This window comes from Aythya marila (genome assembly GCF_965140915.1).
Source record: "Aythya marila genome assembly, chromosome: 2".
NCBI classification, from domain to species: Eukaryota; Metazoa; Chordata; class Aves; order Anseriformes; family Anatidae; genus Aythya; species Aythya marila.
Genome location: NC_139043.1, coordinates 43,180,832 through 43,325,010, shown reverse-complemented (window position 1 = coordinate 43,325,010; position 144,179 = coordinate 43,180,832). Strand labels below are relative to the sequence as shown.

Sequence of the window (144,179 nt, the reverse complement as noted above, 5' to 3'; positions counted from 1 at the left end):
GCCTCAGGAACACCCCTACCAAGAAAGGAGGAGCAACTCAAAGGAAATGCAGAAATCTGGAACTGTGCAATATGATACTTACATACATCCATGCAATATAATAGACACAAACTATTAACTATATTATAAATGATCATTTTATCAATATTCTGCTATATTAGCATGATATTTGTCTCCTTATACTTAGTCCTAATAAGGACTCCAAAAGCATAACAGTTTTTTTTTTGACTACAAGTGTAGTTATAGTAAGATGTTTAACAAAATAATCAAGAAATGTATTTATTAATCATACGGAATAGGTGTAGGCTAGTTACTTCTTATATGCAGCTAATCTCATGAGCCTTCTGAATACAGAAAAAAATTAAGATCATTAAAGGGCTCATAGACTCCTTTAAGATATTATCCTGTTTCTGTACACTGCCTATTGTAGAGTTCACACACCTCAGAAAGCATTATTACTAAATTACTTATTGATTCCAAATAAAGCATGTCAACACCTCTGAGTCTGATTTTATTTATGGGATGGTTCTGAAAGAAAAGTGCGATTTATGTATCTATTTATTCAAGTCAGTGGAGAAAATATAAAATTCCATATTCCTTTCTGTAATGGTTTCAAATTCACAGATCAGTGTTTCAATTTTTTTCTTTCTGCATGTACAAGTTTTTAGCTTCATCTGACCAAATATTAATGCAGAGAATGTCCCTGTTTACCCTGCCTTTCTGATCTCCCAAGTGACATGAAGTATTCATTTGTTTTCTAAGCAGTGTACTGCAAAGACTGCAGAAGCTACTGTGGATTTGAGAAGGTTCATAGGAGTGATAATGACAGCATTTTGTAGAGTGAGACTATAATTTATTGGATGGAAAGAGCAGACATTAGAGGCAGTGTGAATTGAAGAGGATGCTGGGAAGTGCATGTATTTTTAGGAGAAGGGTATGCTCACCCACTTTCCTAGTGCTACATGGCTGGCATGTTTTCCATTAGTTAAACCATTCTGTTTCTGGCTTGCCACTTATCGTTTGATCTGCAAAGTGCTTGTGTTTATTTTTTTAGTTCAGGCTGGATTCTGTAGACTTCAAAAAACAAACAAACAAAAAATCTGAAGGGATTGTTAGCAGAAGGAATGGTGAAGGACAAAGGCTGGAAGGAGACAGTAACTCAAACAGGCAAAACTGAAGGAAGAGAAGTTTTATGCAGAAATTTTATGCCATTTCTTCACCTGCTGCCCATGCTTACACCTTATTATTATGAAATCTTGTCATTTCTCTCCGGTGTAGTCTTTCTGAGAATGAATCTACCTCTTCTGTTCCTTTAGTCTTCTTCAATAGTCATCGATGCATTTATTTTTACCCAGTAATGGAAGACATGTCTCTCCCAGTTCTCTCTGCTCAGCATGTGGCTACAATTAGGCTTCATATGTCTGTGTATCTGTAGCTTGTCTGACTGTTATGATAACTGCACAGACCCCTTTCTTTGTCCTTCCTAATCAACTGGCTCATACAACCTCGCTGTTTTCCCCAAATCCTATAGCTGCCTCAGGTTTCTAGGCATTACATTAGGTGGAAGTTGCAGCCTCCCTTTCTGCATCGAAAGCTGTAGGATGAAGTTTTTACTGTGCCTTGACAGGTGGGTACCTCCTTTTACAAATGGCATGATGGTTTCTGAGCCCCATTGAGCTTGCTCCTCACCATATTTGTGGGAGTATCTGTAAGTGGAAATAGAATCTAGAGCCACATTTGTTTCTCTCAATTGACTTCAACTAGTGTTCTTTGTGCAGCTGTAGTGCTTTTTTTTTTTTTTTTTTTTTTTTTTTCTGGCAAAATAATCAAGCTTTTGATTGATATTATTACACCAGGACGACTTGAGTGATGTTTAACTATAGTGTCAATATTCAGAACTAGAGAAAAAATGTAGAGCATTTTGGCTGTTTTTCATTACCTTCCTATTCTTCTATTCTAGGAAAAAAATAAATAAATGAAAACCAATGAACTTCCAAAGGAAGCTGTAAGGTGTTCATATTCTACAGTGATAAGGACTTAAAAATACCCAGATAACATAACATTATATACCTACAAACACTTCAAGAATATTTTCTAAAGTAATATTAATGACACATTAGTTTGAATGCTAATGAACTGTTGAAGATAATTTTTTTATGTCATATCAACTTATATATTACTACCATTATACTGATCCTAATTGATTCTCTTATAGGAGTTACAGTTGCTAATTCCGTATTCATAGTACGTGAACTTCTTCATTAGCAATTATTTTATGGCTCATTTTAACTGTGAAAGGACAGTTTCATTGCATTTCCTTTTTTTTTTCTTTTTTTTTCTTTTTTCTTTTTCTTTTTTTTTTTTTCTTTTTTTTTTTCGCTTGTCCTCAATAACAGCAATATGGAAATTTGTCACATCAGACTTCTGGAGAGCTCTCATTCTTGTCTCCCTCTCAGACCTTGCTATGTTCGCCAGGTAAATGTGATTCAGGGGTCATATTGTTAATCCCCTGTTGCAAAGCTACTCTGCACAGTGCTGCTAAGCTACAGATGTCTAAGCAGGAAGGTCTGAACTGTACTGAAATGATGTTGGTGTCAGAATTATTAGTGCTAATTTCTACATTTTCTGCAGGAAAAGATAATGTCAGCAGGACAGAAGGACTAACTGACATGCAGCCCATGTATATCTTCTTAGACCTGAGCGTCTCTTTTTGGACTCTTACGGTAGAAATTGGGTTCTTCCATGTAGACTGGAAGATGCACAGCATCAGAAACATCTAAAAGTGAGCACACCAAAATGCTCACCAAGAACTTTGTGCATCAGAGGATTTCTTCTCCTTGAGTCATGCAGAATTCTGTGCTCAAAGCAGAGCCATGGGCTGTAGCTTGGAAATACCCATTGTAGGTTGTTTTTTTCACTATTGGTGGTGGGGAAAACTGTCATTTTTTGAAGCTTATGTAAACAAGTTTGTTGTAAGAGAATTATATTTGCTAGACATAATCCAGAAAGTCAGCATTATTCTTTTTTTTTTTTTTTTTCCAGGGTGGATGGAAGCACTCGTTGACTGCCCTCCCTTGCTTGGTCTGAGTGGACTTGTTGCGTTTGTCATGTGTGTAGTACTAGATGGAAAGAGAGTTTGCTGATGAATGATGGTGCTCCGTGCTGTCAAATTTGACTTTTTTTTTTTTTCCTTCTGCCTACCGTTGTCTTTTCATCTATCTTCCCTTAAAGAGAGAAAAATATCTGAAAGGCTTAGATGATTTTTTTTTTTTTTTAGTAATGCTATTTAGAAACCAGGTTCACTAGCACGTATGTGCTGAATATACCTCTGGCAAACAGAAACACATCATCCCTACTTCAGTTTATTTTCTCCAGCAAGGAGATTTTTGAAGACTTCGAGTTGAAAAGAGCAGAGCAGACAAAGCGAGGGATTGTTTTATCAATCCCTTTCATACTAGGCATGTGACATTTTTCTGAGTGGTAAGAAATTTGTTTTCAAAAGACACTGTCAAATTCACAGATTCATTGACTCTTGGTAGCAATGTAAGCTCGAGACAGTAGTGACAGGCTTTCTTCCAGGACACTGCATATCGTACAAAATAAGCTTCCTTCAGCTGGAATGATGTTTGAGTTACGGTAGCACCATGAAAATCAACAGCAATTTAGATCAGCCGAGCAAGAAGTATGCAGGTTTTCTGATCAGTCACATACAGCTCCTTTCAGCTTTGCTCATGATCCTTACTGTAGGCAGCATCTGTGGGGTGAAACCTGCAGCTGAGCATCCCTGGCTTCTTCTTAGACCTGTTCTTCCAAGAACTGCAGAGAGCAGAGTGCTGCAGCAATACTCAAGTACTGATTTTTTTTTTTTTATTTCAAATTTTATTTTATTTTTTCCAGAAGGAGCTTATTTGGCCTTTGATTTTTTGTACAAACAATTAATAAATGGGGCAGTTTCAGGACTGTGTGTGTTTTATAGCACTTGGCAAATGAGTGCACAGGTACAGCTGGCAACTGAAGTGGTATAAAACTGTGGCTACTCTTTTTATTCAGGATATATGTTCACTATATATATATATATATATATCTTCATATATATATATTTATATGTATCTTTAATACAGTGAGTGGTGTATTAGCATCAGTAAGGTGACCTTCACATGAAGAAATAGGGCAAAGAAAAATAGAAGAAATAGAGAAGAAATAGGGCAAATGTTATTATCCCAGTGTTACACAGGGTTTGCATTTGGCTGCACAAGAAGTATGTTTACAGGGAGGAGCATCCTGAGCCAGCGCGGAACAGTCTGCAGAGGCAGAGAGCCTGTGGTGGGGACTGGTGCAGCTGGGGCATGTAGGGCTCCATGGTTGTGTCTGTACTGCAGAATAGACCATGGTGAGGGGATGAAATCCTAGTGCTGCTGACTGTCCCTCATAGCAGATACTTGTTTTGCACTCTGACACTGTTTTGGGTTGTCAGGACCAAGTTTGATTTCCCCACTCTCCAAAAATATAAGATGCTTTACACCTTTAAGGCTTTTGCTATACCACAGAGCACGCAACCTATAGACTCAATTTCATGCTGATAAATGTTATTTTGAGTTGTGACATAGCCATCCCATTATTCAAAATGCTCTGAACTGAGAATAACGTGCAGAGAAAAAATACATTATAATAATAATAATGCTTATGCATTCAGGCTACGGAGCAAAACCATTGAACTAAAGGGAAGCCCTGGGCCAAATGTTACGTAAAATGGCCAGGCAACACAAGTCAGAGCCTTGAGCTTTGCTTAGCAACATAAATACAGTCTGAATCCCCAACTTAGTACATCTGAGGTGGTGTAAGACACTGCCTGGTACAGTGGAGTTTGTCATCTCTAGTCATTTTCTAGCATTCAAACAAAGGTGGATAGGTCAAGAGGGGCACGCCATGCTCATGCTGCTTCTGAAATGACTCTTTAAGAGTCAAGCTGAAATATCTGATGTGGGAGCAAGAACTGAAACCTCTGGACTCCCAGTCCTTGTGCTCCTCATCTTCAGAAAATGCTACACTGTAATACAGTAAAAGATAAAAAAAAAAAAAAAAAGCATCCAAAGAAGGTAAAATTTATGATACGTGATGGCATACTATTTCTGCCTTCTCATCAATTCAGTGGGTAACTGCAATAGAACAGGACTAGTTCTGCTGTCTGGAGCCCCTGGGAACTATGACTTTATTTGCAGTAGAAGTTGGATTGAATTCTGAAGTAATACAAAATTTAAGTCAAATGCATTACTAAAATTATGTGTTATGAATGCATGAGGGATTAAAGAGTTCAAAAATAACAATTTACTCAAGTCAGCCTTGAGGATCAAAGCTTTGGCTTCACTGCTGTCTCAAGGTGGACTTAGTACCTCATGGGATAGTTTCATGGCTCAGTGCAACGTTGATAATTTGGCATTCAAAGCTGTCAACAGCATGGATTAATAAAGCATTTACAGTATCTTTAAAGCTGTTATTGGAAGCCAACTCTCATACCCTTCTGAGTGCAGCTGTAACTGTTTTGTTTCTGAATACAGAGTTTCTAAGTTTTATTTTATTTATTTTTTATTAAGGAAAATATCCTTGAAAAGATGGGAATAGGCAATTAAGGCCAGCAGGAAATGTATAAGGGAATTGTTGGTGGTCTAATCAGGGATTTAGTCTCCAGCAGGGGAGAAGTATTTCATAAATTAAATACAAGAGTAAATAGCATTATCATCACTTTGCAAATCAGGAACTGATTCAAAATCATTATTCATAGCCCAGGAGTTCTTGTCTTTCTTTTCTTAGCTAACTGCATCATGCCCCTGCCTCCAACAGAAGGGCAGGAAGATGTATATAAACTGAACTTCTTAGCTGGGATTATCTCATAAGGCAACCTTAAAATTTGGCAGCAAGTCAAAGGTTTACAGCACATCACTAAATGAAGAATGAGGACAGTTCATGGTACCGCTATCAACTCTCTCTCCATCAACTTCTGAAAACCAGAGGTCAGGGTAATTATCTCCTTGTCACTTTAGGGGTCTTAGTCTGATTGCTTCATTTGCCACAATGTGCTATGGAAGCATATTATAATGCTTGGGTAGTTTCAGGACAATGCAGTTCCCTCGCAAAGCTCCATGGGCCTTGCACAGCAAGCTCTTGGCTTGCTCTCCATTTTGCAAAGAAAGGGTCTGATGCTCTGTGTGTCTGGTTCCTCTCACTGAGTCTTCTCCAAAGTGAGAGGGAAATAGCACATGGTCTTCCCCACCACGGACTTGCTGGGACTGAGTTCCAATCATTTGGAAAGCATGCTTAAGGAAATGAATACACTGTGTATTGAACGGCTATACAGGTTTGGTGCCTTGAGCAGGAGATGTCCTAGACAGACCAGTGAAGTAATTGAGAAATGTATGGATAAAATGTAATTGCTAACTTCTAATATACATATGAACACTTAGACAAATTGCGAGAAAAGACAACATGACTACCTAACTATTATGAAAAATGGTATTAATGTTTTGTACAATTATGACTATATTAAAAAAGCCTATTTCAAGCAACCAATATGCAGATCTGAGTCAGGAGAGATTAATTGGTGGTATGAACACTTAAGCTATATAATTTACTCTGATTGAAGAGGCAATGCTAAAACGTGGAATTAGCAGATGCTGGCTGTAGTTTTGCTCTGAATCCATTCTCTGAATGTGCTAGGTAAAACTCCATTTATTCTAAACGCTGAAATACTTTAATCCCCGGGATTTGATTTGCATCTGTGTTTTTTGTTTCTTTGAATTATTCTTCAAGTGCTGTTGCTGTAGCAATACCCAGTTCTGTGATGAAATGAAGCACATTCCAGATTCAGTTGTTAAAGTCTGTAAGGGGGCCCTTTGGCAAGATCAGACAGGGTCTTATTAAAAACACCCGATCCTTTCTGTTTAATGTTCAACACCACATTTTCTTTCTCCACAAACTCACTGGTCATAACAGGGCATGTCTCTGGGCATTCCACTAGGTGCTGTGAATTATTCACTGCCACGCTTCTCACCTCTGAACACAAAGTACGCATTGTGTATCATGCTGGCCCTAGCACTTCCTTAAATCCACATTTTCTGAGCCACCTCCCTAATTCCATTGGCAACGAACGAGTTAAAGAAATAGTCATTCACCCAAGCTCATATGTTCTGATCCAGAATTTGACTGCAGTATGGATGCCCCTGAAAATTGAAGTGTGAACTAAGGGAAGAGATAGATGAATTATTAAACTGCAGTATCTCAAATATGCACAATAAAAAACTGGCAGTGGTCAGAGTTCAATTGGGGGCCAACTTTTTCTGCATGGTATAGTTCTGTTTCATTTGCTACAAGCACAGAAATTAAGCCTGGATTCCAGTAGATACTATGAAAATCTACCTTAATACTGTGAAGTCCAAAAGAATTAGCAGAGAGGGATCCTATTAAAGCTCTATCCAAAATGCTTAAACATGTGCAGTTAACATATGTTAAACTGAACACTGCTCTTACTATTATAAATGACTGCTTGCTGTCTTTGTCAGCAGAGTTGTGGCATTCATCCTGTCACAAAGAATAAGAATAAGATGACCATCTGCATTTCTGCAGAGTGATAGCTACCCAGAGTGGGTTCAATAAAAGAAAATTATGGCTTTGTGCATTGCTACAGCCAATAAATCACGAGCGGGTCTTGCATCAAGGCAAAAAATGAAAAATAACGTTTTGTGGAAAGACTCTCCATAGGGTACCAGCTGAGCAGCCCCATGAATGATAATGCCCCTCCAAACAAAACAAACATCATACAAAGATGGCAAATAATGACCTATTCACGAGGAATTGAGCATACCAGGTTGTTAGGGACACTGGTGGATATACATCGGGGGAAAACTAAAGGTTCCCTGATGTTCTTTCTGTGAAACAATGATGAAGCATGGACACAAGCTATCAGGCCATTTTCTAATCGGTTTTCATTTTCTTCAAAATAATGCTCTTTAATGCTGGTTCAGTGTATCATTCCCGTCCCTTCTCTCTCACCTGGGGTATTCTGCAGCAGCATGTTCCTGTAGCCTGAAGGACTATTCTCTGTCTCCTGTGAATCAAAGGAGGGTGAAAGTTGGCCTCAGGGACATCTTGGAGGTGATACAGGCCTTCCTTTCTGGGTTTGAATATGCTGTATTGGTTCACTGAGCAGCCCTTACAGCCACATCACTGTAGGACCTCCAATTACCTTATTTGTCAAGTAATGAAAGCCTTTCTCAGAGGTGGAGAATCCAAAATCAACTGAAATCTAAGCAGGAGACTAGAATTTTTGGTGTCCTTAATCACTTCTTCCTAAATGCAGCTTTTTTTTTTTTTTTTTAATTATAATTATTATTTCTTCTTTCTGATGACTTTGAATCGGTAACTGGAGATCTGGTACTTCCCTCTCGGTTATCCTGAGTAAGGGTGGATTGCATGCATGGCTTTGCAAAAGAACACAAATATGTGCCAAATGAAGATGGAGTAAATGCTGTGGAAATGGTTTCTGAGTGAAGTTTTGACTGTCATTTTATAAATATTAGATGGGGTTTAAAATGCAGCTAGATATCTTATACATCTGACTGTAATACTAAACTACATTAGTATAAATCAAAAAGAAAGATTTTTATAATTTAAAGGCTATTTGCTGCAGTTTTCTTACAGCAATACATAAATGATGGTTTAAGGCCAAATTTTGATCTGAATGTAGTAGGAATAGCTTTAGGGGTCTCTGATGAAATCAGGTGTAATATGGATCATACTGTGGCTTCATATATTCAGAACTCTACTCCTATCTATCTCTTTTTCAATTTTACAGTCTCTGCTTAAATACCGTGGTAATTGTGAGTCAAGAAATGCCTTCGGGTGGATTTTCCCAAAGGACTCGGCATGATGTCAATGGGAACAGTGCTTTAGAAAACCTCAGCTTGAACAAATACAGAAAAGGACAACAATCATTGGAATTCGGTTATCTAAAGCCACTAGTAAGTGCACTGTGGGGATGAAGGGGGAGGAGGAGGGAAAATACTTTTTTTCGAATCCGAGTTTGTTATTTATCGAGAATTAATAAACGTTTGGACTGTATTTATTCTCTAACGGACCACTAGATGTCAGAACATATCCAGGCTATTGCAGTTGGACCAACAATCATCTGGTAGTAAAAAACAACCTTCCACCCTGTAACGGTGTAGGTTGGATACCATACTGTTGCTGGCTAAAAGTATTTTTGTTTGACTTCTTATGACTTTCCAGTACCCAAACTGTAGCTGTGACTATTGTAGCCATCAAAGTAGGAGGACTATATGTACGTTAATTCTTGCACTTGTTCTTGTCTCCTGAACTGCGTTCGTTGTCATCTGTGCTCTGTGCATTGCTCCTCAGGAAGCACTTCTCACATGGAAGTCTACCAGGTACAGCTTTAAAGGAGATGGCTCGTGTATTCATAGCCAGATTTCATGGCCAAATTCTTTTGGAAGTTGGGAAAAGAAACAGAAATCTCAGCAAAACTTCAAATGTAATCATAGCATAGTACAATGTGAAAATTATCTGTGAGATCAGGCAAGAAAACTAGTATATTCTAAATGTGCTCAACTCACCTGTGGTGCATATAAGAAATAATGAAAAAAAATTATATTATTATACATTCAGCCTATTTAAAATGCATAGACACAGTTCACTGCTTGCATTATTTTTAAGTTAGATCAAAAGCCTTCTTGATCAATTTTGCCACACAATAGTAGCGATTAGAATTAGAAGTTGGCCATATATGTTCATATGTTGTATATTCATTACTTGTATATATCTGGATCCAAATTCTAAGCAAAGAAGTGTTCTGGCAGTTTTGACAGGCAATCCATTTTTTCTAATCATCCGTGGCTGCAGAACAATTGTATTTTGGAAAATCAGATGCCTGAACTGAAAATTGCCACTTATTATTATTATTTTTTTCCCCAATACAATGGAATTCAGGGTCCTTAATTGTTCCAGCAATTCAAACAGACTTTAACAACTGCTATGAACAGGAGTTAGAGGACATCATGTCACTGCTGAATCAGGCTGCAGGGAACTGTAGCACAACCCCTGCAGTGTTGTCAGTCCATTAGTTATGAATAAAGGGCTCCACGCTCCCCTGCATCGGAGGCACTCAGTTGAAGCATGCGTGCTCATGGTAGTGCAGCTTACTTCCCTCCAGAGACTATCTGAAATGCCTGCCGAAGGGAGTTAGATGCTTCAGTTGAGCACCTGAAGCTACCTGGGGTGAAATTGGGTCCATAATATGGAGTTGCTGTGAAATGACTTGTCCTTTGGCCCAGGAGTGATTTACTAGTGGTAAATTTGCACTTGGCGTATTTGGCCTTCCCTGTCCCAGCCTGCCAAGGGTTCACAGCGTATGTTTTCAGTACACTGATGCTGAGGGGCAGAACATTCAGCAGGTTGCCAGGCTGAAGTGCATGCAGTAATCCACCTCTCTCATGATGGCTGCACTGGTAAGAGCATCAGCCTGTGTAAGGACGTGCAGTATTTCAAAGCTGATAAAAAGCCGAGAGAGTATGGGGAGGGAGATATGCAGAGGAAGGGGAAACTTGGAGATGAGTGAGATCAAGTCTGTTACCCTATTTTGCTCACAGAAAATGTATCCTATTGAACTATAAACTTGATTAAGTCACCCTATTCATACCGCGCTTAAGGCAGGTTGCCTAGCAGCAGAGATCTTAGCAGGACTGAGCCACAAACAATTTCTTGCTGTCCAGGTCTCATTTGTTATTAACATTTAGGATTCATAGGAATTTCCATGCAAAAGGTAGAAGAAAACAAGGTACAGTCCCCCCGGACCTCATAAAAGCAATGAAAACCTAGGTAGATTGGCTTTATTGCTCCTGGTAAATGAAGACGGCTTGGATTGCACACACCACCTCATCTTTTTCTAAGGTGAAAGGAAAGAATTGATCTGTTTGTTTAAACAGATTGCTGTAAATTCTGGCTGTTTGAGCAGGGTAAATAATGGTGAAAGGTGGTAAGAAGTTGAGGGGGAGTAACTGTTTGGTTTAAAAGTAAATTTCACTGTGACTACTTGATGTCTTCATGCCATGTGAATACCTGAGAAGTCTATGAGGAGACTGGCAGAATAAATATGAATGTTGGAGTCTGTTAGGAATAGTTTGCCTGCCTGAGATAAAATCAATGATTTTTATAATTAACCTCGCTTGGCACCCTGATCCAAATTAGCACAACTGTGTACAGCTCTGTCCCCTGGCCCAAAGCTGAGGCTTGTTGTCAGCAATGCTAATGAAGTAATGATGGTATCCATTTAGGTGGTCATTGAGTAGAAAGAAGTACAGCAGAGGGAAAGTTAGCCCTGCAGTTTTCCAGTCCATTCGCTGTTCCCTGTCACTTACAGAATCGGTTCAGAATGAGTTGGCAAGATTTTGTCTCACCCTCGATTCTTCTTCTCAGAATTGGTCTTTCTCCATGCTTTACTTCTAAGGAAAGTCTTTGGCTTTGCCAAGTTCACACCCAGACAGACAGACAATGTTATAATGCTCACAAATTTTAAAGCTGGTAAAAGGTAGGATGATCGCTTTTCGTGCTAATGTGGCACCTGGAAACATTTTCAGTTCTGTTTGGTTCTAGAAGATAAGCTATGGTATCTGCTGGTGGAACCTCGCATATCCTCATTGCAGTCTACGCTGTGAATTAAAATCAGCAGATAATTTGGCCAAATATTTCTGTAAACTTCTGTGATGTAATACAAAATATGTTGGTTCTTAATGTGTGTTTTAGCTCATAAAATGGCAACCACCTCAAAATCCATTCAAATCTACCCCTATGGCTGATTCCTAATTTCCTTATTGAGGGTCTGTGACTTTTTCTTGGTAGCACTGCCTGGTATTCACATGCTATGTTCAGCTTTGTCTCATTTTAGTGAATAATTGTTAGTTAAAAATAAAACCAAAAAAGCATCAAGCATCAGCCACTCTGCTTTGCTGCTTAGGGCAGAAAAATATCTTCCGTTCTTTCCGAGTGAAAAAGCTTGTAGCAACTGATTTCATATTCACATCTTTAATGAGATGGAAACCTCTAGTCTCCAATTTGTCCATTGGACATAAATAAAGGGTACAAGCTGCAATGGGATCTATTTTGTCCCCTTCCTGACATCAGTTGCTTTTCCTTTTATAGATCTCTGTTTACACACAGAAGGACTCAAAAAAAAAATAAAAATTTTGTAGCTATTATCCATGCTGGTGGACACTGGGATTCAAAAAAAAAAAAAAAAAAAAAGCAAAAATGTGCTAGAAATAAAGTACATATTTCTAACAAAGAAGATAATTCATCACTGGAAAACATTTACGTAGAATGGTGGTGGGTCCTTGATGATAGCTAAGCTATTTTTTTTTTTTTTTTTTTTTAATCATGATTTGATGTTTTCTTCTGAAGGATTTGTTCTGGTTCAGTTGCACAAAATTATTGGACTTGAAGCAGGAATTAATAAGGGAAGTGTTATGGCTTGTAATATTTTGAAGTTCATTAACCATTAGTGTGAAATCATTAGTCCATTGCTAGGAGGAAATAGTCTAATAAGAGTGTCAACGCACAGTCCTTGCCTTTCCATGCCAAAGCCTTACTAAGAAATATCAAGGGAATTATGAAATCAGAGCTATGTTAATTAATTATATATTATTTTTCTGAAGTGAGAATTTCTCCATGTAGATCACATTCTTTCTATGCATGGCTTTTTGTTGTTGTTTTATGCATCTTGCGAGTAGTCTTATTTGCTCTAAATAGGACTAGAGTCATTCATCAAATACCCACCATGGCCACATCTTTTTGGACAAGCCTGTTTGGGGAAGCCGTGTGCTTTCTGCCTGGTGTATCCACAACCCCCAAATCTTTGTGTGTCAGGACAGCCATGGGCTGGGAGTGCTTTCATGTACTAAAGCAACACAGGAACTCTGCAAGTTGAATGATGGTGCTAGTGTATTCCTAGTTATTAATTCTGGAGTAGTACGTGTATCTTTAAATGATGAATCAGACAGAATGAAGCTGGCTGTTAGAGTGCACTTGAAGTTAATTGAAGCCATGACTCACGCATTTGCATTTTTCTTTCCCACAAAGAATGTTTAAGTAAGACCCTTTGCTCCTTTTAAGATCTCGAAATCTGTGTCTAGCTACATATCATAGAAGCTGCTGATCACAAGGTGCTTTAATCTGGTAGTGTGTGTATTGTGATTTGAACTTCTTCAACTCAAAAACTAACCAGATTTTTGGACAGTCTGACTCCTTTGCTGTCACAATTGGTAACCAGCCTATGGATTGTTTGTTTAAAAAATCCATCTCAGTAGGAAACAAATGTCTCTGAGATCTCAAGAGCTGACTGCTGAAGGTAGAGAACAGAACTGGTTATTCAGTTGCTGCAAGTCCAGGTCACTTGGCAAAGGGTTGGTTGCTCTTTGCTAGGAAAGGCCACATGTGGGCTACCGGGATTGTTCTGGGTCACAGGCTGTACTACATGTGAAAACTGTCTCCTTGCCTAAAGTCTAGTTCCTCATCATGCACACACATTGCTGAAGAAAAAGGCAACAAAAACCAATATAATTTCCTTTACTTCTTCTGTTTTATTTTTCTTGCTGAAAAGCAAATAAGGATCAAGTCACGGTGAGCAAACTGGAAGACTAGTTAATGTAAATACATGCAGCAAGTGACAGTCCTGTGCTCAGTAAAGTTTCAATTTAAATAGAGCAGGCACTTGAAGAATAGGAAGAGAAACTATGACAGAAGAGTGACAGAATTGGTTGTATGTTACCTGGCAGTCAGGGACCAAACAGAGATTCTGTCTCCACCAGGCAGAAATGGACTGGCTTGAATTCCTGAAGTGTGAAAGCCTTGCTACAACAGATTACCTTTGTAAAATCTATCCTTCTTTATACCCTGGAAAAATAAAATCCTGTAGTGTTCTGGAGTAAGGATATAATTTTCAACCAAGTTCTGCAGCTTGCTCAAATGGCCTTTTAAGTTGTCCCTCCCTGCCCTGTCCCTGTCCCCCACACTTTTATTAGCTACTAACAGGAGCTACATAAACTAGGAATTAATTTGGCCCATTAAACATTAAAAGATTAATACTTTTCTCATTTTTCTCGCAATTTCGAAGTTCATTACATTGTTGCATTAGGGTCATTCCACTTAATTTTACTTTTCATGTCAATTTTCTCCCAGCATTAATTTTGACCATGTTGCAGCCTTCAGCTCAGGGCATATCTCACTGCAGTCCATTATCTGACCAGCCGAGCCTGCAGCAACAGGGAATCTTACTTAATTGGAAAGGTGCACCGATGCAGAAAAAGTACATGTAACTTCTTGCACTAGCTATACCTTCTGAAAATGCATAATTACAAAGATGACAAACTGCCATGTATTCTTTTATCTGAAAGATTTCCAGAAGTTGCCAGAGTCAGGAAAGAGAAAGGTTGAAGCCTGTAATTCCTTCCATGTTGTGTTATGGCATAGACGTGTAAAGAATGACTGTAAGGGAAGCACCAGGTGAGAATTTTTAGAAGCTTTTCAAAGCAATCAGTGAAATCTGATTTAAGAGTACCACTTCATCCCGCACTTAACTGTGTTCTCCAGATAAACTGTATTCCAATATGCTTCACAAAGTTAAATAATACAGCTACTGAGATAAATAACAGCAGAAGTAGACAGTCACAGCAAGTTATAGGCTTGAGGAACAGCTGTTTTCAGCTGAGATTTAAAATGAAATGACAAAATCACAATGCATTATTCTGTACTACAGTGACCAGAGTTTTTCAGCAGACTCCACCACACCTGAAAGCTGCCAAATAAGTAAAGCAAAGTTAATCAGACAAGAAGAGTGGTTGGAAGAGTTCGATGACCTGAACCCTATTGACACTACTTCATTTGAAACTGAAGCTGAATGACACTGTAAACTGGACTTAGCAGAAAAGACCAAGTGTAACATGACATGAATTTTCCTCTTTCTGACCTAGCTTGACTGAATGCTCTGGAGCATTTAATCCTTCACACTCCCATCTGAAGGATCTAAGGCAAGAGTCCAACAGTGGCCTGTCCAGTAACACAATGTGAGCTCAGGCAGTTCATTCCTGGAGTATCATCCAAAATTTGACTATCTTTGGCAATTGGCAATTGTGAGCTCTGCCTAGTTTTATTTTCCTTAATCCTAATACCAGAGCAACTTTTCAAGCTCTCACCTGCAAGAGCAACATTATTCTACAGATAGAAAGAAAACAGCCTAAAAAATACAGTAGAGTTGCATTAATTTACACCTCCTGAGAAGCTGGCTATAGCAGCTATGGCTGATCAGAGTGTGCTATTAGTATAGATTCAAATCATAATCAAACAGACAATTTAAAAATTTTGAATACTATAGGGAGAGAAGGATGGAGATACTTGCCATAATATTTGATTTGAAAAGGTCTTGTAGGTATAGTAGCCAGCTGTTTAAAGATTTCACCATTCATATACCTTTTTTAATGGTCAGTTTCTTTTAAAATGAAAAGACATGCCTATACACTTTGGATTTGACTCAGAGAGGTGATATCACTACAGTACCATTTCCCAAGCCTGAAGAAACACAAATAGTGCTATAAAAGTGGCATACATTTTACCACAGTCTCTCTCTTTCTCATTTTATTTATTTTTTTATTGCTGGAATGTTGATTTATTTAGATCCTTAACTACCTTTTTCCCTGTAGTACCCTTGGCATCCCGGTAACAAAGAGCCAGCTGCTTTTGCCAGTCTCAATTTAACACTTGAGCAGGAGTCCTGTCATGGCCAGCATTCTCAGGGCTCACAAGGAAGAAATGGGAGTCTGTTCAGCATACATTTTTGGGTTTGCCTGGCAGCTTTGGAAATTATTGGCAAAATTCACTCTGATGCTAGGAGCTTGCACATACAGACATTGCTCATCTAAAAGGCAATTGCTAAAGTGTTACCCAGAGCTTTCTCTTTTAACCACAACAAAACCCACAAGATTCACTCCACAGAAATTTATGGGAGAAGACCCCACTCCAGTTGTGACCAGAGCTCAGTTTAGAACCTATAAGATGCCAAACAAGACTACCTAATCTATCGTGGTTTTCTTGAGACTGTGATATTGAGTCAACATGAATGACCCTGACGGGAGAAGAATATAACATTACATCTGATAACATAACATTACATTTGATGAGGATCAGATAAGAATATCAGTTTTTGTTAAACTGTGTGAGTTGCAGCTGCTGTTAATGTCAAGCTAGAAATCAGAATTGTAAAAAGGAGAATGGCTCTCTGTTGATCTTTTGTAAATATTCACTCCTAGACAACACATTTAGTATTTGAGATGTTCTGCTTTGTCATTCCTGCAGTAGAGCTTTACTTATTTAGGCCTACTGGTTATATGTTATTGGCTTAATCTCTCTGTGGTTGAAAAGATCCGTGGACTGATCTTGGCTCATCATCCTTCTTGTGCCTCTTATGTCAGATTTGAACGTGAACAAGAAATCAGTGTTCTAAAGGGATAATGACAAAAAAAAGGGTAATGACAATAATACTGTGTTGCAGAGAATTTTTTTTTTTCTTTTTTCATATTAGAGCTGAAATGATGACTATTTTCAAGATAGGTGTTTAAAAATGCTTATAAAATAAATGCTCTACTTGGCAAAATGATGGAATGCAATTGGAACTGAAAGGATGCTTGCAAGGGAATAAAAATCACTGCAATGTTAAATGGAAATGTCTGGTGTATTTACAAGGAAAGGTATTAGCTCTATGCTTTCTAACACTGCTTCTCATTGCCCAGTATCTCAAAGTCTAACTTAGGAAAGATATGAAGAAATCAAAGAGATTTGTAACCCATAAATTTTGAGGATCTAGCGGGTTTACCAGAGGAGAGAGAAAAATCTGATGTAGTGCAACTAACTGCTCTACAGAACTGGTGTAGGTGAAAGTAAGCTTTTAATAAACATCTGCCAGCAAGCACAATGTTGGAATACATGTGGTGGTAAACATTTGGGAATCCATAAGTCTTTCTGGGCTTCATTCCTGTAAATTAATGGAAACAATTTTGATGTATGTCTGGCTAGTGAGCATTTGGCCACCCACGAAGTCATCTGCTTGAAAGCAGCGTCTTTGGTATTCCTGAGTGCCTATATTTCTAAACAAGCTCTTATTAGAAGTCAGTCCAGCATGGAAATATTTAGGGGAAGACAAGTAAAGATCTGGGGTGATACTTGAGCTACATTTTTAAGACAAGCAAAAAGCACAGATTGTTTGACACTCCTGAACTGGCAAATTGTTTGAGGTGATGAACGAAACGTAGGTGAGATCGGCTTTTACAAACTTGCAGGAGAGTGACTTTGAGGAGATACCTCCCCACCTTTTTATTTCATTTTTTTGTATCTATGTTGGTGACAACGGAGGGAGGATATATCTTCAGAGGGCTTTGACGTTGTGGGTAATGGAGCTGAACACGGTGCTCATTGAAGCCTAGCCAAAAACACAGTTTGTCAAAGACACCCTGTTTGCAAAACAATTAAATGGATATTGAAAGCACCGTTGTGAACAATCTGTATTTTTAGCAACAGGAAAGAAGGACAGAAAACTCTGTTGCCAAGACGTAATATATGTAATATACATTTCTTCTGGAACTAATTATTATTTTCTGAAACTACTGCAGTTGTATGCTACTGTGACTGAAAAGAGCGAGTGTTGTATAATGTTAACATCAGGAGATAAAGGTTCTGGTTTCAGCCTCTGCAAGAAATTAAAAATGAGTCTAATTCCAGTAGGGTTTAGCCTCACCATCAACACTGGATTGGCTTTTTGACCGCTTTGCCCTCTTTTAAAATTGCCAGCCTGAAAAGATCAAAGAGCTTTGCGGGACTTCAGGAAGTAGACACCTACATTTATTTTTGCTGCAGTGAAAGCTGAGGTAGAAGAGCATGGTAGTCTGATTTTTCTAAGGAGTCCACTCACTTTAATATGTCTAGCAAGAGGGATGTCAGCATGTGAAAGAAACACAAGGTAAATGTCTTTTATGACACCAGTAAGTTCAATTTCTGGATTCAGAGCAGAATATCAAAGCTTGCTTTCACAGCGTATTTTATTCCTGCCTGTATATTTTCCTCAGCAAGAAGATTGCAACCCTGTGGTACATACATAAACATCTAAAACAAAGATCTACAGTGGGTCTTTAAAAAAATGCCTAGATCTGATTTCACAATTACAAGGTATGGATAGTTTCACGGCCTTTTGAAGGCTGAATATAGAATGTGCAGTCTGGAAAAATGGCTGCTGATGTGCCACAGACATTAATTGGTGAATGCGTCATCAGCTTGAGATTTCATTATGTTGTTAAAAACCAGACTCAGTGAAGGGAAGCGCCCTGGAAATCAACTTGTCAGCATGCGAGGTATCCCACATCATCAAGGAGAGTTGCTGGAGCAAAGAGAGCAGGCCAGTATGATCCCAGCTCCTGCTGCTGCTTGCTGGTGTCCGCTGACGCGTGCCAGGTGACTGAATATGAATGGGCTCCGGTGGGAGGGATGGCCTTTTACTTGCAAATATTTCTTCTGCTCTTATGTTGCCCCTCAGCAATAATGGTTGGCTTTTTATAGAACATTGTCTGATTTGTTGGCAACCTTTAGGTATTTTATCGATTTAACATTTCTTCAGAGACTTAATGAAATATATGACCCACGGACAATGTGATTTTTTTGAAAGCTGATGCTGAAGTGAGGGGTATGTTGCCTGGTTCAAGCTCTGCTGTCTCTTGAGTTCATTAGATGTTCTTTTAAATACAGTTTCTAGTCTGTTTATGAACTACATTTCTTTTTCCACACTTGGTAATGGTGCTGTTTTACACTGCATTCGGTGTGTATTTCAAACCCACTTGCTGAATTGAGTCATTTCACGGTGAAGCAAGCTGAATCCAAGAGAAATATACCTTGGCTAGGACACCGTAGTTCAGTATATCAAAACAAAGTGAGGAACAGGTTGGAGAACTCTCAGAATCCATTGTATTTATTACTTAAAAGTAATGAAGCAAAATGTAGTTGTTTGTGCTCCCTGAATGTTAATCTACCCAGCTGTTGAAAACGGTGAAAGGTGAGAACTGGCTGTAAAAGTTTTGTGTGCAGTTCATCTGGACATACGGCTAGTTGGCTGGCTACTGAATTACAAACTAATGAGCAGGCAGGACTGGGATTTGGCGTGTGATGGAAGCGGGTTCACTACACAAGGGTTTCAGAAATAGCAGCGCAGTCCTGAGCAGCCAAGTCTGTGTCGAGACACAGGTGGGCTACCTTTGAAAGCTTCTGAGCATGCAGCAGCCTTCACAATACACTTTATGCTAGTGTCTAAAGGTAGCTCTAAATCTAGGCTTCTATTTCTGAAAACTCTGGCCCAAGTCGTCAGGGATTTTTAAATTGTGCTGCAAGGGACAAAATGTGTAGAAGAATAGAGATAAATGTATTCACTGCCTTTTGGCAGATGGCTTATAATACCAACGTGTCAGTCTGAGCATCCTTCAGCTCCTGTTCCTGTACATCTGTATCTATCAAAAGAAGATGTGATTGAAGGATCTCCTACTTTCTCCTTCCCCTTACACTTCCTTTCTCTCTCCAAGTATCCCCACAGGTATTAGCAATGCAGCTGCTGCTGTTCAGCCAGTATTGCTGCAGTCTCTGTTCCACACATTTTCCTTTCCCACTGTAGAGATGATGCAAGAAGATATTTGATAAGCTTAAAGTTTCTCCTAGTGAAAGCTTGGGCCAAGAAGCCAGCAGACAATGCAGCATGGCAGCAGCTTTCCATATCATGCGGGGCATAGCTCAGTGGTGGCCCTGAATGAGCAGCTCAGAAAACTGGAGTCAGAGCTTGCTGGATTTGGTGGTGGTGTTGTTGCTGGAAGAGAGCGCTTGATTAGCAAGAGGTGGCAATAACTCCACGTAGAAACAGAAGGATTTCCAAAACCGATGGGGCAGTTTCACATTAGAGCCAGCACTAGAGCAACACAGGCTGAAAGCAGCAGGCCAGCTGGCCTTTCCGAATCCTGGCACAAGCTGCAAATCACAAGGTCCCCCTCTTACATAAGCAGTCCTACTGTAACACACACGGCTCGTCTCCGAAGAGCTCTAAATAGCCAGGGCTGGAACAGCTCCCATGTCACCCCAGGTTGCTGCTGACACATGATAAAGTTACACTGGGATAAAAATGCTGTGGTGAATCAGCTTGGAGTGTAAACACTAATGCCTTTTTGCACGTTTGCTTAAAGCCAGGTCGTAGCATGCTCTACACAAAAGCAAAGTGTAATAAAGTCTTCTTCATCTTGCTCTGTGCAGTGGCCAACTTCTGCAGTCAGTGAGGACTGCACGCATTGAACAGCTGGCCAGGAGGGCCAGAACGACCAGACTTCCCAACAGAAAGTCTGATGAAAGCCACGCTGTGGTCTGTACCCAACCCTTCAGTGCCAGCAGCAGAACTAAGACCTGTGATAGGCAGCAAATGTTACAGACCCTTCAAAGTAGCTCTGAATATGTCTGAGGACTTCTCCTAACACAGGCACTTTGTCCACGCTTTCTAACAAATGTAATGTCTTAGAATTGATTCTGATGTTTTATTCTTTAAAGAAGGCAGCAGGGAGGACAATAAAGTTCAATCAAAAGCATTTGTTTTATCAAGTAAATGGATAATTGTGACATTTGATGTTCATAAGAGACTATTTCTTGAACATTTGCCTAATGATCTCTCCACTTTACAAGTTCTGTTCAGTCTAGTTTAACAGTTCACCACATAATCACTTTCAGCTCTTTGGAAACATTTTATTATTATTGCTGTTATTAGACAGTGCATTCTCTTGGAAATGTCAAGGATGTTGTCAAATATTGTACTAATTTCAGCCTCCTTTGTAACAGCCCTGAACTTTATTAAGAAAGAGCATACTGTGAGTAGGTTTTTCCAGCAACCAGCTCCATCCTAAATGGCAATGGGATCACTCGGATAAGAGGCTGGAGAATCTCTGTATAGTTAGAGACTCATCTTAAGGTCCCTTGTAGCCTTATTTTCTCGGATTCCTGGACCAGGCATTTATGCAACGGTATCTTTGTGTTCCAGAGGCATGTTTTTGCCAGTGAATCTGTGCCACCTAACTATAGCTGTCAGACACTTGGCATTCATCAGGCTCCCTCTGAAGTTAATGAAGGAAGAAACAAGCATCTCTAGGATGCACCCACACACCTATGATGCCTGATCTTAGGATGAGTGGAATTTCCCTTTGAAAAGACTGCCTCTTCCAGCTAGTGAAGGAAACAGAGAAATGACTTAAAATAGACTATCAGATCTAGCCAGGAGAAGTTGGGTAAAATTAAAGCTTCCAGAAGGAAGTGTAGTTCTGTACCTGACAACTTTATCCAGGTTCCAAAAGTGATAGTACGAATTCATGGACTTGGAAGTAAAAGTACATTGTTAATGGTTCAAGAAGCTGCAAATTGCTGTTGGCAGTCACGGTACTTTGGGACGGTCTCTACATGTTAATTTTGTTCTTGTTTTCTTCCCAAAGCTCCTAATCCTGGCCCTTGTCAGAGAGAAGATTCTGGCAGGAAGGACCTCTGGCCACACCTGCTGTGACTGCTGTCCCGTTCCTGAATTCCACCTACATTGATTCTTCTTTAGTGTTCACTCAGGTGCAGTCACAAGGAATAGACGTTGTGGGTGTCTGGGGGATTAGTACAAGGACTGCGTATCATCTGAGTTTGCTTTCTGCTTCAAGCAGTCCACAGACAGCATGCCAGCCCTACATGAAGTTGGCATTGGGTCCAGAGAGTGTGAGCTGGCTTCCTGAATGGATGAGAAGGCAGAAGGCAAGCCAAGTAAAAAAGCTAATTTTCAAAGCCTGTGACTGGAAAATGAAAGACATAGATGTATAAAGAAATAGCAGTATTATAGGTCTAGACAGACATTAATGAGCATGTGCCCTAACGATCATATCAAGGTTATAAGCCACTGCTTATGCACAAGACAAATCTAGCTCATCTAGCTCAAACACCGGCTGTTCAAACTCTGTCCTAATTACAAGATTTATGCCTTTGCCTTTATCCAAAGGGTTGATCTGAAGGAATGAAAGAGTAGTTCAATCTCTAAGTCCCCTTGCTTCTTGTTCTCATTACCATAAAGGTATGGGTGCCTGTTAGATTTGGTCAGATGTTTTTATAATTAAAGATTTAAACTTTAAAAGTGAAGGTACACTTTGGAACCTTTGGTTGCTCCATCAAATATTGTTTGTGATCTTCATAATGAAATGAATACAGCAGGGTGCCGGAATACTTCTAATAATTTGCCCTCAGGATTTTCTGCACTTGATCTCTGTTTTTGTTTTAAAACATTGCTTTCCTGTGGTGCAATGTTTTCTGAAGTTCTGGCAGTGTCATCTTCAGATACTAGTTCAGATACTAGTCCTGAGTCCTCTACAGGATAAGGAGTCCAAGTTGTACATGACATATGGCCAGAACTCCTCTGAATCTGCCAGCACCTCTGCTGCTTTTCCTATGGTCAGTAAGGAGAAACGATGGCTAATTTTGTGTATTTATGGCAGGGTACACGGAGCTTTTCATTCATTCAGAAACTGGTTTTCCTCCTTTTAGATTTTCCTGGTCTATCAGAGTGTTGAGAGCTCAAGGCTTCTGATTTATACCAAAATATCTTTAAAATACTCAGGAAAAAAAAATTGTCCTACTAAATTTGGTAGGATTGTACCCCAAGTAGAGCTACAAATATCTCTCTTCTTGCACCCCTGATCGCATAGACGCTCTTATCCTTTCCCCTCTTCCTTCTCCTGCCTTCTTTTCAAATACACTCCCATTTTCTTTTGGATATTTCTTCCCCTCAGCAGTCCCACAAATGCTTTATGTGCTCTGCCCTCCCTCGACAGGTGGGACCGCTTGGTGGTATTTTGTGCTGGGGCAGCTTGTTCACTGCCCGACCTGTCCTGGCAGGTGGGGTGTCCTTCGGAGAGAGGTGAAGAAGCACTGCTGGCCTTGCACGCAGAGATCAGTCATTTCCTTGCCAGTAGAGCAGTGGCTTTAGAGCTCATTCATTGCCTGCCTACTGAGACTGACAGTTCAGATTATTGTGTACGTTCAGAGAGAGCTAGGAAGCACATAACAAGTTTCCCGTGCCTTGGAAGTTACTCCTTTTATGACACTTTCTCTGCTAGATAGACATAGACATTTTATATGAAGAAAATAAATCAGTATGCGTTTATTTTGAGAATACAACATTGTGGAATAGATTTAATTTCATTGCAGCATTACCAACATTGATAGCAAATATCTTTAAGGCAGAACAGAAGGGAAATGCATTTCTTCTTTTTTTTTTTCTTGTCTTCAGATTGTTTTTTCTCCTATTTGATCCTGCTTCTATAGACGGAGAGCCTTTGTGCCAGGCACAGAGGCAACTTCAGCTCTCATCAGATTACTCAGTGCTTAGCAAGACTGGAGTTTAATGGGTGCTATATAGAATGGAGGGTTAACATCACTTTGTGCTCTTCCATGACAGCATTATTTTCACATTCAAATCCTTGAAAAATGTTCTTGCATGCTGGCTGGGCCAAAAACTGGATTGTACTTTAAGAAGATCTACAATTCTTTTAAAAATGCCCTACTGAAGGCATTGATGATGGCCATATGTCCAGCAAGGTTAGCGCACCTTTTCAAATTAATGCAAAGTATGAGTCTCTCTTGAATTACAGGCATTTTATGGAGCACAGGTGCACTCGATGCTTTTTGGATACTATGTTTCTGCTCTGTTCCACCTAAGCAGTCAAACAGAATTGAAAATAAAATCCTCTGGAACACATAAAAAAACATGCACATTGCTTTTATGGCCCTGGCTGTACCAGAGTGAAGAGGCACAGCATGAATACACTTGCTTACCAGAACTAATCCTAAGGACACTTGTGCAAATGGGCAGGTTTAAGAGGAATTCACAACACCCCTCTGTTTAAAAGTCTTTATTAAAACAAATATCATCCTGCTTACCTGTAACATCTCTGCAGGTTTTCAAAAGGGTATTCATATTTATCCTAACCGCTTGGGAGGAAATTCAGCTCCATTCGAGAGGCAAGAAAAGGTATAGACAACCATTTATGTCTCACTTAGAGCCTTGTTTTGAAGGTTTAAGTGCAATTTTCTATACGGAGATGAATTTGATTCTCTGGTAGTTCTAAGAGTGCTGTTAAAATTGGCTATATGTCACACTGAAGGAACAGCTCATCTCGTGGTCCCTGTTAAGTTCCTTTACCTGTTCTACATGTACAATACCTCTAAAACCTGGAACAAAATTGCATCCTCCTTCCTTCCCTCCTTTAATAAGAAATAGACCATATTTGGTTGGTCAGAACAATTCTTGAGTTTGAGAGGAATTCCACAATTATGTTGGCTAAGGCAAGCAAACAAATGAAAAAGATAGTGGAAATGACAAGAATGGTTCTGATATTGTCCAAACACGAGTACTTCAGCATTAGAAATTTGATTCAGAAAGGAAATTGGATACTGCTTGCCATAACAAAAAAGAAGAGGGGGTGGAGGGAGGAGGGAGGGTGTGTGCCTTTCTTTTCTCCATTAATATCCCATATTCCAATGGTTCTTGCTTGGAGTTTAGTTAGGGAGGTTTCTAACCCAAGCCAAACCTAAATCACAGCAGTGGCTCTCATGTCTTGGAACAGCCTTTGTTGCTCATCTCTAGGACACTGTGTGCTGGCTTCCTCCCATGGGAACATCTTTCTGTGCAGTAATACAGAAACATACATCACTGCAGCAAAGCGAGGCCAGATAGCATTTTTACAAGAGAGCTGGGTCCATCCAGAGGGACTCTTACTGTTCTTCTCTTGTTAAACAATTATTTTAATATGTTCCATATTAAAAATAATTTTCAAATTAAATAAAAATAGTTAAGTGTTGAGTCAATATTTTTCCCCATGTTTTGGTTTGGTGGCTGAACCAGAAAAAAAAAATAAATTATTTTTTTTAAATTTTATTCATGACTCAAGACAGAAGAGCTTTCGAAGAATATGCTTTTAGCAATGTACATATTAATTATGATGTGCACTAGTAAGTGCTAGAGTAGGAAGTTTTGAGCAGGTTAAATAATAGTTTAAATGGAGTATATTACACAGACATAGCTATTGCAGCAGCAAACTCCCACCAAAGATAAAAAACAATGTAAAACCATACAGACTTTCCATTAACAAGATATAGCTGAATCACCGTAATAGATTGCAGGGATAATAGAAATGGCCAGCAAAAAAATATTTGGTAAATCATTTCCAGTTTCCCAGGAACCTGGGCACAATAAGCGAGCTAAGAACTGGGCACGTTAAAATAATTAAGATAAACCAAGCTCTGAGCAGCCCTTAGCTCTGGGTTCAGTGAAACTTCTGTCATTAAAACAAGAGGCTGGAGGGAGAACCATGAATATCTACAGAGCTGGTTCTCCTCTGCTGCAGCTCTAGCCCCCTTTTTTTGGCTATGGCAATAAGAAGACAAAACTCAGTGCCTGCAAAATGGATCTGGTGATGATAATTATCGAAATCCAGCTGTGCTATTTCCTTTGTTCAACTCCTATTACATAATATCTTTCTGCAAATTCCCAAGATGAATTCCTTTTCATACACACTTTTAACTTCGGTGTAGAACTAATACTTTTCATGTTGTGTCTCTGAAAATTTGCTGAAGTAGGAAAAATTGCACAGCTTTTGCATTTCTTTTGTTCTGGGAAGGTCTCCAAAAATCTGTTCCTTAATACAGGCTAATTTCCCCCTTGCTCAACCTCTACCCCCAGCATTTACAACTCTCCTCTGTCTGGCAAGTCTATTATGTTTAAAATTAAACTTCTGTTAGCATTTTGGGTAGCATTTCCCAGTTGTCTTGTAAGGCTCTCTCCCATACAAGGTATTCTCTTTTTAAAGGTTGTACCAGCTGTCTTAGATGAAGGTTACTATCTACCAGGTACACCCTCCTGGCCTCTCACCCACAAGAAACAACTTTAAAACCTTCTACTCGAATTGTTACCACTTCCATTTGGTTGACAAGCACGTTTTAAATGTGGACTGTCATTTCTTTCTTCTCTTCTTTCTCCCTGCTCTTTTCTTTCCCTCCTCCACCAAGTCCATTTGTGATATGCTTGTGGAGTTGTTCTTCTGCTTCATTAGAGCATTGTTTTTTTTAGGTTAATTTACCTAATTCCCAGTCAAATGAGGACATGGTACTTGTAAATCATTTAGTTTCTCATTAATCTCTTCCAGTGTTGGCTCCAATTTTCAGCTGTCTCCCTGTTTACTATCTCTAGCGAAAAATATCCACCGTTCCCATCGCTTGTCACAAGTAATGTCACGGTTGCTGTGGATCCATTGACCTGCATAATCAACATTTTTTTTATATATTAGAAATCAAAATATTTGCTGCTGCTGTAGAAAGCGGCATCCTAAGACCCATGCAAAGAAATTCAGTAAACGAAATGCAATAAACCAAAGATCTAAAGCTTACCCTGTTACTTCATGCCAAATCTTATTCATTAGATTTTCTTTAACAATAGCTGTTGAATTTTAAGATGCTGTTTAGAAGAGCAGAAATCCTGCGAGCTGCATCCTTATGCCTTGATACCTCTCTGGCAGAGATCCCACTGAGAAGAGGGGAACAAGGACTCGGCATTCATTTGCGAGATGCAAGTATCCAGCCACAGTCAAGCGCAGAGATAAAGAATTCTCTGCGGCTGTCCTCTACCATAAAACAGTAGTATCACATCTGACTTACAAGCTATTTACACATAGATTGGCAGGCCAGGCAGGGTGCCTGCTCACATTGCAAACTAGCAAGAAAATTTTCTCCTGAAATGAAGAAATGCTTTTCATGGCAATGGGTTGTGCTCCCCATCGCAGGTCAGCACCAAACAGGGCCTAGGGAGTAGGAAAGAGAATTAGGCTAATTCATTTCTAAAGGGAATGGCTGTTACTGCCCATAGCCATTGCATGGTCTATGTTTATGAGTTTTGTTGTTGAGGTAGAACAGGGCTCACCCTTCATGTCCCCATGCCGAATCTGTCCTTCAGATGGATGCGAAAAGTTGACTCCTTTGTCCCCTAACATTGCGCTGTGCCATATGACAGCTTTTCAATGTGGTTTTTGTTGCATTTCAGAAATGCTTGCGGGTTATTTCAGTTTAAGTCTATATATGCTTTGTGATCTTTAGATCATTAATCTCTTATTATTGATCTCATTGAAAATACTTTGAAAAGAGACAGATTTTGCCAATAGACTCTTGTTTGGCGTCACTCATCCTGACTTTTCCCACAGGCTTTGTGCAATAGTCACTGAAAACAACTTCAATGCCACTGTTATTTCAGTTGGCACTCAGTGACTCATCTTCCTCTAACTGTAATGGGATTTAAGGAGCATTTAATGTTCTCTGCCATGTACGGGGCAGCCACTCAGCCAAGAGAATGATAAGCATCTTAGACCTACTATAGATAGAGATGTTAGGCTGATGGGAAGGATTAAAATGGGTACGTGTTTTGTATTGGAGATAGCAAATAACAACTACTGCCACTTTAAGAAGTCCTGCGTGGGGTAGATCAGGCCACAGGGTTCTTCATGTAGCAGCAAAGGCAAAAAAATATCAGAGGAAATGGAAGGAAATTGATGAAGCTTTGTTTATAAAGTATGTGCCGGTTAAATTGCTGCCCCTTGCTGATCAGCCTAATCCTTTTAATGAGGCTAGGTAAGCAAAAAGGAGGCGGTAATGATGTTGATGACTCAGAGATTTCTCTCTGTGAAAGAAAACAAGCAGAAGCTGGTTGTCTAAACAGTGCAGTGCAGTGACTCTCCAGGTGTCCTTTTCACCTGTGAAATGGTTGCTGGATGGCAAGCTAACCGAACTCAGAGGCTCCTGGTGTCCCTGGGTATAAGTGCTAGAATACAAATCTATATATTGTAAGGGTGTGAGATTTGTTATCTCTTGGTCACCCTTCAGCTTGCAGTATGCATTTTTCTGAAGCCTAAATTTATGTTGGTCCTTTTTGTTTAAAGAATGATGCAGCACAACAGCAGCTTGGGGGCTAGGACCAGCATGCAAAGACGCTGGGACACAGTGCTCTGCTCTGCCTGATGGGATTTAACCCGTCTTTCCTCATGAAACTGCCCTGATCTGAGGGTAAAGGATGGTACTTTTTTGCACCTCCTCCTTCTCATTCTGGTTTGCTTAAATAATTAAAGACCCGGGGAAAGATATACCTTGTAAAAAGTGATTCCCCTGTGGAAGGCCCTGGGACACCATCTCTTCCCCATCATTGTTTTCACTGTTTTTTTTTGCAGCTTTTTATTGCAAAATGTGTAGTCACTTCCATAGCCCTGGGAATCAGAACTCCCTGGGGAGAATCCTGACAACGAGGTGACAGAGTCAGGTTTCTTTCCTTCACCCAATGCACTCTAAATTTTTTATACAAAGTGAAGGAGGCTCAGCCAGAGAGATGGTGAAGGCATCTGCCTCATGAAATAGCCAGACCCTTGTGATAAGAGCAGTTTTCTGGAGAGGCAAATTTGCATGCCACCAGGCAGAACGTGGCTTTGAACATGTGTTTTTCTGTTGCCTCATTTGCTGAATTTACCACTAGATTGCTGTACATAAGGGGGAGCAGTACTTCATCTGTTAGCTGTGCTTCAAAAGGCAGAAGTGACACTCTTCCTTTAGACACGCTGGTAGACCACCAGCTGGATCACCTACCAGCTGGAACACCAACTGGTGGGCCCCAGCAGGGCTTGCCACTTGATTGCCAAGTCATGTTAAGATTTAAGTATCTATGTCCATGGCCAGAAGTACTTTAGATACTTGGGAAACACTCATGTTTACACTTGAGTCCCTTGAGGGACTTGGGGATTTATGTGCCAGCTGAGGAAGGAAGCAGCCAGCACAAGTTTTTTGCATCCGAGCTACAGGGTTGGGTGGTATCTACAGAGACAAGTGCAATGTAGATGCCCTATCCTTTTTGTGCATCTGGTACTTAGCAGCTTTATTACTTGAACAACATGGATTTGTGCCATAGCAACCCCATGCCAAGAAAACCACAGCAATGCATGTTTGGTGCCAGCTGCAAAAGTTACACAAAGAAATCTAGATGGAGAAAAGTTTCGAAAATCTGAATGTTTCCTGCAGGGGATTCTTTTTTTTTTTTTTTTTTTTTTTTTTTTTTCACCTGCAAGGCTTAATTAGCAAGACTCCAGATTGTAACAGTGCGGTGCTTGAAAACGTGTTGGATTGACATGCATTTTATGGGATGCTTTCATATGCAAGTTTTAATGATATAGTAAAGTTGTTGAAAAACCTAGCAGCATTTGCTCAGACAGCTCCAGCTCACGCACACTGCTTTGGATATCAGAACGCATTTTTTTTTGTGGGCCAGAGAGTTTCACTTTGCCTCCTTTTTCTTTGTATAGTCCTTGCAACAGTTTTATTTTCGGATTTGTCACTGTGGAAATCTACATGACCTTTACTATAATCTTAGGTAGTTGTAGCAGGCTCAGTACAATGTATGTTCAAATGTACAAGGCAGGTGAGAATGTTACATGAAGTGCAGAACATCTCTGTGCTTTGCCTGGGGAGCTGTTAGCATACGATGCAAAGGAAAGCAGAACAGAGCCCAGTGCATTTCACACTGCATAGGACTAGCTGAGCACTTAGGTACTTTTCCCCCCCTTTCTATCAATAAACTATGAAGCAAAAATGTTATTGTACATATTTCTAGTCAACAGTGCATTTTTGCACATTGGTAAATACCATAATTCTCTTCTGCTTGTCAAGATGTACTACCCACGAGTGTGGGGCTTCAAAGGAGGCCATTTAAAATCATAATTTTCCAATCTGGATTGGCATGTACATGCCCCCTAAAAGCAAGTCATTGAGACAGCAATTTTGAAATCCTTCTCAAAAAACACGTCGCTCTCCTGATGTGTCTGTGCACTTACGGCTGGAAACCAGTTAAATCGAGGGAATATTTATAGCACCAGTGAGAGAATAAAGTTGGTCTCTTAACTGTGACAGAGCCCATTTGAGTCCTGTCAGCTGTCTTCCCTTCTTAGCCGAACATCAGAGAGCAAGTGCTGTTCAATGGTGGCTTCATGCTGCTCTCTGCTGCTAGATGAATCTCCAGTCAAAGTCAGTGTGAGTTGGTTATTAGACTCTTCTGTCTGTACCGGCTGCAGCTCCTGCTCTTGATCCCTGCTCTCCTGCATCTAACATCCGCTTGCCCTCGTGATTGTGTAATGCTTCGTGGAAGTTTTCTAGTCCATCCCTATGTAGGAGATTTTAAGTATATGCTAATGTTATTATAAATTATTGACAGGATGAACACGGAAAGATCTGTTTGTTTAATTCTTTAGATACAGGAGAAATCTGATCAGATGTTTCCATCCAGTAAGCTGCTTGTCCTGTTTTCCCCTCTTTGTGTGCTTCATTTTGAGTGCCTCCTGCTTGGCAAGTGGTATGGGAAACTAAGAATGAGCTCCCTGAGTATTCATAGCTGCAAATACGTGAAGGGTGCAAACAAGTTTAGGCAGCTCAGGCTGACTGCTTATGTTGGTGTCTGCACTTTGGCACCGTGGTGACTATCACCAATTCCCTCCCTGCAGGTTAGGATGAGGATGCCCCTTTCTCAGACATGTTCAAGAGAGCCCAAAGAACAGCATTTAAGGTGGTTGGATATCGTTAAAATCATAAATGAACTAGCTTAAAGTTAATAGCAATTCTTGTTTGACCTTTCAGTTATCATGGGTTGATATAAGAATTATTTTTTGTGTGTTATCAAGATGATTATCATTAGGAATAAGGGGTCCAAGCTTTTTTACTCCAGAAAAGATAATATATTACTTTTATTTGAGATTAAGGAAATCACAAATCTGTCAAATCTCATGATTGCTCAAGAGGTTCCTGCCATGGAGTCCCATTCTGTTTTCCTCACCTGCTTTCCTTTGTCTTAGCCATCCACTGTATAACACCCTATCCTTTCTCCTGTTTTGTGGAGGAGGTTGTATGTGACCGATGTGATCTGTAATCTGCCTGTTGTTGGACCTGGTGCATGGGCTGTGAAGGGTCAAGGCCACAGTGCTGCCATGAAGCACAGATACACCATCTCATGAGATCCAGTATATGAAATAGATTTCTAGAACTTCTTCAGCAGGAGCCAGGTCCATTGCTCTAACACATACTGAAGGCTTTGGCACTTGAATATTGGGAAAGAAACAGCTTGCAAAGACTGATATCAGGAAGAAAAAAACAAAGCAAAACAAGCCAAAATGATTTCCTTCATGATGGCTACAAACAAAAAATGTTTGCTATGCTAAGAAATCTGAAAGCACAGTATACAGAATACAGGCACTGCATAAATCACAGAATTTGAGAATATTACTCTGATGTTCCCTCTGCAGATTCCTGTTATTATCTGAGTTTTAGAGAATATAGTTTTTATTTCCCATCTGCAAATTAATCTTGCATATACTTGTCTGAAATACAAACTTAAAAAAAAAAAAAGTTTTGATTTTTTTTTTTTTTCAGGTACAGAGTCTGTAACTCTACATTTGCTGGCACCCCAAGTTCCTCCAATTATCTGCCAGAACTTAAATCCAGGCTCTTTGATTCATGACCATGTCTCCTTTCCATTATGCTTGAGCACTGATATCCTAAATATTGATTTCTGGGAAATTGATTCTCAACTTAACAGTCTTGGCCTCTCCATCTGTGTGCACATACCCAATGGGTACCATGTCCTTATATGCTCTCAATTGCTATCTCTGTTTAGGGATTCTTGTCTGATATTTCTAGAAGTTGGAATTTGCTCTTTTGGATTTTCTTGGCAGAGAGACCTGAGCTTGGTCCTCTGCCTGCTTCCTTTGGCCTTTAGCCTTTGCAGTGGTATGTTCTTCTTTCCTGAGACCTGCCTTCATCTCAGCTGCTTGGGAGAACTCTGTGACTTTTCTCATCCTTTGCCCTCTGAGTCTACAGAGAGTCTGATCTGATTGGGAACTGCATGGGTCACTGATATTGGAAGGAATGGATTAGAAAGAAGATTTCTGAGAAATCTTGCTCCTGATGTTCTTTTTTTTTCTCCATTTCCTTTTCCAAGTACCTATCTTAACATCTTTGCTTTTCACTTGGTCTCTATTTAATATTTCATGCACTTTGTCCACTTCATAGCATTTTATCTACCTGATGATGACATTAAACTAATTCAAAATGTTTAACAGATTGCTGATTCAGGTATATATAATTCATATATATAATATAATATAATATAATATAATATAATATAATATAATATAATATAATATATAAAATATATATAATAAATCTTAAAATACTTTTAAGAATATCAATGTAGGGAACACTTCTCAAAGGAGATAAAAAAAAAAAAAAGCCCTATTATTGTCCTATTATTGTTTAAAAACCAACCAAACAAAAAAGTACATCTGTTGTACTTGGGTATAGACTGCTGGAAGTGAAAAGGTCCTTGTTAGATTAAAAATTGTGGAAAAATTTGGTCTGGGGTCATTAATGATTTCAAAATAGAACAGTTAATTTTCATTTCCCTTCCTCTTGAAAAAAACCAACACATGTAATTTGGTGATCTAACCTGTGATGATGTGAACTCTCAGTAAAAGTTTTACAGATTTCCTGAGTGTTTGATGATTTTCATTGTTGGAAAAAGTTGTCGTTCTGTCACACCTACATACATATCTATTTTCTTTCAGAGAACCTTTTAAAAATAATTTATCTTGCCAAGTTTTAATTCATAAAGTCATAGAATGACTTGGGTTAGAAGGGACCTTAAAGATCATCTAACTTCAACCCCCCTGCCATAGGGTGTCCCTTAGGGGACACCTCCCACTGGATTAGGTTGGCCAAGGCCCCATCCAACCTGGCCTCGAACACCTCCAGGGATGGGGCATCCGCAGCTTCAGTGGGCAGCCTGTGCCAGAGCCTCACCACCCTTACAGTGAAGAATTTCCTCCTAATGTCTAACCTAAATCTATCCTCTTTTAGTTTAAGTCCATTCTCCCTTGTACTATCATTATCTACCTGAGTAAAGAATCCTTCTCCATCCTTTTTATAAGACCCCTTTAAGTATTGAAAGGTCGCAATAAGCTCTTCCCAGAGCCTTCTCTTCTCCAGGCTGACCATCCCCAGCTCTCTCAGCCATTCTTCATAGGAGAGGTGCCCCAGCCCTCTGATCATCTTTGTAGCCCTCCTCTGGAGAGCTAATTATTAAAATTGCTTCAGTCTCGGTGAGGAGACAGACTGAATCAGAGTGAGTCTCACAGATTAAGATTGAACTTCTTGGTATTTTAAGTTCCCCTGTTGCACATTAGACGATGATTACTGTGATGGTAGGATCATAATGATGATGATTATCAACAACACTGACCAGCAAGGCAAAGAACATCTGCTATTAATAGCTAACAATTTCCATCAAAATTAAATAAACTTAGAAAAGATGTGAAGCTACTCCTGCTCTCCTTACTTCGTTCGCTTTGGATGGATTTCATATTATGTGACTATGAATGTGTAAGTGGGGTAAGAAATCTTTGCTCCCTCAAGGAAAAAATACAATTAAATTAAAAAAAAGACCAGATGGCACCTTTGACTTGGAAGTGTTGCCACAGTTAGAATATTAAATGATTTCTTTTTGGTCTGAAATAATTTCTTCCTATGGAAAATGTGCATTTGCATGTTGCTACTCTGAGCCAAGTATTTTCAAGCTTTTGCCTTGAGGTACTCTGTCCTTGACAATTCTGATCATGTAGCCATAATCCTGTGCTTTGGTACAAGCTTTCCTTTTCATTCCTAAAAATGCATTTTTTTTTTTTTTTTTTTCAGCTCAGTTATAAGATGACCTAACAAATGTATCTCCCATAACCTCATCTGTTGTTGGAATGGTCAATGCAACCCAGCAACAAATGTCAGAAAATTTCACTCTTCCACTTTCTGTTGCAGTGAAAAGGAGCAGCAGTTCAACACGTGGTAGGTCAGAGGTGGACAGAGAAGCATAGCACTAATTAGCATTCCCTAGGTGATTTTCATCCAGTTCATTTTTTACAGCCTGGCAGGACAGTACTGTTTTCATAGGTCTATGATCTGAAAGTCATAAGTGTCAAAATGGATCAGTGTTCTCTTCCCCTAATGCATGACTATTATCTTAATTTTTTTTTGTTTTTTTGTTTTTTTTTTTTGTTGTTTGTTTTGAGGAGAATAATGATAATCCAGTCACTTGGTTAAAATATAAAGGCCTCTGGGAATTCCAGGTCCTATTCTTTTTTCTAGAAAATTCCAGTTAAATTGATTTCTGATAAGCTGGTAAGTTGATAATATCCTTGAAAATTATTGTTATTATTATTTTTAAAGTAGCATTTGATCATTTGAATGTAGGTTTTATTTATCTAGGAAAAGGCATGAGGAAAGAGCTTATTATGGTGCAGTTTTGTGTATGACTGCCTTTAATAACTCCATCTGACAAGGGGGTGGCTCCTGTCAGGCTTGTTCAGGGATAGAAACATCTCTCTGTTCAGCCACCCCATGAAGACAGATGAGGACAGGAGGGAGCTCCACTGGGAAACTGCAGAGCACAGCCCTGCTGGTGAACCTGGACTGGATGCAGAGAGCAACATCACTGAAGGAGTAAGGAGGGGCAACCTTGCCTACAAGCCCTCTTCCTCTGGAGCCAGGCTGCTAATTTACTTTCATCACTGATAGCTCTACTGAGAATGTGGTCAAGTAAAGGGATGTGGCAGGAGATAACAACTTATCATTCATTCGGTGAAGCTGCTAGAACTTTTTTGTTTGCTGTTCAAGCTAAGCAGTTGCTAAGAAAACAGCTGCATTGGTTTAAAGCCTTACAGCCCCTTTGCTGTTTGCTACCCTCCCTCTGCCAGCAGTTACTGTTCCTGTAGGAGACCTGGCAGGAAGAAATGTATACTCATGCCTCAGCCATTCCCGTTCACAGTCTGGCATCTTCATGGAAACCCACCTTCTTTGGTGTTGCAAACTACCAGGCACATTGGGAGATAATGCGATTTTGTTTGAAACTTGATGAGCGGGACTTAAACTAACACACTTTGTGTTTGAATTAATTTAAATTAACTTAAATTTTAAATGACTTTAAATGAGTTGGAAACCAGTTTTGGCTAACCTAATGTTACTTCATTGTGAAGTTAAATCCTCTGATTCATATCTGACTACTCAGAAATGTGAGTTGTTGTGGAGATTTTTTTTCCTTAGCATGGAATTATGATTTTTGTTTCAGACAGGAGTAACAGTTTTTGGTACTGCGCCATCATAAATGTATGTTACTTGAATCTTTATTGCACCAGATCAAATGCTTCAATGCAAACCACAAAAATGAAATCCAAGAAAATTGCCTTCATTAAGGTATAAATGAAACCATTTGCTGTACTTACAAAGACATTCCCAACCTGCTTTTGGCATAAAACGAGTCTTTTACAACCTATCTTTGGCGCACGACTCTCCTGCCTCCCAATTATGAATGCCTTGGGGTGACCAAGTAAGCAATAATTCCAGCTGCTCCTGACAGAAGAAGACACTGCTGTACTGCATTATTTTTCTGATGAATGTATATTCTCGATAAGCTGAAATAGGTTTTGCATCAGCAACATCTGCAACAACGGGGATTTAGAAAGTGGGTCAGGTATATTGATGGATGGGAGAAAGCGAATGTGTAAAGGAGGGTGCGTGTGAGTATGTGTATAAATGTGGATCTACTTATGCCTTCATATTTTCCTCCAAATACCTCACTAATTGATTCAGGTCCTCTGACGGTGGTCATAGAGGGAGCTTTCAGCATAAAGTACTTTACTCAGAGCTTTAGTCACCACAGCAGAAAATCCGACTCTGTTGCAGTTAGTAGTGATTCGTTCTCTTGAGTTGTATGGGACAGCATTTTTCCTTATAATTCCTAAACTAGTTCAGGGCAGGAACTAGGTAGCACATTGATTATGCCGTTTATCCTCAATACCTCTCTTTACTGTTGTCTTTGGAATTGCACAGGTGGCAATGATGGTAGGTTGTCTGAGGTTTAAAATGTCTGAAATGAGATGAAATTTCAGGAGAGAAAGGGCTAAAACCTGCAGACCAAGGACTAGGATCAGCTAGAGGAAAGGGTAGATGGAAAAACTGTGTTGTTTTCAGTCTGGTGTTAAGATATCAGGCAACTGGGTGGGGGGATGTATTGTGAAAACATCTGCAGTGTGAAGTTTGATTCCCTGGGGTGAGAAAGGAGATGGTGGAAGCAGCAGCAGCTGCAGTCAGACTGAGAAATCTCTGCTTTTATTGTTTATTTTAACAGCAATATTGTGCTTATGCTGTGTTGATGGCTCTGGAGACTTTCTAGCTTTCTTTTCAGTGGCTGGGCAGGACAGATTTGGAGCACTTTTCCTGGGAGCTATCCTTGAAATTGGCTAATGCATAAACTGGAAGGGCCAACTGGAGGGAGCAGGGATCTGGATGGAAGCACACGAGCCATCAAATTTAGTCCTTTGCAGTAGCAGGCAGCCCTGTGATGAATGTTTAGTACAGACAAACCGACAGAAATGCTACTCTGTGTGTATCCCAGGAGCCACAGAACACTTCTGACAGATCTGTGGTAACATAAAAGCCCATAATACAAAAGCCTGAAACAAAAAAGCACACCATGCCACAGAATGAGAGCAGAAGAGACCGGGGGCATTACAAGTGTGTTCAGACTCTAAAGTATAAGGGAATTTGTCTGCTAAAGAAATCTGGAAGGTCCTGCAGAGTTAGCAATCCCTCGTGCTATTGATGTAGACCAAAACCTTCCAAGGTTTTCCTGCCAATCTCCCCTGAAAGAATTTTTGGGTTCCATACTTGGAGACAAGCTTAACTTAACGCCTGAGTGAGATGCATCATGATTTGGATTTATCCTCCATGCTTGTTCAGATTTGTCACTGGTCTCTGGCCTCTGAGACAGGTAATGAAGTTGTCTGGCAGTAGCAGTTCTGGATGCAGTGATATTGAGACACACTGTGACTAACTGAAAAAAATAAAAATAAATCTGAAAATAAGCTAACTTTCTATGTTTGTTTGTTTTCCAGTTAGTCCTTGCTTCGAGAGGAAGGAGAAAGAGCTCATTAGAGATTAGCACAAGAGTCTGGTCTGTTGGCTTGCTTCTGTGCCACCATATGTGTCTACCTTCATTTTCACGGTTGCTGCCTATAGTAACAAGGATCAGATAGAAAATCTGGCCTCTCCTGTGCATTTTTTATAAATTCAAACTCTCTAGGTGGGACTGCTGTCAAACTAGGCTAACTTTTAGACTCTGTGTCATAGTCAATGTCTCTTAAATTACCTCGTGAGGTTTCAAGAACACTAAGGACCATGTGCTTCTGGCCTTTCAATAAAACAAAAGTATGCAGATGGGTAGATGTAAGAGATATCAAGTGAAAGATTCAGTACATTAAGAAGTTATATAAAGCATTCTGGAGTGGGACACCGCAAGGAGGGGGCTGTGAAAGAGTCTATGGCATTTCAGCACACAAATCACCCATCAGTCTGAACTCTGAGTTGCAACCCTTTTAAAGTCTCACATATAAATGGATGACTTGTTCCTAATATGTGGGAAATACTTGGTTTCTAATACTTTAATGTAAGAAGAGTTCCATATTCTTTTTAGTGCCAAGTAGGTTCTGAAAACCCCCTGAATGCAGTTATGTTTTTACCATTTTGCTGTAACCTTTTTATTGAATTGAATTTTTGGGCTGGTAAGGGAGAAAATACTAATTAGCTCTCTCCTTTTTTGATAGCCTGCCTTATTATAAAACTAATTAGTGCCTGACTTTTATTGTTGTATTAGAATACTGAAAAACGCCTCAGAGTAACAAAATTAAAAATGTGATATTTTTCTAATGATTCTGTGCCTGGTCAGACACTTAATGTATTTCTTCCAATAAACTTTCATTTTCTTTGTTGAAACAAAAAATGTACACTTTGGGACACTTGAAGTTCCATTACTGCACCATTTCTTAATACTAGCCTCTGAAAAAATGGGAGCAGTAAAGTATAGAAGATATCCAGGGTTAGACTTGTTAAGTAAAAATTCCTGTTTGCCATCGATAGAGGTTTTTGCCTGAAAAATGATGGCACAATTAGTGCCATTCATTCTAGTACTGAGGATAATCAGGAATTTGTTAGACATCTGAAATGAAACTGAAGCACCCAGAATGGATCAAAAGCCCTTATTGCCACTCCATCACTGTGAATGAAGTGAGTAACAAGGGACCAGGATTGAAAAATATATTAATGGATTAACAGAGAAGGGTAAAAAATAATAGTAATTGTGTTCATTGTCCAGATATTGTAATAAAAAACAAACAAATGGCCCTAGTAGGTTATTTTACATAAGTGGAAGTAGTCTTAGACACCTATTTTTTCTGCAGTGGGTCAATTTATATTAGTGGACTAAAACTATGAATTGAAAAAATCTGAACAGCAGGGATTGACCTTTGAAGAGGAATCAAATAGCTACATGATTAAGAAGAATTATCTATATCAATATAAGTAGCCCTATCTTGAAAGGCAATTCAGCATGCTGATTTGAGCTACTGATTTAGCACTTCTAAATGCCAGTCGTAGCAGAATCTGTTTCAGTGATTTTGTTAGTTTTTCTATGTCTCAACTGCTACACTGACAGTAAAATTCAAACCCTTAGAAATGGATTGCTTGTGTGAAGGATGCAACACAGATGATGCAAAATGGCATGTTTTGGTTTTATGTTGCTGTTGACATTAAATGTTTGGAGGCAGTTATGATTCAGGAGGGAATGTAACTGGTTTTAATGGAACACAGTTGGTTGAGGAGTATATAATTTAACGGCATCTTTATGCCTAAATGTGTTATATACCACTCCGTATTACTTTACATAAGTAGGCACTAAAAGAACGTGTTAAAATGATGCATTTGCTCTTTGTTTAATTTTTATCAGTATGTATGTTTATACATTTTAGAGTTATATACTTGTCAAATATTCCCTATAGTTCAGTTTGTTTGTTAAACGGTACTGGCTTCTTTCCTAAAACAAAGGTGGAAGGTCATTTTGATTTCTTTCAGTTGCACTGCTTGTACTTTGTGACTCATTATGCTCTGCTCTTTCTGATACGGCTGTAGAATAGATTTTTGTAGCTGTATCCTCCTGTGTTGTCAAGCACAGAAGACTACGCAGTGTTGTCATCCCTACTGTTTTGAGTACAACTGGTTGAGTGAGCAATCGCAGCCTGCATTTCTTTACCTGGACAGTCCAAAGAGAGCTCAAGAGAAAAGATGCCTTAGCAAAGAATTCCTGAAAGGTAGGAATGGAGGATGTCTATGAAGAAAGTCGGTTCTGAATGATGAAATAATAATAATAAAAACATCTTAGAAATAATGAATCCTTCTTCCTGCTTGGGCAGTCTGAGAGCAGCACACCCCATGGAAAAGAGTCCATATAACTGAAAGATCCAGGGCTCAAAACCATTTCTTCAAGCTGCAACTTTTGTTTTGCAGCTGACTAATTTTTTCTCTAATTTTCTTTCTAGAAAGAAGTCTTAAAAATATGGTGTGAATTGTTGTTTGCAAGAGACCAGATCACATAATCCTAGTATTTCCCAAAGTGTTTGATAGTGAAAGGAGTAGTATTGCTCCAGTTTAGCTATTCAGTTCTGAATGTCTTTGCCAAAGTGAAAATGGGGCTGAGAACTGTCAAAAGGCTCTCTGGGTTCAAACTTCTCCTTTGCACACTGCCATTTCTACACTGGAAATTCTGGTTTCTATTTGTCATTCATACATTAATCAGATTGCAAAAGCTCCGTAGGTGCCCATGTCAAAACTCTACTCCAGAAAAAAAGGTTGTGCTGTACTCATTAAGTACGACATCGTATGTTATATCAGCACCTTTCTCAGGTGAGCCTGAACTAGCTTTGCTTCAGCCCTATCAGCAGAAACAGCTGGTGCTTTCAATGGGGGTCTTCTTTGGGGGAAGTGGTCTTTCTAGTCCTTAAGAAGCAGAAACAGGGGTTGCAGTCTTTCAGTAAAAAGGATATATGCTTTTCTCCTACTCAAGGGTGTGTGTGTATAACAATTCTGTATCACTGTCTCAGTCTCAGAACAAAATGTACTCCAGATGCAGGGCACTACACAGGACACAGGAGATGAGAATACAGATCCCAGCTCTCTCAGGAGTATACCAGCTAACTTAATTCTTGAAAGTCATTTGAAGTGACATACCCTGACCTTTCTGTACACCATATTGTCTGGATGCAAGCTATGCAAGCTGTTGTCTTTAATCTAATAATAGGGACTTTTGAAAAGTTATTTAAAAGCAACGTAGGCTAAGAGGAATGAGGGCTTAGCATAAAATTCTTGTCCAGAGAGGTGCTTATATTTCCTGTTTGTCTCCTTTGGTCTTAGAAAAGGTACTTTGTCACAACCTAACTTTTTATTTATTTATTTATTTTCCTCAGTAGAAACTAGTTGCTGGGGGAAATATCAAAAAAAAAAAAAAAAAAAAAAAAGAGGTTACAGATATTCCAAATATGCACCATATTGTGCCCAACTCCCAGTCATCTCTGTTTCTTGATGTTTAGCTTGAATTTGCATGGCCAGCTTGTTGCATACGTTGCCTATTTGTAGAAGGCAATATAGTTCAGTGCCCTGAAAGCTACGTGACAACCTGATGGATCACAACAGATTCTCATTGCAGTTGAATGTGTGTCCATTGAAAGTATCAGGTCACTTCATGTTCTACATGGAGCCCTAGATATTAAAACTCTTTACAATTATCACAATAACAGCCTTTGGCATAGCTGTGCTTTTTAACCAACAGCATACAGGGAGCCAAAAGGGCCTTTTAACTCCCTCAATCCTGACAATCCTATCATGAGAGAGCTGACACAGGCCAGAAGTGCCTTCTGGTTTCATGAAGCTAACACTGTCCTGATGAAGTTAGTCCTCTCCTTATTGCTGCTTCTTTTCTCCTAAAAGCCACCTGACTGAAACTAGCTCTCTAATCTACATGTGATATTTGCGTTATTTAAAACATGTTACCATTAAAAAAATAATACTTTGTTCTTCGTGTGGGCTGGCGACATCTGTTTCCTTCTTGCCTTTGCCTAGGCTCTATATCCCAGCCACAACTATTACTGTGCCTACATACAGCAGATTTCCTTTCACCCTAGACTTTTGGCCAAAACAGGTCTTAGTACAATTACAAGAAATTGTACCAGGTAACATCATATCTTAAGATGATTCAAAGAAGTGTTTTATTTTGTTATTTTTTTTGGTCTTTCCTAATGCAGTTTCATGATGCCCGATGTTTGTACGTAGAATTCTACATTTGCTATGTACAGGTGAATGTTGGAGTCATTTCATTTGCAGAACCCACAGGCTCCTTTTTTTCTTTCTCCCTCTAAATAACACTGCTCAGTATGATTCAGAAATTGCCTGCTGCTTTGCATCTTTCTCAGTCTTCTGTGGTCCATGACTCTTATTTTGCAAACAGAAAGAATTCATATAAAATCTGTCTGGAATCAATATAAGCTTTATTCTTTTTTCTGAAGTTTACAGAGGCAGGAAACTCATGCATTAGCCCTCCTTGCTCGATGTGGTTACATGCTCTGGAAGGCATTGTAGATGTGTTCCTCTTATACTTCGAGGTATCCGTATATAATTCCAAGTGTTTCCACACTGCACTGTATGGAGTGTGAGACATGACGGTGTGCATTTCTTCAGCTTATGTTACTTTTTGGTGGCTGCAGGTTACAAAGGACATCAATCCTGATTATAGAAACAATATTAATGCCTCTCGTTTTATGTGTTGCTAATGTGAAAATGGCAGCTTTTTCCACAGATGTATTTCAAGATTGCATACACTTAGCCTAGCTCAAAATTTCCTACTTGTTCTTTTAGAAAAATACAAGAGTTTTTGTTGTTGTTGTTGTTGAAGTAACAAACATGCAAGCTGATTTATGTGGAAAATCAAGTATATAGGGTATTTTGAAGAAAAAGTTTTCTGATACTTCAAAATGTAAGTAAGGGTGGAGAGTCTGTCTCTTCTCCACCTCATCCCCCCTACTGTTGTACTCTGCAGAGTTCATTCTCTCAGGAGTATCCAGTGAATCAAGCTTGATTTGAACATATTTATAAAATATCTTGGAAAGGAGCCACCATGGAAGAGTCTAACTGATGCAGCTGACTCTCATGAGTCAAAGCTTGTATTTTTGCTAATTGCACCTTCAACTTTTGTTATCTTCACACGTGGATTGTATCTGCTAACTTCCAAGGTCTGTTCTGCCAGCACATATAATACCCTGTGACAGCCTTGTGTATGGTGTATGGTAGCGCTCTGGCTACAGCAGAGTATAGCTCCACGTGGGCCATGTGCAAAATACCCAGCCTTGACGAAGAGTCTGTGGCTTGCCTTGAGCATTTTGCTACTTTTGCTACTCCATTAGCAATATCCAGGCTCGCTAGTTTAAAGATAGCTCATACGTGCCCACACTAGCTGCAGGGACTGCAGTAGAGCTGTATCTGGTGTTTCTCTAATTTTTCTCTGTCCCTCCTTTTTGATCCTTTTTCTCTTTTGATGCTTGAAGAAGCATGTTAACACAGTTGCACGTTAAAAAAAAAAAAAAAAAAAAAAAAAGGCAGCTGTGTTTATTCTAGTACCTTTGTTTATTAAACACATCAAGTACAGATACATAAGGATGAAAACACCTTTCTTTTATTAGTCTTTTTTTCCCTAGGCTTTTCTGCCTGGAACACAATGAAACAGGCAAATACAAATTATATGCCTATCAAAGATTTTGATAATGGTATAAACAATAAGAATGAAGCTTATAGGCTCTTTTTCTTTGTAATCAATGAGATCTTGAGATGAAATTAGAGCCTGAAATTTGAAATAACCTCATTTATTTGTTACAATACTTGAGCGTGGTTTCCTTATTGCTTCTGCTCACTCTTTTGTCTGCCTGATTCAAATAGCACACAGAAGCCCTGCTCTAATCGGTTGATCGTCCTATTTTTAATTTGCAGGAGTGATTTAATCCCTCTGAATTACAGAAGGGGCAAGTGACTTCATAAACCTGAATAATGAGATTTGTTAAGCATTATTTTACCATGAGGATCTTTGCTAGAGAACATATCTACCCCAGAAAATATCTAATTAAAACACATTGGGTGAAGCATTGTGTTGATCCCCAAGTCCTGCAAGGCTCCTCCTGCTATGAGGTGTTACATTCCTTTGCCTCCCACCAAAGCCAGCATTAGCAAAGGGATATGGGATGACCTGGTTTGCCATCACTGATTAAAGGAGAATGTACGAGATGCACAAGTTCTTCAAAAATGGTACTATAATTTTAAGATCAAGCATCTTGGGTAGCCTACACTTTAATAATGTATGGTGCAAGGCTTCTTTTATTAAACATGGGAATAAAAACAGTCAGATCTGTAATCGTTATTGTGTTGAATCAACAAAAGCCAGTCCTGAAAGTTTGCATGTTCAAGCGTTATAAATAGCCACATTTAGATTTCACTACATTTTTTTCCCAAGAAAATACAGACATGATTTACTAAATTTAAATACACAACATGGGTATCTAAACCAGCTCTATGAAACCACAAAAGACTTGCCACCAGTTTGAGTCAGCTTCCATTTGAGCAGCAAGTGAGGGTGAAGCTGGTGACTGTAGTGGGTTTACGTGGCAAGGTTTTGGTAGCAGGGAGCCATAGGGGTGGTTTCTGTGAGAAAGATCTAGAAGCTGCCCCATGTTTGGGAAGGGCCCCATTGTTTTCCAGATCCGAGCCAATAAGCGATGTTGTTTTGCGCCTCTGTGAGAGCATATTTAAGACAGGGAAAAAACGCTGCGCCATACAGCAGCCGGGAGAGTCAAGGGAGTGAGAGAACAGCCTTGCACCAAGGTCAGTGTAGAAGGAGGGGGAGAGGTGCTCCAGGCGCCAGAGCAGAAGTCCCCTGCGGCCTGTGGTGAGGACCATGGTGAAGCAGGATGTCCCCCTGCAGCCCATGGAGTACCACGGTGGAGCAGGGTTCCACGCTGCAGCCCGTGGAGGAGACCACGGTGGAGCAGGTGGCCCTGCACCGACGGAGGCTGCCGCCTGTGGAAGACCCCTGCCGGAGCAGATTCCGGGCCGGACCTGTAGCCCGTGGAGAGGAGCCCACGCAGGAGCAGGTGACCTGGCAGGAGCTGCTGCCCGTAGGGGAGCCAGGTTGGAGCAGTTTTCTCCTGAGGGATGGACCCCGTGGTACGGACCCATATCTGGAGCAGTTCTGGAAGAGCTGCTGCCTGTGGGAAGCCCACGCCGGATCAGTTCATCAGGGACTGCATCCCGTGGGTGGGACCCCACAGCACAGGGGACAAGAGTGACCGAGAAGGAGCGGCAGAGAAGAAGTGCTGTAGACTGACCATAACCCCCATTCCCCGTTCCCCTGCGCCGCTCGGGGGGAGGAGGTGGAAGAGGGTGGATGGGGGGGGAAGGTGCTTTTGTTTTTTTTTTTTCCTTTGTTTTCTCACTTCTCTCGCTTGTTAGTTGTAGGCAATAAATCTTACTATCTCCTTATGCCGAGTCTGTTTTGCCCGTTACAATAATTATTGCGTGATTTTCTCGTCCTTATCTCAATCCTTGAGCCCTTTTCACATATTTTCTCCCCATTCCTCTTTGAGGAGGGGGAGTGAGAGAGCGGCTGTGGTGGAGCTCGGCTGCCCACTCGAGCGGAACCACGACAGTGACATGGGGTTGCTGGTTGACATGGTGACATAGTCCAGTCCGGGCCTGCAGTGGAAGGATGGGCTGTTCTCTCAGTGCCTCTGGTTCTTTTAGGCTGCTGTTGTCTCTTGCTCACCCTGCCCTGGGACCAACTGCAGAGACAGCAGCCAGTTCTGCCATTTGATAGCTCCTTGCCCTGCCTCCTAAGAACGTGGAGGCTTTTGCTGTTTGAGAAGTGTTCCCCGTGCTTTCCTCCACCTGGACTCTTCATTGTATGTGTGACCTTTGGGTAGCTGAAGATGCTATGTCTGAGAGAAGATGTGGCCTATGTGTGTCTCAAGGGAATGACATTTCATCACCTCTGATATGCCAAGTAAATCTCCAGAAATTGTCCTGTAGTGATATTTTGCTGCTTGAATTCACTATTCCTACTGCTGGCTCTGTTGTCTTTGTTGATGCCTTCAGGGTCCAAGCCTCACCTATTGATGTTTTGTTGTTTTAAGCCTTGCTGTTCTGAACAATGTGTTTTGCCAGCCAGCTAATGTAATAGTGCTCCTTTGAAGGCATCAGATGCTGCAACTTGAGAGTCTAACTACTTCTCCACTTTACTGCATAGAATGATCAAGTCTTCACCTTCGGCTGGCCTCCAGTAGCACAGCAACATTATGCCTCTAGGCATCGAAAAGGTAATGAATGCCCTTCGACCTCTTAATCCTTTTTCTTTCCCATCTCAGTTACCTTTACTGGACTACTAATGTTTGAATTCCACAGGTGATGTGGATACCAATAGAGGTAGCCATGACACTTCAATTATTAATGCCCCAGGATCTGATTTTCGGAAGCTCAGTGATCCTGCAGCTTTTGTTTACTTCATTTAAAGTTGGGAATACTTTGTAATTCTAAAAATGAAGTCCACAGTTTCTCCTGGTGAAAACACAAAAAGAGAGGTAAGATGCTACTTTATGCAGCTTCCAGGTTAGACTTGCAAAAGTATCTGGTGATTTTGGAAGCTTCTATCCTTAACACTTTCTAAGGGACCTGCATTTTTTCTGAATAATATACAGAAATTGGAAACAACAATAGGATACCATAGCATACCAAAATTAGGCATTTAAACATCTTTGAGATCTTTATGAACAATATTGTTTTCTTGTTTGGAAAAAACTGTGTTTTGGATTTTAGGGTAGTGGAACTGAAAAAAAGTTTACATGATAAGTCCAAAATGAATTGTCTCTCTCCCACTTTATTCTTTCTTCCATCAGTAAGGAATGTATTGTCATTCCACTGTTTTGTTTTATCTATCTGTTCAGGGCTTTCAGTTTTCTGTGTAGGTTAGAGGAGGTTCTGTACTTGATGAAAAGGTTGTGTCTCCATGTAACAAACTTCAGAGAGAGGGGAAGATGATGAGAACAGAAAGGGCATTGAGGTAAATGTTGCCATATCAACTTTGTGAACAGAAGAGAGAAGATGCAGGTTCACATCCTAGCAAATACAACAATTTAAGAAGAATGTTAGTTCATTAATGTTTAAGCATAGTTCTCAATAGTTTATGTGCAACACAATTCAGTTGTGTGGTCCTGGCTGCTTTCAGAGAGCTAGGTATTACTTGTCAGTGTCAAACCTTTTAATCCTCATTGCATACCACAGCTCATTATGGGGGATCATAGCTTCAGGTGAAGTAACTTGATTCATTTATGCACAAGCTGGGCAAGAAACATATAAATATTTAAAACTGATGTATATTTACTAGTGTAATATTGCATATAGAATTAGTTGTCTGGTTTGTCTGCCAGAGTTTCAAAGCTTGCAGTTTAATTGTCATGCTAGCTTAATCTGACGGCCTGTTTTTAATGGATTCATTCTTCTGTCCCTTCAGCTTCTCCTTAAGCTCTTCTGAGCTCCTTTGTGACCCAGATGAATCGAAACCTTGTCAGCTTAGTGCACTGACAAATGAAAATAGGTGACTAATGTTGATTGTCTTTTGATATTTCATACTCTGCTTGCCAAGAATGCCTCCAGTCCTGTGATCATTTTAAATCCTACACATTGTTTTTCACACAGGCTGATTGCAGTCAGTTGATAAAGAATATCATCTTGAGCAGATGCTCACCGGTAGCCACCTCTTCTTATATTTACTTAGTATAACAAGAAACAATGAAGATCACTTAGTTATATGGTCCAATCTCCTCTGTCTCCTATGTCATTAAATTTCATAAACGTACAAGCACTGAGGGCAGTAACCTGCACTTGGCTAAAACCTGTCTTCCAGAAAGGCATCTTGTCCTGGTTGGAAGACATAAAAACATTAAAAAATTCTTGTTGCCCTCGTTAGCTTGTTCCAGTGACATACTGTCAATTTAAGAAGAAAAATAGAGTGCTTCATTTGAATTTATCTGACTTCAGCTTCTATCACAGCTTCTTGTTATGCCATTCTCCACTAGATTAAAGAGCCCTTCAGACTCCTGTATTTTTTCTCCACAGAGGTACTTATATGCTGTAATCAAGTCAATCTTTTTGATCTGATAAACAGATTGAGCTGTTTAAGTTTGACTTAACAGCATTTTTCTTCAATTCTCAGATCCCATTTTCAGCTCTTAATCTGCCTCCTCTGTAATTTTTCAGTAATTTTTTTTTCCAAAACATGGACAGGAACACAGCATACAAGATTGGTCTCATCAGTGATATATCCAGAGATAAAACTATCTCCCTATTTCCTACTCCCCTGATGCAGATTAATCCTTCGTTACACTGTCAGAGTGAGGATTTACGATGAGTTGGTGACTACAAGCCCTAAATCATTTTCAGCAAGTGCAATCTCCCTTCAACACACAGCACCTACAATCCTTCATGTTTATTATAGGGATTTACTAACTATAAGTGTACTTTATTGGATTAGGCCCAGTTTGCCATTTAATTCAGATTATTTCACCTGGCTACGTAGTCCTTATTACCCTTACAATTTCTCTCATCTTTACACCATTTTCTGATGTGACCACCTTTTCACAGAAGCATTCCCATTTGATGAAGGTTCCTTACTGTCAGCTACTTTTTGTAATTAGTCATTTAGGCAAGTCTTAGGCAATTTAGCGTGTACTTTAATGATATCATGGGGTACTATATTTTCTTCCATACTGTCATAAAAGTCTAAAATCATCAATATGCACTCACCCAAATGAGCAATCTCATCAAAGAATAAATTTAGAAAAGTTTGATGAGACCTGGTCTTCATAAAAAAGACTGGATTTATTTCTGTTCCTTTCTTTGAGACCTTTTAAAATTAAATGTGTTATTCACATTACTATTAAGGATTCTGATTTTGGCCTGTATTTTCTTGTCACTTGTCCTTTTCTGACTGCTGGTATAACATTAGCACCACTTTGGAATTTCAAAAGTATTCCAAAGTCTATTAAAACACCAGCAGGGGAGTAAAAATTATCCAAGTTTGGTGGTAAGGGAATGGTCATGGCTCCTATCCTTCTTAATTACGAGCAGGCTTGAGCAGTTCTTCATAGGCCCTAGGAGATCCATGTGCTTGTTTCTGTTGCAGTACCAAAGTATTTTCTAAACATACATTTCCTGCATCAGCAAAAAAAAAAAAAAAAATCACTTGGGAACTACATTTACTGATGGGTCAATATCACCTTTTTCTTATTTCTAACGCACTTAAAATGTTTCATTTGTCTTTAGCTCTTACAACCGCAGATTCCTCCTATTAACTTCCCTTATCAATTTTTGATATTGTAACTTGTAATTTCTATCCACTCTAATTTCTATAATTTCTCTTTGTTTTTCATTTTATTTCTGACTGCCACCTTTGAGCTTTAAAGGGAAAGTTACTGCCTTCTGTGATTGCAAAATCATAGTGTTTTGGACATTTAATAGAAACTCTAAGAGAGTCCCTCTCTTGGTGATCTCACTAAATATATATACATATATATATGTATATATATTTGCTTTGTCAGTTCCCCTCAGTGTTCTCCTCAGCTTGAGGAAATTAGCTCTTTTGAAGCAGCAGAAATACACAGTTTTGATTGGGGTTGTCCTTCACTTACCCACGGTGAATGTAATCAGGCCAAGATCACTTGTTCCCAGGCAACTAGTAACTTTTAATTTAGTGTTATCTACCATTTCTATCTATCACCATGAGGTTCAAGTACTTATCTCTTGCAACGTAGGATATCCATAGGGCTACAAAATTACCTTCTGCAACTTGTAGAAGTTATTAATAACTTGGTACAGGCTGCAGTTGAATCTAGACAAGGGCTACATTTGTTTTCTCACAAAGAAGGAAAACAAGGATACTACAAGTGAATAAATGTTTAATTCACGCCTGAATATTTCAGTAGCTTCCAAAAATCTTTGCCAAACTTGAACTGGGCCTGAATTTTAATGAAAAATGGGCTTTTGGGGGCTCTGTTAGTTAATTTTTTGACATTTTCAGACCTTCTTGTGACTACAGCGCTAACACCTTCTGTCAAAAAGAAAGTTTTTTTGAATATATTATATATGATGGTAGTAGTTATCAGGAACTAAAGGGATTAGAATTAGAAATGCATGTATAGTGTTGAATAGGGTTCATGCCCTGGCATAAACTGGAATAATGAGGTCAGCCACAATTCACACGGAGGCCTGAAAATAGCTTGTGATGGCTGTGGATGCCACGCCAGGGCTTTGATTAGCCACGGTGCGTAAGCACAATTGTGCAGGCTTGGCAGCAAAGCCAGCTTCCCTGTGCCAGCACCACCGATCATCCACCCGGAGGGTTTCTCCTCTGGGGGCCAGGCTCTCGGAGAGGAATTGAGTCACCATCAGCAGCAATCTCCCTCCTTCAGGAGGAAGGACGGCTCATGCATGTTCAAAACTCCTCCATCCTACCTATTGCAGCTTCTCTGGTGCAAGCTGGCATCGAGGAGTCAGCCAGGGGCTGAGACTGATATTAGTATGTTTTAATTGTGGTGTAACTCTTCAAATTTGATTCAAGCATTTCTCATGTTGACTGAAGTAGTAGAGGTAGATGCGGGTGCCTCAGCAGAGCTTTTTTACCTCAGGCAGAAAGGTCAAACCAACCGAAACTAACTTGGGTCCCCCGACACCCCCAAACCACCCATTCCCATTTTACCAAAACCCCAAAATAACACACAGCACAGCCCCACTGGGCACCGGGGGTGGCTTTGGGTTGAGGCACAGGAGGCTCTGCGCCACCTCTCCCCTTCCCGGCCCCAAGCGGGGAGCTCAGCACCGCTCCCCTGAGGGCCGCAGCCTCCCTCAGGGGCCGTTGCCCCGCCGCCATCTTCTGCCACCCCCCCCTCAGAGAAGGCGGCGGCTGGCGGCGGGCCAGCGGCGCTGCGGGTATTAATAGGGGAGCCCCGGGGCCAAGCTCCGGTCCCGGCTGCAGCGAGGAGCAGGAGGGCTCGGCACGGAGGGAGGCTGGAGGAGATGGAGGGTAAACGCCGCGGGCACGCAGCCGCCCTTCTGTCCCCCCTCTCCCCTTCTCCTTTTCGCTTCGGTGGGGCTGGGGGCGAGGTGCCGGGGGTCGGGGCTTCGTGCACGGCTCCCGAGGGGCCGGGAGCTCCCCCGGGGGTGCGTGGGGAAGGGCAGCCGGGCTGCCCGCCTGCTGCATCGCTCCCTCGAGCCTCCCCTCGCTGAGGTGCTGCAGAGACGCGTCCAAACGCTTTAGGAAGGTGTAATGCTTGCAAAGACTGTGTTACAGTGTTTTTGTTGAAATAAATTATCTTTAAAGACTCGTGCTTTTTTTTTTTTTTTTAATACATATATATTTTTTAATTTAAATTTTTTTAGGCGCCAGAATAAAACAGGCATGGCGCTACGGTGATTCGCCTCGGAGCAAGCAGTCTCAGGAAGGGAGAAGTTAATCCCCTTTTAGAAATGTATTAGCAAGTTAAATTGCTTACCTGCGTTAGCAGGGAGATCTAACGTTATTATGTAACGAAAAATAAAAGTTGGCCGTGTGTTAGTGGAAGTTGGGAATGTGAAAGACCTACGGCTAGCGCAATAATGCGGTTTCTGGAGAAGCTGGGAAAATAAGTGGCTAAACTGTGGTACGCCTCAGCTGCAGATATGCCATTACTTGCAAGGTTAAAAAATGAGGAATTCCTTGGTAGCGTAGAAACTTGTTGCTAAGCCAGAAAACAGTACAAGCGTTTGCAGGTGGCTGTGTCCTCTCCTGCAAGATTGATGCTCTTAAGAGCTTGTCCATCTATCGCAAATTGGGAATCTCTTATGGAAACGGTCAAGAAGGCTTGGGGTCTGCTATGTTTCTTTTAATTTTATGCTAAGCATGGATGAGACTTTAAAAGAACAACAACAACAAAATTAACTCCTAAGTTGGAATAGTCTCCTAGTATAATTCCCCAAAGTTTAGTGTCTTGCATTTATGGGAGATGTAAATCAGCAGAACTCTATTGGTAGAAAATCTCCAAATAAATGAATGTATTTGAAAGAAAGCTCCAGAAACTTAGTATTCAAGAGATAATTTCCTTTTTGCTTAATTTGCTGTAAGTGAATGAGCTTTGTAGCATTGTATGACAATTTTCTTAGGCAGTAAGGTATGTGCTAGAGTGCACAGTAACGTAAGCCTGTACTGTGCATGTAGCAGTAGTGGTGCTGTGTGAATGGCAGCAGCTCCAAAAGTGCCTTCCAGTACCATTCATATTAATATCCTCTTACACAACACCAAAGATAAGCTTCTGGTGGTCACAGAGATCCCAGTATGCCTTTCCATTCAGTAACAGTGCAAATATTGCCCAAAGTAAGCTACCAAAAATCTTAATTTCCTTCCAAAACAAACTGCTTATGTTGGTAAACTGAGTGTAGCGATAATCAAATCCCCTCCCTTACTGCAGGTTCTTCACTCTTTTATTACCTTCCTCATCAGTAGTACCTGTAAGTGCAGCATGCTCCCCCTCATCAGAAATGCTTTATTCTCCCTGTCTTCTCTTCCCTTTGCCTTGGTGACTTGCTGTGTTTTGTGCCAGGCTCTGTCTGGTGAATAAAACCCACATAGGTGGGGTGGTAAAGGAAGTTGCGCTGGTCTGTGGCCATTGCTGGGGATGTTGTCTGTAGCCTTGTTCCTGAACTCAGGTGATTTGGGAAAAGGTCTTGCTCCTGTTATCCTGAGCTGTTGGAGAAGGGAAGATCTTGCTTTTTTTCTAGCAAGCATGAACCTGCACTTAACTACCCAGCAAGATCTGTGGTTTATGTGCAGTCGTTCTTCTTTTGGTACCAATTTATGTACTCTTAGCTGGATCTTGCTAAGTCTGCACAGAAAAACATCAGGGAGAAAATGACTGAAGGGCACGTGCCTGTTGCAGCAGTAGTGTTGGGTTTGTTTTGTGCTAACTAGAGCAGCTGGCAAAGGGACACAGTTGCAGTGGAGCCATGAGACATGGATGTGCTTTCCCCGTGCACAGAGTTATCCATGCTCTGGTTGTGAACACAGTGGGAGTGCTCTTGGGGAGTGACATTGATTTTAACACCCTTAATGTATCTGAAATTGTGCGCTTGTGAGGTTTATCTTGGATGTTGCTGATTGAGCCCAATTTCTCTCTGACATTATCAGCGCTATCTGCAAGGGCAGCCTTACTGACTGCACAGGGATGAGTAAGAGGACTCTAGGCCATGTCTCCACTAACACCAAAAACTGCAAAGCCCCTTGGTTAAGCAGGGACCAAGCTGCAGGTTCCCACTCCTAGCTAGCTGCAGAAGCAGATCCTGACTGCATGTATCCTGCAGTCATTTGGCATCAGTGTAACTTTCTAAGGCTGTTTTGTCATGGAGAAAGCCTGGAGCATTCTGTATTTGGGGAGGAGAAAAAAAAAAACACAACACAAAACAAAACAACCATGAGATGTTCCCTTGTGGGGCATAAAGGCTGAGTCTATTAAGCAGAGTCTCAAGTTGTAACTAGTTCATCAAGTACAGCAAATAGAGTCAGAGCTGGAAACCACAAGAGGAAGGGAGCAGACAGCATTTGTGCAATATGCTGCCTTTTAACTTCTGAATTGCTGGCTTCTCAGTGCGTGTATATGGCATGTTTGGGGTGTTACGTGACTTGAGTCTGCCAGCAGAATGGGGAGATGCGTCAGCAAACATTTATTTCATGTAAGACGTTGCCATCTCAAGCAGGTGTAATGTGAAGCATGGTAGAACACTAGGGTGACTTTAAGGCTCGGGTAATGTGACACTAGGGGTAGTATTTTAGTCAGAGCAGAGGGATAGGGTCTCTCCTGGCCCTGGAGATCTGCTCTGGTAAAAAAAAAAAAAAAAAAAAAAAAAAAAAAGATACTAGGATCTTTGTGAATGTCACTTTTTGAGACGAAGGGAAACATAAATTTGCAAGAAATAAAGCTAGTATCAATTAAAGTAATTCTGCAGGAGTAAAATTAGTAAGAATGTCATTGGCAGTTAATGTTTAGCAAAGAAGCTCAATTTGATATTTGAGAAGTTCCAAAAATAATGTTTCTTTCGTCATTAAGGCATCTTTTAATTGTGATTATTTTCATTTGTATAAATAACTTCTTAATGCATTGGAGGAATCTTATTCATACTGATTCAGCTATTATTGCCTATTAGACAGCTTAGATTGCATGTGCCTTAATTTCCCTGGCCTTTATTGTATCAAGCTGCCTGCTTCTGTTAAGGCCATTTGTATTTCCATAAGCATTTAGCACATGTGCAAATGTGAGAAATGGACACATGGAAATACATCCCTTTGTATTTGTCTGTTTTCTCTTTCTTTTTTTCTTTTTTCTTCCCCACATGGTCAGATTCATGCTAGTCAGTCCTGATGTTCATCCCAGATGAGTACAGAAACCACCTCTTTAGGCTGAGCAAAACTCAAGAGCTAATTTTCTTCCATTCCTTTTCACTTTGTCTTGTCAAAAACTGTAGAGGTTGTTGGAGGTAATTGTTTGTAAAGCATTGATGGCTTAAGGAGACCCACGGGGACATGGCTAAATTGAGGCCATTCCCATTCTTTTTTTTTTTTCTCTTCCCTCTGTGCACACAAGTCGTCTTATTTTATGGGGATTATACATGGGCAATGAGGGAATAATAAATTTAAAAGGTAAGTGGTAGTTTTGTGACATGTCAGTGGAGGTTCCTTCTGTTGATGGTTGCTGTTGAAAAACATAGGATTAGTCAAAGGATGTTCAGTAGTGATTTTCACCTGGTTCAAATGTATGTATGTCCATCTCTTTTGCCATTTCTTTTGTATATGTGGTCTTGATTTTACCTCATGAAGAGCTTGTTGAGCGTTGGCAAATAGAGGTGTCTTTAAAGAATAAGTCACCGGACCAGAGTTTTTTTTTTTTTTCTTTTCAGTGCCACAAATATGATGAGGAAAGCAGTTTTTAGAGACCAAGCTCTTTTGTCAGGGAAGTAGCAACAATTCTAGTTGGTTAAATCTAGATGATTTGGAACAATTTTCAGCTCTAAGGCTAGGATGCCCCAGTCCTTTGTCGCATCTCACCTTATGCAAGCCGAAAAGCCTCATAAATATGATCTTATCCATTGGCAGATGTCAAGGTCTCAACAAGAAAAGTTGTGTCAAGGTTCTTGGCATTGCTCTCCTAGTTACACTGCAAGACAGCTTGTGTCTATTGAGCTTCTTATACTTATTTTTCTCAAGCAGACCCAAAGTGGAGGGACAAGACATCCTGTGACAGCAGAACTGCCAGAGGTTTGACTTGGTAGTAACCTAGGCTGTAGTCAATGCTGAACTGGCCTCACAACACATGTGGCGAAAACTTCTTTTGTCTTTGCACAAGATGCACTCATATCAGTTTTAGAAAATCTAAAACTGCCAACAAACTGTTGTGAAGCACTTGACCACAGATGATAACGGGCACAGCATATAACCAGGCTGGGGCAGCTGGCTTGCAGAGGTGGTGATCTCCCCTTCGCTGGGGATGCCAGCTAAGGAAACTACCCTGGCACTGAGTGGCTCTCTGGACCTTGGAAGGTAAGCCAAGGATAAAATTAGCATTAGCATGGAATAGTGATTAATCTTCGCAGATTAGTAACTACTGCGTGATGCTTGTTGCTAAACAATTAAACTGACACCTTAATAGATTTCTCTAATAAAGTTGCTGTGCTGAACCGACCTGACTGGTGGAAGTTGTTACCCAGAACGATCCCGGCATATGATCACAACATGTACTCTATCATTTGGGGACTATTGAGCCCACTTTGATGCCAATATATCATGTTAAAAAGCTCTGACACTTGTCTGAAAGTCAGAAATCACTATTGTGCTGTTGCTGTATGTTTTTCTTTTGTACTGCATTTGCCTTTAGGGAATTGTCAGTGTATACAATGGAAAGTTAAAGAGAAAGTAAATATTATCACCAACTTGCATGAGCAGGACCAATGGGTCTGTGACCTGGAGTACTTTGGGCTGGTCTGAACAGGGAAAGAGTAGTGAACTAAAACGTGAATTTATAGCACAGTAAGGATGCTGCTGAAGGAACAGGTCTGCATGAGGTAGATTGCTTTGTTTTGAACGAGGTTTGAACTACTTTGCTATACATAAGATACTAATAAATTATGAAGGTCTACATGGGAGCTGGTTCAGAGGACCTGGTGGGCTGGAAAGTTACATCCTGATTTACAATGCACTACATTTCCTATGGTAGTAAATAAGGGTGTATCTCAGAGCAATGTTGTAGACATAAATTAGTGAACAATTATTATTATTATTACAAAACAAAAAATGTGGAAGTGTTTATGATATGTGGAAACAAAATGTGGAAGTGTTTATGATATTAAGAAAAAGTGAGAGGGGGGGAAGTTTTGACTGCAAATTGAATGTAGAAGTAAAACTTTCTAAAAATAGATTTACTCTTCTTCAGTTTTTACATTTAACTTGCATTGAATCCCAGACAACTCAGTTTTTAGTAAATTACCGCTTTCTTAGTTGAATTTTCAAAGACTGGCATTAAAAATTGTTTATGTTATGACTAAAAATATAGTTCTTGCATGAAATTACAGGCTGTCATACACTCTTTTAAATCAAGTTGCAGGACTTCCATTTGAAGAAAAAAAAAATAAAAAAATAACCCTTCTATTTTCACTTCAATCTTTTCCAGTGGGAAGCAGAGATTGGATTCTTTACATTCAGTGTGGGTCACACACACATTAGTCATTTGCATTCATACTCCTCTCCCTGACATTGCTAACCCTGTATCCCATGCACGGTGCCCAGGTCTGACTTGAATGTTGCAAAAATAGCCACTTCCCTGCAGAAAAAGGAAAGGGCATGAAAAGTTCCTTATTAATAAACAACTTTTAATTAAAATAAAGGCTGTTTAATGTATCAGATGCTCTCTACTCTGTTGACAGGTGTTAGAATTTTGAAAATGTGAGCTGAGAGAATTTTGTTGGGGTCAGGGAGTTAGGATTTCCATTTCAGAGCTGGCATCTGCCGTTCCCCAGCTTTGGATCAAGGTGAATTCCAACTAGATGCTGCTTTTTTTCCTGACTGGAAATGTTACAGCATGAATCATTCCTTCAGTTAGTCGGTGAGGAATTGAAATGTCATTATTTTAATATTAACATCTCTTCCTGAGGTTTGCCTGCATAAAGGTTCCCAATTCTTGTTCCTTTTGTCTGCTTTTAATTTTTGTTGTAGTGTGTCCTGGTGAGACGTCCATTGCTGGTGCCCATCTCCAGGATTCCCTCTAATCTCCCAGCCTTTCCTTTAGGAATGGGAAGTTCAGGCATGGGGTGGAGAATAGGGCTCGTTGTGGTGATGCCATTCAGTGCTAGCGGTGTGCTCAGAGTCCGCTGAGCGGCCTTTGAGTCCAGACACAAGTGCTTTTGTCTTCCTCAGGCCTTGCTCTATAAAGGTCATTTCTGCACGTTCACGGTCAGAGGATTCCTGCGCAGACAGCTGTTGCAGACCCTCAAGATGGAAGCACCCAAATTGTTCCCTGTCCACAGGCTGTGTCTGTAAACCTACCATCCAGGAGGACACCATGCTGAGGCAATGAGCCCTGTCACACCTGTGCATATATATGTTTTCACGTGGGTCTTTCCCAGGGCACCAAGTCAACTTGTATACTGGATTCTAGATAGCTGCATCTCTCTTACTTGCCAGCAGACCTGAGAAATCAATTTGCTAAGAAACACTGCATCTGCCTTAAAACTGGAGTGACTTTATTTCAGTCCTAGAGATATCCGTCGCAGTGATTAAAGAAGTGTCTGTGTAGATTACTTATGCCAAGGGATTCTAGTAGTTGCATAATGAGACAAATTTGCATTTTAATATCCCGATACATGATACAGCACCGTAATAATATATTAAATGTGGCGGTATGGAGTCCCAGTGGTGAAGTTCCCTTGTTTTCTTTTGCTTGACACACTGAAAGAAAAGACTGACATCTTTTGAGTGAAGAAGCATGGCTAGATCATGCAGGATGAAAATTGTAAAATCCGTTTCTGATTGATGCTGGCAGTTGTTGCTGCTTTTGTTACAAAGCAGAAGCCAGTCTTTGGTTGAAGTCAGCCTTTTTCATTCACTTGAACAGCCAGTGGTACCAGTAGTATAAACTGAATAGGATTTGGTTCTTGCTTTCAAGCACAAGCCACTCTTTCACAACTACCCCCTTCTGTTTTTGTCACCTCCCTATGAGCAGTAAAGCTTTCTAGGCATTTTATGGTGCTCCCTCAATGTTGTCAGAATGTGCCAACTGCAGGGCTACAATTCCTTTTTTACAGTGCAAGAATGTAGCAGAGAAAGTTTCTATATGCTTACAGAAACACACACAGCTTTTTAAGTACTTGTTTCTTACATATTGATAGGGCAACATCTGAAAAATATTTATTTTTCTGTGCGTTATTTCAGCTCCAATTAATTTCTTTTCTGCTGGGAAAATAATACTGATCATAAAAATGAAATGTTAGTTGGGAATCCTTAAGCTTCTGTAATAGAATATTTTATTCAGGATGAAAAATCAGAATTATGAGCTTGATTTTGCTTTTGGTGAAGCCAGTGGTTAAATCTCCAATTACCTTAAATTGGAGCAGGATCAAGTCTTCTCTTTTGCAGAAGGATATCTTAAACAGTCAATAATCCTTAATCTCTGATTTAAGACACTTCCATTTGGTAAAGTTTTTGTTCTGTTCCAAGCCTGGAGCCATTTGGCAGAAATTGCTTTTGATACACTTCCTGGAAGTCTGTTTTCTGAGTCTGTTTAGGAGTCTGTTTCTGTAATCTTAAATGAAAAAGATATATTTGTTGCTGCCACAAGCAATATAGATTGTTTGCATACCATGTTGTTCATAAACAACAAAAAAAGGTACATATGGGCTCCACATGGAACAGATGACTGGCTGCATTCCCTTAATGCAGTAAGGTGTTGTTTGAGACAAAGATATGCAAATGAACTAAAATATTTGATTTTTTTTATAAGCATTTTATTCTTATTTGATAAAGAAACAGTAAATTATCAGCTTAGAAAGATAGTGTGAATGTTTGGATGCTGTACTTGGAGAAGGCATGTCATTTCACTTGAGTAATGTGACATGAGAAGTGAAACTTGAATGTTTCTTGATAACCATAAATTGGTCATGGGATCCTTTTAAAAAATTATGGTTAAAAAGAAAAGCAATTTAAACAATAGGCTCTGTTCTGGAAATTTCAACTTGTATCATCCACTTGGTTTGCCTCTTCAAGGTCTTTCCTGCAACTAAGAGGAGACAAGTTCATTTTTGAGCAAAGAGGAGTTTAAGATTCTCATTAGAACTCTGGAAATCAGACTGTTATAAGTAGAGGATTAAGTATCATAGGATTTGCAGTAAAATCATGAGTATATTTATCCAACAGTAGTTTGCAGAACCTGAATACCTTTAGCTCAGAAAATGTTTATGCTTGCACCCAATTTAGCTGCTGATTTGTGAAACAGTTGTTTCTATTATTTTCCATTAATAACCTTATACTATGTTGTGGGGTGGAATTAACTCAGCAAATTCAGACTGAAATGGTGATTACCATTTTCTCACTATTTTTTGTTTAGTAGCTGCAAGGTGTATTATTTCATGTACTGTAATGTGGGCTAAGTCCCCAGCTCTTTACTAGAGCCTTACACAGGTAAATTGCTGTTGAAATCAAGGCTCTTTTCCCTCCCTTTCTTCTGACCCCTCTGCTTTGCATTTCTCTTTCAAAGACTGTGTCTGAGGTCCAACACAGATGCTTTGGGAGTTAGGAGTGGGCTGTCACCCATTTCCCAGAGGATGTCTTCCTCCTGAGGCTCCACAGAGTATCCTCTGGAGACTGTAAAACTGTGTGTAAAGGTTAATAGATTTGCTTAACATACAGAGCTGTTGTTAGACCCATCATCCTAAAGACCTGGCAGGAAAAAAAGCAACCTTAAGTTCAGTGTTTCCTTTGCAATGATCTTAGAGGAATTCTATGAAAAGTCATGGAAGCACTGGTAACTGCTTGCTATGCAAACATGTCAAAACTGGTGCTGATGGAGTTACCAAAGAAAAGCCTTTACATAGCTCTGATTTTAGCAGAGACTGGAGAGTGCAGCAGAGGAAAAAGAGGAGTTAGTAAGCTCTCTTGCTCCAACATCTTTGGGAGATTTCTGGAGGAAAAAAAGAAAAAAGTTAGTACTAGTATCTGTGCTCTGCAAGAGATTATAATCTCCCATATAGTATTTTTCAAATCTTATCCTCTTTTTCATAGAAACAAAGCACCATTGACATACATGGAGATGGTAGCATCTGAACATGAGCCAGCAGTGTGCCTGAGTGGCCAAAAAGACCAAAGGCATCCTGCCCTGCATCAGAAATTGCATAGTCAGCAGGACCAGGGAAGTGATCATCCCTTGGTAGGCAGTGCTGGTGAGATTGCACCTCCAGTAATGTGTTCGGTTTTGGGCCCCTCACTATAAGAAAGGTATCGAGTTGTTTGAGTGTGTGCAGAAAAGAGCAGTGAAGCTGGTGCAGGGACTAAAAACCAAGCATTATGAGGAGTGGCTGAGGGAACTGGAGTTGTGTAGTCTGGAGAAGAGGAGGCTGAAGGGAGATCTCATCACTCTGTACAACTAGGCTGCAGCAAGGAGGGTGTCAAGCTCTTGTCTCAGGTGACCAGTGATAAAACATGGGGAAGCAGTCTCAAGTTGCACCAGGGAAGGTTTACACTGGACATGGGGAATAATTTCTTCATGGAAAGGGTGGTCAGCCATTAGAGTGGACTGCCCAGGGAAGTGATGGGATCCTTGTCCCTGAAGATATTTAAGATACTTCTGGATGTGATATGAAGGGACATAGTTTAGTGATGGGAATTGGTAGGGCAGCTTGATGGTTGAACTTGATGATCTTGGAGGTTTTTTCCAACCTAAATGCTTCTGTGATCTCCAGATGGTAAGACTGAGTTTTTCTGTGTTTATATTAAGCTCTGGTTAGTACTTTATGAAGCTGTTTATACATAAAAGATTTGACTTTTAATCCAAAAATAGTTCCTATTCTGCCTGCCCAAAGACCTGGTCTCTTCCCATTCCTTAATACACGATGTTTTAGGTCTTGTAAAGTTGGCCTACTAGCTTGTCTTCTCAGAGAGGGACCTCTAAGACTTTAAAGCTGCAATTTCTATACGATGCCCCTGCTGTGGTATGCTAGGAATCATGATGTTCAGAACTGAGCTTTCTGATGTAGAGGATTTTCCCTCTTTGCTTGATGAAGATGGAATGTTGTTTACCTGCTAGTTCTGTATCTGTCCCACAAGAACATATATGCCTCTTCTACAGTAATATACAAAAGTTCTGTTCATCAAAATATTTCTCCTTTGGATCAAAAATAGAAGCAATTTTGGAAATGCAGAGGCTTGGTGTATCATTCATCATCCTATGCTAGAATTTCATTTGTAATATCCGTCCTAACAAGTGAAAGTAAACTGAATAGCTACTCTGAGTTACCATGGGATTAACAGGGTTTCTTTCAGCCAATGGACTCCGAAGATCTTCACTTTTCCAGACAAGAAACATTGTTCTTCTATATCCTGGAGATGAGAAACTGTAATTATGATGAGCATGATGAGTGTCAGACTGTCTTGCAATCTTCTGGAAACTCGATTGTTTGTTTAGACCTGTGAAAAAGCTCCCTTTCATCTGTGCTTTGCAACTGGAGGAAAAAGCAAAGCAGATGGTAAAGTTGTTTTGGGCATAGAATTTTCTCCTACATACATCCTTACCCATCCAACATCTTCACTGGAGCTTTGGCTCAAAAAGACCCTCCAAGGCAGTGCTGCCTGGCTACACAGATGGTAGCTATTCTATGGCAAGCTCATACAGATGCTGTCTGTAACCCAGGTAATTCAGATGTGGTAGTTACCGCTTCTCTTTCAGCGCTATACTGTTTCAAATGTCTGTTCTCTTGGTATCTCCTAATGTCTCACTTTCGTCTTTATCCTCACGTTGATTAAAGCTGGAGTCCTGATCTCAGCATATGCAATCAATACATGAAATAGATACGCAGTTGCCTCTGTTGTCCAGTGTTGTATAAGCATCCTGGATGTGCTTTCAGAAGTAACGTAAAGGAGGGAGTAGCCATGTGTTTATGCAACACATCAGGATAGTACATCTCATGGATAAAGGTGAGGGATGTGATCACCAGTGGAGAAGTGAATACACAGGATAATACAGCAAGTTAACAGGTGGCTCAGGTCACTTAATAGGGTAAGGACAGAAAAGAGAAGAGCAGCTATGTGATAGTGATAGGAATCTCAAAAGGTTTTCTCTTTGTGGAGGTGGGGTCAATGAAGCTTTGCAAAAGACATAGAGGACTCTGCGATAGAACTGGCTGGTGGGAAGGGTGAGCAGAAAGATGTGGGAAGTTACATCATGTAAGAAAGGGGGAGCTCGAGGGCTGATGTGCAGAGAGATGTTTTCAGCTGAGGAAAGTGCTTATTATCTCACTTCATTTCTGTTTATCCAGCTGTATCATGTTCTAAGCCAGAACTGCATTTTCTTCCCAGGTTTGAAAGTGCCTTGCATGCTTTCATATGCTAGAGAAAGCAGCAGATACACAGTAATAGCCAGCTATATGGTATGTAGTACTAGTCTAGGTGTCAAGTAATACAGGCAATTTGCTTGTGATGTTTCCAAAGATTTTTCCACCAAAATCTAGGATTTTTGTACATGTGGAAAGGCCATGTGTTCTTTTCCTTACATTCACTGAATGATCAGCAATGAACAAATATTTAGTACTTTATGATTTAGTTGCCCAGGCCTTGTCTAACGCAGAGCTTTTTGTCTTACAGTTGATATTTGCAAACAGGATATGCTCCAGAAGAAAAAGAATGCTGTCTTGGTGGATGGGGTCATCCTAAATGGTCCAATAATGGACTCAAAAGCAGGAGAGAAGTTTGTGGAAGAGGCCTGTAAGATTATCATGGAAGAAGTGATCCAGAAAGCTAATGATGTCACAGAAAAGGTAAAGCACTATCTGGTGGCATGCTGCACTCCAATGGGCAGTTCTGGAAAACAGTGCTGAACATGGTGCTTACCTGGTACCTTTATGACTTCCTTTTAGCTAACCTGTTCACTGCTGGTGTCTCCCTCCTACCTATCATTAGGTTTGTGAATGGCGGGCCCCGGAAACACTGAAGAAGATTCTTGATCTGGAAATGAGAGACACTGGAGAATCTCATCAGAAACTCTTGCAACTCTGCCAGGATGTTATACAATACAGCGTCAAAACCAGTAGGAATGCAATTTCTAGTGTTGTCTAATTTTGTTGTATGCTAACCTAGGATAATGCTCATAAAGTTCTGTTATCTTCCAGAAAAAACAGGGGTTTAAATGTTTGCTTTCTACTTGCCTCTACAAGCATGCAAATATTTGGTTGGGTTTCAGTCGTTTGACTGAATGCTAGTCACCATAGGTGTCTATGATTTACTAAAAGGTATAATCAAAGGAAGCTAATCAAAAGCTAATTCCTGTAATGCCGTTGTTGTTCATGGTAGATTCTGTCCTTTTGAAGTCTTGTGAAAATTGCCTAGACAGGTATGATATAACAGTCTAACAAAGTAGATAAGAGAAAAACCTTTGTATGTAATTTCATGAGTGGAGTCACCTTTGTACAAATAAGGATGCACTCTTAGTGATGATTATCCTGCATTTACTACTGCTTTCTATGGAGCAATAGTCTTATAGGATGTTAATTTGCTGATAGGCAGTAATTCCTGTTCCAGACTCTGTGAGAAGAAGAGCCTGCAGTGTTTTAGAGACAGTACATGACATCTCTGCAAGATTAGTTCTCTACAGCTAACCATTCGGCAACATGTGAAGTACAATTCAATCTTAGCAAAAGAGGGATGAATAACATCTGTTCAGGAAGTAGTGTGCTATATCAGAAGCTCAGGATTTCAGATGCGACACAGCTTAGGGCGTATATTGGAAAGTGAGAAGGACATGTGATATAATAGCTGTGCATTTCCAGGGCACGTTCCCTGCTACAGTCACTGTTGCTACAGTAAGTAAAACCATAAAATAATTTTGAAGGTGAACCTATGCCTTTGAAAACCATAGAAAAGTACTAATACTGATCTAAAGGGACAGTGCACTAATAATATGCAGATATCATTACTGAATTAATGGAAGACATTCTGTTTATCTCACTTTTGTAAATTGACTTCAAATTTCCATTTGTTGCACTGTCACTTTGGAAAGAATATTAAATATGAAAAATTTGCTGTGCAAATAGTTTTTAATCTAAGTATAAACATTTATTGAAGTCTCAGCTCTAATATGCATAGAGCCATACAGTTTATCTGACTTTGCATGTAGGAGTACTATGCAGTGGATTAAAATTTAGATGGTGACTCCATTGCCGAACTGACTTGCTAGTATAGTCAGCAATAATGTAGATTTTTCTCATAATTTAGTTATATCTCAGTGTTTTGAGGCAGGTAAACAATTCCTCTCAGCTTCTCATTCTAAGTCTGCAGCAAGCTTTTCCAGACTGTTACACTGCCTCCCTATACCAACACTGAGTCTCTGGTGGGAGCACAGGCACAGCTGCCTGGGATTGGCAGGCTCCCATATTCTACTGCTGAGCAAAACGTCTCTGAATGTCCATCACAGCCTCTAGAGACTGCTGTTAAAGGCCACCGTGCATACTCTGTTGTCAGTCACTTCTTTTTTGATTTGTAAAACTTGTGAATAACCCACATTCATTCTGCGCTCTATTTACGTCTTTCAAACCTTGTTTTGAGACCTGAAAAGGCTTGTGACTTTTACTTTCAAAGGTTTGTCTCTCCTGAAGAAAGGACAGTATGTCCATAAAATACTGAGAGAATTGAAAAAAAATACTGAACGAATTGTGGTTTGCAGTGATCGGCATTCAGTTGAGAGAGCCTGTGATATATTCTCTTTTCATGTACATTCTGTCATTGCTTGCTTTTCATCTATATTTTCAGGTCATCCAAGATTTTTCAATCAGCTGTATGCTGGAATAGATTATTACTCATTAGTGGCTCGTTTCATTACCGAAGCATTGAACCCAAGTGTGTAAGTGTAGTTTTTTGTACTCTTAATGATGAATCTAGCATGCTTTTTGAAGTAACAGCTTCCTCCCTTCCCCCAGTCATTTTCTGTTTTCTGTGTTTTTCAGTGTTATAGAGGAGAAGGTAGGAATTGTGCAGGAATTTGGGAAAGAATACAGTCTGGATTGGCTGAATAGCTCAGCGGAAAGTTGGCTAAGCTGATGATTTTCCTAGTTTGTGAATTGGGGCATAAGAAGAGAGGTCTTTTTTCCAACACTTTTAAACCTAGACTTTTTTCTTACTTAGTGCATAAAAAATATAAAAATGAATTAATCAAACTTACTCAGTTGTTTGCTTCCTTTGAAGCACACTGCACAGAGCTGAATGCAAATGATTACCTGTCTACTATTTACTTGCAGATATAAAGCCTAAACAAAAATGTGATTGCTGCTTGCAATAGATCATTATAGCTGAAGCTTAAGCATTGTGACCTATGTTAAAATCAAACTCAGATGTATTACTTTGAGAGTGGAACTGTCAATGTGATGCTGTCAGGAACTAAACAATTGCTCTTCTGTGTCAGATCCATGGTGTTTTTAGTTTAGAGTTTTACTGCTGATGGTGGTCTGCTTTTAATAAAGAAACCTCTAATTTTCGCAAGATTCTGTAGCATGAGTTGTGTAATCTTAACACCAATCATTATGCTTTTATTTTTGTTCAGATATACATATGAAGTATCCCCTGTGTTTCTGTTAGTGGAAGAGACAGTCATCAAGAAAATGATTGAGTTCATAGGCTGGGAAGAAGGTGATGGCATATTTAATCCAGGTAAGAACAATACATATTTTCAGGATGAGTAATGATAAACCATCTAATATAGTAATTCAGTGGACATTTGATTTGTGTAGGCCATTTGAAAACGCATGCAAAATCCAGTGATGCACAGATAAAACTATGACATCCAGGCTTGTTTTAGGTATTTCTAATAGAATGTGAATCCGATCAGCATCTGAATGAAAACTGTTCTAAATATAATTGTGTGGAAATAAATTGCTTGCAACTGAAGCCCTTCCTGAACTTCATAACAACAATACCAACAGCTTTATTGGACTGAGTCACTGGTTGACAGACGGAGCTGATGTAGTTGCTAGACACCAAGCAGTGGTGCCTAGAGGCACTGAAGTGTGTATCCTGGGTATCACATGTGGGAGCCAGAGTTTGTTTTAGTGGGTTTGTCATGAGTTTGATTTCTTTGAGTTTTGTTAGTTTTTTTGAAATGTTACAAATAGACCAGTCAAACAAATATTTCTTAAGCTTCTTGATTGGCCACAGTTTTCAAATGTTCTGAAAAGCAGCATTCCAATCCCGTACCTGGAAATAATTAAGTGTAATGATATTATTCTAAGTTATGTTGGATGTGAAGCTTTCATATCTAAGTTGGGGATGGGAAAATAAATTAAATGAGGAAATGAACTTAGTGCCAACCCTTAAAAAAAACAAAAAAACACAAAACAAGGCCAGGAATTCAGTCCGACATGCAAGTGGTAGAAAAATAAATAAAATGGAATCCCCTGGAACATCTGTGGAAAAAAAATATTAATATGGATTTTTTATGTCAGATTTGATGTGTACTTTCAGTAGAATCCTTGCTTTAAATGCAGAAGTGCTTAATTCAAACTTAACAAGATACTGCCAATAGCTAAACAAATTGTACTTTTTAATGCTAATTTTATGTAAGGTTTTTCTTATTTTGTTTTCTTTTTCTTTTAAGTAAATAAAACCTGTCCAAATCATACCTTGCAGACCTTTCAGATCTGACTCCCTATGGATTTTCTAATTTTTTTTTCTCAATTTTCTTCTCATAATACTCTGGCTGCCTGAGAGATCTAGACTCTGTTAGGTACAGCCACAGTTGAGCTCAGTATAGGCAGCTGTGCTGGTGCTGCTTTGGTGTCTATCAGAAGACCCTGTTGCAGGGTATTCTCTGCCAGGGAGGGCTGCTCTTACTTCTTACTACTTTAATCCTTACTTCTTTAGGAAATACCTCCAAGAAGTATTCAAACCAGCTGTTTCCATTCATGCTGAAGAGCCCACAGTTCTTATATCTGCAGGTTTTTGGGGAGGAATTAAGTTATTATGGGTGCATACTAATATGTCAAGTACTCAGACACCAGAAATGTGCTAGAATTATGGTTAATATGATAAATGTATTTCTCTTTCGGCAGGTGGCTCTGTTTCTAATATGTATGCTATGAATTTGGCAAGATACAAGTTTTGTCCTGAGATAAAAGAAAAAGGGCTTTCAGGTTTGCCAAGACTAGTCCTGTTCACTTCAGAAGAGGTAAAAACAAAAAAGCTTTTGTATTCATTTTAGAGCTTCTAACAATGAACTTTATTTTTCAATGGCTGCAAAATTATATTTGCCTATCTGATGGAGCCCTGGTGCAATGAGTTTGTCATCAGTGAATGATATGAAATATCAAAGCTATATGGAGAAGTTGGATGACAAATTTCCCTGCAGAAGCTCTCTTGTTAGACCACAACAACAGATGCTTGCGTTCTTGGGAACAGCTGATAAAAGAAAAGGTTGTATCTGGGGCAAACCTGAAGATGAATGCATGTGGGATGTTATAGAGGTCTGCAGCTTTTGATTTCCCACAGCATAAAGTCTGGCAGGAACCATGTGTAGGTTTCAAATGTCAAAGCTTTTTCTTGCAAGTTTAATTTGTACTGAGCTGAGCACTCATGGACCTGTGAAATGGCTCTCTGCAGCTCCCACTATACCCTGTATCTGAACACAGATTCTCTGTTGTAGAAATCCAAACCTACCATGAAGTATTTTGGCAAAACCTGCTGGATCTTTAGACAGCTCTTTTTTAAATAATGGAAAAATGTGGCAAGTCTAAAGGGTTTTGAGTAATATCTGTCCTTGGGAAATAGAGTTACATTCATACATTTATTCTGAAGCAAATTTATTTTTTTTAGAGGCTCTTTTCTCCCACCTGTCCCTCAAATTTTATCATTGGATTAGTGCAGAAGTATTATTACAGACTCCACTGTTCAAAATTCCCAGTGGCAGTGAGGACTTCATTGTATTAGGAAGTATATAGTTAGCGACATAATTTTAGCTCTTAAGTTTTTTATGCAAAAACAGTTTGCAGGGTAAGTAGGCAAGAGATGCTTATATTGAAGAGGCCTGAGGGACACAAGCATTGTGTAAGTTGCCCAAGACAACATGTATATTCTGAAACTGAATCCAAATGTCCTAAAGTTGTATTTTTATGTCAATATTTTTCTTTCTGAAAAACATGTATATGAAAATGACATGCCAGTTCATGCTTAATTCATCACATTTCATCTTCAGAATAGCTCAGGAGGAAAAAATGAGGTTGAAACCCTTTATTTTAATGCTTCTGAAATGAAGCATGGAGAATTTTCATCATAAACTAACATTTGATTTAATTGAAAATTTTAAATAAAAGTATGCTCTTACACAAAAACAAACAAATTGAATTTACTTTGGTATTTTTGCTTTACCAGAAAGATGAAAACCGTAAAACACAAAATTAACCAGAAAAAATAAATTGTTAAATTACTTGTGAGACAATGGTCTTCATCTATTATACTTTGCTTGATTCACAAAACCATGTTGTCTTTAGTACTCAGTAATCATTTGCTATAAAACTGCCATATTAAGCAGCTAGATATTGTGACTGTTGTTTAATATCTCTAGCTCTTATTCTTCATTATAAGGGAGGAGATGTATGTATTCATGTATCCTTATTTTAGATTCATCTGTACCGAGTCCAAGTTATGTTACTTTTTGAAAGTTAGCTTAATTCAGATACGTAGTATTATTGCGATTATATTTAATAAATGGCCAACACTGAAAAGTACACAAGAGGTCATATCACACACTCTTCAGTTATTATCTTTTATCTTGAGGTTTCTTTTGTTTAGCATTTTGTTGTTGTTTTCAGAAGTACCTGGAGGGCATAGACCTGTTTTTCACTGTGCAAGCAATTAAAAAATAAAATAAAATAAAAAAATAATATATATATATTAAAAAAAATGGAAAAGTCACATCCAGTATTTAGCTTTAAAAATGGGTAAGGCAAATAGTGTTGGCATGGGGAAGCCATGAGGCTGTAATGACCTGAGAGTATTGATAAGGAGTTAAAACACAAAAACACTGTCAACTCAAGACACTCATGTTATTTCAGGGCTTGGCTTCAACACTGTGTTGAAATGAAATGATTTTTGCCTTGAGTTGCCAAGTCCCACAGTTCCAGTCTGGCACTTGGCAGACGGAAAGAGTTGCCGTGCTGTAGAGCAGGGGAATGCATGAACTTGTCACTGAGTTAATTTTATGTGACCTGGGGCTATGTATTCTGTGCATGTTTGTGGATAATCTGAAGGTGTATGTTTTAATGTGTGACCCACTAAAGGTCCTCAAAAGCTCTGTTTGGCCAACAGCAAAAATGCTCCTCGTTCCTACAAGTAAAATGCTAAGCTACTTAAAATTGTGGCCAAATGATGTAACCACGTTCTTTTGCTGGACAATTACAGTGATTCTTCTTGAGATAGAGTTAGCTGTAGACAAATTAATTCCCACTTTCTTGAGGCATTATCATTGTTTCTGTAATACCTGAACACAGCTGTAGTTGTAGAACAGAGCCCACATTTTGATTATTTTTCACTATTTGAATTCCATTTCAACTTTTTTTCTAACCCAATAACTTTTTACATTGATCTGAAAGGTAGGAATTTGTGAAATTTGAGGCAATTTGAGGGTACAAGTGTATGTGTAAACAGTTGAAACATACATGCTGATACGAGTAATTTTTTGGATGCAATGAAACCAAATTCCTCCCCAATGCAACTTGATCATGAAAGTAATAAAGTGGGAGAACACAACATTAACGCACCATGTTGTCCCCTGTTGAAATTACAGCAGGCAAAAATGAGTAATAAAAGTCTCATAAAATTGTAATTGCTTTATGCAATCATGTTTCTAGGAAACTCTTCAGAATCAAGAAAATCCAAATCTATCTTCTGTTTTAATGAACACAGTGGCAAAGTACTTTATCTTTGCAAATGTCGTTAGGAAAAGAAAACTGTCTAGCTGTAGTTAAAAGACTACAGGAGCACATCTTAAATGCACTGTTTTGGTTTGATCTTGTGCCTAAAGGCATTCACTTCTCACTCCTAATGGCTACCGATTGAATATGTCCAAACAAAACCACAGAAGACATGGCAAGAGAAATCTGAACTCATAGTACTAAAAATTATTACTTGATATTATGTATATAATCTAGGTACATATAATATCTTTTATCTGAGTATTCCTTTCTCTTTGGAAAGGCCACTATGAACAAATGAACTAGTTGACGTTGTGACTAGAGCTGCTAAATGTTCTCTGGTGTGTGTGTGTATATATATTTAAATGACGTGGAGTAACTTAGTGTAATAGCTTCTGGTTATGATAGTGAAAAAAGGAAATTCTTGTATGTATTCAAACAATAAAACCGAAAGATTATTCATCAAAGGAAGCATATTTCAAGTCTACGTTTTAATATGTCTTGTCCCTTTTCTGTCTTACTGTAGACCTACCAAATTTTTTCAGGTCTTCAGTAGGACAGAAGGAGGAACAGAAGCATTTGAGAAACAGTGTATCTTGCAACCTGTTTTGTTTTGGTATTCCCTTTATTTTGCTCCTTCCTTCTGCTCTCTGGTATAATCTCTGATGTGCTCAAGCCTCTTATCTCTCCCATCCAATTTTTTATATTAAAATACTTGATTTAGTGATAGCTTCTTTGTTAGTATGCTGATTTTGCAGACCTACAGCTTTCTGAATGTGAAGCAGTCATATTATCCCAAGTGATTCATACCTTTCATTTGAACCAAATGGACAGAAATCAATGATAGAGGCTACTTGTATTTCAAATTATTCACTAAGTTGTTGAAAGCATCTCCAAACTTCTACTAAGCAAAATGTAACTACAGTCATGTTGCCATTATCGATATAATGTATGACTAATTATCTACCTATGTATCTTGTTATTCTTGTAAAAGTCTAAATAAATGAGTCCTAAAAGCTTTGTGGATGTGTCATGTTACAAAACCAGGAGTTCTTAGAACTACCAGATAGTATCAGGTAGTATTTTTGCATGCCTGTATTTAAAAAGTGGGCGATGATGGGGAAAACCTTTTTGTCAAAAAGAAAAAGAGGCCTTTGAGATCATCTGTCTCATCAAAATCAGCATGACAGGCTTTAATACCCCTAATATATTCATACCCACACATTAAAATGTTGTACATTTTTCATAATTATGTTCTGCTGTAACTGCATTTATGTGAACTCTCTGGAAGAAAATTGAATTAATTATCCACCTGGCTTCACCTCCTGTATGAAAAGCAACAATTCTAGACATCTTCACAGTTGCTGGAATATGAGTTATTTAACTCTTCAGTAATAATGTTAATTTTTTTTTTATTTTTATTTTTTTTTTTTTTTTGAGAAGTGATAATCCAAGGCATGGATGATCTTTATTCTGAGAAGAGAACTGTATAGTCCTATGAGATGCTGATATTCTCAAAACTGACTCCACTGACATGAGTGGGTAGGCATTTGTCATGCTACAAGTTGTTCAGAGTAGTTTTGATATTTAATAATGAGTTCAGATTAAGAAGGTTATTGCATTTTGAATTCCCAGGCAACTCTTGAAGATGGATTAAGCTGTGTGAGTTCAGCATACTATTATTTTGGAATAAGACAAAATACTCTTATGCTGGAACAACAGTATCCACAACAGAGCAGGTCCTAGCTTATAATGGTGAACATTGGAAAGATGGTAACATAAAGCCTTGACTATTAGTTTAACAGAAAAAAAGTGTACAAAGTACAGGGTGGACAGTGAGCTCAAGTATCCTTTTCACCTGAGACATTTCACCTCTTTATGATTGAATAAAAACCAATTTCTAACATCCTTTGGTCGGGTGAAGGGACATCTTTTACAGTCACATTACAGGCTTCATACACTAATGCCCTTTATTCAGTGTAAAGTGAGAAGTGCACTGTGTGTTTCTGTACTCATTTGCATTCATTTACAGACATTTCTGTGGTGAGACCTAGCTAAAATTCTTTGCTGAAATAATAATTAGTGGAAACGTAGATAGGTTCAAACTGGAACTTCTTGCAAAATCCATGTTAATTTATGTGCTAAGTCCCATGTAAAGCCTTTTTGCTTTCATAATGGCTTTCAAGATCAAAATTAATGTGGACAACCTTGGTCTAAACACCAAGATTTTCAGGTCTTTTTTCAGAGATAGGAATTTGAAAGCTTTGGAAGTCCTGACTGTACCACCTCTAAAAACATCGGTAAGTCCTGGGACTTGAACTCCTTGAGTCTATGAGACCAGAATTGCTGGATCAGACCAAAGGTCAATTTAGCATGGTATCCTGTCTCTGGCAGTGGCCAACAGCTGATGTTGAGAAAATGTATAGAAAACATTGGAATTATAAAGTGGTAGAAGATTTAGGCATTTCTATATACATCTTAATTAATCCCAGTTTACGAGGAGTGGTGCTTTTGGGCTTTCAGACCTATAGGTTGCCTCTAGGCTGTTGTGTTCAATAGCCTTTGGACCTTCCTTCTTGTGCATTTGCCCTTTATACCTATTGATACTTTTAGTTCTGTTCTATTAAAACATGCTGAAACAATTAATAATTCTTTCCTGATGACATTACAAACTTTCTATTTTTCATTCTAATGGAGAATCAGCTTAAAAAATGTGTATGTAATAGAGCTTTTTATTTCTAAGTTTGTGTTTGAAACATGGCACACATCTTTTTTTTCGTTGTTGTTGTGTTTTTTCTTTTTCCTATTATTTTCCTGCTCTTTAGTGTGTCATTAATTGTGAAGTATGATATGTCTTTTTGCTGCATAGCTTTGTCAATTTGCTTTTTGTGTTAGATTATACTGTTGTCACGACTGTTATATGCTGATATTAAATTAATTTCAGTGTCGCTGTTTCCTATACTAAGGAACTTTTCATTCTTTTTACTTGTTTACTCACTCTTTTTTTTTTGCATGCTCTTTCTTCTACAGTGTCACTACTCCATGAAGAAGGCAGCCTCCTTTCTGGGTATTGGTACAGAGAATGTTTACTTCATCAAAACAGATGAAAGGTAAGCAAGCAAAAGCCATGGCTGTGATCTCTGAGTCTTTTAAAATGCAGTAGTGCTGTACTAACCAACCTATTTGAATGTAACTGAAAAAGTTTTACATCTGTGTCCCTTAGAGGTAAGATGATACCTGAGGAACTGGAGAAACAAGTCCAGCGGGCCAGGAAAGAGGTGAGAGGGGGAGAGAAAGCATGAAGGAGAGAGGAGGAGTGCATGCAGACTGTGTGCTTGCGTCTGAGTGAAAGGAAGGAAAACTAAGAGTGAGTGAACTCTTTAAAATAGGACAGTTGATGTGCCAGTGTTTTTCTTACAGGTGTAATCCAGCTGCCCCAGACTTGTGGAGCGAGCCAAGGCTCTTAGGTGTTATGCTGTTCTGGAGAGTAAAATTCCACAGGGTGTTCACTATTAATGAAAACCCTGAGTACAATGCTGCTCTGAAGTATTTAGCACATTTCTTCTATACCTAGGATTTATTTTGCCCTTAATCCCTTTTCAAATGAAATATATGCAGTATCTGCTTTCCTTAAAAGGCAAATGAAAACTGTAGGTTTTTCTGTTATTACAGAAGCTATTGCTTTAGTCTCTGCAGTAAGCAAGAGCTATAAGATAAGGCTTTTTGTCTCTGAAACTATCATACATGCTGAAAATGCTAAATTTCATCCTTTCTGGTGCTGCAGGAAAAGTGTAGAGATTGCATTCTGCCTCTTTTCCCACAGGGACTTTACCAAGCAGAAAGTGATAGATCACCATTTGGAAATGTACTCGTGTATATTTGGACAACATTAACCTACATTACCACGTTCTGTAAGATAGAACTTAATATAGTCAATACAACTTACTTTAGAGAACTTAGGGGACTAAATGTGACTTAAAAAGCACATTGCATCTTCTTTTGACTTGATTGGGTCACCTCATTTCCAGTTTGTTCATGACAACAGTAGGATTCAGAGCTTAGCCCTTAGTCCATGATCTGGGAACGCTAATCAGCTAGTGCAACATCCATAGTGTGGACATTGACTACCATGAAATCCTGCTTTGGAAACTATTGTGGCTGACAGAAAAGGCATGGCAGTGCTGTTGTGTTATGCACTGGCACGGTCACAGTAGCTTTCAGTAAAATGTTCCTTAGACACATCTTCTGCCAAACAACCATCTCCCCTTGGAGTTTCATGTTAGGTATAATAGCTAATGATATATGGTGTCCCTAATTACTTAGGAAAATCTTGCTTACCTCTCTGTGTACTTTGCCTTATCCATGAAAGACAATCTGTACTTTGCTCATCTGAGTGATCCACAGGAAAAAAAGAACTGAAATATGAAGCAAGAGAAAGCAAGCAGGAGAATGAGATCTGTGCTCTGCAAAAACAGATTTTTTGTTTGTTGATGTAATAAATTTGGTTGTTATTTAGAAAAGATTGCCTGGCATTTATGTTAATAATAAAAAAGTCAGCCTCAGTACAGTACTCTGCAATTTAGAACCAATGTTCTGTATTAAAATGCTCCACTTACAGGAGTGTTACCTTTGAGAAACACTTACTATTTCACTTGCCTTTTAATGGAAGTTAAAGGCATCCTGGAAGTTTTCCATCTCACCTGAGCTTCAGTAACTGTGTCTGTCCTTGATAAAGTGCTATTTTATAAGTTTTTTACAGAAGGACACTTCAGTGAATTACAGTGTGTGTTCTAATGACTCTTAAACAACAGAGGATGCATTCGTAGAATTGCAGAACCATAGAATGATAGTATTCACTAGTGGTAGGAGCACAAAATGTTCACTGACTGTGAACAGCAAGAGTCTTAGACTTGTTTTTTGAGCATCTGGTCAAGAAAATCTATTTAATTTTATTGGCAAAAAGAATAAAAACATGATTTCCTTCTTTGCAGAAAGGTGTAATGGTAACAATAATCTTTTGAATTTGTAGAGATTCTAGACTTGTCCCCATATTCAGTCATGTTACCTTCTGGCAGCTGAGGAAGCTTTGTCATTGTGATGTAGCTGTGGGAGAAAAATGGTGAGAATACTAACAGAAACTGTTAAGTGTAGCAGATAAGTCTTTGCTTCACTCAAAAGTGTTTTGTACTTGAGCTTCAGGCTGGTTTGTAAGTTTGATTGACTTTTTTTTTTTTTTTTTGTAGTTTTTAGTAAGAATGACCATGCAGTGAATTACAGGCTGGTAATCCTTTGTGAATGTATGAGATGAGTTTAAATTTATTCCAAGGCTACTTTTCACTGCTTTAGTAATTTATGATTTGTTTTTAAAATTTCCTTACAATTATGCACCATCCTAACAGCCATCTACACTCTTAAAGAAATATAAAACCGTCAGAATGCAGAAGTTAATCAAGTCTGCCTGTCTCTGTAGTAGATTTTAAAAGTAGCAACAATTAAAAAAGAGGACAGCAGAGGAGATCAGATTTCAGCAGAAGTGAAGCTATATAGAAGACTTGCATGTAGAGTTTGATTTTTCAGCTGGTGTCTGATTTCAGTGAAGCTACAGTACGTTACATCAGCATAGAGATTTATATTGAGAGATTTAATTCACTGCAAATGAATCCAGGGATCCAAGATTATACTATTTATAACAACTTTAGTGCCTCTTCAGTAGCAGCATTGTTATGCTGCAGGCCAGATGCTGAAACAAGCAGAACAGTAACTTCAGCATGTGTTTACCAGCACGTGAGATTGGTCAGTTATTGCTAGGGCTGACACTGTCAATGTCATAAAGTCACTCCAGACCCCACCAATTCTTTTCATTACTTTGGTTTCTGCTCCTGTGTACACGCAGGCACGTATATTTGCAAGGGTAGGTACAAGCTGCTATATTTGACCTGCTTTGCTATTGCATACCTGGTATTGGTTGAATGGGAAAACGATGAGCAAAGCCATTAAAGCCAAAATGGATGTCTTGTGATAATTGTCTGAGGCTGCAACCTGACAACAGTCAGAATTGCACTTGGCTGTAGACCAGGCATTTGGGTCAGATAGCGATGACTGTCCCAGTTGTGGTGTATGCCAGTGCTGCCCAAGGCAAGTCATGTTCCCTAAATGAAGGTTCCTTTTCCCTCAGCAAAGAGCCATAGGCATTGTAGAGGGAATGCAGGTGAAGTCCCTAGAGGGGTGAGTCATGTCCCTGAGGGGTAGCCTGCTGGCTGAACTAATAGCTTGATTTGTGTTTGGCAGAACGGCAGCAAAATATAGTAGTAAAATGGGGAAGACTGAGAAATGAAAATCAGTGTACAAAGAGATGTTGAATATCTAGAGTGCTTTCATCTTGACAAAACTAGCATCTGTCAAAACAGTCTGAAACTGGTGAAGTCTGCCCTGTGATGGTGTTAGCTGGAAATACTTTTTTTTTTTTTTTTTTAAATAGTCAGCACTTTTTAAATGCAGTAACTTCTACATGAGGCTCTCAGTGCTGGGAAACTAAAATGTAGACTGTCACATTTCTGTCCTACTTTCCAAGACCTTGTTATACTTCAGCTCTCCAAATATACTGGAGGAAATGAGCAGTGCGAATGACAATTTTTTGTTTTGAATCCTATTGCAGGGGTCAGCACCATTTCTTGTCTGTGCTACTGCAGGCACAACAGTGCTGGGAGCATTTGATCCTCTGGATGAAATTGCTGATATCTGTGAAAAGCATGGCCTCTGGCTTCATGTAGACGTGAGTTTGTATACTGTGTAGTTTTCTTTAATTTTATTTTTTTTTAATAATTGATATTTTTCTTTGGCTGTTAATGTTTTTCTGTGTAGTAGTAAGCTGGGCTTTAATATATATATATATACATTTTGCATAGAGAGCAGAAAAACTTCCTGATTTGTCTGTGTTCCATCAGCTGAAAACCAGCAAATAATTTGCTTGTGACAAGCAGTCAAAACTTCCTTGTCATTGTTAGGTTATATTTCAAAATGATTTTAAAATCAATTTCCTGTTCCTTCTTGCTACTGCAAAAATGATTCAAGGATGATTATATACAACTAGAATTTCAGATTGTTTCCACAGTCTATTGGAGAATGGACATGTTAGAATTGCGGTGCATGGTTCATACAGGTTAAAATGAAGGTATGCTTCTGGCTCAAATGACAATAAATTATTCGGTTTCATATTCACAGGTTAGTTTTCTGTAGGTCCCCTGAAGTTTTCCTAAATGGTTCAAATTTTTTTTATTGAGTCATTTCTTTATAATTTTAGCTTTGGCTTTAAAAATCCATTCATGAGCCTTTTTGGAATAATCACTGAGTCCTTTTATTACCTGGAGGAGTTAGCTATAAATGTATTTTTCTAAAAGTAGGTCTCTTCATATTTTCTAAAACTGGATTCTCTTTATAGTGATAATGCCACAAACACAGAATGGCTGTGCAAAAATCCATGGAACAATGAGAGAATCTGAAGCAACATTAATAGAGACTTTTAGACCTGCTTTAAATTTTTAAGTATTTGCTTAATGTTGAGTATTTAAAGAAAAATAACATAGACACGGATGTGCATTTCAAATAAAAAATGGCTCAGACATTAATAAATAAAGTTTCTGTGTGTGTGATTCAAAATTTCATTTTCTTGGAGGCAAAACGACAAAATTCAGCCCTAGTATTTAAAGTGCCTGCAGAACTTCCTTGTGGTTGTATGCTGGTGAGGATGACCCAGCAGATGTTCAGCAGGAGGATGATGTGTAGTCTCCTAACCCATTCCCTGCAGCTGAATAACTTCAGTTAGGTGGGATGAACCTGGGCAGTACTCTGAACTATATTTCATAAGCAGTTGCTAGTGTTTTGTAAATAATTACATTTCTTCTTCCAACTTTACCTCCTGTTAAGCTAGGGTAAAAATGTCAGTGAATATCTTAAAGTTAATTTTCTGTTTTCACAGTGACTGTAGCTGTCAGATGTTAATTGATTGCTGGTAGAATAACAAATGTACAATCATAAATTGGGTAGCTTTTGGTCTAGAAGACTAATCTTTCTATTAAGATGGGATTCATGTTATGAACCTCTCAATGAATTCTCAGCCTTGATTGGTTCTTAGGAGTTCTATCAGTGCATTTTCCATTTTTTCTTTCACCCTCTGTTGAACTGTCAAAAGTTGAGTGCATGGATATTTTATTTTCGTTTAAAGTTTCTGACTATTTATATGGGAGCAGGGCATAGGGAAGAGACTGGAACCTTTGCGTGTAAGTGATATCAGACATATGTATATATAAAAATGTGATATGGTAAAATGAGCAGACTGTAATTCATAATGTGACCTTTTTATCTCACAGCACCATTAAAAATAGGTTTACTGGAATAATAATAGGAAAAGTACAGTGAGATCAGAAATAGTGTATAAGAAACATAGTGAAGAGTTTGAGATTTTTTTTAATTTGCCTTTAAGCAAGCCTACCTCCTTCTAGCCTTATAAGCAAGAACATAGTGTTGGAAACCTTTCCAGGATCTGCATTCCTCTGAAAGGTCTGGTTTCCAGCTGAATGATTCTTACAGTGTATACTACTTTTTGGGCCTGCTGTAACTTAGGAGGAAAAAAAATATACAGTACTATTAAAACAATCATTTTAAAACAGGGAAAGCTGTAATTTAGGGCCAGCATTGGTGGGAATCAGCATTATCTACTGCAAATGATCTTGAGAACAGTTTATACAGTTATTACATGAAAGTCTGTGATGTTACTTGCAGTTTTACACTGATGTATCTTATTTCAGAATATTTTCTGATACCAAATATTGATATGGTTGCCTTAGGGAGGCTTTTCATTAAGTGTGAAATGATAAAGCTCATGATTTGTAGGAGGGGTGAATGTGAGAACATCAACATAAAATTAGTGGGTTTCGGGAAGTTAAATTTAATTGGAGTCAGAAATTGCAGATAAGTTCTCACATGGAGACAAAACTGAAGAGAAAAAGGGACTTAAGGAAAAAGTTTCAGGACAATACCAATATGATGAAATTATCTCAGCAGTCAAGCCACTCAACAGCCAGTGCAGTAACCATATTTTGTGAACATTATAGTATTCATACATTGGTTATGGCAATCAAACCTTCTTTCGCTAGTCTTGTGCAAGAAGAAGCAGTTCATTTACTGTGTCTTGCCAATAACTCATAGGAAATTCTCATCAGAAAGCCTGCCAAGCTGCAACAGTGGCAGTGAGTGAAAACCTGGCTGGAAAATCATACTCGGAGAGCAGTTATTAGTGGTTCACTGCTGAAAGGTGGAGAATATTTTGAGTAGAAATCAGGAGAGGTCTATCCTAGGTTAGAAGTTACCCAGTATTTTCATTAATAACTTGGATGAAAAAAAATTCCACTGACTAAATTTGAAGATAACATGAAGATGACACAGAACTGCAAGAATTAGTGGGAGGACAGGATTAGAAGATGGAGATCTTGACAGTTTAAAGAAAAAAAGTGGAAAAAACAGGCTGTAGTTCAATGTAGATAGTGCTCTAGGTTTAAGCTCCAATAATCAGCTGCACAAACATCTGGGGAATGTTGGCTAGATAGCAGATCCCCAGAAAAAGATACAGGGTTTGCAGTGCATCACAGATCATCAGTCTTAAGCCTGTGCAGTTGGGATAAACATCTTGACAGCTTCTTTGACTAAAGATACATAAAATAATTCTTTCTGCTTGGTGCTTCATCTGCCTTATCCAGACTGTGTCCAAATAAAAAGCTGAATATCAAGGAGGTTAAGGACCTACAGGATAAAGATTAGAAAGGAGTAGAGCGGTGAAGATAAATGGAATCATATCCAGAAGTTATGACCAATGAAGAAAGATTAAAAGCAGTGATGTTATTTAAACTAGAAAAGATAAAGAGACTATATGCAATACTCTACAGATACTTTAAAAGCTGCTACAAGAAGAAAAGAACGTGTTTTCCATGGCCACTGCAGATATAAGGGGTAACACCGTCTAGGACTGACATTTCAATCTGTAGGGTTGTTATTGTTAAACATAAATTAGGTGGCTAAGTTTTGCAGCCTCCATCATTAGAGCTCTTTAAAAACAGACAAAGCCAGTGATTCTCGGTATCCTTGGGTGCCTTCTCGTTCACATTTGGTTTTTGCCAGCCCTGGATCTCTAAGCACTTAGTCTATGAACTGAGTAAAGAAGCACAGAGCACAAATTCATCTTGTGGTACTGTGGCTCCAGGAGAGACTGGGAGGTGGTAGAGATGCCTGGACCTATCATACCTCTCTTCAAGATACATAGCAGTAGTTTTTAAAATGAAGGTAGATGGAAGTACCAATTGGGTTGTGTAGGCAGCAGTTTCACCTTATCTTTCACTCTGATATTAATCCCAAAATGGGTATGTTCGTTGGTTAATAATCTCTACAAATGTTTGACAGGAATGCCATAGGTATGGCTGATCCTGCCTTTGGGGGTGGCACACAGGTGAGATGAACACTTGAGTGCCTTCCTAGTCCTATTTTTTTCAGAATGGTGTGAAAATGTCAATTATTCCAAATACCAACAGCTTTGGATGCAAATTTTTAAAAGATTTATTGTCTGCCAGTGCATTGCTTATGAATTGTAAAAATTGGGGAATAATTTAATGACTACTTTGACTGTATTGCAGAAAGAGAAGAGCAAAATCTAGCTATAAAGAGTTGATCATCCTTCAGTAACATGGCTAGTTTGGGCTAGCTCGGGAACCCAGTTTGACATCATGGTTCTGTCACTGGTTTACTGTGAAATTTGAGGCAAATAATTTCCTTTCTTAGGTTCCAAAAGTAGATTGAGCAGCAGCCTTTTTCTCAGCACGAATGTTGTGAGCATGACAACATAAAATATGATGTGGTGTTTGTGTTTTGCATTAATGAGAATGATAAGTGTTAGGACAAGTTTTTAACCGTTCATTTCCCTCATGAGCTTTTACTATTCCTGTCTCCCAGAAACAGCAGATTTTTTCCCTAATATATGACCTATAAAGCAAAAACTGATGCTTAATTCATAGATCAGCTCTCACAGCTGTTTTGATTGTTTTCAAGCAAAAACCAAAAGCAACTCCCCCCCAAGCACCCCCGCCCCAAAAACCAAACCAAACCAAAAACAAAAAAACAACCAACAAACAGAGCACCTAAAGGCGAGCAAGTATGACCGCATTATATTTAGATCAGGAATCTTCACAGCAGTGTTTTCTTCCTCAGTAATCCAAAATATATGAATCTTTTTTTTATGATATGCTGAGTCCGGGTGTTTTTTGGACTGATGCCTCTTCTGCATCTCTGAGGAGCCTTGCTCATTTCACAGGGAACTTTCTTTTGTGGATTCTGTCTGTATGAATGCTGAAATCCCTTTTTTCATATTTAATAATATTTTCTCAAATGCAATATATGACATGCATTCTGTTTTTTGTTGTGTGCTCTCACCGCACCACCCTGACCCCATGGATAAATGTTGCTTGAGAAATGAAGATTTACTGCAGCTAGTGGGTGATGTCTGGTCCTTGCTGAATTCATAGACAAGTCACCTTCCCTAACTTAAGGCGGCCAGAAGTCAAACTTGTGTAATTTATGCTTATTGTCTGAGCTCCTTTTGTAGTGCATGGAGAGAGACATCTGCGAAGGTGTCACTCAAAGACAGGTATCTAAAATAGATAAGAGGACACTTGATAAAGAATGTCAGTGGAGAGCTACTCACTACAGAGAATGCCTCACTGATGCTTAGGCCACACAGCTAGTTCTTAGATGACCTGAGATCGATGTGGTGAATGCTACACCATTTTAACATCAGTGAGATTGCTGGTCACAGAAATGCTGCTATTACCTACTCACTGACTTCACTTTTTGTATCAAAACTCCACTGAGTATTTGAGCCCGGGCTTTGCAATTGGCAGAGATTATCATTCTCTCTTCCTTTGTGAGAAACTCTCACAAAGGAAAAAGCTAGGAGGAGGAATGTGTACAAAATGGGTCTTTTGACTGTCATTGCTTAGGTTTAGGCTGGAGGAACAGAACCACCTCCTATGTCCTGGTTATGCAGAAGCCCTTCAATTCATGCTGTTGCTTACACAGAAGTGAAAACATAGCTTGTGGTTCACATAATGGCACAAACCCTTGGTTCCTCTATTTTAGGCGTAGTCTCAGGCAACCACCTTTGTTTGTAGCTGCTGCTAAAAGCAAAATTTAGTCCACTAACCATGTAATAAACTAAATTTCAAATAAGATAAAAACATTGTCAGTAATCCTTGATTGAAGCATTATCAGAGAGCACCAAGAACTTTATACAAATAACATTGTCTTGGCTTTGTAATTTTTCCAATAGGCTTCTTGGGGTGGCTCAGCTTTGATATCAAGGAAGCATTGCAGACTTCTTCGTGGCATCCACAGGTAAGTCAGTTTTAGTTTATGGGCACACTTACAGGGATTGAGATAGACAAGCCTCCATGAGAGCTGTATTTTTCAGAATGCGTATTGTCATTAACTGGAGGGATTGCTAAAACTATGGGTATGCGGAAAAATTGGAAAAACTGATTTATCTGCTTGGGTTGCATTTGGGCATTTTTGCCTCTCGTACCAGTGATTATAGGTGCAATTCCTATGCCTTCTCCCCTATCTCCTTTTATGAATTTTGCAGGGCTGATTCTGTTGCTTGGAATCCCCATAAAATGCTGTTGGCTGGAATCCAGTGCTGTGCTCTTCTGGTGAAAGACAACTCTGTAAGTCCTTCCGTTTTTGTTTTTGTTTTTGTTTTTTTTTTTCCTAATTTTTTAATGCAGTAGACTGTCATTGCTGCAATGAGGAAGTGGAGATAAGAAAACAGCTGAGTCAGTTTTACTACACTGTGGTGCAAAAGCTGTATGACACTGTTTTGAATTTCACCAAGAAATTAGTAAAGGGTGACTAAGAGAAGGGCCAAGCTGATCCAAGTCACTATACTCATCAATGTTCAAATGCAGCTGGTGCCCTTTCTAGTTTGCTTCTGTGCATTTATATTCAGAATTGAGTATTTTGTCACCTGTGTCTCTAGCAGTTTAAACACTAAGCTCATCAAAGTCACCAGAACAGCTATCATCCACTAGGACTGCAACAGCACTGCATCTCTGTTTAAAGAATGCCATGTAGACAGAGCTACTCTCTGTATCACCTTGCATGGGTGTACCAGGGTGAGAAAGGAGTTGAAGTGCATGCAGCCAAAGATGCAGAGCCTTCTTTCCTTGCTGTGCTCATTTTTTTCTTCATTACTAGGATGACTGGGACTTTCCAAAAAACATGCATAGTGAAAAAAATCTAGCAAATAAACAACAAAGCTCTGATGTCAAGTGGCACAAAAGACACTTTAGTCTGCAATGTGATTGAAGTCCCTGTTTATATCTTTATGGAATTCTTCTACCTTAATAAAGAAACTAGTAAGAGCCTAATTATTTGAAGCACCATTGCAGACTCAGCACTGCAAAAGCTTATGTCCATTCTCTAGCATCGGGATAAGTTTTATCTACGTTCATCAATGACTGAACATTGTGAGGATATGGAGTCCCTGAGGTTTGCATCACTGTTTTGTGGCCATGGCTTGTAAATCACTTTTATAAGTCTCTGTCAAAGCAGCTGATGGATTCCATTCAGCTGCTAGTGGTTAGCTGTCCATGTAGCTGCTTACTAACTCCTGGTAGTAAGAACTAATGAGGACTGAAGAGCATAGATGCTAATCAGTGCTCCCTTGGAGCAGATCACTCCAAATCATGGGTGAGATGTGGCAGGGTAGCAAGGAGAAGTATGCTTCCTCGTTTCCTTAGACTAGAGTCTGTGGGATTAAAGAGGATTACAGATTCCAGAACTACCTGTCCATCATTTTACCTTTATTTCAGGATGAAAAACAAGCAGAATGAAGTTATTGACTAAGGTTAATGTAGTCTCTAAATTGCAGGCTTGGGAAGAATTCAGTGCTGTATTTGTAACTAATTAGGCCCAGTATGTAGATGTAGCCTCAGGTAATGATTAGGCTACTTTTGCTGCATACTGGAAACTTCTCCGAAAGAGAGAGGAAAGAAACAGAGAGGAATGAAATATTCTAGCTGCCTTGGCATTTAGAGTCACTTTACAAACATTGTTCCAACTGCCGGGCTCTCCTTCCATGAAGAGTGATGGCTGGTAGAGCAATCCTATTCCACTTCCAGATCACAGCTATGCAACGTTGTGCCAGAAATACTTGTAGATAACAATTTTAGGTAGTTGGTCAGCAATACTTCTGTGTTTTCACCTCTCATACAATCAGATCCAGTTGTACAGTGAGATATGTTCTAGAAAATAGAACACTTTGCTGCATGGGGAGGAGAAGGTGTTTTAGTCAGGGTTTAACTCCTAGAAAACTGGCACTTATGCATTTTATGTTTGTGCCAGTGCAGACCTTACGCAAAAAGAAACATGTCCAAACTTAGGTACTTTCTTCAGCTTTTTGAAAAAAGTAGAATATAAATCTTTAAGGAAAAAAAAAAAATTAAATGAATATTTATGACACTTTACTGGAAGAACCTTGCTTTACTTTCATCCCCAGATCCTCCTCCTCCTCCTCTGCACAGCTTTCCAGCCACTCTGCCCCAAGCCTGTAGCGCTGCATGGAGTTGTTGTGGTCAAAGTGCAGGACCCGGCACTTAGCCTTGTTGAACCTCATCCCATTGGCCTCTGCCCATCAATCCAACCTACCCAGGTCCTTCTGCAGGGTGAAGCCATTTGGTTTGGCAATGCCAATAGTCTTAAGGCTAGATTGCAGCTAGATTTTTAGAATGAAATACTGTGTTTATCTCCTATTTTGAAAATCTATATAGGAAAATATTTAAACTGCAGAGAAATGCTGATAAGAGGCAATCTTCTCACCTCGATGAAAGTAAATAGGAGTGGTTTCCGAAGAAGTTAGAGATAGAAGAGAGAAATATGTGTTTGACTTGATTAGAAGGGAGAAGTGTTTTCACCAAAGGAAAAGAGAGATTGGTTAATCCTCTGAAAAAGCTCAGATCAATGACAATGGCTTTTCAGTGCTTAAATCACTCAAGAAATGCACAGCTATCCCTTCTTCACTGCCATGCACTGAATAACTTTCATCACTTTTGTGATGAGAGACTTACTCAGAACATACCTGTATTGCTCTGATGTGAATTGCAGTGACAGTTTAAACACACAGCTACGGGGACTGATATTCTCAAAACTTTAGTAAGTGAACTTTGTTCTTGAATGTTCTTAAAATGCTATGAATCAGTTTTAGGTTGTGCATTTTCTTTTAAAACCAGACCTATTCCAATTTGTTTCTTCTGTAGTCTGTGTAAACATGATTACTGTCACCATTCACACGGGGAACTAATATTTATCACAAATGCCAAAGTTCTGTGATTCTTCAGATCTTTAAGTGCAGCACTAGGTTAGGTAATTAGTAATCAGTTCTAGGAAACCAAGAGAATTCTAACGAATAAAGTTAAAAATAAAATCTAAAAGAATGTACCTAATGAAGTCCTAGTTTAGCACAGAGCATTACTGATTGATCATGGTAAACATACCTGCAGTGTAATCTCTTCCTCATCGTTAGCAGTGTCACAAAGATATCTACTTCACTAATTTCTTTCCAGAGCAGCTGCAGGAAACAAACTTGTTTTCTATTTGGGTTTAGTACTACTGAGAGCTCCTTCTCACCTCTTGAAATGAATTACAGGGATGGCCTTTTGTAATACACTGCTTTTGAGAATTTTCAAATATGCCATTCAAAAGATCATCCTTTTTGCTTCAGATGAAGCAAATCAAGAAGAAGTTTGTCTTGGGAGGAAAAAGCTGTTCATGTTTTGTTAACAAAATTCAAGTTCACTTAGTAATGGAAATGGAGGGAGATCAGAAGAGTTGCTGTAGATAAGTCTGTTCAATGAGGAAAAAGGTGTTTTGAATTATGTACCATAAGAAACTGGAGCTTGTCTATATTTGTTTTAGTATCAATAATTATTCATTTATTTGCCACTAATTATAACACATAACAACTATCTGTAGACTTAATCGAAATGAAAAGTTGCTTGAAACTTCATAGCGGACCAGGGCCTTTATGAAAATAGTATTTCCATTTTCTGAAACTCTAACAGCCTCAATATAAGGCAGAGAACTACCGTTAGCTTCTGATCAAAGGACAGAAACAGATAAAAGATACTGAAGGAAGAATCACAAATTTGCAAGCGAGACAGTTCTAATGAAATGGTTGCAATTTTCCCAAGTTGCTGGAGCAGTTCAGTTACTGTGCGGACAGTCATCAGGATCATCTTGGGACTGATAATATTGAGTTAGAAAGCATATTTTTCTTTCATTTTTTTCTACTTTTCCTTCATTTCAATGGGAAAACTGAGATGACATCTTATGTCCTCAGCTTGTTTGAGTCTATTCCTTTCAAGACACTAGAGATCAAGGAGTAATTGCTTTTTTGAGCAGAAAACTTATCTTGGATTTTTTTCTTTTTCTTTTCCTCAGCCCAACAGCCTATCCTGCAACTTTTCCGTTCTCTTCCCCCTTTGTTCTCCACCTTGCTTTTTGCACTGGTCTGGAATATTCCCTTTCCCTTGCACAACACGTGATTTTCATTTCTTCTCCTGTCTGCTCTAGTGATGTGCGAGGGGACATTACTGTCCTTGCCTCTGGAGATTGACAGTAGGCAACATCTTCAACGGGTTTTCTTGAGCATGTTGTGTTATCAGTAAAATGAACAGATGGAAAAAGATCATCAAGCCAGCATGTCTTGTCAGCTTTGGATGCACCAGGAGAGTAGGAGAGTACCTGTGTTTTTGTTTGTTTGTTTTTTAGATGAAAGATCTTCTCAGGAATTTGAATTCACTGAGATATTTGTTCTTGCTTGGCTTTTCACTCTAGAACATTTGTCTGACTCCTTCTGTAATAATACCAAGTTAAAATTTCTTGTGACAAACTGAAGTTATTTCTCAGATGATGGACATTGGGGGAGCTAATATCCTGTGGTGTCCACCGTGCAGCTGTATCATGTTCTGATAATGCAGAAGATAACCCCACATTAACTGGCCCTGCTATACACTCGCTGCAGAAACATGATGCAGAACTTTAAAGTCAGTGATAAACAAAGCAATTAACTTCAATTTGGGGGTGTTGCTGACTTTTTTGTTTGCTTTCTTTTCTCTCTCTTTTTATTTTTTAATTTTAAAATTTATTTTTTATTTAAAGATTTAGGTACAGAGATCTAAATGAGCATGGCACAATGTCTTGACAAATAGATTCCCTTTCCTGTTGGGCAACAGAGAACACAGAGCTGTATAAAAGCGGTGAAGGATGGATGTGTCAGTGCTTGACTTTTCTTCAGTTTCCAGTGTCATCTTTTTGCCTTTTGTTTTTCCTCTGAAAAAGCTGGAAAGTGTTGTGAGAATCTGAGGTGCTGCAAAAATACTAGGCCCAGCACTGTCTTTCCAGCTAATGCTACAGTGAGCTGCAGCAGCACATTATAATTCTTAGCAGCCACTATCCCTTTCTTCTCAAGCTGTCACACAAACTGTCCTCTCACAAGGCTGAATGTGCTGGTCCTGGGGCTAGAGAGTTCATACTGAATTTGCTGTCCTTTTTGCAAACCGGGGGTATTACAATAGGATTGTCAAATCCCTGCAGAAGTAGTGGAGAAGCTTTCTTCAAGGTTGTTTTTCTCCTTTTGTGCTTTACAAATAGGTGTTCATGGCATATTTTCTTTCCTTTTTTTTTCTTTTTTCTTTTCTTTTCATTTTTTTTTTAATATTGACAGAGGGAATTGAAAAGGCTAGGAGAGAGGGAAACTTTATCCTGTTTATGCCAGTGGACTATTTCTCATTTTCATGTGTTCTTTGAATTCCTTGTCTTGAAGTCTTTTTCTCTATTTTACTGTCAGTGCTAAAGTTACCAGTAGTGTACTGTAACATTGATTAAAAACTGTACCTCTGTTGCAGGAATATCATACTTTGACTAAGAGAAATGTCAGACCCTGTCTGCCGTTTCGAAGTCAAAGTTGCTGCAGATGCAGAAAAATGGCTGTGATATGTGAAAAGCCTGTTCAGTTGGTTCAAAACTGAAGAGTGATGTTCAACTGAGAAATGAATTGTTATTTGCTAGAGTAGTTTAGCATCTTTTACCATGTTGTGTGCTTCTGTTCCTTGGTCTTTGCTGTATGGAAGACTTCTGGTTCAACTGTCACTTAAATACACATTTGCAGATCTGAATCGGGTGCTGTAGCCATGTTTTGAAATTCATCTGAATTTCTATTCTAGTATCACCTTACAGATTTTTTTTTCTCACCCTCTTTTAATTTCCCTGACAAATCCACAAACCTGTCCTGTCTCCTGGGCCCCTTGCAGGACCACCCTCATCTCTGCTCTCATAACTTCCTTTCTGCTAGCCCTTGTCTCTACTTTGGCTATTCTTCAGCCAATGGGCCAGTCCTGTGTCTCCTTTCCTCACCTGCACCTTTAAACATCTAACAGCCTCTCTGCTTTCTATTTCCCAGCTTTGTTCTTTGCTGGAGCATGCCACTGTACTCATTGATTTTTGCCTGTTTTCTGCTGGCCATTTCTGCCCAGACAATCTCCTAGAAGTTGGAGGCTGGAGATTGCTGAATGAAAATAATTTCATTAACAAATCATAGTTAGGTTGCACTAAAGTAATTTTCTGAGACTTATTTTCAAATGTTAAAGTTGTCAGAACTGTGAATGGAGATGAGACATGGGGTTATGCTAATCTGTCGGTGGTGTTTCCACTAAAACAGTCAGATTAACATATGCTAAATCTTCAGAAGCTCTCTACTGGTAACAGGAAAACACTGGGTTTGGGGCTGAAATATTCTTTACCCATAACTAACTGTGCCATATGTGAAGTCTTTTGTCAGAGGAAAGAAGAAACAGATTGAGCCATTTCTGAACTTCCTGGAAGCTTTTCAGGCTGTTCTTCCAACCTACAGGCTGTAGCAGTGGACACAGGTTTCCCCTTCTCCTTACCCACACATTCATCTGTTTGGGCAGCTGTTTCTGTGGTACATGCTCCCATAGTTTATTGAGATTTGGGGCAGAATTGCTCTTCAACCTACAGCTCTTCAGTGACACTAGGAAGTAAATAATCAGAAAAAAAATATTAAAAATTGGTGTGGTCAATGCTGACTTTACTGGGTTCTTCCAGGGTTCTTAAACAATGCTGTAAGCTGTGAATGGTGACATGCACATCCAGTTCTCTTTTACTAAATGATTGGTACAGACAGGAAAAAATGCTTTGGCTTGTGAAGATAAAAAGATTTAACAATGCCTATCAGCAATCTAAGCCTCTGTTGTGTTTCTGATAGGGCCTCCTGAAGAAGTGTTACTCTGCCAAGGCTGCGTACCTGTTCCAGCAGGACAAGTTCTACGATGTCAGCTATGACACTGGTGACAAGTCCATTCAGTGCAGCAGGCGTCCGGATGCATTCAAATTCTGGCTGATGTGGAAGGCGCTGGGAACCACAGGCCTCGAGGAGAGAGTGAACAGGGCACTGGCTTTGGCTAGGTACCTCCTCACAATTTTGAAGATGTCTACTCTGTGTCATTGACTGTCTGAAATGTTGACAGTGCTAACACTTCTTATCTTGGAACAGAAGAAACTGTTACTTTTTCCCCCCTTTTCTTTCTGTATAACACAAGAAAAAAACTATTGGCAATAGCAGTAATAACTAGTGTGATTAAATTTGCTGCAATATTTAATCGTAATTACTACTTGTAGCAATAAGCATAGATGTCAGTTAAAAAAAGAGTCTGAATTCATCTATTGATATACTTTGTTTAACATCCATGTTATCTGAACCATATGTAGGACAGCATCTACCAGCATCCCCTCCCTCTTCTAACTCTTAAATGTATGTTCTGGTATTAATGTAAAACAGGCACCATGTGCCAGGTTCTAAGCTGTGTCTAGCAAGAAGTGAATTTTCCATTCTTGTGTCCACTTCATTCCTCATGACTGAGAAAACACAGAAAAGTATTGTTGTGGGGAAACATGAGGATGCTCTGTTAATGTTAGGGTGTAGTAGAGCTATACGAAGATAACGGCAGGTTGCTGAGGTTGCTCAGAGCTAATGTATGTTTATTTTTTCTTCATGGGTTTGCTGAAATTCTTAATGCTTATAGTATATTCCATTAGGGACTGAAGCATGTCTTTTTCTGGAGTTTTTTCTCCATTTTCAATTTTTACTATCTTTTTGGTCTTGTAGCACATGGTTTCACAAGTGAATTCCATAAAATTCTTGCTAGAAGGTGTTTCTAAAGTGATGATGATGTCTCAGTTTCTGGAAATAAACTTCCATACACAAGTTGTTTTGTCTTCTAATAGAAAATATGGTCTTGAAATAAGATAATGTCCCATTAGAAACAATTCAGTTGAAGTATGTTCAAAATGTATTCAAGATAAAACTGCATCAACATCTTCATTCACTCCTGGGCTAGCTACACACTACTATAATGCAAATCATTAATATTTAAAAACAGTCACCTCTATCATATTGGCATTATATTTTTGATATGAACTACCAAGTTTAAAAGAACTGAGTGTTTACAGAAAACTAAAGGAATGTTCTCACTTTAAGAAAGTCACTTTAAAGAAGAAGTTGAAACATCTATGACGTAAAACCAGAGTAGATTAGAAATGGAAAAAAAAAAAAAAAAAAAAGTAAGAAAGAAGCAAACCCAGAAAATCCCAAATGAGCTCTGGCCTTATTCTCTATTTCTTCAAAGCCGCTCATTATTCGACAGATTATGTGTTCTTAAAATCTTCTGGTTAGATTGCACCTTGTTTTTGTTCCTGAGCATTGTAGTGGTCTGTGTCTGTACAGACTATGTAATTCATTGCACTATCAGTAGGCGAATTCAGCCTTATCAAGGTCACTGGCCAAGGTCATCTAACTGAACGTAGTGATTAATGACCTTTCTGGGATCGATATTTTCTTTGAATGTTAGGATTCAGCTTCTAAGCTGAATTTGTTTCTAAGGACAGAATGTTTTTTTTTTTTTTTTCCTTGTTTGAAGAAGAAAATTAATTCTTTGTCATTATCTGATGAAGTGTATTCTTTACAGTAGCTGCATTGCTATCTGGAATTTGCGTGGACATGGGCGCTTTGCAGCTGAGACATCAGGTTTACTGGGCACTGTGCCAGGTCTCTTAACTACTCAACAGCTGTGCAGCCTTTCTCCTGTTTTGTTACAGTAGGTTTTCCTTTGATGTTGCAAAGATAGTATTTCAGTGTTCCTGAACAGAGACCTGGATTAATGCTGGAACTGGTGCATTGGGTATACAATTTGAGAGCAAGATTATTTTCCATGGATAGGCAGAGCTGCAAAGGCTTTAGGGTAATTGCAGTCATGCATTTCTGTTGCATCAAACTTTGCTTATTGGCTATTCCATCAATTTCTTCTTGGTTTAGAGGTGAATCATGTTTTCAACATGGTAGATAGCCCTAATATATTAGATGTAATTATCCACCTCTTCACTTTATGCTTCAGTATCTTCCCAGTTTTTATGCCTGATCACTCTGTTGACAACACCTACTTTTAACAGACATACATCCACGTTTGCTGCAGTTCCCCACCCCTCACTTTCTGCAAGGCTTAATCGTAGCAAATAGCACTTCTCTGTGCACTCCAGTCCTCACTGAGACTCGAGCCCTTCTGACATTCTGCAAACGTGACATGATAATAAAACTCCTCTGTCAACTGTGGAAAGATGCACAGAGTAAATTACTCCACTGCCATCAAATGGTCCTGGCAAGATAAATCATGGGTGATGGATTTTTCTAATGGCTGTCTTCTTAGGCCATTGGCAGTGTAGTTAGGAACATGATTAACGGTGTTGTGAGCTTGACCAGCATCAGATATCCTATGTCAGACAGTGGTATAAGAAAAAAGGTGCTTGTGGTAAGAGAGCAGGGTATTATGAAATGAAAAGTAGCTCTAACACACTTTAAGACCTCAAAAAAATACGTGTTCATACTTAGATCTCTTTGAAGAGTTTTTTTGTTGTTGTTTGTTTGCTTTTTTTCAGGATTAAATTAAGAAATGGTTTGAGGGCCACTGTTTTGTGAATGGCCTGCTGATTATGATAGATGTTTTTCAACACAGACAAGAATCTTCTAATCAACAGAATGGAAGCACTGAACTTGTTTTTGCTTAAATTCACCTACAGAAGCAGGTTCCCTCCCCAGTTATATCTATCCTCCTGCATGCCTTTCAGTATGCCTTGCTTTCAACCTAAACAGTAGCTTGGGAATTAACAGCCAGGTAACAAACAACAACACACAGTAGGATTTCAATGGTCGTGGCAGACAAGATCCAGATCATTGACTTATTGCAGTGAAGAGAAACACCTCAGCAGTGCACAGTTTGGTGCAACTCATAGAGCTGTGCTGTTGGGAGCTGGCACTTTGTCACAGCAATCATTTTACGGGGACGTGTGCTAAGAGGTAATGAGTCACATGCACAATACTTGTTAATGATAAACAACGTGGCAACTCCCCATGCTCTGTTTTGAAAAAATTAGACCATCTAGGGTATTGTTTACTGCCTTCCTAGCCAACCAGTTTCTGCAGCACGTCTGCTGAATCTCAGGCTTTGTGGATACAGCTGTGCTAGTGGTGTCCCTGTGAAGGCAGATTTCAGGCATGTGAATAGTACCAAGGGGGGTTATTCTAACAGTATTTTTCTTCCTCTAGGAGTGAATAAAAGAATTATTCGTGTGATGACCAATAAGGCAGCTGCAGGCAGGGAAGTGCTGAATTAATGAAACAAAAGAGCATATTTATACAAAATCTGTAGTTTAACTGCCTCTGTTTTATTACTATTAGACAGCAATACCTTTGTGTAGAAGACTAAAATTCTGTTGACGTGGGAATGCTGTATGAGTTTGAGGTAATTTCTTTGGAGTTTTCATTGGGAAGGCTTTGAGAAGGCATGTAATTAAAAGAGCCCTAGCTATGACAAATTGTCCTCTTTGCTTCAAAAAAATGCTGGAGTGACACCTGCTAGTGGCAAAGTTGAAGTCATGTTTTAAAAAAATTGGTGCTGTTTGGATCCAAAGTTTGAATTCAAATCCATCAATCCATCTTTGTATTGAAGTTTTTTTTTTTTTTCTTTTCTTTTTTTTTTTCCCATGCTGACAGGTGAATGATACAAGAAATATTTATTTTAGTGCATTGTTAGCATAGGATGCCCAGGGATTATTGTGCATCAGCAGAGGCTCACTGAAGGGAAATGTGCACTGTTTTGTGAAGTACGGGACAAGGACAGTAGCAGGAAAACTGACGGTCTTTTGAAGTACGTGGAAACTTAAGTTCTGGGCCAAGATCCTGGTGACAATGGTAATAGTGCAAGAAATGTCAGGGTGACCATGAAATAAGATGGCAGCACAGCATCAGCACTTGAGGAAAAGAGATTGAGGAATTAATTTGTAGAGAACAGCATCAATAGAAATTTGCATCAGGAAAGTTCACAGCCTGATGTAAATAGGATCAATTTGTGCCATGTGGCTCCACTGAAAATCTGTGCCTGAGGACAGAATTTGGCCTCTTCTCAGTACTCCTTGGCTGGTTGTTGCCTTTATTTGTTTCCAGGAGCTGATAGCTACTGTATTTTCACAGCAGGTAGAAATGAGGTTTAACTCTGTGGTTTCTTCAAGTCGGGCGGGGAAATAAAATAAAATAATAATTAAAAAAAAAAAAGATGTTTATGTATTTAAGGCCTTTTCTGTTGTTGCCTCTAAGTATTGTATTGTTCAATGTCATAAAACCCTGTGTTTTTAATTACAGATATCTAGTGGAGGAAATTAAGAAAAGAGAGGGATTCCAGCTTCTTCTGGAGGTAAGTGAAAATGGAATTTAACTTTTTTTTTGCCTGTTGTTTGTCTTTGTTCTTTTTAGCCAAATGCCATTTCGTATTTGAAGTGTGTAACTTAATAAGTTGCGATGCACAGATGTGCTTGGACACATAGTATGTTCTGTATTCCCTACCACCAGTCTACCCATTTTCATAGATAGCTTCTGGGCCTGTATTGCCTTAGGGTGTATAAATGGAGCATTTTCCTGTGAAAGAGAAGAGTCTGATTGCAAAAAGGCAGTGCCTGCCAGGCTTACAGATGAGACTGAGTGCTGGAAGAATAATCAGAATATCTTGATCCTAAAATGAACTTTTCATCATTGAAGTCCATATTTTTTCCTTAATTCTATTTCTACATCCATCTTCCTAAAAACTACCAAAAATAGGTAGTTTTCACCCATCTTTGCTAAACCTGTCAGCTTTTTTCTCTTATGATGGTCTTGCTTAGGAGAGAGTGAGCAGGGCTAAAGATCTCAATTTTTTCTCCTATCCCCAGCTCTTTGGTAAGTGAGGTTAATATCTTGAGAGGCACTGAAAAGATCTGTCATTTTTAGAACATATAAGTATGTGAAAGACAGCTGGGTGAGTACCATGGGGAGGAAGAGAGCTCATGGAGAACAACAAATGTAATGATGAACCAAATTTCCAAATTTGGTTTACATTTGTTGATCCAATAAGCATTCCAGGTTAGGCTGGAATTAATATGAAATTTAAAAACTATTTTATACCACTTGTAAAACTTTTCTGTTTACCTTTGAAAACTGTTAATTTGGAAGTGCATACTGGGAAACTTTACATGAAGGGTGCTGGTAGCAACATATGATGGGCAAATGATGACACAACATATGATGAGTAAAGTGGCAAGTTCATTAAAAAGATAACCCTTCTCTGTTGTGTAGAGCTTAGTGTAGAGGGTAGATCCACCTTAGGTGTGAAAGATGTTGGTGAGAGCAGAGATTGTTGTTTGGTTCCTGCAGGAAAAGGACACATGGATTGAGAATGGGATTGGGAAGAGTGCGATAGTATGGGCTATGAGAGGGAGGTTAAGAAGAAATTTTCAGGAGTACAGGAGGACAAGCAGTGAGAATTTAAAGAAAGACTGCTGGTAGGCAGCTAGGCCCCGTTAAGTGAGTCCTTTATGAAAGGAAGTTGGACTTCGGACAAGAAGCTTGGAAGATGATCCTCAGATACATGCAGTGAAAGTCCTGTAGCGAGGACTCCTCTACAGCCTGGAAATGCCAGTTGTGTGTCTGTCATCTTGAACTCCTCTGTGGTATAATTGCTTACCTGCTTGGATAAGAGCTGTGAGAAGATGACAAGTAATCGTGAAGCGTGGCTGGGGGTAGTTATTTCTTTCTGGGATGAATGGTATTTTCAGAGGGGGATGAAGTTATCTATTGTGTGAAAGGAAACTGAGACAATCAAGGAGGCAATATGATAATATATGCCATCTGCTTAGTCCTGCCATCTGATTTTAAACAGCTTTAAAATAAACCCTCCAACAGTCAACTAGTGCTTGCATTCATGAGGAAATCGCTGCCTTTTCAGGGTCCGTGTTTGTGTGTACTCAATGCATGCTCTTTGGGGAAAGAAATGGGACTTTAAGCACTGAGCTTTATTTCATTCAATGACAGCAGGTGGCAGGTTTGCAGTTCTGTTCCAGCTGACAACGATATTCTCCTTGATGATTAAATTGTATTTAATGCATTCTTTGAAGTGAGGCGGAAAATGATATGAGCAGTTCTCAGTGCCCTTTCATGAAAGAGCATGTCTCAGCTGGTGGGCTCTCCTCATTCAGGAACTGCCTCAATTGTAAGAGCAGCCGCAGTCACAGTGGGGCAACGAGATGGTGTGACCCAGCTATCAAGCTGCCTTTTAACTTCTTTTTTTTTGTTTGTTCAGCCATACTAATGAGGATGGTGTGTGTGTTGGGGGGTAGGGGCGTGTTAGTTTATAATCCATGTTGTAATTTAGACCCTAGGTAAATATACTGCATTGAAAACAAGGTAGGTCAACATTAACTGAGTGTTGTTATGGGTAGTATTGGGTGGGACTGGAAAATACATCTATTCATCATGCTCTTGCTATCTGTACAGGTAAAAAAATAAAATATAATTTGTTCCAAATTAGCAGGAAATGTAGGCAGATCCTGGGTTGGTCTGCTGGAACATTTTCTCAATCATGTACAAAATAGAAACCTCATAAAACAAAATGCTTTATTTTATAATGCATGATGAACATCCATTCTGCTTGTCAGGAGGCTTGCAGCTAAATCTCTGCTGAGTTTAAAGGCAAATTTGCCCAGGAGGGAAGCAGAGATGTGGAGTCTTTGCTCAAAAGGCCTGCTTAGTTATTGGACAAGATATTTTCAGGCATGTATCATACAAAGCATCCTGAGATTCTTAAAACATGAGATCTGAGAAGGCCAGCACTAACTCCAGAACTACATAGCGGGCTGTATGATATAAAAGGAGAGTAGTCATTCAGTAGAAAAAATGACTAGGTGTGCAAACATTAAATAGTACCAAAAATAATGAGTTTGTGTGTTTTGTGTAAAATGCATCACAGGAAATTTCCATTCTGAAAAGAATATGAAAATTTCCCTTCTGAAAAGGAAATGTATTTTTCTCTTTCAACTTCCTTCAGTTTTGAAATCCAAGTTAGCTCTCAATGCCTCTCTTACACTTCTTCTTATTTTTTTTTTATTTTTTTTATTTTTTTTTTTTTAAATTTTATTAACCAAGACAAAAGAAGAAATAAAGAAGGAACCCCAGCAGGCTTCCTCTTCCTTCCTTCCTTCCAACAGGGGAGAGATAAGTGGACAATGTTAAAAGTGTTTCTTGTTTCAGAAAAGGGAAACAAAATGTGTGTTGGAGAAGGAAGTCTTGATTAAAAAGGTGTAAACTCCTTCTGTCCCCCTGATCCCTCAAATAAAGCACAACTTGCCGATGAGCTGCAATATATATCTCTCTCTCATTTTGTTATATTTCATAAGCAATCACTTCTTCTCTTGTTTAGCCGGAGTATGCAAATGTTTGCTTTTGGTACATTCCACCGAGTTTAAGAAAAATGGAGGATGGACCTGAATTTTGGCAGAAGCTACATGAGGTGAGTGTCACATGAACGGTGTTATCTGTAGCTTACTGATGTATCTATGTAAGAATGTGAAATAGCCCCTGGCTTTTCCAGACATTAACCTATCAGTGAAATGGTGATTTATTCCTCAAATAGATGTTACTAGGATTTTTAAGTTTGTTCCCTATTTAGACAAAGCAAATTATTCTTTTTCTACATGCAAAAAGATGCACACATTTCCAAGTATTCAGCTTACTATCAAAGCTGTTAGCAGATGGCAGAACTGAGAGAAGATGAACAGTCTTGTCTGCATCTCTTGTCTAGACAGAGTATTCATTACCTATTGCAGACACTTAACATTGTCCTTGGAACTTGTCTTGCATTACTGTAGAAAAGGCAGGTGAGGAAATGCTTAAGAATACATTTCTGATGTTAAACAACCTGTAAATGAATACAGAAATACAATGGGAAAAACTTCAGTGATGAGCATTTTGGTAACTCTGCCTGCCATTCATATACATCTTGGAACAAAGTAGCAGTGAAATTTTGAAGTAACAAACTGGGAATAAGTTGTTAAGAATTAATTAGGAAACAATAGACACTGGTATTAATTAAGCTAATTGCTTGCTCCTCCCTGTAGCAACTTCAGTATTCTGCATTATTTTTTCCCCTGGAATTTCTTACTAGAAATTTAAACTAGAACATAGATATATGTATACCATAGACAGACAAAACATGCATACTTCCTATAGAGGCTGCTTTTCTTCCAGCAGCTTTTCCTTCACAGGAATTACTTCAATTTATAGTTGATGCTGTTGTCTTTTTGGGGTGAGGTCTTCCTTAAACCTGTCTGTGTTGTTTTGGAAAGTATATTTAACCCTTGCAGTTCAAAGTTGTTCATAACCACAGTGTACATTCACTACATTTTCACAAAACATGAATGGATTGTGATCCTTTCATATAGGGCTTACCTTCCTTTTGTTAGAGTGGAAGGCATATATATACATATCTCCTGTACCCGTGAGGATTTGGAAAGGGTGCAATGGGAAGGCATAGAAGAAATAATGCTGCACCTACCACCTTTGATTTATGTATGCAAGTGAGAGGACTGAGGAGGGAATGGGTGAGGCACAATGAAAGTCTTTGAGCACATAAATTGTGTGTGATTGAGTGGATTTTTGAGTTCCTGATTCCTTGCTGGTGCTTCCAGTCAGAGGGTGGGGAATAGATGCCTAACTTTATTATATGTACTGATACAGACATTTTCCTAGCAGGTGTTTTGTGAGGGAGAGACTGTGTGCAGATTTTCCCAAGAACTGAGCACCACTGCAGATCTCAAACATTCTTTTCATTGGCAAGGTGACATATTCTTGATTCTTAGTGCCTCTGATGAAGCACTAAGAAAATAAATAAAATTATAATTATTTATATCCTCTCTCTATATATAATTATTTATATCCTAAATTATAACCTATTTCTCTCTCCCTCCCCAAACTACCCCACAAAAACAAACAAACAAAAATTAAAACAAATGAACAAAACCCAACCAACCAAAACAAAACAGAGCAGAACTCCTTAGCAAAGCAAGACAATGCATGGCACAAATTTCTCTCCCGGGATGATGAGATGGCAAGAGAGGAAATAAATGAAGAGTGCTAGTTGCATTGATTTAGGCACTGCTAGGAATTTGTTGGACATCACAGAACTGAGCTTGTTACAGAACTAGAGGATGTTATTTCACCTCCATCATACTTGGCAGAGACAGGTCTGGGGTTGCTTTGCTTTTTGGATGCTAGGGTCCAGTTTGGGGCACAACATGCATCAGTGAGCAGAGAAGATGACAGCACTGGGTTGTACAAAATAGGGATGACTTGACTTTTCTAGCTAATGTCAATTTGTTCTGTAAGATTGCTGTTGCAAACACCATAGTCATTATATTAATATTACATTAATCAGTACAGATACATAGGCATGAAGGAATGTACCCTTACTAGCAATGTGTAAGTGATTAGAAGATGCAGCCTGGAGATATTTTTGCATCGTGCCATCAGCAGGCAGATGAAGATGTGTACAGTTTCCTGACTGCAAGTGCTTCCTAAATCTTCCCACTTTCACAAAAATGAGCGTTAAATACTTTAGTTCACAACCTGTCTTTCCACACAACATTTTTTAACAATTTTTCCGTTTATCCAGAAATCAATCTTCCTTTTTTGTTGACCTGTATATCTGACAATAATTAAGGAAACGTATGTCTTAAAACTCCCTTGAGCAAATGATTGATTTTGTTAAACTGATTGTTCAGCAATATTTTTTAGAATAACATGCTGTCATCGAAGGTTAGTTAAGTGAGCTTTAGTGCCAGTGAAATTTGATAAACCAATATCTCTGATCCTCAGCTTTCTGAAGAATTTGCATAGTCCTATGCAAAGTAACCCTGAAGGTTTTCTGCTGTTCTGGCTCTTCTCCAGATTTCATGGCCCACTTTATGTGGAAATGTCAGGGCTGACTGGATGACTGGATCACAGTGTGATACCTGATTCTGATGTCAAGTCTTCTAGCTGTCCTACATAAACTGTGTCTATCTGAAGGTGATTTTTTGATTTTTTTTTTCTTTTTGGTGTTTTTTTTTTTTTTTTTTTTTTTTTTTGCTTCTTTTCCTTAAATGAGGGGGCCTTGGACTTTAGGTCTGCCCTCTTCAGAGTCTCCATCATGTAAAATGGAAAGGTGATGGGAAAGAGTGGCATGGACAATTTGCAACAGCCACAAGCTGGTCATGTGAGTCACCACCTAAACACTTTAGAGAACGAGAAACAATATGGTGTTGGCAAAGTAACAACCAGTACAAATGGTACATTATCCTGTTACCCAGTGAAACAGGAAATTCTGTGCACAACTGTGGTCTTACAGCATTTTCATTGCTTGGAATTACAGCAGCAGTTAGCGGTACAGTGAAGCTGGTTCTTTTTTTACAGTACAGCAAGGCACTGGAGGCAGGTGGTCCGAGATAGTTCATACCCTGAATATTTTGCAGTACTCTGTATGTAGCACGATGTAACCCTTGCAATGCAAAGTGTCTTTCAATGTCATTGCTTATAAGTGAAGAGGGATTTCTTCTTGTAGAAACCATATGTATGGCACTCTGTGGTAATTGGGGAACTACTGTTTAATTCAGCTAGACATATTTGTAAGTGTGGTTGTTTTGTCGTTGCAAAATCGAGGCAGTTACTGCTGACCTGGAACGACATAATTCATGGATGAAGGAACCAGACTTGGAATTGCTTTGTTAGTGCTCTATGTGCCCCCTAGTGGTGTTTTTTGCTCCTTTCCCCTTTATGAAGCGCGGTAAGATTTACTTTGTTTACTGCTGAGGACAATCAACGTGTCACTTAGTCACAGTGAGATAAGCATAACTGGAAATTATAAACCAGAAGTGGAAGTGAGAGAAGTAAAAATTTTCAGCCCAGACAATTCCAATATTCATATTTTATCCATAATTGCAAATACTTTTGCATATTCCTACTTATAACAATCTTCTCTTCAAAAATTCAAAGGTTCAGAAATTCATCTCATGCTGGAATGTCTCCAGGTGATGCAGAACCAGATGATTATTAGTAATACTGTCTCTGAAAGGCTTTCTGGAGGCATGGGGTGTGCTAGGGCACAAGAAGAGTTTGGAGGGATAAGTCTGGAACTATTGCCATCCTATTGCTAACCCAGCCAGCCAGCCATGCGTTATATGTTCTGGATCAGCGTGTAGTCTGCTCAAACTCATTGTGGTTTAGAGGATTAAGAAGGAGATGCAGAAGTAGCTCTCTTTAACAGAGCCCCCTTCTACTGAGCCTACTGGAGCCTGGCCTTGCCAAAAAGTTGGAGCACAAAAGTAGGTAGACTGCTGCATGTTAAATATTGCTCAGAAAAGAAAGCTAGTAGTACTTATTGCCAGGTATTGAAGTTCTCAAAATGGGGGTTAAAAAACTTTTAGTAGGTTCGTGGTCCATCTTTTACACTTCACTAAACTGTACCTACTCTGTAGTTCTAAACAACACATATTGGAATATTGGTTTTCCAATGCTTCAGGAAAGCTTTTGTACATTGTTGTTAATTTCAATTACTCAAAATTCTAGCATCTCAGTCTTGAATTTTTTTTTTTTTTAATGTTTATTTTTGGCCCTTTTTTGGATTTTTGGCCAAAGAATGCAAAACTTATTGGTAACGTTAGAAGGCTCAGGATACAACTTCATAATGAGACCTCTATAGCTTAGAATGTCATTTTGGCCCCTCCCCTCTTCCACTCAGTAAAAGGTAACGTCCCCCCTCTTAAGAATATGATGTCTGCTAACTGAAGGTATATTTGTAAAATAGCCTGTCACGCTGACTGGTGTTTTGATACATTTATATAATGAGAGGTTTCATATCAAAGCAGTAATATAAGGAGGTTGAAGTGGTGTTGCCTTGGCAACCTCTGAATCTTGTGGTCTTTGTGGTATAAATCAAACACTAATCAAGGACCCGATTCAATATTCTCTATATATTCAAAATATCTATTGACTATGGTAATAGGTTTGAATGGGAAGGGAAAACAACACCTTCAACAAATTGCATTAATAAAGTTTGCCCTCAATATATTGTAACAGCTAGAGAAAAATGGCATAGATTATAACCATGGCATTAAATGCAGAGGGCCCAGTTTGATGCACAAGAAAGGTTCCTAAAATGTCACTGCAGCTATATTTCCACTTAAGATTGTATTCAAGATGTTGTCAGTAAAATGCCTGGCATCCTTGCATAAAATACTTTGTGTTATTTTTACATTTGAACAACAAAATACTTAACTATTTTAATGTGTGTTAAAAGTGTAGTATATGAAACCTGTTGCTATGAAATATTCTCACATGAGTAATTGTTATGGTAACAAGTATCCTTACTGATTCTAACTTCTAGCTCTCCTTGACACGAGTTTCTTTGGAGAGCCACATCAAATGACAGGGAAATCAATGGTAAAATTTACACAGAAGTATATGGGAGTTAAATTGGCTAAATCATTGTGACTGACAGCTCTGGAGGTGTTCATCAGTCATTTGTGAATACTGTCTGCTGATCTAATTGTTTCTGATCCCTTGTGTTTTCTTGTTGCGTTGAACTAACGTAATCATATAGAAATGCATTTGGACAAGAATAGAGAGAAAAAGAATGGGTCAAGGTGTTTTTGTTTGTTTGTTTGTTTTTCCAAACGTATGTGAAGAGATGGTACCATGACTTTTTTGCCTTCTCTCAAAGCCACCTACAAATCTGTTGTGAACTTCAAGAAAAAAGACTCTACAAGTAAAAGAGATTGCTTTGGCAGGTTTAGAGGTCTAAAAAGAAATACCTTCCAAGGGGATGGATGATCATCTCAAAGAACCAGATGGGGATCTTCCAGAGAGGTTGTCTGAGGAATCTTGGTTTGTAAGGGAAATCTTCAGAGTCAAAAATTCCAGCTTCATCCTCTTTGACTTGAGGCAGATACTCAACAAGGAGGTGGCACAGCTTCCCTCCAGCTTCAGCACAGAGGAAGTCCCAGATCATGACTCAAGCAACCTAAAGTCAAATCCACCCTTTGGAAAGAGTTGTCTCTCCTCATTATTTGAGAGAGGAAATTTAGAGATGCCAGGATCCCAGAATGGATGCCTTAATTCATAGACACAAATAAGGAGAATGCAGTACTAAGTCTTGAGTATGTGGCCTTAAAACAGACCTTCATTTCACCAGCCCTTGAAGAGAAGAGCTGCAAAATTTCCTAACTCAATGGGCCCAACTGAATTCTCTATTTTATGTTCAGGGGAGGCAGAATGGCAGCATTCTTGGAGAGGTGAGAGCAAGAGGCCCAGCTGAGGCAGGGCTGCAGGCAAGTACCACAGGGAGAGAGGTGCAGTAAGCCCTGAAACCACAAAATGAGTAATACAGTAATAAGCAGGACTTATGTTGTAGTATGACTATTTCTCAGGAGAGAATGGTGCTCAGAAAATCAATAATAAAATGTCACTTGTTAAAGTAACAACATCTCTTATTTTGCAATTAATTGTACATAATATGCAGTAGTAGATGAATAAAATCTTTGTAGTTTAGCTGCATATAAATTATTGTTATTGTTAAGCAGAGAGATTTAGGCTCTGATAAATGAGAAGAAACAATGCAATGGGCTGTAATAGTACAGGCAAATTATAGCACTGTATTCGTACCTTGTTAATGAGGGATTTGCACACTTCCCTTTTCATATGTATTTTCTGCAGTTTTATATGACTCAGCAGTACAAAAGTATTTGCAGCTGTTAATTAAAGAAGAGATTTAGCATGACTTTGTTTTAAGTGTCTCATCTGTAGATATGAATTGCAAGAACATAAAAATATTATGCCTTTAAAAATGTATTAATTCAAAATATAATACTTTGTTTTCTGACTGGCAATCTGCACATACCTGGAGTTTATGACTTTACTCCATGTTATATTTATTCATGCTTGAGTACTGAAGTAGTAGCACTAGAGTAAGGGGCCAGATTCACTGCTAAAGTCTCTTATCAGTAGAATTAGGGATCAATACTTTTAATATTAACAGTGCCGATCTCATGTTAGACCTGGATGCTCGCTGCACTCCAGTATGTATATTACTTTGGTGGAATTGTACGCCTGCTTAACTTTCAGTCTCCATGCAATGGTTTGGGAGACTGTTGACCAGCTCTCAAACTTGCTCTTCGTGATGTTGGCTGGCATATTTGGAAATAGAAAGAAGGTATATTTGTGTGAATGCACTGTATCCTACAGTAGAGGTAATAAGACAAGGAACGATGCGAACTGCTTCCAGCCTGTGCTTTCTGTAGTAGTACTAAGTGGTATTTCAGTAATTCATGATGTGGCATTTGTAGAGATTTCTGTTACAGAAATCTTTACTTTTTTTTTTTTTTTTTTTTTTTTTTTTTTTTTTAGGTCAGAGAAAACTTTTCATTGAGATAAATAGGCAAGAATCAATATCAGTAAAAGAGTTGATAATTACCTTCCAATTCATTTCACCCATCCAATTTCTGTCCTTTGGATAGCTGGCTGTTTCTTTTCTATCCCCTCAGTCCCTTCCTAGACTTGTAATACCAGGTTATAGCTGGAACTGATGATATTTACATTCTATCCAGCAACAATAACATATCTGGCAACAAAGCATTTCTACTGTAAGAAGACTGTTACACAGCTTCTGAAACTACCCCTCAATTCTCAGAACAAAGAAAAGAAACCCAAATGGCTTTGCTGCTGTACTGTTTACCAGATGAGAGTGCAGGGCAACTTTTGTCAGAGACTTAACGTTGAGCTGTGCATGTTCAGGGCCCACTGGGGACTGAAGTCTATTGATCCCTAGTGCTCAGCCTACAAATACGATCGAAGCTGTGGGGAAGGAGTCTGCTGCAGCTCCATCTGTTGCATTCAGGCTGAACAAGGATTTCCTCTTCCCCAAGCCACCTGCAGAGCAAGATTGCTCAGATCTCCAGAGGTGAAGTAGATTTCACACTAGTCGTTTTCTTGCTTGAAATTCTTTAAAGGATAATGGAGGGTCCGATCATTTCTCTGTGTGATAATACACATAATGACATGAAATGAAGCGGGGGTGAGGGGGAATGGACAAAGTGGAGAAAAATATTGTGAGGAAATAAAATCGTGAGACTGACAGATCCAAAGCAAAGAACCCAGTCTTTCAAGGAGATCAGTGCAGGATGTATTTTCATCACAGTATGTAAGGCTGTGTAGCTGACTCAAATGCTAGGAGCAGTATAGCCGTGTAAGTATGGCGCTTAGTTAAGGTTAAAACTATCTCACTAGGAGTAGTTAGCTAACAGGACTGTTCTTTCTGGACCCAAGCAAATCACCCCACCTATAGTGGGGTATGTTTTGTGTAGATGTACTCCCTTCTTACAGAGGAACCACAAGTTCAAAAGTGATGTTGGGTTATGTTGTCATAACCTTTAAATCTATGGTTTATTCTTTGAGAAAAATGTAGTATGACTTTTTAGCCTATTTACAGTCAAATATTTTCCATTCTGAGATTTGCTTATAGCTGTAGCAAACTGCTCTACTCTTGATATATTTTGTTGGCTTCCACTAGTGCATCCACACAAGTTCCAAACTTCTCCACTGCCCTAATTTTTCATGCTATCTTACTAAAACCTAGGGGTCTTCTAGCTTTCCATTCAGATACAGAAAACAAACAAGTAGATTTCAAACACTTGCATTGTTAAAAGCTTTGCATACAATAAATCTTTCTGTTTACATGTAGAAAACATCTAAAGAGGCTCATTTTCAAACTGAGATCACAGAAGCAAAGGGCAAGGGGATTCACCGGGACTGCAATCTCCACTACACTTCATTGCCAGATTCAATTGGTAGAATGGTGCTAAAGCACAGCATAGACTCTTACTATTTCTGTGTGAAACAGTAGTATTTAATACAGCAATATTTAATTTATATCACTTTCAAATAGATACCACATGGAGCAGTGGAAGTCTTGTAGCCTTTGTTAGAAGTCTCGCTGATTACAGAATGAACAGGATTGGAAAATTAAACTCAATTTCTTAAAAAAAATATATATTTATTTTTATTTTTATTTTTTTTTGGGGGGGGAGGGGGATTAAATGGAAGTTGGCACAGTTCAAACAAATTAAGTAGGCAGGTGGTGACATACCTTAGAAAATTGTCCTTTCCACATTTGTGAAGAATTGAAAAAATATCTAAGATATCTAAGTGCTTCTAATTTGGAGATAATGGTCATCATGATTACACTAGGGTAAAACTGAAGCATTGAAATGGTTCATGAATGACCAAGGTAGAAAAGAAAAATAATGATCATTCCTGTGAACGTAAGAACAAAGAATAATTTAATATTCTCTATTACAGCTAGCTGGTCCTTAAGCTAGTATGCAGAATAGCTAATCTGAAAACTAATTCAACCTTGTAATGTTTTTTATAAGCAAATGTTAAACAACTTTAAGAGGATAGGAAGCCAAAGGGAATTTAGACTAAATCTCTCCTGCTAGTTAAGCCTTGTTGCATATTTGAAAGGCAGGTAAATTAATGATGAATTATCAATATGGTACAGATAAATAAGGGAAAAAAAGGTATGGATGTAAGAATTTCTAGCATCTGTGCATTTCTTTGCACTAAGAGCACTCCAACACGTTATCCTTATTTGTATCTCCTGTCGTTTCAGAATAGCATAATAAAAATAAACACTTTATATTTTGAGTCATGCTGCCACACAGAACAATATTGCATTTTTGTTCATTACTGCTGTAGAAATGAAAAATTACATATTTCGTAATGCAATACTACGAGACTTTTCAGAATCATTCACATGCACATTTTGAATATAAATGTGTGTGCATGCTCATGCATATATATGTTTATGATTGTGTATATATTTACATATTGGGATCATCTAAAAACCATTCTTGAAAAGGGGAAGGATAAAATAAGGCATAGTATTGAATTAAGTGTATTTTTAGAAAAACTTGTTAATGTAATCATACAATCATAGAATAGTCGAAGTAGGAAGGGGCTTTTAGAGGCCATTTGGTCCAACCCCACTGCTCAAGTAGGGACACCTAGGGCCAGTTGCCCAGAAGATTTTGGAGATCTCCAAAGAGGGAGACTCCACAACCTCTCTGGGCAATCTTTGTCAGTGCTATCACCTTCACAGTAAATGAGATGAAGTGTTTCCTGATGTTCAGAAAGAACCTCTTGTGTTGCAGTTTGTGCCCATTCCCTCTTGTCCTGGCACTGGGCACCACTGAAAAGAGCCTGGTTCCATCTCTGCACCCTTCCTTCAGGTATTTATATACCTCGTAAGGTCCCTCCTGAGCCTTCTCTTCTTTTGGTTAAACAGTCCCAGCTCTCCCTTCATGAGGTTCTTGTCAGCCAATTTCTCCAGCCTTTGGAGGTTAAAAAAAAATCTGTTGTCTGCATGTTCCAATTTCTGTTAAACATGGTCAACATTTTTGGTATTTTAAGTCTTTGTTGGCTACCTTTGTAAAAACAAACAATAACAAAAACCCAACACAAAAGCAAATACCTCCTCATCCCTTGCAAATATACACTTTCTGATACATGGTAACCTTTAAATCTATGGTTTATTCTTTGAGAAAAATGTAGTATGACTTTTTAGCCTATTTACAGTCAAATATTTTCCATTCTGAGATTTGCTTATAGCTGTAGCAAACTGCTCTACTCTTGATATATTTTGTTGGCTTCCACTAGTGCATCCACATTCCGGACTGTGCTACTTGTTTGCCCAAACAACACGTATTTTCCTCTGCTTAATAAGACTAATTACTCTTCCTTTCCTTTGCTTCCTTTTGGAATTAGAACATATTGACTAATATTTTAAATGGCCTTTTGTGCTTGCCTGTGAAGAGAACTGCTTTTAATAAGAAAGCTGAACTTGAAGACATTTAACACAGTTAATTTAGTTCTGGTTAACCCTATTGACTATGTTCTTAAAAAGCAGCACTCTGTTCCTACATATCTGTGCACCACTTCATTATGCTCTCTCAGTGCCATATGCACATTAATAACCAATGATGGGAGAAAAAAAAGTTTGAGTTACAGGCTGAACTCCAAACTACAGCTTTTCTGAAAGTGTCATAGATCACGTTTAATAGCCTGTGGATCAAAATGAAACCCAATATACATCACAGGGGAACTCAATAATTGAAGCATCCCAGGAATGTCTAAGTACTGGAGTCCTGAGGTCACTGGAAGCTTCATTCTGTGCTCAGTTTTTACCTGAATAAGCACTGTCCCCTCTCCCCGTCATCTTTTCTTTCTGTAGCAAATGGTAATCATATTTTAATGCACTTAAATGATTTTACATGGCATTTTGGAGGACAATGAACTCTCTTGTCTTCCCCTTCCTCCTCCTTTTATTTCTGTCAAATGAGAAAAACAGTCATTCAGAGGTATTGGCATTTCTGAGTCTTCGGTACATATGAATTGCAGCTTTCTGTGCTAGGTGGCTGCAGAATGGTCCCACAAGGGCACTGAACATGGGCTCTGGGTCTGTGAAGCTGATCTGCACACCAGTTCTGAATTCACTCCTTTCGGGGGCTCTCCAAAGCATCCAAACTGGTCCCTTGGTGCTGTGAACGCAGTAATTTGCAACCCTGGGGCTGCACAGGTGGTACTGCGTGGGTAGGGGGGAGCACGCTTAGGTTTGTCTCAGGAAAGCAGCAGTTACAGAAGGGTTTTATAGACTCTGTGGTTTACATAGGGGATAAATTTCATTCCTATGTGAAAGGTGGAAGGAAGGTTGAATTTCACAGCATCCTACTGACATAAAAACTAGGAATGTAACCATAAAAAGCCTGGCCAAACTGAGGCCCTTGGGCCTTTCTTGAGTTGCGTTCACAGGGCTCCAGTACCAGGACTGTACCGTATGACTGTAGCAGAGCTGGGCTGGTGCAGGGTGTGCTGGTTTGTCCTGAGCCCTAGGGCCCTTAGAAGTAGTGACACAGCTGTGCAGCCCAGGCCAGTCCCATCCTGCCATAGGCACCGGTGCTCCCCAAGGAGCTGTTATTTCACCTTATGCATTTTAACTGCTCCTAGAGCTGGCCTTCCTGCAGCTGTCTGCTCTGTGGTTCCCCAACTCTGCGAGGATTTTGGAGAGCTGCTCAGAGGACCCAAGGTTCTGTCTTTTCTGATATACGGTGGGACTTTGAACTCAGTGGGGTTGATGACTGATGAATGCAAATAAGGGAATAACAGATGATTTTTAGGTGAACACTTCCAGTGAACATTCCGGGAATGATGAGATGATTGTCCAGCAGAGCCTCTGGTTTGATACATGATCATTGTATATATTCCCTATTCTTGCTAATACTTGCTATTCCAGCACTGTAGGATTTATGTAGGATAAAAGTAATGCCTGTCCCTCTCACTGAGAATCTCACTGAGAGTGAAAACAAAGAAGGCAGATAAGCAAAAACTATTTTTGGCAATTGTTTCAGTGCCAATGAATTTCTTAGTTTTGCACTCAGCAAACTGCAGTGTTCTATGGAAACCACCAGCTCTTGGTTTGCACCTTGTCAGTGCAGCCTCTCCCTCTGCAAGGGCGTGGTAACAGGAGATTCTCCGAATGCTTTCAATATTTTATGAAGGTCCTTGAATATCAGAAGTTGCAGGCGGGCTAATGACAATCTCATGAATGAATAATGACTGCCAGTGTGGTCTGTTGGTCACGGCTTTTTAGACAAACCCTTTCTACGCTACACAATAAAGTTTCCTCTAGTTACAAATCTTTCTAGTGGCATTGTTGCCATTCTGCCCTGCCAGCTGGTGCCTGCTGTGGTATCTGAATGAACAAAGAGTTTTCTAGCATTCTGTTGTTTTTGGCGTGTTTAATAAATAACAGCAATGAATTGGCTCTAGTGCAATAATAGTGATTACAAGATTAATAGTACAGTGATTTTTCTGGTCACTTTATAGGGAATTGGACGGAAGGAAAATATAATCTGAATTCCATCCATAGTTAATGGACCCCTGCAGCATGACCTGATATGTTTTTGATGGAAAACTAGATAAGATACCTTTTTGCCTAGTCAGCCAGAAAACAGCAGCTGCTTAACCGTAAAAGCCTTTATTTTACTTCAGAATTAAAGGCAGACTTCTGGTGTAGTCTGAAGCCTGGGCAGCAGTTTCAGCACTGTCTTAACCTATTTGGAGAAATATTTTATTGTATTTGTTATGTCAGGTATAAGCGGGGAGCTCCTGTGATGTATGGGCACTAGGGCATATGCAGCATTTTTGGAAAAGAATGACAGATATCCCAGGGTTGCAAATGTCTGATCAAAGGGTTGTCAATGGTTGTTTTGGGGTACAGGAGAAACATTTATGGCTTTACACTTCTGCGCATGCTGGGCAGCTTGTGTAGATTTTGTGAAAGTGCAGCAGTGCATGGAAATGTTCTTGCTTTGTCCCTCTTAGTCCAGATGATGCATTTTTTGGAGGGGCACCAGAGCAGGAGTACAGGTACTGTAGAGGAAAGCATGTTCTCTGCCAAGGAAGAGCAATGAAGTTGTGTTTTCACTGCCATTCCCGTCTCTTTTCGCTTTCCTACACCTTCTGCAGCATCAGTTCTTTATCACTACAGCGTTTGTGTTCTTGCCCTCTGAATGGACATCTCTTTCTATGCTGGGAGACACTCGTGTCTGGACAAGGGATGTCCAGAGATCTGTAGAAAGACATCAGCTGGCTTTACCTTTTTTCCTTGAAAGTACGCTTCAACTGTGCTTGTGCTGGACAGGAATGTATGAGCCCTTATTTATTGAGCTTTATATTCCAGCATATGAATTATGAAACTAAATGAAAAGCTACAGGTGATTTGAACCTAGCCATGGAACTGAAGCCTACAGTCAAAAAGAATGGAAGGATAAAAGCAACTACTTGGCTTCCTCTTTGTTTTGGGGACTTCTCTCTGGGAAGCCCCTTGACTTTCTACAAGGACATCTTCCTGAAGGGCATCTATTTTTGACTAGAAAAAATCAAGGAATGGCAAAACTGCCATTTTCCTTGGCACCTCCTTTCAACGGTCAGTTAGCCTTTCTGTATAAAAGGAGATTGGGAAGGGATGAAAAAATACCTTTACAAAATAAAATAGCCTTCCCTAGTCTGTTCGTCCATCCTCACATACTCACAAATTTTCATCAAGTCACCACTCGCTCTTATTTATAAGCTAAATAGATTCACATCTTTAAGCCTTCATTGGCCATTGAATCACTTCTGTGGATGTCATCAACATCCTTCCAGTTTATCATTATCATAAAAAAATACAAATAAACATCTGAACTCTGTATTGTTGCCAGTACCTGAGTGTCTGATACAGCATGTGGGGGAAAAACTGCCTCCTTAATACTTATGTACTTGTTCATAGCAATCACAGATCATACTAACTTCTTTCTCCTGCTTTTCTTTGGGAGATCGAGCTGATGAAGCTTTGCAAAATACATACAAAGTAATGACGAATACTGAAATGAGACCTTTTTTACATGTGTGTTTTTGTATACATGACTATTTCAGGAACAAAAGAATTTGTGTAGACACTTTTAATTTCTCCTCCCCACCCCCCCGTTGGGTCAGGGAGAGTAATGAGTGGTCCTGGGATCTGGGGATCCATGTTTAAGGTCAGCCCCAACCAGTTTAAAGTGTCCAGATATATGACCTAATTACAAAACTTTGTTGTTTGTCTTTTGGAACTTTTAAGAGCTGATTTGGGGTGTGACGTAGAATGAAAAGAATTGCTGAGAACTCAGTTCTCAGTTTCTTGTCAGGAAGGATTCTTGGTTTCTGATAGGTGACCTGGAAGTCCATATAAATTTTGATATTTTTTTTTTGTTGACTACTACAGTTTTCAGAGTCATTATCTTTAAGATAGTCATCTGTTCTTAGCTGAGTCTATTTTTTTTTTTTTCTCCCCGTAATGCATAGCTTACCTTTTGGCTATATTAAAAAGCTGTCATTAGAGTGGATTTGAGCACACCATGGCTGTGCAATTGCCTGTCTGCCTGTTTTCTTCATTTACGAGCCTCTTGCTCATGAATAGTATCAGCTGTCATTTATTGACTTCCAGAAAATTAACAATACGGATTAGCATCAAGACTAATCTCGATCTCTGTGGAGCCTCACTAGCAACTGTGTTTGATTAATGCTCTATTTGCTGCATGTGGAGATCTGCTAGTTACTCAAATCTTGCTTAGTTTTACTTTATTACTGTTATGTAGTCCTTTTTTTTTTTCTTTTTCTTTTTTTCTTTTTCCTGGGTGCTGTTGCTGTGTGGATTTTTCCTGCTATTTTTCATCTAAATGGCTTTTGTAAGGCTTTCTTATTAGTGCTTTGTGTGAGTAACTCATTGAGAAACTTGTAATATCAGCAAAATAGTGAAGGCAGGCTGACCCCAAAAATGGCGTTCAGCAAAGATATAAATGTAACTAAACACAAAAGGCTGAGTTTAAAATTTGTTTATGTCAATTTTAAAATAACTATATATTTGTACCCTCTAGTTCATTATAAATTAAATTAGGGATAAATGTTTCCTTTGTTTTACTTTGTCCCTCTCTTTGCTGCTTCTAATCCTGGTGCTTGTATTCTGAAATTTTCTTATTACCCCAAAATGTATGCAAAGATTCAGCTTTTTTCAGTTTTGGGTACAAGCCATCCAGGCCTGTGGATCTGAAAATTTGCCTTTACTAGGTGTTTAACATCCCAATAGCTGCTAATGGCTTGGAAAGTTCATCAGCTTTGTGGGAATCCTTCATTCTGCTCCCTCCCTGCAGAAATGAAAAGCTTATTGAACACTTCTGCCTCGTCTACAGTTTTAACGATTAACCATGGCTTGGGCTTCGCTCATCCCTAACATACATACTTACCTACTTAAGATGTTTCTTCTTTTCTTAATCCCGTCAATCAAAGATTCCTTTTTCTTCTGATAAATTTTCTCCATGTCACATTTGTATTGATTGCTATCTGATCCGTTTCCCCTTTTCAACTTGTTAAATATTGCTTTGCTGTCTTTGCTTTGCCAATGAACCAGGATGGACTTTTAGATAAAGCTGTCTTCTTTCTTGATTGAAAGATTGCAGCTTTTGCCCTTCTAATCTCTTTTAAAAGAGCTGTAAGCTTTCATCTATTTTCTACCTGAAATTCTCTGGAAATTAAGACTTTTGAAAGGCCCTCTTTGATTGGGAGCATTCTTTTCTTTTGCCTGCACTGTGCCAGGATGTGATCAGTTCACAGAGGCTGATTTTTAGACCAGTGACAGTATCTCTGTGCCCCAGCGTGGTTGAAAATGAAGATGTAACATACTGGGTGTGCTCCACACCCTTGCTGGTGAGTTGGGACAGGATGCAGTGCTGTATAAAACTTGCTTGTGGACCTTGCTGGGGACAGTCTGGTTGTGCTGGGTCAGCGTGAGTGACAGTGGGATGTGGGAAATGGGGAGCCAAGGGAAGGCACGGTCAGTGCTGGGTACTGCGTATCTTAGGCACTTGAATAATGCCAGGGTTCATTTAATTACATGCATTTCTCCACAGAGACTCAGTAAGAAGTGTCTATCCTCGTGAATCGGGTTCATTTTCACAATCAATGGTAGCTACAAAGTAGTTGTGTTGACCTGGAAGATTTGTTGCCCAAGCTGCCAAAGCACTCTGCAAGAATTGTTTTGGGGTTGGTGGTTAGGACCTGGCTGTAGGACTGGTACTGTGTACCCTACTCTGGAACCCATATACTGAAAATATTTAGTGCAGGTAGCTGTGCCTGAGCTCAGAGCTCAAGCTTTCTGACCCAGCTGAGTGGGGAGCTACCCATGCATTTGGGGATTGCGTCTTGAACACTTATTTCCAATAGCTAGTTTTAAGCCATCGCTAGCAGTAAGCCAAGGCGACCATCGGGGGGCACCAGAACAACAGTAATATGTTTGAACTGCTAATTAGTGCACACACTGCTAATGTCTGTTTGGTGCACTCAGGAAAGGAAAAACAACAACTATGTTTGAGGAGAGGAGGAAATATCTTCCAGTTCTTAAATCAACATAATTTCCATAGTGATACTGCCAGCTCTGCTTTGAAGGCACGGACTGTTAGAGTGAACTACAGCAAGCATGATTTATCTCCTGCTTCCCAGGCAGCACGAGCTTTTTCTTCTTTCTCTCCTTCTCCCTCCCTCCCTTATTTTCTCCCTTCTTTCTTTCTTTCTTTTTCTTTATTTTAATCCTTTGTATAAAAATACATATTTCTTACAAGGTTTAGAGTTAGAAAGTAGATATTTTGAATAATCATCTCTGAGAGGTCAGTGTCTAATAAAAACATGAAACAGTGCTTGTAAAGATTTTACAGTTCTCTGCTTCCCAGGCATTTGAATTGTGCTCTGCGAGGTCTGAATCCCACGATGAGGCAGTACAGTTTTAACAGCAGTTGAATGCTGAGTGACAGTTCAGCTGATGCTCTGAATTTGAGACTCCATCTATATGGATTTTGGCGTGGACAGATACTGTGTAACAGTGGCTGGATGCTGCAGGGAAGTCACGGTGTCAAAGTGTCTTTGTCTGCTCCTTAACCTGACCTCACAAGGACGATGAGGAGCATGCCTGCCTTTTAGTGTGGGGAAGAGCAGTACTTTTCCTGTGAAAAAAGAAGGCTGTTCTGTAGGCAAAGACTTCTTGCAAGTGTGTCTTATGTAACATCCTGAGATTCCTCCTGGTAATCTTTGATGAAATATTGCATGATTATTATTTAATTCTGAAGGTGTGACCCTGTTTCAATAAAGACATGTCTTTTTTTTGTTTTGTTTTGATTTTGCCTTTTAAAGTTCCTCAGTAAAGGTACCAAGTTCCTGTGTGTTAAGTCACAGCATGCTTTCTGAAAGACAAGACTACTAGCCAAGATCTGACCTTGCTTGGCTGGTGCTATTGGAAAAATTGTCCAGGTTTTCCTCACTGTCCAGTTGCCTTACAGATTTACCAGTCTTGAGGTAGCGTCCATTTTGCGTGACTCAGTGTTGAGCCCACAATTACTCACAATATGGGTTTTATCCGTAGCAACACATAGTCTGTTTTTGTAAGTGAAGAATTTTGCAAATAATATTTCTGACAGTCTTGATAAAAAAAAAACAGATGACAATGACACAGATGTAACATTTAGATACTGAGACTTGAAAAGGTTTCTGGTGTGAAACCATGTTGCTTTTTCTCAGTAAGTAGTTTGGCTTGAAGAAAGATCTTCACCGTGCAGATCTTGCCTTTATATCTCTTGACCATCACAGCACCACCGTGTAGAAAACAGTGTCATTATGCAATATCTGGCTTTCATCAGGCAGCTCAGGATGCCTGGAAATTTCTGCGTTCTCAAACTCACTAAGCCTATCTCAGGTCTTCTAAAAATGATGAAAAGAACTGTTAATCCCGCTCCTGTTTACCTTGAAATCAGTCTCTCCCTGAATTTGTGCAGTTCCTCACTTTCTGCACTAGATGGTGATCAAAAGCAACCCATGCCGGGTTCTGCCTTGGCCTCCTGTCAGTTGACAGAGGATAATGAAAGTACATGAGACTGACCATTTTTCCTGCCAGCTTTTAAAGTTTTTCTCTGTCCCCGAGTAATTAATCTTTTTGGCAGAATCCTCTTAAAGTGGAAGTGAAAGTCTTTAGTGGCATTGCTAAGGTCTAATATCATATTGAACCTGTGATTTTTAAATTACTTGATAAACACATAGGAAGCATTTTTTGCCATTGTCATCACCAAATATTCATAAAATATCCTGTAACTTCAAGCTAGGATTAGTGGTGTTTATATAGTGCAGAAAGTCAAATATGCCAGTTTTCAGAATAGTTGCTACAGACCCAAACCCAGTTGCTGAATGTAAAAATTGAGTCCCGGTGCTTAGTACAAGGTAGTAACAGGGAAGGGGGAGCACTGCTCTGAAAATGTGCTTACAGATTTTTATAAGGTTAAAAACAAACTAAAGAGAATCCATCTCTGTACTTCCCACTCCAAAATTATAAAAACTGCACTAGTCCTGTACCTTGGGAATAGTGCTGGCTTCAAAGGGAAAAAATGCAAGATGTATTTTGCATTATGTAACTGGAAAAATGAAGTCCTCTGAAGAAAATCAGTCCAAAAATGCTCATTTTACAAAAAAAAAAAAAAAAAAAAAGAAGAGTAATTTTGGTATTGGAGTCTGGTAGATGGATTTAGACAGATTAGAGACCTGGGAAAGGCTAGTACAATAGTGCTTAGAGTGATGGTTTGTAGAAAATATCAAAGGTGCAGTGTTTAAGTAGTAGGAGGATGTGCACTGCACTGGACTTCTGTGATCTGTACAGTAGACAAACAGTTGAAAGAAGGAGGGTGTCAGATAATAAGTCTTAATAGCTGGGAGGGTTTTTTTTTTGTCTTGTGCTTATCTCTTTAAGTAAAGCAGCAACAGCATGACTCAGGGTTAGTTACTCTGATGCATGCATCCTTCCTCTGGTGGGATTAAAGCTGGTTGAACCAGCCCTCTTCTGCTCCAGCTCGGAGACAGTCCCATGGGGGGTGGCTATGGCAAAAGATACAGTGCTGTGGGAAGGTGAACTACTGATGCACAGTGTATGGCTTAAATTAGGCATTGAGAATCCTCTGTTCCTCTTACTGAGCAGGACACACACACTCAGTCCTGAGGTCTTGTCCCAGGAGCTGGATAAAGAGGTCTCCCGTGGTCAATAACCTCAAGTTTAATATTTGCAACTCTTTGTCACTGCTACAAGGCAGTGAAGACACAGATGATCAGCCGATAGGAAGCTGGAGAGCAATAAATAAGTATCTACTCACAGGCGATTGTAGGGTTAAAAAAAGAGCAAAAGGAAATTTGATGCAGCTACAACATGTTTTACACTGGTGATGTGTGTAGCAATGAGGAAACGCATGGCAAAGCCAGATTCCAGACAACTGAGTTGATGATATGATTCATACACTTACTTTTTAACTCAGCACTCAGCCTGATTATAATGAGAATCATCTGAGGGAAGTAAAATAACAACAGTTTGAAGCTTGTAGGAGGACAGTAGCCTGCAGCCATGCTAGATGCAGAGGACCATGTCAATTGCTCTGCAGCATGTTGGAGAAATGGAGGTTATGCTGTGAACTAGATGGAGGTTTTTCTTTGCCTTGTGTTTTTGTGTTTGTGTTGTTTTTTTTTTTTTGTTTGTTTGTTTTTTGTTTTTTGTTTTTTCAAGGAGTCCTCTGTAAGTCTGACTTTTGTTCTGAATTGGTCCTCCATGGCTGCATGGATGTACTTGTATGCATGTAATATATGCAAGCAGATAGCCTGTGTATACATGAAAACTGGATCGTTGCATGTACACACAGCCAGCTTGGCAGCTGTGCACCAAAGGGATTTGCATGCACTCAACTTACAAAAACTGGCTCTGAATGTATGAAGGGAAGTAACGTCAAGAGAGTCGAGGCACACCCTTAGTATGGTATTAGCACGTATTCTCACAACTGTTCTTGGTTAAAGATGGTTCTCCCTCAATCAGAATCAGAACTGCAAATCTCATATTGTCTCATTCTGTACATTTTAAGTTTCTGAGCTCAGCGACCTTACAATACAATATGATAATGAGGTAAAAGCCTATGCGAATTTTATCCTAGTCTGAAGTTCTCCATTTCGTTTGTGGCAGATGAAGATTCCCACATACATTTAAAAGGCAGAGTTTTCTAATGATCAGTATGCATGTGTGGGACCAACGGGACACTTCTGGGATCAAATGCAAATGAGTTCTTTTTTTATAGGAAATGATTCAAAGCACATGTCCCTGCAGTTTCAGTGAAAATTGTCACCCGTCAATTGCCAATGACAGAAAAGACTTCAGAGCAGTAGCAATGCAGTGCAGTGTCAGAAAATGGCTGAATCCAGGTGCCCTAGGAACTCAGGGGGATTTCACCTTTTCTAGCCTGATAGGTATGAGGCTACTGTGGTTCTCTGTCCCTGGGTCCTTAGAGTACACGTACTCACGTACTCATTTCAATATGAATACAGACTGTGAAAGCAGGACCTCACAATCCTTCTAACTTTTGGGGTACACATACACACACAAAATACACGGCTGGCCACACAGATAAAGACAAAGAGCAGCGTCTTTACCGGCATCCAAACATTTATAGCAATCATACAAACATGAACAGTATGAACCACCCAATTCTCTTTAGCTGATCAGGACTCAAATCTAGTGGGATAAATACATGCATATTATGGTCGCTCTGGTCGCTGGTCTTAGGTCTTGAGTCCATCCAGTTGCTGGTACCTGGATCTGCAAACCCTGCAGGTTGCAGGTACTCAGACCTCTTATTTCACTACTTTTGTGCGTCTTGAAGTTCACTAGTGTTTACACTTCCAACAGAAGATAGAAATAATATTTAATGGGAATATAGGATAGACTGCGGTGATCAAGAACAGGGTTCATCCATGTGAGTGTACTGACCAACAGTTTTTGTATCTGATGGTACTGTTTATGTTTTTCTTCTGATTTCTCCTAGTTGTTTCTCCCCAATTCACCTTGACCCTTCCCCATCCACACCTTTGGTCCTTTCACCTAAGCATCGCAGAATACATTTTTTTACAGTCCCAGACTTTTCTTCCTTCTGCATCCCGTAAGATGTACTGTACCCCTCTCCTTGCATTCCTGTGAGAGTTTTTCATTCATTGCTCTTTGTGGGTTTCGCACCAGGGGCAAGTGCTCTCCTTTGATAGTCGGAGGAGTAGTCCATGTGGTGTGCTCCATTTTCACTGATCAGGTTACTAGGGTTCCTCTGCCTGTCATTGTTTCTCTGATCCTTGCTGAGTCTTTGTGTTCTCTGTGGTTAGCTTTTAATCACATCACCTAACACGTATCTACCGTGTCAGTAACTGGGGAGCACATAGCTCTGCATGATCCTGCTTGTACTCTGGATATGCTCCCTCTGCACTGTGACCAATGCAGATCTTAGGCCTATGCAGGAAGGTAGATTTTAGATATCTTTGATTATGGATAAACTGTCAAGATAAGTTTAATTTTACCGTGCTTTAGTCACCTAAAAGCTGGGCGGAGGTGTTCCCTGAGGCCCACAGACAGGGAGAAAGGCTTTTCTAAATCAACTCCATATATCTTAGATGCCTGCTCTACGATGAGATAAATCACTCTCTAGAGGTGCATCGTTTCCTTCCTTAAAAGCAAAGCCTAAATGTTTAGGCTAGATGTCTAACCTTCAGACTGCCAAAATGATGGGAGTTGAATCCTACCTTCCATATTTTACCTTCAGTGCTGGAGGCCATTTCCCTGGGTAACACATGATGTACAGTTCAGTGCACCTGACACATCTTCTCAAGTTATTGCTCCCCCTATGTGTGAGGCTCTTACAAAATTAAGCAACTGCCTTCTGTATGCAATGCAGGTTCTGATGGAAAAATACCACCCAGGATTAATATTATAAGGAGCTGAAATTAGGAGCTAGGGGTCTATATTACTCATGTGTGTAATATAAGAATGGAATGACCAGGATTTGATTTTGTGTAGTCCATTGTGTCCATGCTAAATCTTCACGATCCATGAAGTTCACACCAGTTGCCAACCATAGGTATGTGTTGTGTTGTGCGGAGTGTTAACCACTGGAGGAGTTGTCATCTGTGCAAATATGCACTAAAAATATCCCATCCTGCTCACTAAATCACTAATGTACCTGAGTGGTGTCTAGCTTTGGCATAGAGTTGTGGTTAAGATCTTGGTTATTATTTCCTTTTTGTGTGCCTCGGTTACTTCGACAGTAAGTATAGTACTTCCTCTTGCGTGTTCAAAGGTAGGGATGGAAAGCACTGTAAATCTCCAAAGTAAGAGTAATTTTTCACTTAGAATTATGACTTCTGTGGTGTTTTTTTTTTTTTTTTTTTTTTTGGGGGGGTGGGGGTGGTGGTTCCTTCCCCCTCCCTCCCTTTTTTTTTTCCTAACAGCAGCTGCTTATTGATTTGTGTTCTTGCTCCTTACCTGCATAATGGATGGATGTGACTTTAGCAGTACCAGGTTTTAAGACAAATGAGAAAGTTCAAAAAATGGTATAGCTCAAGCAGAGTTTTTGAATTCTTAGCTAGATCCTTAGCTTAGATCCTGGTAGAAGAATGGAAGGAAGGTCTACAGCAGTGTGAAGGAAGAACCAATAAAATGTACAATAATGCAGTCATGATAGAGAAAAAAATATTTCCATCCTCAGGTATTTAGTTTTATTGGAAATTATTTGATTCAATTATCAAAAGCACAGTAATTATGACCCATGCAGTACTAATGACTATTGGCAACAAGACTCACGGGGACACACAATCTAATTAGCTTTAATGAGATGGATTTAATAATACATTGGATTAACATCTGTTAGAACCAAGTATCAAGATTTATTGTTCTCTGAATAAATATTGACCTCGTGTCTCAGGTCAATAAATCTTAAGCTTGCCTGCACTTAAATGAGTATCTACTTATTATGTTAACACTCTTTTGTTTTCTATCACCAATTTCAGTATGAGGAGAGCTGCACTTCTCTCCTGCTGTGTCAAACACTTCTTTAAGAAGTAGCAAGAAAGCATTGAATTTGCAAATTGAAGACAAAAAGGGTTGGAGCCTATACCCTTTGTCTTTTCTTCTTATAAAACTGCTCTTCCTTGTTGCTTGCTAATTAGTAATCTCAGAAATGTCCAGAAAATATCAATAGTAATGCCACAGAAAAACTGTGTAGCTCGTATCATCTGCTCAGTTAAGCAGTCTTTCTATTTTGAGTAGCGTTGTGAGTGGTGTTGGGAAGATGTGTGAGGATAAGTTGGAGGAATTCCTCCTCCTCGATGTGTACTGAGATACCAAGATACTTCAGATTTCATTTTGTGCTTCAGATATTTAAGCGCATATTCCTTTCTAGCTGTAGGCATCTCAAGAGGATTGAGATGGAACATGTTTCTTTTTCATGCCTACAGGGTAGGAACTTCTTGATAATCTCAGAAGGGATCACTGTGGTCAGAAATATCTTCAAGTCTTACAACATATTTTGTAACCAAGAAGAGTTCCTTTTAAAACAGTAGAAAATATTTGAGACTGATATTCTTTCAGCAGAGTATTTAGACCTTCCTTTCAAATTTAATAGAGTTATAAGGGAACGTTTGTTAGTCTAACTCTACTCCAGATGAAGTCAGCTATAAAACTGCTAGGATCTCTCACGGCAGAATTCTGTAGGTGAATGTTGATTAATGTAGAGGATCTTTTTAGTAGAGACACTGATGAATTGGAGACTTTATAAATTTTGTAGGAAGATTATTTGTATTTATTGAATTCTGTGGAAACTTTTCAGTTATGGAAGTGAAATCCGGCAGACTTTAATGGATGAGTTTTATACATCGTAACTGCTTTCAAAGATCAAAAGGTTTTCTTACGCATGTTCTCTCTCTCTCTTGTAAAAATATGTATGCTGTGCAGAAACCTAGCAAAAATGTTTCCGTTTTTCTCCTTTTTTCACCCTTCTATTCTTTTATTTCTAACTGTATGACCAACCTTTACCTTTTTGGTGTGATTTAGAGGTTGCTGTGGCACTAAGGGAAATTGTGGAATTTACCATAATCCACGGTGAATACCGTAGGCCAGGCTGGAGAAAGAATAAGGTTCTCAGATCAGTTTGGTGTACAGGATTAGAGGATTTAATCTCTGCTTCTGAGTGTTGAGCCATAGCTATAGGGATGTAGAGTAGGCCCAACGTTAGCGATTTTTTTATTCCCTATATTCCTTTTGAGGTAAGTATGTTGTTACAAGTCTCTGCAGGACAGATGTTAAACGTTGAGCCTTTCCCCCTCCAACTGCTTTCAAATTTTCTAAGGATCAACTGCAATCTAGCTCCTTTTAATCATAATCATATATAATTTTGTTCTTTAACTGCAAGCAATTGTGGGTGCAAGCCATTATTTTCCCCCTACTTTGCAGCCTTTCATAGTGCAAGAAAATTTGCAAATTCTGAAACCCTAAGGATCCTGCTTTGCTCTTTCAGTTCAGCGTCTGTACATGGGCTTAAGGACAAAGATTTGTAACATATGTTGCTTTTCACTTGTGGAGAGAAAGGAAAAAAAATATGCTAACTGGGGATGAGTTGATGAGGAAGGCTGAGCTGGAATGAGCGTTATCCTGGGACAAGATCTATATGGATGAAGTGTTGTTGATCTTGGTAGGACTCCATGTGAAAGGGTTTGATAGCTTTATTTCATGTTCAGATTAGGCTTTAAGTAAATCAATCTTGGACAAGCAAAACAGTTATAATAAATGACAGTTATTGGTCCTATATTTCACTGGATGGAAGGGAGAAGGGGTCTTTTTTTTGTTAAATTGGGTGATCTGTTCAGACAGCAGCCCTGCTTTTGTGGTAGCAGTGTGGGTCATGGTAGAACAGCCCCACCTCTCCCAAACAGATTAGAAGCAGCCTCTGTGAAGGTCATTATGCTGTTTTTAAGGGGGGAGAGGGGAGGAAATCCAGTTTTGTTGTAATACTCGTTTTTCTTTAGAACTTTATAAAGAATATGAAAAAAGACTCCTTCCTGTTCTTTAATCATTACTCTAATGCAAATACATAAGGTGTTACCAGTTGGAAATCATTCCAACTTTCTGAAGCAATGTTCGTTCTTCTACTCAAGAAGTGTATTGAGTTTTTGAACTTGTGTCATCAAATAATGTAATCTTTCTATTGTAAAGTGCTCCTCCCAGCCCCAGACATTCATGTTGCACTGTTTTTTTTTTTCCCCCGGTGGAGAAGGAGAACAGAAGCTCATCCCTATGCATACAAACTAAAAAAGTTATTTTTTTCCTGTTAGTTACTCTTGCTTTCAAGATGACAAGCTGCCCTTTCATCCTGCATGGAGAAGAGAGAGCTTGTCTTTGGCAGCATTGAAAGGACTGGAAAACCTAGTCACTAAAATGGAAACTTAGCAAAGTGTTCTGCAGAACCTTGCGTGCACTATGAAAGCTTTTAAAACAATTGTTTTTATAAAAACCAGTGGCACTCGACTCTCTTGCTACTGTTTAAGCAGTTCCGAGTGCTCTTGCCTTTGGACGTTTCTCAATGCCTAGACTTTGCACATGACTTGTTAATAAAACCTTGGTAAAGCAACACAGAAATGTGAGAAATAACAAGGAACGTTATTCATAATAATAAGGAATCCATGTGAATTGTCTTGAAAAGATACGTGTACTCAGACAGAAGACAGCATGGGACTGCGTACCTGGAAAACAGTGGTGTTCAACAAAAGTTTTATCTGTAAGTGAAAACATACCCAACCATCTTCACATGCTGACTCGTGGCTTCTGTCTGTTGTGCCTCCTTCTCAGAGGCAAATACTGTTAATGTAAAAGCCTTGATCTGAACACTTTTTTGTTGCATAAATGACCGGCTAAAGAAGTCATTCAAGGCAATCAAAATCTGAAACCAACCTGTCATCTCCTATTAGTCAGGTCGTTTGCAATGATTTGTGGGGTTCATAAGTGGGTCTTCTGGCAAAAAGTAACCGGTGAGAAGATGATGGGCAAAATATAATAGCGTAGACATGCTGCACAGCCTTGCGTTGAAGGTGCATGAAGAATGTCTGTATCAAGACAAAAATACAGCTGCATCTGGTCTCCTTTGATATGCTAGTTGTTCCAAAGAATGTGGAAGTGGTTACTGCTATTTTGACAAATGCGCTTATTTCTCCTTTTGTTGCCTGGTGTGGCACAAGGGGAACACTGGCGCAATAGTGTACAGCAATAATTTATTAGTGGTTTAGGGATGTGGGCCCAGAACAAATTCTAGACAAAAGAAAAACATGTTTGGGTTTTACAGAGCGCCTTGGCTACAGGAACAAAGCCATGATTGGGTGTGCAAATATTTGGTATTTCGATTGTCCCAGTTGGGGTGACAGCTGACAAATGGTCCGAGTTTGTTTTTAATTATCACCAAAAGAAAAAAAAAAAAAGCTTGTTGTTTCAAAGCCAGCAACTGATTTTGCAGCACAAGGCAACAAAAGATATTTAACAGTGGAGGATATACTTTCTCAGTGTTACAATATGCTGAAAGCACTATTACTTCCAAATATTTGTAGTATTTAGCTAGTTTTGTGATTACAACCAACCAAGCAAAGTGTTTTCTTCACTTGTATTGCATCCAATGATCAATACTAAAATGCCAGCTACCGTGCTCACTTAATGCTAACTGGTATCATTGGTATCAATGTTACCTTCTGCACACACTGGAAAGGGCAGCATATATGCGGTGACAGATGCTTGTGAGACCTATTTGGCACAAAAATTACTTAATATATATCATACTAGTGTACAGAGCACCCGTGAGGTATCAGGGTCAATTACAAGAGATATATGAACACACAGAGACTTCACTGCCCGTAAGGGTTATAGGCCCCCTGTGAAGGGAAGAAGAAGCATGTTACCCAAAAGAGATTGAGTCATTTGTCCAAGACAACCCAAACAGTAGGGCAAGGGACCAATCCTGTTTGTTGAGTCTGTATCTATTATTTCAACCACCTCGCTATCGTTTAAGTAAGATAAGAACAATGTTGAGAAGACCCACTGAAATTAGAAGGCCATATATAAAAGTTTAAAATTGTGCTCAAATGCTTAATTGAATTGGGGTTTTGTTTACTTCTTGGTTGCAATTACTGTACAACAGTTGTTGTCTTGTGAATATACATGAATCTGAATCATTTCTTGCAGGAAGTGTAACTTGTCAGAATTTGAATAGCCAATAAGTCACCTTTTAAGTAAAAATCATGAACCTCTGAACAAATTTGCCTTTTCTAGGGAGGCCAAAATGGATTTTTGTGGTTGGATGAGAGAGACTGTTCTGCATAAACTTGTCTTCTATTGCAAGAAAGAATTGAGACGAGAACACAAAATGTGTTTTCCATTTTTGTGAAATCATGAGAATGTGATCTTTCCATTTTGTCAAAAGGGTGACTTTTTTTGTCTTCTAGCTACAGCCCTCTGCCAATTTCTAGTGCAGCATTCAGTACCTCAGAAAGTTTCATAAAGGCTGTATTTGAGGAAGAAAAATAGTTTGATCTGCGAATATGCTGCTGTCCTTCCAACAGTGTCTAGCCTGCTTTTGCAGATCCCTAGAAAGATTATTGATTTACTGCAAGTGTGGTTTTCTCTAGTAAAGGCTGAAGGCTGTTTGCAAACTGCCACCTGAAGCGGATGCATAAGGAGGAAATTTAGATAATTGCATTCTGCTTCCATTGGAGTCTGCGGCAATTTTGAAATGATTTTCAGGAGGAGAGGAATGGGCCTGGTGACTGCGAGTCCCTGCTGCCAGGAGCTGGAAGAGCTCATCAGCTTTACTTTGCATAGGTGCTTGGGGAACTGGGAGCTGTTGGAAAAAAACATTGCAGATATAAGTTGCCAGTATTAACATTAGTTTTTATAGACACTTTCTGACTTTGTAGTACTTGCTGGGCTAGCAAGATTAGAGTCAGCTATACTACTAAAAGCTGTTCGCATGAGATTCCCAGCCAATTTTTGCCAACAGAACAGGCAGTCCCACAGATTTTCTCATACTTTCTGTCTTTTCTGGGGGGCAGAAATTCTACAGACATTTTAGTTAAGTGGTGTCAGCACTTTTGATCCCATGTATTTATGGCTGTACAAATAATGGATTTTATTATTTTTTGGTTTGGCCACTGAATTAAGAAACTGAATAGAATTCTTGGTTTTAGTTGACCAGAAATAATTTTTGTTTTCAGATGAACTAAGATGAATCAGTCTGCTTGGTTTCAGTTTCCTTATTCCTCTTCTACTCCCTGCAATAAAAAATGGGTCAATTTCCAACTGAATTTAAGTTTTAATTGAAAACATTGTTTTGAAACAACTATTCAAAATAATTTTATTTTATTTTAAACTTTTCTGGTTTCTGTATTTTTCTGACGAATGCTATTTTTTCATTTGTGCTAGTTTTCAAATTGACAATCTTTCTTCCTTCAAGCAATATATTTTTGCAAATTCATTGCTTAGTGGATTTGTTTTTAGTCAGCACTGTTACCAATTTGTAACTTATTCCCGTTGGCTTAGCATGTAAATAAGGAAAATACAAAATTTACAAAATGTTGCCCACAGTTTGGAAAACCTGTTGTGGTGGTATGTTAACATCTGATACGACTAGACTAATACAGCCAGAGTCTTTGAGAATTGCAACAGTGCTGGTAGCGTTTGGGTAACAGAGGTATAGTGTTAGAGGTACAGAAAATCGTTTGTGATGGGACAGTTTGAAAATACTGAATTAGGTCTAAAAAGAGATTCATTACAGGTAACGGAAGGCTTTGAGAAAGAAATTCATACCCAAGGTAGGACAACCTTCCATTATCAGCAAGGTATTCTGTAGAGGTCCAACCTGAGTTTCCCTTACAGTGAGTGAAATCAAAAGTGTTATACTGTGACATGAGTAATGGGGCAGGAATATCACCTATTCAACAGAGCTGCTCTGGAGATTTCACTTTACGCAATAAATCCATGTGCTAGGAAATTATCACATCTTAAGAGCCGTGTTTACATAGCATGGCCACTTTGAGAATGGTTTTGGAGGTCTTGCTGTCTGGTAGGAGAACAAATGATCTCAAATAGGTGTTCCATCAAGTCCTCTGAAAGGATTTTAAGAATCCAGACTTGGGAGCTAGCTCTTGGAGACACTAGGCGTATGCTTTTCCTGCCGAGAAAGTGCTCAGCTTTGTTGATGAATCAGTCCTTGATAGCTGCTGAAGCATGTTATGTGGTCACGGCCTGAGCTTGGTGGAAATTCCTCAAGTGTTAGAGAGAGCTACATTAATTACCACTGAGGAGTCAATCGTGGGAAACACAGTGGTTTTTAAGGTACTGGCCTGTAGCACGATTGTGCAGAACCACTCTTCTCAAGGATACTTAAGATATGGAGAGGGAAACGTGATACTTTCCTGGTCCTCCTGGTGCATGTCGATACTACAGCTGCAGTGTCCATGCTGGACCTTTCTACTTACCACATAGATCTATGTCTGTTTATGCGCTGGGAAGGAACATTGTCATCTTCCACATGAATGTATATAAGGGTCAGTTACAGATTGGGCTCTTGACAAAAACAGCTTAAATTTTAGGCTAAAATTTTCTGTTGTTTCTAGTGTGGCTGAGTGCTGGCAGGGAGTAGGAGGAGAGGCCATCGCCCAGGTAAATGGAGAAGGGTTTAACTACATATGTCATTGCTGCTCTAATTTTTAAAACCTCTGCTATTAAAAGTAAGGGAAGAATCCAGGTGGCATGAGATGTTACAGCCCCTCTGTTACAGCATGGGGAGAACATGATGTACAGATCAATCCCCAGGCAAAGCCATTCCCTGGGCCTCCAGTTGTGTGCCATGTGTGCAGCTCTGCTGGAGGAGGGCCTTACACTCACTGCACTCCCTCCCTGCCTTCCTACTGAGTCTGATACCTAATACACTGCTGAACTGAGCTTTTAAAATAATAATCTCCAGGGTGGGCTGGCAGGGGAGGGCAATGGTGAGAAGGCAGTGGTGAGGAGAGGGAAAGAGAGAAAAGAATTTAGGTTTTAGGATACATTACACTTAGAATTCTGAGACTGTTCCACATATAGGCAACATAAAGAATTAGGTTTACAATATATATAGTAAGTTCCATAGTAAAATAATTGGACTGTTGAAGCAATCTTGCTCTCAATAAATTGCTTTCCTAGGAACTTATCCTGACTGGGGCTGTGCAGCTCTTTCTGATATTTGAACATCCTCTGTTCTCATTGACTTCAGTGGGAATTGAACTCATTGAACTCCTCACTAGGTAATTAGTTCCTTATAGGGCTGATTTTTCTGCTTCAAATCAGCAGTTGCCTTAACTTTCAGTTAGCAGTCATACCCAGTGCTCCTCAAATTCATGCCTTAGCATCCCATGCATCATTTAATGGCTTTTTTTTTGTGAGACATGTACTCAAGCATTTGTGCAAATGTTCTGTTCCTTACTGTTTGCCGTGGATAGGATCCATAATAGTTTTGTTACACTGACTGCATCACATTAGCAAATAGAACATGCAAAATACGTGATGGAAAACCTTTCCAAAAATAATCCTGTCAAAAGCCTGCAAGACAGTTTTTAGTTTAGTTTAGGTTTGTTTTCTTTATAAGTAGGAAGTGTTTGTTTTGTCTTCAAAAAAGGAAGGATGCACTTCAAACATATTAAGAGCACAACTTCATTAGCATGGAGGACGAATGAGATAATGACTGAGATAATGAAAGAGAGATTTCCTACCTTTCCTTTCTGTGAGAAGATCTACTGAAATGCAGAACTTCTGTTTTTACAGAACTTCTGTTGCTAAAGTTCAAATTGTGTTTGCTTTCATGGTCCCCATTTCTGCTGCTGCACATTTTGGAATGATGGATTGTGGAGCATTGGGTGTTGAGATGAAGAGAATCAATAATATGATACTAAAAAAAACACAAACGGAATAATTCTTGATAGAACATCAATAAAGGCTAAAAGTTGCCATAGGGATTTGAATCTTAAAGAAGAGCTTAAGAAAGTATATTAAAAAGCATTCACTTCTCCCCTTGCACTTGTTCTGCTTTTGTTCCCTGAGTAGAGGTCGCATGGGGGTTCTTGTCAAGGACAGGGATAGAGGTGTTTGTTTCTTTTTCTGTATCAGTAGGTGCTCAGTATGCTATCTGCTGGTGTGATATCTTCTGAGCACTGTCACAGCATTGTTGCAATCTCAGCCCACAGTTGGCATGAATAAAAATGGAAGAGTAGAGCTCTTAGTAGCCTTATACACTGTTGAAGGGTTTAACACAGCAAACTATGGGAGAAGTAGCAGAACATGTATCATGACAAACTTACTTAGTGTTTAAGAGAATGTGTGTTGCAGGTCCATACATTGGCGTGAATAACCAAGAGTGATCCCAACCAAGAGTCTTTCCATTTGACTCCACTGCTGGCAACTTGGGCAAGAACAATTGGAGTCCAGATTTTGCCCTTGTGCTAGCACTGTACTGTACAGCATTCAATGATTTGTTGGGACACAGTTTGGAATATTTGATCTGAAATAGAGAGGACTGTTTGCCAAGAAACATACTTTTCAGGACAAAGGAGGCTGTCTCATGCAAAATAACTGCCATCTCCATCCAAGCAGAACTCCAGTGCATTTTTCTTTTTGCTTGAGTATGGACTAAATGAGGTTAGTCTGATGTGATTCTGAGCCATAGAACAACAAAACCGAGGAAATCTTGAATCATTTGCCAAGCAGACAGAAACCCAGGTGGGAGATGTTTTTCTTTCCATGGTATAGGGAACGATTTGATGAATTCTCTTTCTAAATGATGTACGTGTTGCACATATACAGTAGAATTGTGATTTTGTTGCTAGCTTTCACTAGGATCTTTATGCAGGAGGCACGCCCGGAGCTCTACATTAGATTTTATGGAAATAGGTGCTGTTGAATGTGAGTGAAGGTATCACAGTATGCCTCTAACATTTCTGCTGTAATTCTTAGTCTTCCTGTCCTCATCGTTATCTTCATGTTTCTCAAATGTTTATCAGAACTACTTTCATAACTTATTGCTCAATTTTTGCTTGCAGCATTATGCAAAAAACAAACTTCTGTTTACAGATTGCATTCTGAAAGGATATTCATTGCTCTCAGGTGTATAATTCATACTGATGTCACACTCTGGACTTTAATTAGAATGCTTACTCCATCACTCTCATAGTTTAAAAAACAAACACTAAATAAAACACGTAGCTTTGTCACAAAGATAAACCAAATTCAGAGAGGCAAATTAAGTTAGAACCATACACATTCCTCCTCTGAATTCAATATACATATTGAAAGAATGGTAATTTAAACATCTACCACTGAGCAAATATGGAAAAGCTAGGCTGTTAGTGTTGAAAACTGTAGGTGTTTCTATCTAAGCAAACCGTATGAGAGTTGCCTACTAAAATGTGCCATGTGAAAATAAAGCTATTAAGGCAAGGCTGGCATCATCATTTTTCTTTTGCAGATCAGGTGGTAGTTTCCAGCACTAACTTTTAGAGCTGAAATCAATTAATGCAGAAACCAAGGTTAGGTCATACATGTTTTTGCTTTGTTCCAAGTTAAACCATCACAAAAGGCTGCAAAGGAGTGCACTGTTCTGAAATACATTAGTGTTATTAGTAATATATTAAAATGCAACATGTCTTTAAAATATTACTTCTGTCAAAATACTTATGTGTGTTGAATTCTGTCTTCCAAGGAACAGAGTACTTAATCCAGCAATGCATTTAAGCTTATGACTTATTTCAAGCATGAGGACACAGAAGAACTGCTCGCATGCTTAAAGTTAAGCATAAGATTAATTGGACAAGGTTAATAGCCCTGCTGGGATGAGATCAAGTGTTCAGCTATAAGGACCTGACTCTGCCAATCTTACTTATGGCTCGTCCTGCACTGAGACACCTATGAGATTTCATCCCGTTCAGTGCAAGAGCGGAGTAGCCAAATGCTACTTGCATCGTAAATCTAAGAGATGAAATCTTAACCTCCAGGATCAGGACTTCTCCCTTAATATTGCATCACTCTGACTTCTCTGGCAGCTCAAGGTTCACAGGGTTTTAATGGAGAGTGTCCTCTAGGGAGAGCTGCTTTGCAGATGTGGTGGGACAAGGGCCATGAAGTACAAGTAATCATGCTTAGCCTAGTTAGCACAAGGAGATAAACCGTACCCTTAACCGGCTGCAGCTGATGTTCTGCCTGAGTTCAAACCTTTCTAAATCTAGGGCTTAGGAACCTTAACCCAAGCTTTCCCATGTTGCAGATGAACGCTGCAAGCAGTAGTCTTTTGAGTGATTTATATCTTGCTCTGATTCCCCTCGGAGTCCCATTACCTCAGGGTTTCAGTGCACGGTCTGCCTCTAAGCCTTCAGGTTTGAGCCTTAATGTTTCTTGGGGCAGGCAACTGGAAGACAGGCAAGGAGTGCAAGACTCAGACACTTCAAAAAAGCTTCATAAAGCAAAAAAAAAATTCTGTCCAAATCTGGCGTATTTCTGAGGGTGACAATAAGCCTTTTCTGTCTCTGCTTTCAGGTTGCTCCAGTAATTAAGGAAAGAATGATGAAGAAGGGCAGCATGATGCTTGGGTACCAGCCTCACCGGGGCAAAGTCAACTTCTTCCGCCAGGTGGTGATCAGCCCACAAGTGAGTCGAGAGGACATGGACTTCTTGCTGGATGAAATTGAACTGCTTGCTAAGGACTTGTAGCTGTAGCTCTGCAGCACCAGGCACTGCTCACGTGTGATATTTATGGACAGAGAATGGCAGCAGCATCCTGGTGCTATTTTGTGAAAGGTAGTAAAAAGCTTGACATATAGGTTGGAAACTGTTGTTTAACATAGTGATGTTCAGAGCTTTGCAGGTAGAATACCTCTTCACACAAAAGTATTTGCTGATGGGGGCTGAGACAGGCCAGTGCTTGCAGCACCACCGCCATTCTGGGAAGTGTTTCCTTGGGGGAACACTTCTGAAAATGGTGTCCGTGTCCCAAGGAGGGCAGCTGTTTATGGGGTGCCTGTGCACAGTGTAGCTCAAAGTGATCGCTTATATATACAGGCAATACTCCTCTTGAGTTACTGGTAGTAGTGAATTTAGCTCAATGAGCTTTAAAATGCTAGTTAGTTCTCTGTCTACTCTGTCAAAGCTGTATTTTGGTATGTGTTTAGGGGTAGAGGCCTAGTTGGTATTTACAGTAAGACTGGAAATCATAAACTTAAGGAGTTCCTCAAGGCCCCTGATTAGATGAGTTGCCCAGATTTTCCACTGTGAGCACCATCAGGCAATAGAACGAGGGCCTGGCAGGGTTGTGCAGTCACCATCCTTGGAGGTTTGCAGGGTCTGGCTGGACAAAGCCCCAAGAAGTCAATATTGACCCTGCTTTTAGCAGGTAGAACTAGATGACCTTCTAAGGTCCCTTCCAACCTAAATGATTTTGTGATTCTGTGAAGTCAAATGATTAGGCCTGGTCAGTGTTTGCCAATGTTGCCCACACAAAACATCACCAGTGCTACAGCAGTGCTGAGAATATAGGAAAGGTGTCTTAGAAATACTTAACTCTTTGGTAACAGGAGTTACCTGTAATTTCGGAACTGTTGTTCATCTTCCTCTATTTTTAAAGCATAAATATTTATTTAACAGATTTAGATGCACTTTAAAATTATTGCAGAGAAAAAAAAAAAAAAAGCATATTTACCTGAAAGATGTGTATTTTTAAGCATGGTAACTGTATGTTAAGAATGTAGCAAAAATACGTATTTGTCATTGTCTGTCTATATTTGCCTACAGATTTTAGGTGACTTGGTTTTATGTTATGAGTATATAATTTATATTTTGGCACTGAAATTAAGGTGGCAGTGATCAGTGAAAGCCTAATTGCTTTTAGGATGGGAACTACCTAAGTATTTCTGGTCAACCTTAAGATGCAAAATGAGGTTCCAAACTTTGTCTTAATGTTAAGAATTATAGTATACTTCTGATTTGTTTTCATTCTAGCTATAAAATGATCAATTTTGTGAAGACAAAAATTTATTTCTTGGGGTGAAGTTCTTGCAGCAGATTAATGGAAATAACACTGTATTTCACACTGTAATCAACACCTACTTACCTTAGTGTTTTAATGGTTGTTCCCTATCCTGTATTCGAGGTAACACAGACCAATATGAACCTTTCTGCTATAACATTTTCTGTATTGCTGAAAGTTGTCTTTAAACACAATGCTTTTATGTTTTCAGTTCCTACATTGTACTAGGATCCAAAATTGCGTGACATTCCTACTTCCAATCTCCAGGATGATGGTATAGAAAGTTTAACAAGGTCATAATAACCAAGGAAGTCACAATATCAAAGCAGTAGGTAAGAGGAAGAATCAAATCTGCAGAACTTGACAGATGTCTTTAACAGTGTCCTGGAAGTGAATTTTCTTGTGCTACTATAGGGAGTCATTGGATTTCAAACCAAACCCCATGCTGATATTAACATGAAAATAAATGGCAGAATATGGCCCCTGGATTCTGCCCTGTAATATGTGCAGAATACTTTTTTATTACCTGTTTTTTTATTACTTATTTTATTATGTGCTTTTGGGTTTACCAGTTATCATGATTTTGGAAAGCATTTCACTAAATTCAGGGCCCATAAAGCTTATTTAGCCTCCCAGTCAGTTGCAGAGTGTGGCAAGGGGTGCTGAATGGATGCAATGACTTGGCTTTTGCTTCTTAAGGTGGATAGGACTGCTAACCCTCCTCCTTTTCTTTTTCATCCTTGAAGTGAAAGACATGATAGTGTCAGGATTTTTTTAATTATGATCCAGATTCTTGGTGAGTACTTAATTTTTGATTCAGGGGAAGCTATGTCACCTTCCATCAGCGAAGAATTTGACCTGTGGTGTTTTTTTGATGACACTACTGTCAAAAAAGTGTTGTCTCTCTTCACGTTAGTGCATTTCTCTGTGCAGATACTGTAGTGGCTGTAGTTCTTTTTTAAATGAGAGAACTTTTTCAACGTTTGCAGAAAATGTGTCTCAAGCCAACATGTGGGCGGATGTCTTTGAAGGTGTAGTTTAACCTTCCAGTGTGATGTGAGTACTTCATCTGATCTCTATATATTTTCTATTGTTTCTGACCCTTTAACACATCCAACATGCGCGATACGGCGGTCTCATTTCAGGACTAATGTAATTTTTTCATAGTTGCTTATTTAGAACTGGTATGTACAAAATGTGTATTTTGTAGCTAATCGTTTTAATAAAAAGTGAAGTAAATGATACCCATATAAATAGAGGCTGTGTTTGTCATTTGTTGATTTAAAACTGCAGGGATATATATAAAGAAGGTGCCGATGAGCTCTCCAGATGGAGAAACAGCAAGCTGCATGCACAGCTTTAAAATGTGAAATCTAGTTTAACCCTGCTTCAGGATGTGGTTTATCTGTGTGTTGTGCCCATATCATCTTTAATAAACATCTTGGATGAAAATATGTCACAATTTATCTTGCTCTTGCTTTCAAATGCAGAACTTAAATTATTTTTGCAGAAATAGCTGCCTTTTTTGTTATTATTATTCTTTTTTTCTTTTCTATTTAACTATATGGGATTGGCTAATGAGTTCCCAACTCTTAGTTACAAGAAGTGCCATTTCTCAGCATGCTAAGCCGAGTTCTGAAAGTAGTGAAGTGCAGCTATAAATCAGCGTAGAAACCAATCCACTGGCAGATTCACTGTTTTTAATTTCTTGCGTCTACTTTTAATAATCTTTTTTCAATATGGAGCTTTAGGAAGAGAGGAAATATTTAGACAGAAGGGATGCTGAGGTAGTTTTTGCTATCAGTTCTGTGGATGCATCTTGTGAGAACTTTGGGCATTTTGTGTTGGATCCGGTGTGCAAAATCACATACACAAATCATCATGCCTAAAGCAAGCTGTCCTGGTCTCAGGGCTTCGAGTACGATTTTCTGTGATAGATTAATACTAATCAGTAGAGTCTGGTTATGTATGATTTTAGTTCCTCTGTCTCTGACTGATTTAAAGGGAAACCATTGCTGGATTGGGCCCTGAGTTTTATCACTGGGATCTTTCATTTCAATACCAGCACTTTGGCACTCACAACATCTCAGTTTATCTAGTCAAGGCTCATGCCTGAAGATTCAGATTTATCTTTGTTTCTGTAAGACTGAATTGAGATGTATTTTCATTTGTATCATTCTATGATGCATTAAGATGCTCTTCAAATATCATTTGACCCTTAAAGGACAAGAAATGTCCTTTCAGAAAATCCTGATAGAACAGGAGAGTTGAGTTGCCTTCCTAGAATGCCAAGTAAGAGTGTGTAAAAGCCTGCTCTGTGTTCAAGGCTTTCTCATACACACAGATCATAGCATTAGGTCATGCTCAAATAATTTTTATTTCTAAATCCTTTGGTAGCATGATCAGACTTAAGAAATTGATACAAAATGTTAACTGCAGAGGAGGAGAACAACTCAGAAATATTAAAGACTAAGTATGCTGTCTCTTTTTATATCACGTGAGCTCTGTGAAAAGTCAATGGTACACTAAAAGTGTCATTTTAGTCCCCAGTTTTCAACAGCTCCACATCAGCAGAGCCTCTCTTCCCTGGTGGCTACTTCTGTGGGCCATCAACAGGAGAGTAAAGTGTGCTCATCATGGAAATTGGTTGCACGTATGGCCCACTTACGTGCCTGCCCTCCTTCTTGTGGCATAATTGGTAAATGCTGATGAGTCATTTGAGCTTATAGGCACTATATCTCGTACAGTAACTGCTAAATATTGCTACCATTACATACTGAAATAATGCAATTGCACACATTCATTATGTCTTAATTGCACATGCTAATTGCAGGTTAGATGCAATCAAAGCAACGCTGCCTGGTAAATGCACACTGCAAACCATGAGAAACCCTGGTGAAGGGGTTTTCTTCCTTTAAATTGAATCTAGTTTCCCACAATTACATGCTTTTGCTTCAGATGTACAATTAGATGTTATTACTCTAATTCTGTAACTACACAATAATCAACTAAAAATTACTTTGAGAAGCAAAACAAAACAAGGAAATTTGCACAGCAAGAGGTACAATAAAGAGAACGTCAAAGGTTTAAAGGCAAACCCACAAAAGGAAACAATGGTTATGGGAACAATTAACCTTTGCTAAAATCTAATTTATGTGAATGCATTGTAAAGCTGTGCTGCAGAAGCAGCACGGTGAAATAGCACCCATTACAGAATCACCAAAGAACTTGCATATACCTAAACATTGCAGCTGTCTGCCCCAAAATATCATGGTCCATCCACTGATCCTAGAGAAGCCCTTAAAGAAGGCAGCACACGTTGTAGTATACTAATGGCCTTGTGTATATCAGGGTTAAGTTTGTTTTAGAGCATTCTTAATAATAAAAGTGAAACCGAAAGGGCAATCTTGAAGAAGTCCCACAGAGATGACTTTATGTCCTAGTACCTCATGTACATTTGAAAAACAAGTGGTCACATTTTTAGATTAATTAAAAAAATACAATATGGTAAAATCTTTTGTTTTATGAAAGATAAGGCAAATAATAGAAAGTGATGGACATGGGCCGTTAATAGTCAGTCAAACACAGATGTTCTGTTTTGATGAAGTAATTTCTTTCTTGTGAGGAACTTGGAGAGCATTAATTTCTACAGAGTTATTTAAAAAATGGAAAGTATGAAGAAAACACTTGCCATGAAAGAGCGGAGGCCCATAGAAAATAACATCTGTCTTTGGGACTATGTGCTCTACATTGTCCTCTGCACAAAGCTGCTCTTCCAAGAAACTTTCACCCAGCTTGTCATTCTGGGAAGTGAGTCCTTGAAGCTGGCAGGCACTGATACTGGAAACTACAGCTTTATCCATGCTGCTTCTTTCATTCTGGCTGATAGGGAGCATTTTTTTACCCTTGCTCTGTTTCTGTACACTCTCTTGTACATTATTTTTAGAGGGATAAATATGGGATTTTTTTCACGTATTTGGCACTATAGGAAAAATGTCGGAATAGCAGAAGGGGAAAGACTGAAAGCTGAATGAAAAGCAACGTTCAGGGTGGTATCTTGGCATGGTGTTTTGCCTTCTCTGTCTCACACATGGCTTTTTCTCGATGCTCGTGTGATTGTCAGCAAGATCAGGGCTTTACTATGCATTGCACAATAGCGGAGACCAATTTGGCCTTGGGAAACTAAGATAAAGAGTGGCAGAAAGAAATGTTAGTTCTGTTTTATAGAAGAATGATGGACAAGCAAGTTAAAACTTCCATTTTTTGCCAGAACTTGCACTGCAGCTTTGGATAAATTGTTGAAGGTGTCAGTAAAAGACATAGGGCTGAGTAAAAAATGAGATATAGTGCAATTGGAACACAGAGAGACATGGTGCTAGGCTAACCAGATAGTTTCCTGGGGAAAAAATCATTTGCTGGATTGGACATTTGGGAGAACCTACGTAAGATGGGAACAAGGACAGAAAATGTGAGGTGGTTACAAATATCTAATGAGAGATGAAAATAGCTAACAAAGAGAGGAAGGCAACCACTCAAGTAATGGTATTGATTCAGGGCTAATCTCATTTCATATGGTCATCGCTGACTCTTTCACAAAAAATAAATGTACGTTCATGAAGTTTGCTGATGAAGCTAAGTTAGAAGTTTTAGAGTTTGACATTCATAGAGAAGTAGGTGATTTTCAGAGCTGGTGGTGGTGGAACATGGTCAAACAGTGCAAACTCCTCGGGGACTTGCAAAAAGCTACGAAAACATTTTGCTAAGAGGTAACGTATTAAACACTCAAGAAACAGAAAATTGTAGGGATAGATACAATGATAGCAGAAGTAATGAATGAGCTAAGCCTAAAGTGCAATACTAATAAAGTCAGACTAGAAATAAGTTAGTAAATATCAAAGCAGAAAAAAACCCTCATCTGGAACATGGCAGCAAGAAAACTCCAGCTGGGCACAGAGTTGGTGGCCATTCCTGGCCTCCAGCCCCCAGCTCTGTTATCACAAGCTGTGTGCAGTGAGGAGTGATTATATTAATTGTTTTTACAGCATCAAAGAGCAGCACTGTCTAGTCTTGTGCTCCATCTACTGGTGTTTCCTCTGGTAACAAACTTTTGACATACAAAGGCTTGTCTCTTCTAAAGAACACTCTTGGACATGGCACACATGGCAGAAGTTGGAAAATATTGCTTTCCTCTAGCCAAAGTTTCCCATGTAAACACTGGATTTCAGTGGACAGCAAGGAATACACGGAAAGTGTCACTGCAAATCTGTGGTGATCCTTTCATCAAAACTACATAACAATGGGAATGTGTTTCCATGGTGTGTAACTCATGATGACACTGGTGTGCTTGGGCATCCAGGGTTTTGGCTGAGCAATAGGGAGCTCAAATGCTTTGAGACCTTCAGCCCCTCAGCTGAGCAGTGAGTCCTGACACTTGCTCTGTACCAAGACTGAAAATGGATTCAGGAGCCTGCAAGCCACATTTAAAATGCATGGCATTAGAATGATGAGTTTCCAGACTTGATTTCCTTCTGAAGCAATCAAAATATACATTTTTTTTTATTATTATTTTTATTTTTATTTTTTTTATATTTTCTTTTCCATGAGGACCATCACGGTTCCATGGTTAGTTATGAAAGAGGATATCCTATACTCTTAACCTTGTATGGTTTGGAATTTCCCATAGAACAAAATTTCTGGCTTCTTGGCTGCCCTGAAATAACACCCGTGGAAACAGAGACCAAACACAGCTGTAGCTGCTGTGGCAGGGAAGGATCTCAAGATGTCATCCAGACACTATGCCCTCCATCCTGAGATAGGATCAGTGATACCAGAGAGCTAATGTCCAATTTTTGCATAGCGTGAAATTCATGATCTCAACTACTAGCCATTCTGCAGCCTTCCCATGAGGTTACCTTAATGGCTAATTCTAAATCTATATTTTCACTGTCCACCATCATTACAGACAACCACTCCTAAGACAAGACATATTGCTCCTTTTTGCAGCTTCTGTGTGTTCAAAGATTTTCTTTACAGCTCCTTAATCATCATCTTTTCTAGTTCTTATCAGCAGTCATTCTTTCCATATTTTCTCAGAGGCCACGTTTGAAAGTCTTCTGCTTACTCTGCTACCCCAAAAGCCAGAGCAGTCATCTGAAACCTTACCAGGGTTTCAGAGAGGGAAGATTGCTTTGTCTGTCTCTCAGCCACCAATGCTGTTTTTACATCACAACTTGATGTTTGCCTACCTCTGTTGACTCTTGCTAGGTTTGTGATCCACTCTGACCACTAGAGCATCTTTGGCTAACTGCTCTACATAGCTTTTCCCCATTAGACAGCTGTATATTTAATTACTCCTGTGCAAGTGTCCTCACGAAAGAGGATCAGGATTTTTCAAAACATTTAGTCAAGCTGTCAAGAACAATTTGACTTGTAATTCCATCCTGCATCACACTTGCAGCTTCTCATAGCACGCTAAGGCTTGCAGAATTAATAAGCATAACATTTCAGTCCATCACCTAGGCTACTATTTAAAATACTGAGTAGGGCTAGACCCAGGTCACTGTGGAACTACACTCAGAAGCTCCTAGGGATGTACATGGTAATTATTATGTCTTTCAAGAAAGCTTTGTGCCCACTCTTTACTTGAATGTAGACATTTTCCTAGTTTGCTAACAAGAATGTCAGTTGAGGCAATGTCGAAAGCCTTTCTAAGCTCCAGATGCATGATATTTACTGTTTCTTCTCCACTTATAAGGGCTACTGCCATACAGAAAGACAAAAACAAGAAGGCATGACAAGACCATGTTGACTCCTACCCTGTCGAGTCAGACAAGTGCTCCCACTTCATGCAGCGGCCTCTGAATAGTCACAGATAAGCATGAATGGAGCTGAGATTGCTTCTGCTAATCCCTTTGGAAACCAGAGGAATTTCAGCTAGATCAGCAGGTCTGAAACAATACAACATATCCAAAAGTTTTCTGCCCTACTCTTACCCTGTGCTAGACTGAAAATTCATCTTTTGACACTAGAGAGGACTGAAATAACCACACAAGTGCCAAACAGTTTGGCCTTTTCAGCCACCCTTCTTTTTCAGTTGTGTGGTTCTTCCTGAAGGGTTTTCTTTTCTGTATTCTTATGTAAGGCTCTATAAAAACATCCTCAGTGCTGGGTTTCTTTAGAATTGAAAGAGAAAGCCATTGCTCTGGTCCTGGAGTATTCAGCCTGGCAAGACAATCTTGTAGGAGGGGTATTTTTCTCAGATGCATGCATAAAGCATTTAAAAAAAAAAAAAAAAAAAAAAAAAAGAGCTCCTATCCCTCCCTATTTAAGAGCCCTTCCCCTCATAATTACTGTCTTAATGAAAGTGCTGCATGCAGCTTACAATGCCGATAATTTCATTTTAATTACTCCTAAAAGACAATTAACTCAGTTATTTAAAATGCAATTCATACCATAAAGTCTAGCAAAATGGAGACAGGAGCATACGCAAGTTATGCATCTGAGCATTTAACATCCTCAAGTCAGTGATTTTATCATTGCCAAGATGTGTGGCTCAAGCAAGAAACATGGTGTATGATTGTGAGAGTCACTTGCACTATGGCCTTCATATATTCCCACTGCTAATGCATTGGCAGCATGTATAGAAAGGGAGATGACCCTCCGTCCAACCCTTATTTCATGCATTTGTCTATGAAATAAACTTCCATCTCTTCTAGAAGCTGGTAGGATTGATTTTGCACATCAGGGAAAGCAGTGCAGAAAATACCAATCTGCAGACTTGCCAACCCACATGAAAATCAGGACCCAACAAGGATTGTCTAAATTCTCATCGGGAAATTGAAAGGCAAAAATTTCCTTCTATAAATTCATTGTATTTCTCTGCAGGATTTTTGAACAAAATACTGTATATCAGCAGCAACATGAAGGCATTTAAAGAAAAAACACCTTATAAGCTATCCTATGATCATTCTCTGCACATTGGTGTGAAAACCACACTGTTCATACTGAAAATCTGCCTATAATCCATAGACGTAATTTGTCAAATCATGACGTCAAACTTACTGAATTCAGCATTGTTACAGTGAAAAGAAGATATGTTTTTAATAAGTGTCTCTTCCATGAAAGCACGTGGAACAGGAGTCATCTCACCAAGCTACAGCTGTCTTTGCTAAGGGTCCCTCATGGTTTCCTTTGCCGTCATGGAGGAAACCACAAAGGCCAGGGAAGAGCCTACCCCCTTTCAGGAGCAGATTTTGCACCAATTTTCTGATCTGGTGAAGTCAGAAGGCATCTGCTGCCTCTCTCTCAGGAGAATTTTCTTGAGAATATTTTACATTCAAAAGTGGATCTTCTGCCAAAATGTTCTTTTCTCTAGACCTAATAAAACCAAATTAGACTGGTCCCCAGATCAGGAATGAATTTTGTCTGGTTGTGTGTCACGGATATAATAAACAGTTTATACATGAGCAAAGGCTGTGTTTAAGTACGGCTGAATCCTGTTTGGTTTACTGTGATTAACCTAAACTATTTATAAATAGATGAAGTAAGTTAATTTAAATTCTTTCTTCAATTTCCTATGACTTTGTTAAGATTATTTCCTTAAAAGCAACCATTCCAGAAATTATTTCAAGACAACCAATTTAACGAATGTTATCATTCCTACATTAAAATGAAATTTCCATATTTTTTCCCCTCGTTTAATAAGGCTTATATGTCCTTTCCAGAAGGACTCAGGCTGAACAACCTGCTTCTTAGTGGGAGATGCTCTTAATGCCTTGAAACACAGAAGCATTTCACTATGCTGTTCAAAGCACTGCAAGAAAAATTTCAGTCTAATCCCCTGCAAGCTGCTCTTGCAGGCTCCTCACTGGTGACTGAAGTGGTGGTGACATTGTCGTGCTGCAGAAATGCTGCCTCTGCTTGACACGTGGGGTTCAGATGAGCAAAAGGAGCCACAGCCAGAGCACATGAGTAACTCTGGAAGAAGTGTACAAGACTTAACAACTGGAAAATTAAAAGTTCTGGGATGAGATTTATGCCCTGTTCAAAATCTCTTAGCTAATTAAAGGTATGGCTGACTCTCTTCTGCTTCCAAGAACACCCTGCAGATGATGGAAAGTGAGCATCTTGGCTGAAGAGAATCGATACCCTGGCTTTAATTTCACCAAAGGAGGAAAGCTCACCTTTTCAGCAATAAGACTGCATTCAAGCATCAGTAGTAATATCATCTTTCACTTGCTAAGCACCTGTGTTATGGATAGGCTGCTCGTGAAGGCACTGCCTGTTAACCCATGTGCTGCAAGACACATGGCACCTGCTCCTTGGTGGCAGCATTGCGCAGCTTTTCTTCCTGGTGCTGAGGGCAGGAGCTCTTTGTGTTTTCTTTTATGAGAGCCTTTCTCTAAGAGCCTTTAGCTCAGTTTTGTTAGATCAAAGATGAAATGCTGTTTTTGCCATTGCAGGCATTCATATACCCTGTATAAAAGGCTGTGCTCTTTCAAAAATTGTATTTTACTTTAAATGATTTTCAAATGATCGTTGCAATGATTCACTGAAACAGCCCCGAGTGGGCCTTGTATTTTCTTCACAATTGCTGAATCGACAAGTTCAGGGAGGCTTTTCTTATACGTTGCCAAATGAGGTATTCTGACTTCATATTGACACGTTTATCATTTTATTTTACTGGGTGTCATAGCATAGGCAACCTTACTAGATCAGTGCAGAAATCCTCTAAGCAGTCACATACATTTATGGGGAATTCAGTGTATAAAGATTAGTCTTTTAGTCCTAAATATTTGCAGTCACAGACAGACAGACAGACAGATGTTTATCTTAGGTCAAGTTTATCCTGTCTTCTGTTTGAGAAATAGAAAGACAGTTTTCACCTTCAAGGAAAAGTGGGAATTAGATGTAATCAATATTTTCTGTAAAATGTTTTCTACCCTTAAATGGTCTCCTGCAAGGGGAAAGCACGAAGAACCTGGTACTTTTACAAGGGAAAGCGCAGGGTTTGGGTTTTGTCAGGAGGGAGGGGATGAGGAGCTCAGCTCCTGTCCCTCCCCATCTAGCTCTGATGATACATCCTACACCCTTTACACCTCTTCAGATCACCTGAGTAAAGAAGTCCTGTAAACCCCACAAGCAACTTGCTTGTGGCTGAGGCATGGCAAAAAAAAAGAAAAAAAAGAAAAAAAGAAAAAAGAAAAAAAGAAAAAAAAAAAGAAAAAAGAAAAAAAAAAGAAGAAACTAAAAAAAGAAACAAGAAAAAAGAAACAAGAAAAAAGAAAAGGCATTTCAAAGGTCCTTGTTAAGCTGCCCTGTGTGATACAGCAAACCCAGGGTGGTGGTGCATTTTCACTCATGGCTCAGCAGGTGGGATTTGGAGTGGGTGGTGGTGGTGTTAATGCAGATGCTTCACCCCAGAGGATGCCAGGAAGAGATGGTGTGGTTGATGTGGTCATACTCTCATAGAGCAAGCACAATTTGTTGCTTCCATCAGCGCCCTGATCTGACAATGGAGGTGGCACCTGATTTCTGTGCAGAATGGTGTGTGTGGCCATGATTTTAGGCACCTGATGAGGTGATGCTCATGGTGGGCACAGGGCTGGGAGAAAGGGGGTGCTGGGAGGGATCAGAAAAGGCTCAGGATTGTGATTGCAGTCTGTGAGGATGTGGGGAGCAGGGGGCAAGGGTAGGCAGTGAGCAGGACTTCCTGGGTGGAGGAAAAGTGAGAAGAGCATTGGCTTGTGTTTCTTCTTCCACATAAAAGCTTTGCTGCAATGCAGGAGGATGAAGGGGAGTGTTTTCACCTGAGAGAGAGTACCTCCTGAGAGACCCTGGCTAAACATGGGAAGAAATATCAGGGATATTGGCTCTACTTGGTTTCATGTGGCAGGTCACCTGAGGAACAGACATCCATTAGTGAGAATTCAATCCTGTCTACTCGAACTGTTGACTGTTTTATTTTTTTAGACTTTAGCTAGGTAAGTGCAACAATCCAAAGAGATTGGTTTGTCACCATTATAACCAAGCAGATGTTTCACAGCAGATAATTTATGAGCTGACTTTTGCCTTTGCCTCTTCATGAAGTGATTAGATGGTGCTCAAAGCATTCATTATTCAACAGATTTAAATCTATTTCCTGGGCTTGGTCCTCCCAGGAGCCTCACAATTTGGTCGTATTTCAATAAACCACTGGCTTTGTCCTCAGCTTTCTGCCCATAGGCAAGGCCTTTCAGCTGCCTGAGGTCAAAAACAGGTGAGAGCTGCCAACAATCAAGGTGCTGTGAGCCAGCAGGCCCTGGACAGCCATCACGAGACACTGGTTTCTGGCCAGCTGGATCTTGTGGGTCATGCTGTGAATCTCCCAGGAGGATACAGGTGCCTGAAGAGACACCAAGTCATGCAGTGAGGGGTGTGTCTTATACCTGCTCTGTTTGCTAGAATGAGACTGGCATTTTTGGCACCTGCAGGCAAGAGCCTTCTGACCATGCACATGGTATGCACCCTCTTGCATGAATGTCAGCCAAGTAATAAGCAGCATGGATGCAGCCAAACTGTGTTTAGGAGCCACAGGCAGACTGTCTGAAGCAGACTTTGTTCCATCTTCTTTGTGGCTGGAGGGAAAAATTGCCATAAGCAGTTTTTTATTACACACATAATGTGGTAGGAAAAAAAAAAAAAAAAAAGCCAGGAGAAGGAGCTAGGGAGCAGGAAATAAATGAGTGAGTGTTCCTAGCAGTGTTCCTTTTGGAAGCCCTTGGGTCCCAACACAGCTGGCTTGACAAGAGGACAGTACTGCAGGTGCTGGACACATGGCACAGTTTGCTTCCAGGAGCATTCAGAACAACGATGCCTTAATGCTGCTCTTTTTCCCCACCATAAGACCTAGGTCGTGATTTTTTTTTTCTTCTTTTATTGTTTATGTCTTTTCCAGTAGCTATTGGAAATCGCCTGGTGGGGTGAAATCCCCGTTGCAAAGGGAGTTGTGCAAACTGGTAACACGGAGGCAGCCTGTGCCAGGGAACTCTGCCATCGCACTTCAGACCACTGCATGGGTCACTACCAAACCCAAAGGTTGCTTTCTGCAGTGCAGTTTCTTGTGTGTCTTGGTGCTAAAATGGTGATTGACATGCTAATTAAGAGCTGCTCACAGAAGGCTGTTGAATAGCATGTTTAGGACAAGAAAGGTGGGCAAAGGCCTTAACTGAAAAAAAAAAAATTAAAGGTATATAACGAACTTTATTTTAGGGATATTGTGTACTTCATTTCAAGACTGAAAGGGCTCTGTAGTTTGCCTGCTACATTTTCTTAATATGGTTTTTATTTGTTTTTGCAACACTCTCTTGCCTTGTTATGCCAAAATGACTTTGACTTTACTCCAGCGTAAACAGGATGTCAGCGCTTGAAGCTCTTTGCACAACGCACGGCCAGCGGTGGGGACCGACAAGGGGCGGCTCCTGCCATCAGCGCACCAGCGAACACCGGGGCCCACCACAGTGACGCTGGTCGTGCCTAGGGCTTGGCAGGGCGCTGCTGGAAACCGCAGCGGTGTGGGCAGTGAGGCTTTGCCTGCCCATCGA

General features: G+C 39.3%; 1 protein-coding gene across 1 annotated transcript; it reads left to right on the top strand.

Annotated features, from left to right (window-relative positions):
* Positions 1-59,591: 59,591 nt before the first annotated feature.
* Positions 59,592-130,852, top strand: GADL1 (glutamate decarboxylase like 1; the record flags this gene model as incomplete). The annotated part of the gene is made up of 15 exons (XM_082755343.1): positions 59,592-59,727; positions 62,144-62,316; positions 62,459-62,585; positions 64,304-64,394; positions 65,091-65,197; positions 66,595-66,710; positions 72,481-72,560; positions 72,674-72,728; positions 76,106-76,222; positions 81,818-81,882; positions 82,130-82,211; positions 88,829-89,028; positions 93,311-93,362; positions 96,396-96,485; positions 130,113-130,852. The coding sequence occupies 15 exons, from the start codon at positions 59,592-59,594 to the stop codon at positions 130,284-130,286; spliced, it is 1,665 nt and encodes a 554-aa protein (XP_082611469.1). The 3' UTR covers positions 130,287-130,852.
* Positions 130,853-144,179: the final 13,327 nt, after the last annotated feature.